At 43.1% G+C, this 144,179-nt stretch overlaps 2 protein-coding genes, 1 long non-coding RNA gene, 1 other non-coding gene and 1 pseudogene across 6 annotated transcripts in view; 1 reads left to right on the top strand and 4 right to left on the bottom strand.

The window, feature by feature from the left end:
• LOC109275013 (uncharacterized) overlaps positions 1-6,947 on the bottom strand; it is a 16,167-nt gene extending 9,220 nt beyond the window's left edge. Inside the window, exons 1-3 of the long non-coding RNA XR_002083939.2 lie at positions 6,781-6,947; positions 3,361-3,455; positions 2,147-2,277 (exon numbers count right to left, since the gene is read on the bottom strand). This is a non-coding gene — a long non-coding RNA (uncharacterized LOC109275013). The remainder of the gene's footprint in view (positions 1-2,146; positions 2,278-3,360; positions 3,456-6,780) is intronic.
• Positions 6,948-76,060: 69,113 nt separating this feature from the next.
• FOXD1 (forkhead box D1) lies at positions 76,061-86,200 on the bottom strand. Of its 2 annotated transcripts, XM_019463032.2 has the most exons (4): positions 86,097-86,200; positions 81,821-81,872; positions 79,397-81,343; positions 76,061-77,419 (listed from the first exon to the last, which is right to left on the bottom strand). In XM_019463032.2, the coding sequence occupies exon 3, from the start codon at positions 80,861-80,863 to the stop codon at positions 79,430-79,432; it is 1,434 nt and encodes a 477-aa protein (XP_019318577.2). In that variant the 5' UTR covers positions 80,864-81,343; positions 81,821-81,872; positions 86,097-86,200; the 3' UTR covers positions 76,061-77,419; positions 79,397-79,429. The 2 variants fall into 2 exon arrangements, with proteins under 2 accessions (XP_019318577.2, XP_019318576.2); XM_019463031.2 differs by lacking the exon at positions 76,061-77,419 and having other exon boundaries at positions 78,687-81,343.
• Positions 86,201-92,107: 5,907 nt separating this feature from the next.
• Positions 92,108-128,536, bottom strand: LOC109275010 (40S ribosomal protein S27-like; annotated as a pseudogene).
• Positions 118,806-118,910, bottom strand: LOC128778418 (U6 spliceosomal RNA). Its single transcript, XR_008424008.1, has one exon. It is a non-coding gene; the product is annotated as a U6 spliceosomal RNA (small nuclear RNA).
• BTF3 (basic transcription factor 3) lies at positions 128,531-135,233 on the top strand. 2 transcript variants are annotated; one of them, XM_019463029.2, is made up of 6 exons: positions 128,531-128,663; positions 129,247-129,315; positions 132,264-132,377; positions 132,863-133,064; positions 134,356-134,412; positions 134,930-135,233. In XM_019463029.2, the coding sequence occupies exons 2-6, from the start codon at positions 129,247-129,249 to the stop codon at positions 134,974-134,976; spliced, it is 489 nt and encodes a 162-aa protein (XP_019318574.1). In that variant the 5' UTR covers positions 128,531-128,663; the 3' UTR covers positions 134,977-135,233. The 2 variants fall into 2 exon arrangements, with proteins under 2 accessions (XP_019318574.1, XP_019318573.1); XM_019463028.2 differs by lacking the exon at positions 128,531-128,663 and adding an exon at positions 128,717-128,901.
• Positions 135,234-144,179: the final 8,946 nt, after the last annotated feature.

The raw sequence follows: 144,179 nt of genomic DNA, 5'->3' as shown, positions 1-144,179 counted from the left end.
TTCCAGTCACCAGCTGAACAGAGAAGTGCCTTTTAAATAACTGCCCATCATAAGAAAAGATGAGCCAGGTCTAGAAAAGTATGTCAAAGTTCTCGTTTTTAAGTTCTCACTAGTGCAGGGTCTGTGAGCCTGTTTCAAATGATCTATCAGTGCTTCTCATAATCAGAAATGTCATTGCCCAGGAAAGAGGCAGAAAATTCCAAGAGAGGGAGGCAAACCCAGAACCCAGAGGTGGGCTCCTTTTTCTGCTGCTTTGCTGGGTGGCTGGGGAATGAAGAGGAAGGAGCAGGTTTCCACCCAAGAGTTGCCCTGCCGACCTCCCTCTCTCCCATTCCAGCTGTCCAAGCTTCTCCACAAAGTCTGGAAGCAATATGGCCTCACCTGAAGATTATTTCCCCAAGGTTTTCAGATTTTTTTCAATTACAATACTGTTTGAGTCTGCTTTTTAGTACTTGCTATATTGTATTGCAATAATCTGTTCGCAAGCCTATAATTATCTCCAGAGTAAGGACATTACCATCTTTGGATCTCCTGGTATCTATCACAGAGCATGTAATAACACAAATGAGTGGGGGCATGAAGGAAAGAATACTCAACAGCACTGACTAATAATCGAGTTCCTAAAAAATGGCAATAATGAGATGTAATAGTCCATTTCCCTTTCCAACTGTCATTTATCAGCCATCTATAATGAAATATGTAATTTTTAAAAAGTAACATTAAGGCTATGATTCCTAGTAAGTTTCGTGAAGTTTTGAAAACTGCTTCATGGGATGCCCACTGGGCCTGGGGTTTAGGAAATGCAAACTAGGAGTTCTTGGCCCAGGCCAGTCATTCTCAAACTTGAGTGTGCATCAGAATCACCCAAAGGGCTTCTTAGAACAGATTGCTGGGCCTCACTCGCAGAGGTTCTGGTCCAGTAGGTTTGGGGAAATGCTGATGCTGCTGGTCTGGGGACCACAATTCGATGAGAGAACAAGCAGGGGTGGTGGGTGCTGAGTCTGTAGTTCTTATGCTGACCAAACTGCATGACATCTAATAGGCCATTCGCCCATCTCGTGGTGGCTCGGGTAGGTGGGAAGGACAATGAATGGTATCTCTAACCCACAGAGTACTTCAGAGCACGAACGCTGGGTCACTTACACAATCACGCCTTTCTCAACCCGTTTTATAGGGATTGAGGCTAATGGTGGGAAAAGAAGTAAAAATGATGATGCTTTGGAAAATCAGAAGTACTACACAGAAATGTGCTGTTTTAACCTCGCAAAGATCTTCACTTTGTACTGGGCTTTCCCACTGGGGCTTGCCTGCATTGGCCTTCTTAGCATAGAAATACTGACGTTAATTTAGTGGAACAAACTCCCTGCGTTAGGAAACGTGAAAAATGGCTGAAAACATTCACGTATCGGGGTTTACGTCCTGGGGGAAGTACACAATTTTCCGGGTATTCTATTAAACTGATACAGAAGGACTGGCATCTGTTCAGTATCTGTGCATATGTCTCTACCCACTGATGCTACAGCCACCAGGGTTGTTTCCTGGGGATCTGCTGGCAGCCCTGACTCCGACATTAATCAACTTGACATCTGGAACCAACCTGAGGCACCCCATCTGATTGTCACAGATGCCTTTACTTTTCAGCTGTCAGCGAAGAGATTATTCAGTTAAGGATGCCAGGTCTACACCACACAATCTGTGTGGAGGAGGGCCGAGTGGTGTATTAAAAAGAGAGCTGAATAATCTGGGAGTGTGGGCAAGACAAAAATTTCCCTCGGTAATCTGTCAACTCAGACCTACACCAGGAAAGCATTTTGCCTGCAGCAGCAAAATTACTGTGGTCGGGGAGACCAGGCTAGATTATGCTCTACATATCCTTGGAGTGCATATTTTGCCCATTTTTGCAAACTACAATCCTCCTTGAGCTAACTAAATAACAGCAGCAGCTACTTTCAAAACCGTTTAGCCCCCCTTGGTCTGTTGCAGCCAGGCCTGCATTCTTCAGGAGTCTGGGGAAAGATGTGGACACCTCTTCTTGGGTGAGTTTCAAAGAAGACTGGACACTGCTTAGAGACTAGCAACCTAGTCACTGTCATTATCACGACAGCGGCATGGGATGGGGCTGATAGGCACAATCTCAGTTACATACCTTTTTGATTTTAGCATCCCACGTGTTCTAATATGGAAAATGAGGCCCAGGACATTATCCAGAAGAACTGCTTGTTGGCAATTGCTCTGTGATGTGTTCGGATGAAGCAGGCAATAAGGAGTCAAATTTCACTTCATGAGGGAGAAGAAAAAAAAAAAAAAAAAGCTCTGTAGATAACACTGTAAATCAGCCAGGAGACAAATGTCTGCCTGGATTGTCACCCACCATTTCACGGCATTGATTTCTCAAAGCCTGAAACCGTAAAGGACCCAATCCAGAGCGGAAGGGCATCTTGGCGTCCCATGTTTGCTGATTTAATTTTCCTCTCTGAACACACGCAGCCCCATAATTAGAACATTTACCAACCATAAATACAATTTAAACTCTGTACATGTGTGCCTACATGTGTGGAGAAGTTTAAGCCGAGATACGGTTTCAATAAAAACAATCCTTCTGCGCTGATTAGAATGTGTAAAGAGGAAATCTGTTTATACCACAATCTACTCAAAACTTGTGTTGGCAGCAACACTCTTGGCTAATAAATGTCAATAGCAAAGCTACATGGAGAGTATGAATTAAACTGCTCACAATCTGGAGATTCAGAGCTCAGTCTAGAGTGATATGTCCAACTAATTCCACTACGTCTGTCGTGAAGAAATGCCATCCATAAGCCCTTGGCGAAAACACAGACTGCTAACGGACGGGGCCTGCTTAGCGATGTTTGTCCTGCTGTTGAGTTCAAGTCCACCCTCAAAAGGAAAGGAGTTCTCAGAGGAAACTACAGAGCCCTGCAATGTTTTGGAAGGGGGTTCATATTTATTCACCTTCTCTTAAAAATAACACTGGTAGCACGAGGAATGAGATTATCAGAATGATTAAAAACCAACAGGGCATTTAATTTTTTTGATCCTCTATTTCTCATTTCCTGTTGATTTTATAAGAATTAGCAATCGGGGTACCTGGGTGGCTCAGTCGGTTGGGCGTCCAACTTCGGCTCAGGTCATGATCTCGTGGTCTGTGAGTTCGAGCCCCATGTTTGGCTCTGTGCTGACAGCTCAGAGCCTGGAGCCTGCTTCGGATTCTGTGTCTCCCTCTCTCTGACCCTCCCCCATTCATGCTCTGTCTCTCTCTCTCTGTCAAAAATAAATAAACATTAAAAAAAAATTTTTAAAGAATTAGCAATCGAACACTGTCCATTGAGTCCATCTACACACCTATTCATCCGGAAAAATAGCAGCCCTGGTCTGATCAGTGCAACATCCCCTGACTGTCGACAGGACTCAGGACAGCCCTTCATCATACTCAAGAACTGGAAGGGAGAGGAAAAACACAAGTCGAGGAACTGAAGGTGGTGAAAAATCACAAGGGACTAATGGGCACCATATGCAAGGGTAGAGTGAAGGTGTGGGATGAGACAGCCCCCTGGGAGGGGTAAATGTGTCCCTCCTGTAGCGAACTTTTAAAGAACCACCTTAGGATAAAGTAGGCATGACCAGCCATACAGGTGAGAGTCATAGAAAGATTTCTGGGTGATCAACAGCCTTCTCCTTCAGGTTGGCTAGGGAGTAATCTACATTTTTTGAGCTGGAAGGAAAGGAGTGGGGGCAGCTTACCTGTAATAATGATAATAAAAACAACAATAATAACAGCAAATATGTGCTACATGCCAGACACTGTTCTAAGCCCTTGACATTTATTAACTCATTAAATCATAACAAAAACAACCCTAGGAAGTATTACTACCACCCCCATTTTACAGATGAAGAAACCGAAGAACTGACGTGCAAGAACTTCCCAAGGTCATCCAGTCAGTGAACGGTGAAAGCAGACTAAGGCAGCTCATTCAGAGCCACATGCTTTAGCTTGAGTCTCTGCTGCCTCTCGAAAGCGCTGATACCCAGTATATTGAGCACTGTTCTAAGCAGTCTCCAGATATCCTTACTTATAACGAGCACTCCATTCTGCCTCTTGACATGGCTGACAAAAGTCAACTGAGTATACCATGTCCCCTGTACCCTTTGCTTTTGTCCCATTACGCTTGCTCTAAGTCTGGAGTCGGCCAGAAGCCCTGTTACACTCCAGAGTGACTAAGTTTGTATTTGTGTGGCCCTAGCCTGTCAGATGGAATGCAAATGCAGCCCCACCCTCAGACCAAGTGCCTATCCTTCTCCAGGTTTTTCAGGCATTCACTCAGATCTGGCTTGCGGTTGAGGAAGGCTGTGTGCACCCATGGAAAGACAAAGACAGAGTACAGGCAATTTTTTTCTGGTAATTCAGATTCAAGAAAACCTCCAGACAGCAGTCAGGTCATTGACAGAGCACTTGCAATATATTTAATTGGTTCTTTCACTTGTGTTATTTCACTTAACTCTCATAACAACTCAGTGAGGCAGCCAATGTGATCTCTGATTTTAGTGGGAAAAAGACTTAAGATTCAAGAAAAGGTTACGTGACTTGATCATACATCAAGTAAAAAATACAGCTGGGACTCAAAATCCATGTCTATATCACGGTGCTGAACTCAAAACAATCTTTCCTTCAGCACTTTGTAAATAACAACAGCAGCTGTAACTAACTAATCTAACTAACCAGAGCCTTGCCCTCAGCTGATAGGATAAGAGCAATTAGTAGCTGGAATGGACACCTTGGCTATATTCATTCGGGCAGCCAGGACGTCCACACAAGGTGGGGTAGGTTCCACGTAGCTTCAGGCCCATAACCCCTCTTCTAGGATGAGATCTGTCTCCACACCCCGCCCTGGAGTGCATTTCTAGGGAGTTGGAGGCAAAGGGTCTTCAACAAGGGGCCCTCCTCTGTAAAATACCATTCCTCTTGTTCTCCTGAAAGCCCTGGTTAGCTGACCTTTCAGGCACGATGAAAGATAGCTTTTTTTGGTTTATTTTCCCCAGACAGTTGGAGGAATGTTGTTCTGGGCCAGTGTTCAGTGGGTTTGTGTTTTTGTTGCTGTGTGGTGCTTTGCTATAGTGGTATTACCATATTTTGGAAGTTTTCTAAACCATTGCCCATGCACCCAGGGGTGACTATTAAAATGATGAGAACATTTTTATAAATCATAAAAATAAATACATGTACAAAAGCACAGTTAGTAAAATGGACAAAGCTAATTCAGCTTAAAAAAAAAAAAACACCTGAAAGTATTTCTTTCAGAATCTGAGTTTTGTGCCTAAAAGGAAGTCCATGGGGAAAAAAGTATACATTTTAAGGGAAAAAAAACAAGTGAACGTGAATAACACGATAAATGGTAAATGCTGACTTGGATTGTATATTTTATCTTTGTATCTAGATGGAAGAAATACAGATATAAAAAAGCAAGCATGTATGCATTAAGAATAACTATAATGCTATGTCTTATTTATGTATAATCATTCTTTTGCTAGAATCAAACCATGCATGACAATTTTTTTCTTTTTAAGTTGCTTTTTAAAAAATGCTCGTTTTGTTCTTTCTCATCCAATAGCTATGATCTTTATCATATCTGAAGGCCTATCAGCATAAGAGATTATGGCCAGAACCTGCTAAGAACATTCAGAAGCTAGAACTTCTGGACTGTCTGCTCACCCCCTCTTTCTCCTTCTCCCATCCACTGCTTCCACCCACGCCATCCACTGCTCTGCCAAGACCTCAGCCTCTACTAGTTGAGGGCTTCCCTGGCTGCACATAAACCAAATCCTTGTCTCCCTGGGCATCCCTGAAAACACACATAAGTGGTTTCCCAAAACAGAAGAAACTGATTGCCAAATACTCCATGTGCTGGGCAAAATTTCAATGAGCAAATGAATACATAGAGGAAATAAAAATTAAGTGCTTAATAGTTCATTAATGGGTAACTGTTTACAGGTTGACAGTCATTTTAAAACATCTGTTTTCCTTTAGAGATTTTAGGGGCAGGCAGGGCTTTTGGCCTTCATGTGGGGAGGGGGAGACCGGAAAATGAGTGTGGAGAGCTTCTCACTTGTGGGGCTCCTCCAGGCTCTTTAAGGCTAGCCAACTAGTAGTGCTGACCCTGGCCTGGGTTCCTGTCTCCTAGCACAGGGGCAGGGCAGATTCAATGGCATAGGGTCATTATGGATGATTACAGTTATAGATCTTGGGCAAGATCTAAGGAAAGCAGGCTTCAGACCAGTTGAACTTAAACTAGCTTTGTTCTCAATGCCAAAGTAGATGGGCTGTGAGAGTCACCCTACTACATCCCACATTGTTAGTGGTGGGGGAATGTCTTCCCACAGTGTAATACTATGCAGAGGCAGGTGGTCCTAGAGTGAGCCTTCTGCCACCTATAGAATTGATAAGACTATGATCACTAATGGAACATTCAGTTCTCTGTGTGTGTGGTCTGAAAAATCAAACCAAAGCCTGTGTTACGGGGAGGTGGGGGGAGAGGGCCGACAGAATCAAAACAGCAACTGTATCCAAATTTTTTTTTTTAACTATGTCAAACGCATGTGGAGTATTAGAATCAAACAGTTTTCTCAAGGAGAAACAATTATTTTGCTTTCAAACACCAACCAGGTAAAAACAGTCTCAAAACCAATTAGAAATGCAGGGGCTTTTCCACCGTGGTTATTCTTTCCAGTCACATACAAAATTACAAGTACTTTCTAGAAATTACTCACACACAATTAAGTCCTTTAGATTCATCCTGTGATGGGGGCAGTCTTATTGGGCAATGTTTGTCCTGGAACAGCTGTTGAGATCCTAGCAGGAGAAAAGCCCACATGATTCTTTAGCTCATAATCCGGTTAGTTTATTTTCTCGAGATTACCTGTGGGCATCATGTTGATGCAAATAGTAACACAAGTAGCTCCTGGATGACAGCCAGAAAATGGAGCTCCCCCTAACCTCACCACAGGTGGAGAACGATCAGACAATATATTTGGACTTTCCCTCCCCACCACACTCCTACAAACACACAGACATGCACCATGAACTCCAGATTTGCCCTTAATGTCATCTCCTGGTGCCACTGCAAGCACAGAAGGGGCAGGAAAAGAAAGACAATAGCTGAGCCACACCCCGTCTGGCTACTGACTTCCTAGCCTCCTCTTCTAGCTTTCTCTCTGACAGGACCTCAGCATCACTTGGGTCTTGGGAAGCTGGTGGCTTCCTCATTCTGTTCCCTCAGCAATACTATGCAAGCTCTTCCTACTGCCTCCTACTCCTACTTTCTGCTTCCTACTAGATAAGGATATTCTAAGTTTTCTAAGTCTCTTCTCCCGGAGCAAATTAGAGGCTCCAAAAGGGCAGGCAACACATCTGTTCCTTCTGTGCCCATCATTATTGCTAGTGCAGTACTAAGCAAGAGCAGTCTCTCAAAAATAAACTGTGTGAGGAGTCTCTCTGGTGTAATTTTTGGTCAGTTGTACTTGATGGATAAGAAGGACAAAAGAAAACGTCAGGGGATGCCTGAGTGGCTCAAACAGTTAAGCATCTTGATTTCGGCTGAGGTCATGATCTCACAGTTCATGGGATCCAGCCCCACGTTGGGCTCTGCACTAACAGCACAGAGCCTGCTTGGGATTCATTCTCTCCCTCTCTCTCTCTCTCTCTCTCTCTCTCTCTGCCCCTCCCTCACTTGTGCTCTCTCTCAAAACAAATAAATAAACTTAAAAAAAAAAAAAGAGGGGGGCCTGGGTGGCTCAGTTGCTTAAGCAACCAACTCTTGATTTCTGCTCAGGTCATGATCTCATGGTTCGTGAGTTTGAGCCCTGCATTGGGTTAGCGTCAACAATGAGGAGCCTGCTTGGGACTTTCTTCCTCTCTCTCTGCCCCTACCCTCCACCCCCCCCCCCGCCCCCGTCTCTTTCTAAATAAATAAATGAACTTTAAAAAAAGAATTAAAAAAAGAGAAACATCAAGAAAGACAGTAAGTCAGCCACTACTAAGAAACCCTGTTAAACTAAAACCCTGTTTTTATGATTTCCCTGAATATGTGAGCACTGTACTCTCAGATAATTCTGTTGTCTTTCCTCATGCTTCATGGCTATGCTGACCATGAATACAAAGTAGAATTTTAACTTTAAAATCATTCCTTTTCAGGACAAACCTTTCAGTCCATCTTCATGAATTGACTAAAACTAGCTTCTAGAGTTGGGATCTTTTCAAACTCTCTGTAGATTTATTTTCAGTAAAAGGTACTGAAAATGCCACAAAATAAAATGCTCAAGGATCTCAAAAGAGAGCCTGTCCCCTATAATTCAGACCTATATCCAAGTAGTTATATAAATTCTTGCCCTTTGTCACAAATCAGTGGATTATTTGGTTTTTTTGAGCTTTAAGGGGTGGAGTAGGTTGGGATTTTCACTCCTTTTACCCCTGGAATATTTTGATTCTTAAAAATTTTTCAATTATTCATCACCAGTTTCTGCATAAGTAAAATGAAGTAGGGAATTGACCATGGAGTAGGAATTCAGGGCTTGCCAGCAGACGGGGATGGGGGTGGGGAGGGCTTATTTCCTTTCACCTTTGGAAGAGATGGACACTTTATCTGTGGGGACACAGGTTCTGGCCTTAGATCTCTGTTTTCCCACATTTACCCAGGAGCAGGCCTCCACCCTAATAGAGTTAGCAAAGGTCACTTCTCAAATCCTTAACACTAAGACTTGGGTCTTCCTTTGCAGAGGAGTCATTTACTGATTTTTATGGCCTCCCACAGACAACTATGACAGTTCCTCATACTAAGGTTAAAAGAACAATTGAATATTGCTCCCTTTACCAAAACAGCCTCAGTTACATTCTCCACTGTTTGTAAAACATTGCAGTTGTCTCCTCTCCCAACTTTTCCTCCCCTTGAAAGAGTAAGTTAGCATGGGATGCAGAGGAAATGGCTGATTTCTGCCGAGACACTGGGATAATAACCCAAACCTCAGACGCGAGCCCTGACCAGTCACCGCACCCTAACCTGGGCTCGGGGCCTGCTCCGCAGACCAGACCTGGAAGAAGCCTGGCCACGGGAGATGAGGCTGCCACCAACCTGCGGCTTTTCACCGCCGGCATGGATTAAGTAACACCCGCAAAATCAGCATTTGCACACATGCCAGGGGCTGATTACCAGCCTCTCCGCCAGGGCTGCGGACTCGATTTCAGAGAAATTTCTCCCATTACTCAGCCCCAGGACAGCCGGCCGCGTCTCCAGGCACACTCCCGGGCGTGCGGAGGCCACTCCGCAGCCACCTCGCGGCTCTGGGCTCCTCGCCCCCCACCCACGACGGGCACCTGCAGGCGCCCAAGGCGGGTCTAAAACGAGACCACCAGCCACCGGCACCGCGTCCCGCCGGCGATTCACGCGCCCTGATCTCTTTCCGCGCCCCCCAGTCTTGGGAAGGAGACCTCGCCTTCCTGGGAGCACCAAATCGTCTCCCTGCCGCCCGCGAAACGGCCAGATGGCCGCTGAGCCTTCTGCGCCTCCATCCATCCTCGATCTGCGAAACACGCCGTCAGAGACCTTCCCACCCAGGCTCCCGCCACTTCCCTGCGGTTTCGCGGTCTGTCACTTGGGAAACAGGGCCCGCAGCTCGGGAAGGCGGTGCAGACAAAAGAGACGCAAATTCGTCTTCCGGGCAGGAGGAGTGGCTGCTGGGGGTCACCCGCTGTCAGACTAGCCCACCCCGCGGAAGCCAGAAGGCGGCAGGGCTTCCCCCCAGTGCGACACGACTGCTCCCGCGACCCGCGCGTCTGCGTCTGTGGCCATCACCAGAAACCAATTGGTTTTCAAACAGTTAAGATAAACCTAGGATCTTAATTTCCTTTATGGGACCGACCACGCGGCTGTGTAAATGTCTCCTGACAGACGTAATGGAGGGTTATTAGCAGTACAAAGCCTGTCGGACCCGTAGCATTAGTTCAAGGGGATACTTCGGTGTTGCACCAAAATTGCTGTGCATGTAAACCAATTTCCCCGACAGAAGGGTAAACACAGACTCGTTTGAACCGCGAGATGAAAACAGATGGGATATCGCAAACAGTTCCCCCAAATACAACAGACTTCTGGGCCAATTACACGTGGTTAGCTCTGAATGACAGAGGAAATAGTTTTCTTTGCTGCTGAATGTCACAAAAGTCACCTAAAGGCACAGAAGGAGGCCGGTTTGTTTTTGCGAAACTTGCTAAAATTAATCTGTGCTGGAGTCACTTGTGAAACGCAGAACCACCGCCCCCCCCCCTCCCCGCCGCCTTCGTGAAGGCCAGACCCCCGTGTTGGGATCCCGAGGCTAGGACTTCGAAGTGTGCCTCCGCCACTCGCCACTCGGAAAACTGGGAAAGGGAAGGAAAATCGAGCAGGCGCTTGCCAACCCAGAGGGCCTAAGGAGTGCGCTGGAGGGGGGGGGGGGGGGGTCCTAGCCTCCTCCCCGCGGCCCATCTCGCCGCCCCCTCTCTCCACCCCCCGGGTGTGCACGCCTCCCTCGGCACTCCCGCCTCGGGCCTGGCAAAGCAAGAAAACAGAACAAGAAGTGTGCTATCGATCCTGGCCGACCGGGTCAGGGCTGCGCCACGTGCTTCTTAGCACGGAGCGCGGCCGAGGGCTCAAGGGACCGGCCGCCAGCCGAAACCCTCCCGAAACATCCCGAGCGACCACCAGAGCAGGCCACCGGGCTGGGGGGCAGAGGCCTGGCTCCAGCGGGTTGGGGGTGGGAGGGCGGCGCGTCGCAGCCGGGCCTTTCCACCGCCCACCCCCGCCCCCACCCCCGTCCCCGCCCCCGCCAGCCCCGAGCTCCGGGCCCGCGCGGGGCGCGGAGACCGAGGGAAGGCGGCGCGCAGGGCCGGGCCTGCACCCCAGTGACGGAATCTCGAGGACGGAAGGCCACGGAGACCCGCTGCCCGGCCGGCCTGCGACGCCTGCGGGCTAATGCCGGGGCGGGGGTGGAGGAGAGAGCGCCGCGCGGGGTGCGCCTACTCCCGAGGCCCGGTCTGGCGCGCCCAAGGGCCCGGGTCACCGCGCTGCCGGGCTCCGGAAGCCGTGCTGGCGGGGCCGCAGGGCGGGAGGCCGGGTCCTGGGGCCGCCCGGCCGGAGGAAGCGGCTCGGGTCGCGCCGCCCCGCGCGCCCGGGAGCCGCGTGCAGGGTTCAGCCGTGTTTCGGTTGCCCTCTGACCTGACCCTGGGCGCACAAAGGCCTCCTGGGTGCGCAGCCATGGCCCAGCCTTCCAGTCGCTGCCAAATTAATGAGCCCACGTCAGGTTGGGTTTACAGCTCGGCCGGGACGCAGCCGAGTGGAAAATGAGCCCGGGGCCTCTCGGGAGGTACCCGCACTAGTGCAGAGGCGGTCTGGCGTCCTTGAGGCCGGGGAAGCCGCGGCCCGCACGGTGCCGCCTTCAGCTCTCTACTCAGCTGCTTTCGCGGTCTCCTGAGGAAACAGGCCCGCCCCTGGGGAAACCTGCCAGCGTCTCCCCCGCTTTATTAAAACAACACAGAGCCCACATTTAACATCCCAGCAGAACAGGCCAGGCATTCTGGACACACGTCGTTGGGTTGTGGCTTGGCGACCCTTTGGTGTCTTTGCGGCGACCTTGGCTGCCAGGCTTTGGGAACCGAGTCTGCCTTCCCGGGAATGAGTTCCTCCTGGAGGTCCCGGGTGCCTCTCATGAGTATAGGTATATGCCCCAAGAGAGCGGGGAATGCTTCCTCTCTTCCAAAAGCAAGGCTCTTAGGGGAAGCATTTTCAATGGCTGTTGGATGCGGGTCTTAAAAGCCAAAGATAAGTCGAAAAGGGATTTGGTGTTTGAGCACGAGTCCATCTGCTAGTTCATCCTGAAGTCTAGGAGACTGGCTGTGCTGAGGGCTCGGTGTTCTTATTGGTCTTTAAACGCGGTGGGGGGGATGCAGTTCAAGAAAAATGACTAAACCTGAAGCTGATAAGGCTTAAGTCATTGATTTACCGTATTCCTTCCAGATTTTTCAAATATGCTAAAAGAAAGCACTTTTATTTAAAAATACTCAAAAGGTCAGAAGAGTGATGCTCTTCAGAAGCACTCTTTCCCTGCAGCTTTGTCTGCTGTTGTCTGCTGTTGAGAACCAGGAAGGTTAGGAACTGGAAAGAACTGGGTGGCTTCTCGCTGAATCATGCCACTCCTGCAGCTTCCCCATCCTTGCTTCAGAGAGCATGCCTTTCAGAAGGGGGGGGGGGCTGCTACACACCCCTTTTCTTCATACACCCCTCCCCACCTTAACCATAAGTTCCTTGTCTCTATTCCACGCACAGCCCCCCTGCACCCATCCTGTGGGCACTTCACAGCCTTGCAGACCTGGCTACCCTGTCTAAGCCCATCCCTTCCTCAGAAATCTCAGTGTACGTAGGTCAAGTTGCCTTTCTGATGGCAAGCAGCCATGACCTTTAAAGTGGCAAGTATCTCAAAGAGCGCACGCCAATAAACTATGATGTACTATAATTATCTTTTTTTGGTAAACTGTTTCCTCAACTGAAATTTAACAACTTGGGGACAGGGACCAAGACCAGGTGTTGGTATTGTCTCAGTACAGAGTCAGATCAAGAAATGTTATCTATCTTGGGGTGCCCGGGTGGCTCAGGTGGTGGGTTAAGCATCCGACTTTGGCTCAGGTCATGATCTCGCAGTTCTTGAGTTCAAGCCCCGCGTCAGGCTCTGCGCTGACAGCTCAGAGCCTGGAGCCTGCTTCAGATTCTGGGTGTCCCTCTTCTCTGCCCCTCCCCCACTCACACTCTGTCTCTCTTTCTCTCAAAAATAAATAGACATTTTTTTAAATTTTAAAACAGAAATGTTACCTATGTTGATTCCACAGTTAAAATTAATACAGTCCCCTCAAAAATGCTAATAACTACAGTGGTGATAGTGAGCAGAGGCACCCAACTTTTCCCTCACCATTCCTACTTGATTCTACTTTATGTCAGCAAACTTGCTTCTCTTCTGAACCCACAGTGAGATAGTACCGCTAGAGAAATGGAAATTTTGATTGGAGGAGGCGAGAGGGTGTGGGGAAAAGGAGAAGAAACTTAGGAAGCAGGGGATTTTGAGAAATAATAGGGATGGGCATCAATACAAAGTGAGGGTCCCTAAGGAAACAGGAGGGCACCAAGGAATTGGGGAATGAGAAGACCACCCAAAGGTGGGCCAGAGAGAAAGAGATGTGGACCAATACCAAGAACAACTTTCACCAACCGAAAGGCAATGGTAGTATTGTGGCTAAGAGCTCATGTTTGCTATTCTCTGTCTGTATGCCCCTAAACAGGTTATAAAACCCTATGAGCTTTCGGTTTCTTCACCTGTGAAATGAGGATGGTAATAGCACTTATATCACATAGTTATGAGGATTAAATAAAATAACATGCAGTTTCACCTGTGGCCTCATGTCAGTCCTTTCTGCTTTTATGTTACAACTTACCAAATTGGCAGATTATGAAGTAGGGGAAAGTAGTCTTTCCCCTTGAAATATAAGAAAGTGAAGAAGAATCACCCAGCTATTTTAAGGAAAACCTTTACCAAATGATAAAAACCAAAATGGAAAAATAAGTAACTGGGAGAAGTTGGAGAAAGTTTAAACACACACGCGAGTGCACACACACACACACACACACACACACACACACCCTCCAAGTAAAATCCTTGGAGAGATGAGAGAAAGTATTTCATCCACGGAATTAGAAAAGGATATTGTAAAAGAGAAACATTAAGAGAACAAGACAGAAATTTCAGGAATTAAAAATACAGTAGCAAAAACAAAATCAGTAAAAGAGTCTACAAGAAGCTGAAGATATCTTTCAGGAAAGAACAAAAAGACAAAGAGATGAAAAATAGGGGAAAAATGGTAAGAAACCTAGAAGATCAATACAGGAAGTCCAACATTCAAGTAATTCCAGGAAGAAAGTACAGAGATAATAGAGAGGGATTTTTTAAAAATGTTTATTTATTTTTGAGTGAGAGAACACGAGTGGGGGAGGGGCAGAGAGAGAGGGAGACACAGAATCCAAAGCAGGCTCCAGGCTCTGAGCTGTCAGCACAGGGCCTGATGCATGAACCGCGAGATCATGACCTGAGCCAAAGTTGGATGCTTAACCAACTGAGCCACCCAGGTGTCCTGAGGGGGATTTTTTCCCCACAAAGAAACAGCACAAGAAAATTTCCCAGAACTTACTTGGGTAAGTTCTCAGACTAGAAGGACTAGCTGGGTCTAGCATAAGAAATGATGAAAGATCATACCAAAGGACATATCATGAAATTTTAGAAACTCATCAATAACTAGAAACTCCAAAATTCTTCCAGAAAGAAAACCAGGTCCCATACCAAAAACCAGTGATCAGAATGGCATTGAACTTCTCAAAAATAACACTGGAAGTGACTAGAAAATAGAGCAATGCCTTACAATTCTAAGGAAAAATTTCTAGTCTAGAATTCTATATCCAGCAAAATACCCATCAAGTGTGCTGATAAAGACATTTTCAAACACGCAAAATTCTCAAAATTTTATCTCCATGTACCCTGTAACACACATCGCTGACCCACCCAACAGCCATCTCCAACTTTCTTTCATATTATTTTTTAATCATATAGCCATGTGCTTCTGGGAAGCCAAATCTCTACCCAGCCCCAGAGAGAAGCCTTGAATAATTTAAGCCAACAACTTGTAATTTCCTACTTTGGGTCAATAACTGGCTTAGAAATGGGCATGTAACCCAACTCAGGTCAATTAAATCTGAGGAAAAGTCTACTGGGGTATAGGAAGATTTTCTTCACCTTAAAAAAGGGCGTATGGAAAGGACTTAACTCTTTCAGCCAGCTTCTTTGTGAGGACCTGATGCTCTAGGTTGCCATGGTTATCTTATCAAAGAGAAAATCCAAATGCCAAGGATGGCAGAGAAAGTGAAAATAACCCAGGTACTTGATGATGTCATTGAGCCACTGCATTCATCAAACCTGAAACTAGCCAATATCCAGACCCTTTGTTATGTGAGTGCCAGAATGCAACTCTGTGTACTCTGTGTGCTCATCTCTCAAGCTGAATTGTATGCTAAAAGCAATATTGGGGTGCCTGGGTGGCTCAGTCGGTTGAACATCTGACTTCAGCTCAGGTCATGATCTCACAGTTTGTGGGTTCGAGCCCCGCATCGGGCTCTGCACTGATGGCTCAGAGGCCGGAGCCTGCTTCGAATTCTGTGTCTCCCTCTCTCTCTGCTCCTCCCCTGCTCATGCTGTCTCTCTCTCTCCTTCAAAAATAAATAAAAACATTAAAAAAATTTTTTTAATTGAAAAAAAGCAATACTAACTAAGAAAAATACCTACCACTGATTGAGTAGTTAGGTATTATTCTGTGATCTTTTGATTAATGGCTATAGTAAGCCAGTGAAGCAAATATATTACGCCCATTTTGTAAATGAGGAGATATAGGCTCAAACAAGTAGGTGAATGAGCCAGATTTGTACCCAACACTTTCTGACTCTAAGGCCTGAGTAACTCTGATGCTATGCTCAGGATTTATCAGATGATACTCAAACATAGGATTGGCACCTGTGTGTATCAGACATGGAAAAATATTGGGAAACAATACACTGATCTCAAATTGCACTTAATAACCACTTTTAGTTCACTCAGTTACTTGTCAGTATAGTTCAGGTTTGTGGTAACCAATCCCCAAGCTAGCCTCCACCAATCCTCACTTCCTAGTGTACAAGCTTCTGTGCACTCCACTCCCATGATGAGCTGGCTAACCAACAGAATATTGCAGATATGACAATGTGTAACGCAACTTCCAAGGCTAGGTCATAAAAGACATTGTGGTTTCTCTCTTGCTTTCTCTTGGATCATTCAATTTGGGGAAGGTCAATCACCAAGCCATGCGCCCTGAAGAAGACCTATGGCAAAGCCCATGTGTCAGGAAACTGAAACGTCCTGCCGATATCCATGTGAGTAATCCATCTTGGAAGTGGGTGACTACAGATGACTGTAGCCCTGGCCAACCCTTTTTTAACATTTTTTTTAATGTTTATTCATTTTTGAGAGGGAGAGACAGAGACAGAGCGTGAGTGGGGGAGGAGCAGAGAGAGAGGGAGACACAGCATCCAAAGCAGACTCCAGGCTCTGAGCTGTCAGCACAGAGCCCAATGTGGGGCTCGAACCCACGAACCATGAGATCCTGACCTGAGCCGAAGTCGGACGCTTAACCAACTGAGCCACACAGGCACCCCGCTGGCCAACATTTGCCTACAATTTCATGAAAGACCTTAAGCCAGAACCATCCAGCAAAGTCACTCCTAAATTCCTGACTCACAGAAACTGTGAGATAATAAATGTTTACTGTTTTAAGCTGCTTAGTTTTGGGGTGATTTGGTACACAGCAATGGATAAATTAACACACTGAGTACTTAAGTAAATGTTCTCTTAACTTTAAAGGCAAAAGGGGATTAGACTTGTTTATTACTTTCTGTTTTTCAAGAAGACATATATGGTCCTCATTACAGCTCTGTGGAAAAGGCAGGGGAAGTGTCATTTCAGAAAACTGATCATCAGACACACTTGCTTAAGGTACTTAAGTTATCCAGGTACAAAACTAATAGAAAAGCATTCTGGGTCTCTTTCACTAAGCCTTTCCAGTATCCCTGTTTAGAAGTTGGCTTAGTCTGAAAGAGCCTAAGAATCAGCACAAAGGAAAAATCCCCAGAGGGTCCCTAACTTTAAAATCTTTCCTAAGAGGCAGCTGGCATTATATAACACTCCTGCCGCTCCCAGCCTCACAGCCTCTCTGGTTCTCAAAGCATAGAAGAGTTTATGGTCTTGGATCTTGCCCAAAACTGTAGATAGCCATCAATTTTGAGAACATTTATATATTCTGAGCAGTGAAACTGTTAATGGCTATGGTGTTTATGGCTCGGGCTTAAATAGGAAACTAATAAAGATAAAATCTCTGCTTGATAAGGGTGCTCAACCCCCCGTCAGTGGCAAGTTTCCTGTTGCACAGTGAGGTCTAGGAGTCCATCTTTGAGCCCCGGGTCCAGTCACAGAAAATGCAATTAGGAGGGTGTCAAAACTAACGTGGCTAATGTGTTTTTCACAGAACCAATATTGAGATGGTGTATATGTATATTGCTTTTGGACAATAATGAGTGAGTGAGTGAGTGAGTGAGTGAGTGAGTCTGCTTTTTGTTAAGCATAAGCCGTATAGAGTTTGTTTTGGTTTCCTGTTGACTTTGAAAGAGCAAGCAGTATCTCTGGGGCCAAAATGGCTCTGACAGAAACGTCAGTTGCTGACCTTGGCTTGAGTTGGGGCAAATCTTTGCAAATGAAGTCTTCTCTTTGCTCCAGAGATAGTAAAGTTGTCATACATGCAGACTTTTAGGAGTAATCATCTACAGCAGGGAACTTGGCACAAGGGAAGCCCAAGTTTGTTTCTTAGAAGTGATCCGCCTGAAAGTCTAAAATGGACTGCAAAGCACATACCCATCTGCAGTAGATGTTGCTACAGGTGTAGGATGTTGTGGTTTCTAACATCTTACACGTGTTCTCTAAACAATACTTCAAGTGTCTTTTTGTTTCTGGCCTGTGTGGTTTCCTGCCTTTCCAGCAGCTACTCCTATGTAGAAGGGCAGCTGCCTGCAAAGTATGACTGACAATTCTGTATAAAGACGCACATGCAGAAAACGCTGCTGTCTCTGAAAGCAGCTCACCCTGAACTTGGAGGATGATGGAGCCTGCAGCACTTGTCCAAGAAGCTGAAATAAGCACAGTGTTATTGCTGTCCGGACCTGGGTGGCTTCCGGGCACCTGGAGGACTTCCTGCAGTTCCCGAGCCCTTGAGCTCTGCAGCAGACTGAGTCGTAGAAATCTGAATTCAAAATATCAGAGGGCAGAGGGGAAGGAAGGCCCCCCTTAGGTGAGACCTCTTGCCACCACTTCAGAGCCCATGCAGGGAATGTCCAGGGGTTTCTGTGTGAATCATCCAAAGAACACGTCAGGCGAGCTTCGGCTCTGGAGCTACAGTCCTGGGAACCAGAGGGATTGCTGGGACACAGCTAGGTGACACATGCCAGGGTGGAGCTTAAGATACTAGACAGTCAGGTGGTATCTTAAAAGGCAAAACACAGGCAATCCTGAGGCCTGTGTACATAGTCGGTTCATTAAAACTTTCATCCTACATCTGCCAAGGGTCCTCCTTTCCCTTCACCATATAAATATCCACTTGAGACTACTCAACTCCCTTGTGGGGACTCCTTCCCATTTCAGGTTTGCAGGATACTCATTCAGGTCTTATCTGCCTTACATAAAAGCTTCAAGGGGAGTGTGTGTGTGTGTGTGTGTGTGTGTGTGTGTGCATGTGTGTAAGCAGGTAGCTGGTAGGCCCCCCATGTAAACTTCCCTTTTGAGAACTAACCCTGTTGGGAACTCTTAGCTTTGAAAACTTTACAGTCTTTTTTTCTCTTTCGTTCCCTTGCAAAAAAGTGATGGAAATGGGAGGCACATTAAACTATCTCCCTGCAGGGATATGGTCATCCACTGGCTTCTAAGAAAAGTGACTTGGCAGAATTCTCATCTCTGACCCATGGGCTGGGCAGTCCTTACAGGACTAATGAAATGTGTGTTTCCCCCTTCGTCCTGGAGTTGTGAAGGAAACCAGAGAAAGGAGAGATCAAAAGGGGTAGCTGGTGGGAGGGGTGGGTGCAATTCCTGGCTGTGCCACAGGGTTACCGAGGGTGCATTTATTAGAGTTTCAGGTCCTCCACTTCCATTCCCAGTCAGTGTCTTTCCCTCTCCCACTTTTAGGCTCTCCATTGTTACCCAGCAAGCAACGACAAACGAATAGGGTGGAGTGATATACTGAGAGGCTAAAATCCTTCCTGAGACTCTTGGATTGTAAGTATAGACCCAAGGGCAGAGGACTTCCTTAGGACCTCTAACCAATACGGCAGTGGTATGAATCAAGGATTCAACCTACAGATCAGATATTAGAGGAAACTGACAAAGGTATCATTTTCCTTTCAATTTAGCAACTTACAGTAGGTCCTAGACTCTATTCATGTCAAGCACTCATGGAAAGTTTTCTCTGTAGAACGATTTTTTTTTCTTGAAAAAATACATCAGATTACGTGGATTTCCAGTTTAGAGTAACCAGCTGAATACACAGATTTGCCTCTACTCCCTCCAGACACTCCACTAAAGGGACAACTAAGGGATTAAACATAAGAACAAAAAGCAAAAGTAAACAAAGAGAAAAGGGGAAACAATAACTACATTTCAGAAGCTGGAAAGCATTTTGAGGGGTCGTAATGATTTAGCAGACCCAAGAAAGTAGGAAAAAGCTGAGAGGGCATCTAATTTATATCCATGGAATCCCCAGAATGTCCAAGAATTGACAGTACTGGTTACCCCTGGAAATGGAGACAATGCCGGGGCTAAAATCCAGAGGGTTGGGGAGCCTGGGTGGCTCAGTCGGTTGGGCGGCCGACTTCGGCTCAGGCCATGATCTCGCGGTCCGTGGGTTCGAGCCCCGCGTCGGGCTCTGTGCTGACAGCTCAGAGCCTGGAGCCTGTTTCGGATTCTGTGTCTCCCTCTTTCTCTGACCCTCCCCTGTTCATGCTCTCTCTCTGTCTCAAAAATAAATAAATGTTAAAAAATAAAATAAAATCCAGAGGGTTGGTTAAGTTTGTTTAAGCAGCGGTGAGACACCCCATGTCTCCTCCACCACCTGAACAGAAACCCAGGAACTCATTCCCTGAAGAGAATAAGACCAGGATGTGTTGGACTTGAGAACCACAAGAACAGTCGGGATGGGAAAAGCGTCCTGAACATAGGGTGACTAAGTGAAGACTGACACGGTGTTGAAATCAACTTCACAGTATTTTGGCCTCCTAATTAGAAAAGACTCCTCTGGGGAATCTGGCAAGCTCAAGAGAAAAGACCCACAGACTGACATCAGGGATCTGCCTGTGAAACGGCCTAAGCAGAACACCACACTGACAAGCTCAGTCTGACAAATCCTGTCTTGCAAAGAGGGTTTCCTATCAGCTTTTGTAGCGCCCTAGTCTTACATATGGACAAAGAGCCAAGATCACCGGCATTTGAGAAAGACTTTTAATAGGAAAGAATGAGGCCAAATCAACAAACCCATATACTTCCAGCTTGGAAGAAAATCATGCAGGGAGATGAAACCTTAAACAAATTATCACATACCTAAAACAAGAACAAGATGTTATATGTAAAAATCAGAACATTTGGAGAATTAAAACTGGGAAGGAAAAATGAAAATCTCAGTAAAAGGTTAAAAAATGAAGTTGAGAAATATCCCTGAAGGTAAAACAAAGACCTAGAAAATTGGAAAGATATAGAAAGACATTTAGAGGACCAGCCCGGGACATCCATCTTCTGATGAGTAGAAGTGCTGGAAAAAGACAAAGAAAACAGAAAGAGATCATCCAACAGCTCATTGAAGTCAACAGAACTAGAGACCTATCAGGTATTGGCCACAATGGATAAAAATAGATCCACACCTAGGCTTATCATTGCGAAACTTTAACACTTTAGGGCAAAGCAAAGATCCTAAAATACAGGCACAAAGTACCAAGAATCAGTATAGAATCTGATTTATCAACAGCAACACTAGAAATACGAAGGCCGAAGAAATATCTTCCATTCCTGAGAGAAAATTATTCCCAACCTAGAATTTTCTACCCGGTCGCAACATTAATCAAATAGAGTAGTAAAATACATATATGCAGTTCAGAAATGCAGAAATGCAGTTCTCAAAATATTTACCATTGACTTTCTCAGAAAGCTACTGGAGGATGTATTCCGCCACAACAAATTAATAAATCATTTGAGGGCATGAGGTCCAAGAAACAGGGAATTCAACATGAGACAGAGGCTAAGGTAACCCCCAAGTTCATTAATGCCACAGTATGTTGTGGAGAAAAGGAAAAGCAATCATGGTAGACTATGATAGTAGTTGTAAGCTATTGACAGCACTTTAAATGATCATAAATTGGAAATGTACACATTGATCTAACTAAACGTCTGTGAAACTATTTGGGAAGACGATGGGTCCTGTAAACCTGGGTCATGGGAGGCAGGGAGAAACAGTGTTAGATCCATATCTTCCATTGTAGGAAGTCAACAGATGATGTTTAAAAGTGAAAATTCCATAAGTAGCAATAAAATTGTGTGCTTTAGAGATACGGATGCAAATCGCACGTAACTGTTTGGAAAAGGCGAGTGGGTTTGCCCTCCGAAGGTGGGACGTGGGAGGGACAGAAAGGCTTCTGTTTTTTGTGCCAGTCTTATACAATCCCTTGCCTCTCTACATGCGTGCACATGGACCTTTGATGAAAGTAAAAACTAAATACAAAGCAACATCATCACAGGGCTTCTGGATACATCCCTGAAGACTGCTTGATAGTGAGCCCAGATCAACAGGTCCTGCTCTCTGAGAGCCATGGCGGTCTCAGGCATCAACCTGTTTTTGTTCTAACGTGAAACTCGTGTTACTTCCAGGACTTCCTAATCCATTGTGATGCTCCTCCATCCTCTGCAAGGTGAAGCTAATGAGTAAGAGATAGCGCTGGAAGGCACAGCGCTGAATCTCTTCCCAGAGCAACAGGAGACAGGCCAGTGAAGGCCTCTTTAGCAAGGAACAAGGCAGCAATGGTGGGCAGCTGACAGCATCATAGTCTGAGTTCAGGACCTCTTTTACTTTCCACGTTTTCTTATGAAAGTTCTCACATTTAGTAATCTTATCCCGAAAACCCTGCTAACGATTTAGACTACTGCTGACTCTTTCAAGCATTTTCGACTCATTTCAGCAGTCCGAAATATCTCACTCAAAAGCACAGTCGCTATGAAGTTGTCCAGTTTGAGGTACCACAGGCAACACACCCAGACATAAACAGTCCTGACGACAGTGCGGTGAGGCCTCCAAGGATGGACTTCCAGACTCATTTCTGGTTCACCTGTCAGGAGGCAGCCACTGAACAGCTGCCCCAAGGAAGCACCCCTTTCCCAGAAGTGATAGAAACAGAGTAACTCGTGGGAGTATTCCAATCCACAAGGCTTGGGGAAATTGAAGGAGGGTGTCTTTTGCTTTCTTTCAAAGAGAAAAATGTAGAGGGAACACCCAAAAACAGAGCCAGAGGAAAAGTTTACTTTTTCTTTAAGAGATTTGAAGGTAAACTTCAGGGGAAAACCTTATCCCATTTTGCAAACAAATTTGGAAATCCTATCCTGTTTACAGAATCTCCCTGACACCAAATTTTTGCAAGACATTGTGCTGATTACTCTGGGGAATGTAAAAATGAATTGAAAGGGTACTTGCCTTTAGAATTTTACCTGGTCCAGGGACGCCTGGATGGCTCCATTGGTTAAGCATCTGACTTCGGCTCAGGTCATGATCTCACATTTCGTGAGTTTGAGCCCCGTATCTGGCTCTGTGCTGACAGCTCAGAGCCTGGAGCCTGCTTTGAGTTCTGTATCTCCCTTTCTCTCTTTCTGCCCATTCCCTTGCTCTCTCTCTCTCTCTCTCTCTCAAAAATAAATAAACATTAAAAAATAATTTAAGAATTTTACCTGGTCTGAAATTCCTATGAGAGAAATGGATTTTCTCTCAATGTAGATTTTAGGTAAATACTTTCCAATTATGTGTAATTTAGATGGACATCTCCATCACCAATGTCTCCTTTGGGCTGTAAATTCATTCTGATATTGGGAATACTTACAATGTGATTAGGTGTGAATGGCCTTTGTTGGTTTAGAGAGATGTTGAAGATGATTAAAATAACAGAGAACATGATTTTCCACATGCACTAAGTAAAAAGATAAAGTCATTATCTCTAAACACCCCATGTGATAGTCTAGATCAGTTTAAATGGGCACACTTTGCAGGAGCATTTCTAGAAACTAGCCTCTGATTTCTCCCGTTGTCCTTCTCAGGGCTACCACGTGATGCTACGTGGTTGGAATAATTTTAGATGATCACTTTGGCTTTAAATTTGCAGTCTACTGCATCCTTCTCCCTCTCTGTTAAAACAAATTTTCACATTTTTATTTTCTAATCAGGTCATTTGATGGAGATAATAAGTATAATGAAGTATAAGTATGAAGATAATGAAGTATAAGCCTGAGACGCATAAATAGACTTGACTTGTTATCCTGCAGTTTATGGTCCAAATTCATCCTTGGTGAGGACACAAAAAGTACTGTGCTACCTCAGGGCCTAATTCACAAAGGCAAAGCCTATGACCCTGAGGACCCAGATTCTTCTGCAAGTTTATCTTCCCGAGACATCTCCGACATCTCAGACTTTGTGCCCCATGGGCAGGCAGTGCAGAGTAAAAGTATCTAGGTTCATTTGCCTATAAATGGCAAGTGAAATCCCAAGCGGAAACTCTGGCTGGGATGTTTCCAATGAAAATCCACTAGAGCAGGGGAAAGGAGGGTTTGCTCCTGTGCTTGCGGAGAAATATCTGGCAACAGCCCCCACCAAGTGCTCTCGGAGAGGACTGCTCTGCTCATGACTAGTTCTGTCAGCACAGAATACATGCCACCTTCATGTCCACATAATAAATGAAATGTTACTGTGCTAGGGGGGTTTGGAACTCAGACTGAGTCAGTTTCCAGGCTGTGGTCAATGTTGCTGTTTTAAACTGTAAGAGACCAGGGTGCCTGGGTGGCTCAGTCAGTTAAGCATCCGAGTTCAGCTCAGGTCATGATCTCACAGTTTGTGGGTTTGAGCCCCACCTCGGGCTCTGTGCTGACAGCTCAGAGCCTGGAGCCTGCTTGGGATTCTGTCTCCCTCTCTATCCGCCCCTCCGCTGCTCACACTCTGTCTCTCTCTCTCTCTCTCAAAAATAAATAAACATTAAGAAAAAAAGATTTTTAATAAAGTGTAAGAGACCAGGAGAATTCTTTGCCCTGTCCTCTGTCTGCGAGGTTTGAACACAGTTTTGTTTGTTTGTTTGTTTTTCCTTCTTGAACCTAGAGGAGTATTAGTCTGGATTTGTGAGACAAAATGTCAAGTTGTTTACATTTTTAATTCACAAATAGAAGATTTGTACTATAAATTATTGGAACTAGAAAATGTAAGCAAATGGCATATATACTTACGAGTAACTCTGCACTCATTTCTAGTTTAAAACCGTTTCTTTAAACCTCATGCCTTTTACATCATGTTGTTCATTTGTTTGAGCGGTATTTTAATGTTTCTAACTGCCAGGGCTGTTTCTGAAGGGCCAGAAGTGTTGTTTCAACAGTTTCTCCCCGGGTGGTTATGAAAGTGAGCTAGGTTTGTAGTCTCCCCAAAGCTGACGGGTTAGGGGGCCTCACTTCTGTTTAGCAAGGAAGGCTCGTGTGGAACATTCTGCTGATATGTAGTATAATCTGATGTGAAAGTTTAACAGCTACCAGGAAAAAGAAAGTTTTATTGAGTGTTAACAGCAGTGCTGTGGGGTTGTATTCTCAGCAAGGAATTTTTAAAAACACACACGGTAGGAAGATCACAGGAAGTTCTCCAACAGATCCAGTAGTAAGACAGCACCGACTGGGTCAGGAATCAGGCCGGAAGCTCAGGCAGAAGCATCTAGAACTGGGCATCTGACAATGCCCACAGCAACACAGCCTCCACAAAGTGGCAAGTTTTGCTGAGGCAAGCTCCTGAACAGTGGCAGTTGGTATTTAAACCAATTTGTATCCAAACTGGAGGGAGACAATGATCCCCACCTCCCTTTCTCCATAGGTCTGTTTTATTTTCATGCAGGTATTCATTCACTCAACAAACACTTAGGAAGCAGCTGTTATATTCCAGGCACTGTTCTAGGATTGGGCATTCAGTGATCGAAAGAAGCCCCAACTCCTGCCCTATGGCACTTATATTCCAGGGGCACGAACTCAGAGAATGTCAGAACTAGAGGCAATCATGTTCAGAAGTTACAAACCCAAATGGCTACAGGGGCCAAACGTGGAGTAAAAATGCACAAAAGTAATAGGAAGGGGTGGTAAGTAGCGAACCAGAGTGTATGTCCCCAAAGGCATCCAAATACAGTACAGTTTTTTTCTTTCTTAGTACAATGTACAGTCCAAACAAAATACCTTGGAGCAGGAGAGGCCTCTCATGGCTGCTATTTGACTCTCAAGCAGCCTCAAACCAGAAATCAAAACCCAGAAAGATATGTGCCTTACTCAAGGTCACGTAGCCAGGCAGTGGCAAAGCTAAAGCCAGAACTCAGCCGCCCTGGTCCAGTGCTGGTTCACTACGCCACGCTCCCTCTGGTTCCACAGCTCAGCTCCTTGAGGCATCTCAGAAAGTTACTGGCATCTGACATGGTCTTGGGGAACAACTCATTCACTCTCTCAATAATTGTCTATAAAGCTCAAGAGTGTTGAACAAGACCAACATCAGAAATGGGCCTCAACCTCCCAGACCTTACGAGCATGCTGCTTCAGCAAACTACACGTATAATCAGCAGGAAACAATAAATCCCTTTTTCTCCTTTGAGCACTTCTGAGGCAGTAGTTATGACTCCAAGCCCAGATACACACATGTGCTTAACCTGGAGAAGAAATAAATGTAATATCACATAATTGATATCATGTGTCCTTAAAATTAACCTAGCTCAACAATTGGTATACAAAGATTTATTGTAGAACAGTACCTAGGTACGTAGCAGTCGATCAATACAGGCTTGTCAGCCGTAAGTATTCATGTGTTACGCACTCTAAACTGCTAAGCAGATACATAAACTTGTTCCCCATTTGGCTACTTCCTAACAGGTTCAGCAGTTGCACAATCAAGTGCCAGGACTACCCATTCACTGCACAAATATTGATGGAATGCCTGCCTACCATGTGTAAGACTTTGTGTTAGAGGCGCCTGGGTGGCTCAGTTGGCTAATTGTCCGACTCTTGATTTCAGCTCAGGTCATGATCTCAGAGTCGTGGGATGGAGCCCTGTGTTGGCTCTGTGCTGGCTGTGGAGACTGCGTAAGATTCCTTGTCTCTCCCTCTACCCCTCCCCAGCGCTCAGCTCTCGAAAGGAAGGAAGGAAGGAAGGAAGAAAGAAAGAAAGAAAAGGTAAAAGAGAAGAGATTACATGTGTTATAGTGCACTTGTAAGTGTTATGGTATTCAAGGATTAGTGTTTAGAGGTGCCTGGGTGGCTCCATCAGTCAAGTGTCCAACTCTTGATTTAGGCTCAGGTCATGATCTCATGGTTCATGGGATCGAGCCTCGCGTCAGGCCCTGTGCTGACAGCTCAGAGCCTGCTTGCGATTCTCTCTCTCCCTCTCTCTATGCCCCTCCCCTGCTCGCACATGTGTGCATGTGTGCTCTCTCTGTGTCAAAATAAATAAACTTTTTTTAAAAAGGATTAATGTTTATGAACCAAAGGTAAGTTGGAAACTATTTTTTGCTAAAAGTTTCCAAAGTGTAGGAGAATCCTTTGGAAATTGCTAAAGTTAGGTCTCCTAGGCCAGCAATTCAGTTCGTACCACCTGCTACAACTGGAAGTAGAATGGCCAGAGAGGTACGATCCACAGTGATTCATGGGCTATGGCTGATGGTTTGGGTGGATGACCAGGGACTTGCAAGGAACATGATTGGAAAATTGGTGACAAGGAGATCTGAGGAAGAAGTATGTGGACAGGCTTCTCTGAATGGCAGAGGGTGAGAGATATTTGTATCTTATGTGAATGCTCACAGAAAGGTGACTTCAGGTGGAGAGGATAACCCATTCTGTGGACATCAAGCAGCATCATTCTCCAGCCACTCGTGGCACTGCCCAATGGGCTCCTGAACAACATGGCCACAGTAGGAATGAAAGGAGGAAGGTTACACGTGGACTCAGCAACATGAACTTCCACCTACCAAGCTGCTGAGTGCCCAAACCTCCAAGAGCCCTTTAGTTCCTAATATGCCACAAATTCCTCAGGGGAATCAGCCAGATACGTGATGATGAGTTAATTACATTGGACTATTTCCATAATGCAAGGGGCAGCACTTCATTCTTCTGAGAATGGATGCTTACTCTACCCGCCTGTGATGTTTCTTTCTGAGCTATTATCCATTTACAGAGCAACTTATCCACTGCCATGACATTCTAAACAGCATTGTTTCTGACAAAGGAATTCGTTTCATAACAAATGATGTTGCAGCAATGGACACATGCTCATGATATTCACTAGTCTTGTCATGCTCCCCATCAGCTTAAAGTAAGTAGTTGGCTTAATGAAATAGTAGAATAGCCTTTTTTTAAATTTTTTTTTAATTCCAGTATAATTAACTTACAGTATTATGTTAGTTTCAGGTGTACAATATAATGATTCAACAATTCCATACATTATTCAGTGCTCATTGTGATAAATGTGCTCTTAATGCCCTTCACCTATTCCATCCATCCCCCTACCCACCTCCCCTCTGGTAACCATCGCTTTGTTCTCTATAGTTAAGAGTCTGTTTTTTGTCTGTCTTTCTTCCCTCTTTATTTGTTCATTTTTTTGTTTGTTTGTTTCTTAAGTTCCACATATGAGTGAAATCGTGTGGTATTTGTCTTTCTCTGGCTGACTTCTTTCACTTAGCATTATACCCTCTAGATCCATCTACAGTAAAATCTTGGTTTGTGAGCATAATTCATTCTGGAAACATGCTTGTAATCCAAAGCACTTGTATATCAAAGCGAATTTCAAGAACCACTGGCTCAGCTGTGATCAAGTGACATTCGGCATCGTGTACTACTCATATTGCAAGACATTGCTCGTTTCTCAATTTAAAAGTTATCAGAAATGTTTGCTTGTCTTGCAAACCATTCACAGAACAAGTTACTCGCACACCAAGGTTTTACTGTATGTTGTGGCAAGTGGCAAGATTTCATTCTCTTTAATGGCTGAGTCATGTTCCGTTGTATAGCCTTTTGAAGAGGCTATTCCATCAGTTGTGATGGCAGGTAGGTAATAATGCCTTGCAGGGCTGGGACAATGTCCTCCAGGATGAAATATATGCTCCAAATTGATGTCCAATATATGATGATTTTCCTCCCCTAGTCAGGATTCATGGGTCTGGCAATCAAGGGGTGGGATTACCCCTAGTGATTCACTAGCAACGTTGCTTTATTTGCACCCCTGCAATTGGGCTCTAGTGGTGTAGGAGTTTCAGCTCAAAAGGAACTAAAGGTGGAAACTGCTTCCACCAAGGGACACAACAATGATTCTACTGAACTAGTAGTTTATTTATTTTTTTTTTAATTTTTTTTTTCAACGTTTATTTTATTTTTGGGACAGAGAGAGACAGAGCATGAACGGGGGAGGGACAGAGAGAGAGGGAGACACAGAATCGGAAACAGGCTCCAGGCTCCGAGCCATCAGCCCAGAGCCCGACGCGGGGCTCGAACTCACGGACAGTGAGATCGTGACCTGGCTGAAGTCGGACGCTTAACTGACTGCGCCACCCAGGTGCCCCTGAACTAGTAGTTTAGACAACCACCTGAACACGGTGTGTTCCTTGTGCCAGTGGCTTAACGAGCAAAGAAGAGAAAAATAGAAACATCACTTGAGCACTGTACTGTCTCAAGTGATCGATCCTGAAAATCATGGGGGAATTTGGATTATTATACCGTAGGGATATAGGAGATGCTCTGGGGGTACCTCTTACCATTCTTATGTCCTAGGATTAAAGTCCACAGAAAAATGCACGCCAAGTCAGGCAGGACCACTAGTGATCCTGAACTTCAGGAAAGAAGGTTTGAGTTCCCTCCACCAGCCAGGAAACCACCACCAGCTAAAGTGCTTGCTTAGGGTAAAGGAAATGGGTAGTGGAAGAAAGAAATGATATATCAGCGATGACCAGGTGACTATTTCATAAACGAGGATTCTCATGGTTTGAGTGTTTCCTCCTCACCTAGATATGTTTGTATATTTATTAACCAAACATTTTTGTTTTCTTGCCCTCTCTCATCCCCATAGCACCTGACCTACAACGTGCTGTGCAGTAATTAACTTTATACACCAATATTTAAGTTACGGGGATTGTGTATCAGCTTTCACCCCAAACCAAAAGAGGGACTTGGCATTCTCTTCCGAGGGAAGTATTACCATGCTTTGGTTGTATGTGCGATGGTGGCATCATGCCAGGCCAAAGCACAACTTCGTTGTGGTTTTCTTTTTAAAAATTTTTTTAATGTTTTATTTATTTTTAAGACAGAGAGAGACAGAACATGAGTGGGGGGGGGCACAGAGAGAGGGGGAGACACAGAATCCGAAGCAGGCTCCAGGCTCCAAGCTGTCAGCACAGAGCCCGACGTGGGGCTCGAACTCATGAACTGTGAGATCATGACCCGAGCCGAAGTCGGACGCTCAGCCGACTGAGCCACCCGGGTGCCCCTGTTGTAGTTTTCATTTGGAGATAAAATATGGCTTAAGGAGCTGTGAATCATGCATGTGAGCTGACAAAGGGTTGATTGAGGTGGCTTCGTAATGTGTCAATGTGGCTACACTGACTTCTCTTTCCCAGAGGCTCATCCCTGCATGTTTCCAGTTAGACTGTGTCACAAGGGAGATTCTTGGGTGAGATTTGGAGGCCAGAAGTGGCTGCCACTGTTGCTGATCTCCTGGTTCGCCCTGTAGGTGTTCACAACAGCCAGGCCTGCAACTAGTCCAGCCTTCCCTGACTCTACCTCTCAGCTTCTCTGACTCCTGGGTCACGCGTGTGTTAGGTCCATGAAGAACATCAGCTTGTCCTGCACACACTCCTACCATCCAGGCCAGAGGCGGCCAGAAGGGCCAGCTTGTGCTGTGGGTTCTGCCTTATCCGGCTCTACTCCACTGTGCACCCATCTTGCCTTTCCAACTGTCCACTCTTTGGACTTGAACTTCTAGCATCAGTCGCCAAGATGGCCCTATAAAACCTGCTTAACCAGCTCCCACAATTGCTTAAGATCAAATCTCTGTAACAAATCCCTTACCACTCATATATCATCTTGTGCTTTTGCTTCTCTGATTGAACCCTGACTGGTACAGTGGCTTAAAGAATAGGGGAGTGTATTTTCTTCACATGTAACCGTTCAAAGGTGAGCAACCCAGGTGGGTGGCCCAGCTTTGCTTCACATGAGCATTTAGGGACCCCAATTCCTTCCACTGTTTTGTATCATCATCCTAGGACACTGTCTTCACCCACCCGGCTACAGCTGTCTCCACACCCAAATTCCAGTGAGCAGAAAGAGACAAGAGGGTATAAACTCAACATATAAGACCTGGCCCTGGAGGTGGCACACATCACTTTTGTTCACATTCTGTAAATGAGAACTTCATCACATGGCCTTACCCAACACCAGGGAAGACTAGAAAATCTAATCTACTGAAGTGGTCATGTGCCCAGAAAGAAAGAGAAAAGGTATTCTGATGAGCAACTAACTTCTTTTACTACATGTATATAGACTAGTTTTAATTATGTAAATATTACCATGTTTAACAGATAATATTAACATATATATTATAAATTATATAATAATATATAATACTATATATGCTACGTACAATAAAAATACATAATAAAAAGTAATAGATAGTATTACGTAATGTGATGCTGACCCCCAAGTCCTAAAAATAGAATAAAAGAACCACTAAAAATGAGCTGAGTTACACTGCAAACCAAAGCCAGGAGCAGCCAAGTGCAATGAAAAATTGAATTGAATGCTTCCAGATTTAAGCTTTTTTGTGCCAATAAATAAATAAATAAACTACTACTATAACAACAAACCCCAGGATCCTTCCCAACTAAAAATCATAATTGATTACAAGTTGTTGCCTATAGTATTGAATTACATTTTGCCTTACCAACTAAATGCCTCAGTAGTTAAAATGATTTTGTTTGAGATTCACATGGATTAAATAGCCTAGAACACATCCACCCTAGACTTAATCTAAGAGAGAGGAGATTTGGTTCAAATGTTGCTTCTCAGCATGTCAGGAAATGTTTTCTTCAATTAAGTAATCTTATTTTAGAGTTAACTCTGTGCCAAGAAAATAAACAATATATCTTTCATGAACACATCCACTCTGTTGTATAAAAACTTTTATTTTCTGGGAGGCTGCTCTTGGAATTTGTACACATAATGAGATCAGAGCTGGAAAAATCCTGTTTTCTTTAGTATTTAATGGCTTTAGAAACTATAAGGGAGCCATGTGACACAGTATATTGACAGAGCTCTGTGAACAAGTGAATATCAAAGATCAACAGATAATCTCCGCCCCCCCCCCACAAAAAAAAACCCTGCAGTTTTACAGTAACACTGCATTAAGTACAGTGGGATGTTTCCACTCAATCTTGAGCTGCGTAAAAATTAGTTTCAAGAGAATCTGTTGCTGATCACAGACCAAATGCTGTTATGCTTTCAACACATTTTAAGGGATTAAGCATTATGGCTATGGACTTCCAAAGATCAAGTTGCAAGAAGGGAAGGCAGGCAAAACCCTGAGGATCCAAGTGCCTGCCTGCCTAAAGGATGGCACTGTGGAAGGCAGAATGCTAAAGGACCCTTTATTGGAGGTCTCTGCCCCCACCCCCTAGGATGGTTCTCGCCGGAGGCCTGGAGCAGGAGTTGACCCTCCTGCCCCACCTCCTACTGTTCCCAACATCCTCTGTTTCCAACACACTCTGTTATGCTCCAGCAATACCAAATGATTCACACATCCCCAGATGTCCAATGCAGCTTCTCTCTTCCACACTCATGTCTCTACTGTTCTCCACCACGAAAACTCCTCAGTGTCCTACCACCACTCAGCTCCAGAATCACCTCTTCTCTGAAGGCCAGGCAAGCTAATTATACTCTCCTCTTCAATGTTTTTTTCAATGTTTTTTTTCTTCCACCTCACACCTGTCAGAATGGCCAACATTAACAACTCACGCAACAACAAATGTTGGTGAGGATGCAGAGAGAGAGGATCTCTTTTGCACTGCTGGTGGGAATGCAAGCTGCTGCAGCCACTCTGGAAGACAGTATGGAGGTTCCTCAAAAAATTAAAAATAGAACTACCCTACAACCCAGCAATTGCACTACTAGCCATTTATCCAAGGCATACAGGTGTGCTGTTTCAAAGGGACACATGCACCCCCATGTTTCTAGCAGCACTAGCAACAATAGCCAAAGTATAGAAAGAGCCCAAATGTCCAACGATGGATGAATGGATAAAGAAGATGTGGTATGTATATACAATGGAGTATTACTCGGCAATCAAAAAGAATGAAATCTTGCCATTTGCAACTACGTGCATGGAACTGGAGGGTATTATGCTAAGCGAAATTAGTCAGAGAAAGACAAATATCTTATGACTTCACTCATATGAGGACTTTAAGAGACAAAACAGATGAACATAAGGGAAGGGAAACAAAAATAATATATAGAAACAGGGAGGGGGACAAAACAGAAGAGACTCATAAATATGGAGAACAAACGGAGGGATACTGGAGGGGTTGTGGGAAGGGGGATGGGCTAAATGGGTAAGGGGTACTAAGGAATGTACTCCTGAAATCATTGTTGCTCTATATGCTAACTAACTTGGATCTAAATTTAAAAAAAACTTTTTTTTAGTAAATAAATAAAGTAGGGGCGCCTGGGTGGCTCAGTCGGTTAAGCGGCTGACTTCGGCTCAGGTCATGATCTCGCGGTCTGTGGGTTCGAGCCCCGCGTCGGGCTCTGTGCTGACGGCTCAGAGCCTGGAGCCTGTTTCAGATTCTGTGTCTCCCTCTCTCTGACCCTCCCCCGTTCATGCTCTGTCTCTCTCTGTCTCAAAAATAAATAAACGTTAAAAAATTAAAAAAAAAATAAAGTAAAATAAGACTGGAAAAAAAAGAATGGAGTATACACCACAATTAACCTATATATAAAAATGATATGTGGAAGGGTAGACTCAAACATGGCAAATATACAGAGGATTTTCAAATAAAAATTCCTAAGAAACAACAAAAAAAAGTGTTTTTTTTAATCTTACTGTCCTACCTGCTAATGAGCTTCTGAAAAGCAAGAAGCCCTTTTGATATTGTTTCTCTTCCATTCTCTTTGCCTGACAGAGCCAGACTCATGGTGGATACATAGTATGTGTTTGTGAAATAAATAAGGAAATGTTAAATCTACAAAAGTGGGATGAGGGAACTTCCTGATTAGCCAAATGTGGCTCTCTTTTTGACATAGTAAAGGGCCAGCCCTAGAACTCAGGGAGGAAGAAGGAAAGAGAAATCTCTCTGATCTTTTACATTCTCTCCTCGATCTGTACCTGGGTCAACCAAGACGAATAGTTAGCTTCCCTCATATTTCCTTGGTCACCCATGGAATGCATTAATAAGCATTTGCTAGTAGGAACTACCCAGCAAACCCTCCCTCCTTAGAACCACGGTGGTACATTGCCTTTAAGGACACGTGCCAGGGTAAACACTAGGTGAAATAGCAGCACAGAAGAAAACTTTCTCAGACCTTCATGGAAGAGCTTTAATCTCTTCAGAAGTAAGAGTTGACTTTGCTTTGCCTAGTTTTTTTGGTTTTTTGTTTTTTTAAGCACAGTTTAGCCGGAAAATTGGGACAGAGCATGGGAGGTCCAGCCATAACAGACTCATCAGGCCCATATGCACTGTTCCATCACCCCCAATGACTGTTCCATGGACCTCTCCAAGAGGTAGTGACCAAGATGAAAAGCAAAGAACCCTGGGATGTGAATCAGGAGAACTGTGGCTAAGACCCGGCTCTGCAACTATGTGTGCAACCTTTGGCCATCCTCTTACTTCCTTGGGCCTCAGTTTTCTCACCTTTGAATGGGAGCTACAACATCCAATCAACTACTTGATCATGAGGTGCTCAGCTTTGAAAAAGTTAGCTCCCACCAAATCTTTTAAAATTTAAAAATGCCATACCACTGTAAGGCTTGTCTCCTACTTCTCCCTTGTGAATACTCTACCTGTCAGCCACCTGGACTTTTCACTAGCCCATAAACACACTGTGTTCACCCACACCCTGCCCCCTCAGCTTCCTTTCACCTATGGAACAATTTTCCTCCATTAAAATTCTCCTGCTTGGCTAACACAGCCCACGACATCATGCAGACATCAGGTATCCCCTGACATGGTGTGATCAAAAGGAACTCCTCTGTGATGTCCTTTCCCAGAACTCATAACTCTGTTCTACCACAAGAAAAACATCAGACAAACCCAGACTGGGGGACACGTCATGTGGCCAGTACTCCTCAAGACTCTCAAGGTCGTGAAAATAAGCAAAGACTGAGAAACTGTATCAGACCAGAGAAGACTGAAGAGCCATGACAACTAAATGCAATGTGGTCCCCTCACATGGATCCTGAAACAGAAAGAGGACAGTGACAGAAGAATTGGTGACATCCCTAAAAGTGTGGCGTGTCGGCAATAGCGACGTATCGATATGTCAACGTATCAATGTTGGCTTCTTAGTTTTATCAAGTGTACTGTGGAAATGTAAGACGTGAAGAATGGGGAAAACCAAGCAAGACATGTGTGAGAGCACTTCGTGCAATTTTTATAACTTTCTGTGCATTTAAACTTAGTCTAGAATTTAAAAATGTATTAAATAAAATTCCCCTTCGAGCTTCATCCAAATATCCCCCCCCCCCCCCGTGGTGCCTTACCGAATCCTCCATTTACCTGTGACCTTTCCTTCTTCTAAACCCTTCTGGTACGTTGCTTCCTCCTCAAACGACATTCTATACGTTACAGTGTTTGTGTACTGTTCAACCACCCCCCCCCCACATACTCATAAATATGCACATACTGATTTGCAAGCAACTTGAAGGTGATTTTTTTTTTTTAATCTGTAAGGGCCTAGCAGAGTTCCTGACATGTGATAAATATCTAATGAGTGTTTATGAATGGATGGATGGATGGATGAATTGCAGCGGCCTGTGCCGTGAAAGTGTCAAGTTACTGCAGCATTGGCCATCCTACCCAGGCTTAGCTGGACGAGACATTTTCTCAAAACAGGACTCACTGTGTGGACGCAGCCAACGTCTGTTAATAAAGGTATGGCCATATATTTGCAAAACACTTGCATTCTAGACTTTTAAAGCGATTGAGAAACCACGACTTCTTAATCTTCACACACCGCCTGCCCCCCTCACATGAGATGCTTTCAGCATAATTTAGTAATCCAAACTGTACATACCACAGGAGATTTGAAAAGTGCCTAATTAAAGACACAATGCTGTGCTCACCTTATCCTGGGCTTAAATCCACTGAAATTAGTGAGCATTTGGATTCAGAGAAGGAAGAATTGAGGCATTTTTAGAGCTGTGGATTTGAAGGGATTTGGGGCATCAGTACACTAGGCTCGAATGAGAAAAACAGGCTCAAAATCAGGAATAAATAAGATGGTTGGAAGCCAAACAGGATGTCAGAATTAAGAAAGAAAATTGGAAACGAATGAAAGCATTACGTGGAACCCCTAAATCAAGGATAGAGGAGAGGCCAGCATGCAGGGAGAGGGGTGGTATAACTGAAAGAGATAGAAAAAAAATGTTGTCTTAGCCTAATTTCCTCCTTTCTAAAAAGCAGAGTTTCTGTTAAGTTTCTCAACAGAATTAACAGAAGACCGTGGGGGAAAGGGAGGGGGAAAATAGCTGCAAACAGAGAAAGAAGGAGGCAAACCATAAGAGACTCTTTAAATACAGAGAACAAACTGAGGGCTGATGGAGGGGGGGCGCGGGTGAGGGGGAAAAATGGGCCACGGGCAGTGAGGAGGCCACTTGTTGGGATGAGCACTGGGTGTTGTATGGAAGAGATGAATCACGGGAATCTACCCCCAAAACCAAGAGCACACCGTATATACTGTATGTTAGCCAATTTGACAATATATTGAAAAATAATAATAATAAATAAATAAAAAGCAGAGTTTGAGACACTGCTTTCCATGCAGGTGGTTGACTTTTTTTTTTTTTTTTTTAAACTGGGTTTACTTTCAGATGTGAACCCAAAGAAGAGGAATGGAAAACTGAGAAGCATGGATCTGGGCGGTTCGTGTTCTCACTGTGCAGAGAACTGAACTTTGGATGTAACCTGCACGTGATCATGAGACGTGGCTATTATAGTCACGCAAGTGGTAACGGTTAACGGTGGTTTAGCTAATTTTTATATGTTTTAGAGAAGAGCTTCAAAAGCAAATGTTATAGGTCAGGAAATTCTGGGACCATGAGGAGATGGTAAACCGCGCTAACCAATGCACTCCTCCTGTGACTTGGTGCTGCTTGAAAGGCTGCCTTCTCTGCCAGCCAGCCGGGCCCAAGAGGCAGCCGGACGCCCACAGCGAGCATCGTCACTTTCACTCCTCAACCGACTCAAGAAAAGCACAAGCCTTGGAAAAACAGCAACTGCTACCACTATGGTGTTGGTGGGAGGGGATCCATGTGTCCTCCCAGATTCTCGTATGTCACAGTGACCTGCTCTGTGACAGCTACCTTGCAAAAGCTGATTCCGCATTACACGATTGTAACGATTGCTTGATTGCGTCGCTTCAGCCTTTTCCTCTGAGCTGTTCATCCAGACATGGTGAGATTAGGGGGCTTGAGGCTTCAGAGGTCAAAAAAGAACTCCAGCTGTCAGAAACAGAACTCTTCAGAGACAGCGGGTCCGGACCTCTATTAGCATCACTGCTGCTGCTATTGTTTCTGTGGTGTGGTGGCCCAGACTCTCAACGTGCCTCGGGGCCATCAGTTCTTTTTCTTTTGCGGTCTGCAGCCGTCGTCTTGGTGCGGGGCGATTGGAGAAAGGTGATTTGCTGGAGTTCTCCGCGGCTGCTGTAGCAGTCCGAACCCAGGCCGGCTCAGAAACACCGCCCCAAGGTGTGCGTTTGGGGCCCCCAAGGCACTGGGAGTCAGTGCTAGCAAGTAGTTAGTGCCACTGGGCCTCAAGGTTGACCAGAGACCCCCTGCCTTTCCCAGGACCTCCCCACACGTGCACACCCTGGGAAAGAAGCCTGCGCTTGGACTCAGTGACCCATTCCTGCTTCCAAATGGCCAAGCGACCTCAGGTAACTCATCATCTCCTCAGACCTCAGTTTCCTCTTCTATAAATTGTGAGTGGAGGATTAGAAGGTCTTTCGGCTCCAAGATGTTATGATGTAAAACTCTTGCCAAGACAAATGTCTTAAGTTTGTTTTCTTGTATGTCCACACCTCCCTCTTCTATATTTGTTCCACACACGGAAGATATCTGATGCCTCACCCTTCCTCGCCCTCGCCAGACACTTGAGAAAATCTGGCATGTTTCGTTTTTAAAAGAGCTTCAGCCGTATTTTCTACACAGTTGACACCCCTTTGCCAGTAAAATCCCTCCCACTTCTTCAAATCATAGGAATAAGCATTGCATCTGGAAGATAGCTGATTCTCATCAGGTTCCTTCAATCTTGTATCAAATTCGGTAACCTTAGACATCTTTTTCTCTGTGGACCAGGAGATGGACGCCAGCCTATCTATCTCTGATTTACATCAAGGGAATTTGAAGTAGGATGTTTCTCATGGGGGAAAAAAAATGTGCTTTGAGAATTCCTTTGCCTATTCTGGCCCAACAGAATTTCAGGTGACAACCTGTGGGCAGAGTTGCAAACCTACATTTTTATTTCCATAGATGTTATTTATCATCGGGAAGTTGTGGGAAGTTGGTCGGGGACAGTGGTTAAAAGCATATCCCAACCAGGGGTGCCTGGGTGGCTCAGTTGGTTAAGCATCTGACTTTAGCTCAGATCATGATCTCACAGTTTGTGAGTTCAAGCCCTGCATTGGGCTCTCTGCTCTCATTGCAGAGCCTACTTGAGATTCTGTCTCCCTCCCCCACTCATATTCTCTCTCTCTCAAAAAAAAACATTTTATTTAATGTTTATTAAGTGCTTTATTTATTATTAAAATAAGCATCTCCCAACCAATCTTAAAAGAGAGTTAAGGGGCACCTGGGTGGCTTAGTCGGTTGAGTGTCTGACTTCAGCTCAGGTCATGATCTCACACTCCGTGAGTTCAAGCCCCGTGTCGGGCTCTGTGCTAACAGCTCAGAGCCTGGAGCCTGCTTCAGATTCTGTGTCTCCCCCTTTCTCTGCCCCTCCCCTGCTCATGCTCTGTCTCTCTCTGTCTCAGAAGTAAAAATAAAAACATTAAAAAAAAAAAAAGAAAGTTAAAAATGAACTCTTGAAGATAGCTCTCTTCATCTAAAATCCACCAGAAGTATGAATCCTGATGGCCACATCAGCCTGAAGATACAGAACATCACAATGACACAGGATGTTTGCCAGTTTAGTGAGAATGCTCCTTGAGCTGGTTTCCTCTGAAACCTGTGCCTGTTTGGAAGCCTTAGAAATGGCCCCCTACTGCTGTGCTCAGTTCTGATGTGTAGTATTATTTGCTGCTTGGCTGGTGCTGAACTGATCTTAATTATCTTCTTGGCCACGCAAGAAGAAAAGTGCAGTTGTTAAAATTAATCCATTATCACTGGGACAGCACCAACGACGAAGGTGCATAGAGCAGGACAGTCGGTTCGTCACAGCGTAAGAGAGGGGATTTAGTTTGACTCTCTGCGGAGACGTACTAACAACCTGGCTCTTTGGGATAGGAAACAACGCATGTGCACCAGGATGCCTTGACTTCAAAAGAGCTGAGGGCTAATGCAGAAGTGAGGAAAAGTAATATAGCAGCCGGGAATTTATTTATTTGTTATTTATTTTTTTAAATGTTTATTTACTTTTAAGAGAGACAGCATGCATGCTAGCTGGGCAAGGGCAGAGAGGGGAGAATGGGGGGACAGAGGCCAAGCAGGCTCTGCAATGACCGCAGAGAGCCCAGCGCAGGGCTCGAACTCACAAACTGCGAGATCCACGACGTGAGCCAAATTCGGATGCTTAATTGACTGAGCCAACCAGGCGCCCTGCCAGTGTTTTTTTAGAAATGAGCACTGGGTATTATATGCAAGAGATGAATCACTGGGTTCTACTCCTGAAGCCAAGACTACACTGTATGTTAACAAACTTGAATTTTAAAAAGGGAAAAAAAGAAAGGAGTTGAAAAATCAGTGTGAGCTCTTCCTTATTTGTGTCCCAAGCATGTCCAGAACTTCCTTCCTTTTGGATTCTTTAAAATTTGTTTTGGCCCATGGATGATGCATGAAGAAGTTTCTTTTCAATACGAAAGTGAAAAAGCATTTCTCTGTGTTTCGACACCCTGAATGTGAATTCATTTTGTAGTTTCAACCCAGAGGAGCTGGTTCTATTCCCGGCTCCAGTAAGCGAGTCATGGAACTTCCCTGGACCTTATTTTGTCATCTGGAAAAAACACAAAGGGTTTGGAATAGACCCTCTTTTGCAGCACTGGCTACATAATTTGCAGGTCCTGGTATAAAATGAAAATATAGGGCCTAATGTCCAAAAATGATTAAGACTTTCAAGAGAACAATAGAGTATTAAACCAAGTGTAGGGCCCCTCTATGCATGAGGCCGGGTTGACCAAAGAGGTCACACTCACAGGTCAAAGCTGGCCTTGATTTTTTTCTGGGCCTTGTCCAGCACCTAACTTCTCTGACATCAAGGCATTTTTTTTTTTTTAATCTCCATGTGCACAGTCCTCATGCAAAAACAAAACAAAACAAAACAGAAAAGCAAAAGCAAAAACCTTGAGTTGCATTTTTTTGCTTGAAATCTATCTCACTTTTACTTTTTATGTTCCTTTGACCATAAGTTGTACCTCAGCCCTTCCTGACTTCGTTTTATTCTCCAAGATGGATTTTCTTCTTTCCTGTCTAAAACATCCAAATGACCTTTGCTTCGGGCTTTTTCTAAATCACCATATGTTAGATAATTGTGCCCAAAGGAATTACTTCCAGAGTGGCCTAAACACAAAAGAAAAACACACAGCCAACTTTTTCTCTAGAGCAGTGCAAACATTTCCTTAAACCTAAGTGTCTCAAGAGGAAAACTGACAGAGTAAACCTTTCACCCAGCAAGTTGCCTGCATAGTGCTTGTACAGAATCCTTCTCGCATTTTTATATCCTTGATTTATCTACTGTTTTGCCAATAAAAGCAGTCATGTTCTTTGATTTAAGTTTTTTACAATGGAAAAGTGGCCAGAGAAAATGACTCAGTTGAGTGTTTTATTAACGGAAAGAACTGATACACCAGCAACAATCCAAGTTCTCTGCCCTTCTCTATCATGTTACACCATAATATAGCACCTATCTGAGAAGTAGGAGATTCCAAATTAAATGCTCCCAAATCAATAACTTTTCAGATATTAGTTCACTAAAATGCCAACCATAAAACAGATAGAACTTACAGCATTGAGAAGTGAAATCTACTCATATAATTTAACAAGCAACTACCAAAAAAGGGGATTCTCTTAACATCTTATAAGGAAAGAAGTTTGTTTTCTTGCAGGAGTTTTTCAGCTAGGTTCAAAAGACTGGAGTATCAGCCAACGAGATAAACTCCCCATACAAAATTTCACCATTACTTCAAATCACTGAAAAATCAGATGTATTCCTTAAAGTTAACTTGTAGAGGGGCGCCTGGGTGGCTCAGTTGGTTGAACATTGGACCCTTGATTTCGGCTCAGGTCATGATGCCAAGGTTGTGGGATTGAGCCCCATGTTGGGCTCTGCTCTGAGCGTGGAGCCTGCTTAAGATTCTCTCTCTCCCTCTGGCCCTCCCCCTCTCACAATTGCTCTCTTTCTCTCTCTCTTACAAAAAAACAAAACAAAACAAACAAACAAAAAAAACCCCAGAAACTCAACAGATGAACATAGGGGAAGGGAAGGAAAAATAAGATAAAAACAGAGAGAGAGATAAGTCATAAGAGACTCCTAAATACAGAGAACAAACTGAGGGTTGCTGGAAGGGAGGTGGGTGGGGGGATGGATTAAATGGGTGACATGCATTAAGAAGGGCACTTTTAGGGGCACCTGGGTGGCTCAGTTGGTTGTGGCTGACTTCAGCTCAGGTCATGATCTCACAGTTTGTGAGTTTGAGCCCCACATGAGGCTCTGTGCTGACGGCTCGGAGTCTGGAGCCTGCTTCCGATTCTGTATCTCCCTCTCTCTCTGCCCCTCCCCCACTCCTGCCCTCTCTGTCTCTCTCTCTCTCAAAAATAAATAAACATTAAAAAAGATTAAAGAAAAAAAAGGAGAAGGGCACTTTTAGGGGCACCTGGGTCACTCGGTTAAGTGTGACTTCGGCTCAGGTCATGATCTAACAGTTTGTGAGTTCGAGCCCCATGTCGGGCTCTGTGCTGACAGCTCAGAGCCTGGAGCCTGCTCTGGATTCTGTGTCTCCATGTCTCTCTCTGCCCCTCCCCTGCTTATGCTCACTCTCTCTCTCTCTCTGTCTCTCTCAGAAATAAACACTAAAAAAATAAAAATAAAACATCAAAGAAGGGCATTCTTTGGGATAAGCGCTGAGTGTGATGTGTAAGAAATTAATCACTGGGTTCTACTCCTGAAGCCAAGACTACACTATAGGCGAACTAACTCAAATTTAAATTTTAAAAAATTCAATAATTTTAAAAAAAATCAAAACAAAAAAGTTAACTTGTGGAATTTTAAGAGGAGAAAGTGACTTCAAATCTATTCTGACAACTCAACCTCACAATAAATTTATTTGCTGTTAACGTTTGAGAAAACAACAAAAACAAAAACAAAGTTTGCGGTATTCTATTTATGATAAAAAATAAGTACATTTACTTTTTTCTTAATTATATAAAAATCAAAAGCCCTGTTGTCTCGAATATTCAATATCTGTTTTAAGGGACAGTTTAGGGCAAGGATGTTATAAACACTAACACAACCATCATCTAGTTCATGACAATGCCAAATATTTGAATACAAATATCCTTCAACATAGGAGCAAACAAGTCTACAAAACAATAAATACCTGTATTGAGAACTCAACCACTTCTCTGCCTAATGGCAGGATTGTATCTAAACTCCTGTATTAGTTGCCTAGGGCTGTTGTAACAAAGTACCACAAACTGGATGGTTTCAAACAATAGAAATTGATTTTCTTATAGTTCCGGAGGCTAGATGTCCAAAACCGAGGTGTCTGTGGGCCATGCTCTCTGAAGGCTCTGGCCCAGACCCTCCCTTGCCTCCTCCAGCTCCAGGGGTAACTGACCAGCCTTGCCACCCCGTGGCTCACAGCTGTATCCCTCCAATCCATGCCTCCCTCGTCACAGGGCCTTCTCCCTGGGTCTCTTCTCTATTTACAAGGACCAGTTGTGTGCGTGTGTGTGTTTGAGAAATAGAGCAGGGAGAGGGGCACAGGGAGAGGGAAAGAGAATCCCAAGCAGGCCCCCCGCTCAGGCCCTGGGCTCCATCCCACAACCCTGGGATCACGACATGAGCCGAAATCAAGAGTTGAAAACTCAACCCACTAAGCCACCCAGGCACCCCAAGGACCAGTTGTATAAATTTGCCCAGGCTGCTATCACAATATATGATTAGCTGCGTGGCTTAAACAACATTCTTTCTCACGGTTCTGGCTCTGGAGGCTCAAAGTTTGACATCAAGATGCTGGTCTATTCGGAAGGACATGAATTTGGAGGGACACTTTTTTTTTTTAACTTTTTTAGCGTTTATTTATTTTTGAGGCACAAAGACAGAGCATGAGCAGGGGAGGGGCAGAGAGAGAGGGAGACACAGAATCAGAAACAGGCTCCAGGCTCTGAGTGGTCAGCAAAGAGCCTGACGTGGGGCTCGAACTCACGGACTGTGAGATCATGACCTGAGCCGAAGTCGGACGCTTAACCAACTGAGCCACCCAGGTGCCACAGAGGGACACTTTCAACCTAGTACATCCCCCTAAACAAATGATCATCTCTTCTCTGTTTAAATGAAGTAAAATAAAACCAAAATGCCTTTATGAGGTGTTCCACAAAAGAAAAGCTCAGTGAATCCCCTGCACATCCATTCCATTCAGTCATCCACCCTATCATCACATTCAAAGTGTGGTGTAGGGACCACTTGGCCCAATTCAACTTTGGGACGGGCTGATAAAAAATGCAGACGCTTAGGCTCCACCCCAGAGCCACCAAGTCAGAACTGTTACGTGTAGTGGCCAGGAACTTGCATTTTAAACAAGCTCCCAAGGGTTTTGTGCACACTAAAATTTGAGAACCACTGATCTGTAGTGTCAGAAAAGTCTGCTTTACGTTTCCCATGGTGCCTCTTAAGTTCATTCCTTTTTTTTTTTTTTTTTCATTCTTTTCAGGTGAAATTGAGAACAGCTGGTCAACAATTTTTTTTTTAATAGTTGAACACCATCCTAAAGGTACTTCTCATTCCTATTTCCCCCATGAAACCAAATAACACAAACTCAAACAATCTTCCTTTAGGATGTGTTCTCTAATCATGAACTCATTCACACGCTCTGGTCAAATTCCTGTCATCTCCAGAATCACAGACAATGCCTGTGGCCGTGGAAAGAGCTACCACTAATCATATTTCAGATTAGAAGAATTTGAAGCCCAAAGAGTCACACTGAAGCCATCCTATTCAAAGTTATTTCTAGCCATGAAAACAGGGTACGTAGGTAAGTATTAATAGCCCACGAGGTAGACCGCCTCTAATTCCTCCTTCCTTCCGGTCAGCCCTTTGTGTCAAATTTTATGAGTGGGAAAACAAACCTACCAGTGTATGGGCTGTCTGTGTTCTGAGCCCTGTGGTGGGGCATCAGGAGGAGATGAAGGCGGGAAGCCTGGGAAAGGGGGTCACCGGGGAGACAAAGGCAACTTTTCATCCGAAGTGGAGCTCTGGCAAGTCTTAAGAACCAGTCATTTCTTCTTGAGTAACACAAAAATAGCACCCGGGGAGAGCCAGGCACAGCATTCTGATTCTGCTGGAGCCAGAAGGTTTGAAAAAGTCTACTGGTGATACCTACTACTTCTCAGCCTTCAATTTTGCTCTCACTTGAAACAGAACTCCAGGGGGCGCCTGGGTGGCTTGGTAGGTTAAACGCCTGACTCTTGATTTTGGCTCGGGTCATAATATCATGGTTTGTGAGTTTGAGTCCCGCATTGGGATCTGCGCTGACAGTGAGGACCGCGCTTGGGGTTCTCTCTCTCCCTCCCTCCCTCTCTCTGCCCCTCCCGCACTCTCTCTCTTTCTCTCAAAACGAATAAAATAAAAATAAAAATAAAAAAAGAAATAGAACTCTGGGCTGCTCCTCCACATATGCATTCATCCAACATCCATCAACATCCCCCTGAGTACTCACAATTTAGACATGTAAAACCAGGGTTCCAACATGTACTATGAATATGGGAATTTCCAAATAAGAAAGAAATTCGAAGAGTTAGGGGGAAGGAGGAAAATAGCAAGTGCTTTTCAGTTCTTCTAAAACCACATTCACCAGGGAAGAGAAATGATTCAAGTGAGCCCTTGTGTGTGTTTGGGGTGGTGGGCGGAGGTCAGATCACCTAAGCTAATGCCATTCACATATTTCCCATTCTACAGACAATTGTGACATTTTACTGAGAGGGTCTTTTTTAGTCTGACTAGAAAAGTTAATATTTTAATGGCTTATTCAAGCCAGAAAGCATTTATTAAGCACCCGTTATGAGCAAAACATTTTTTTAAATTAAGAATTGATTTAAAAATTAGAGGACACCATCAGCTTTTGAATATTTTATAGTTTATTTAGGAAAGAAGATACTTGTACTATTAGAGAATGCTATAGAAATTCAAGTTATCACAAATGAAAGATGCCATATAAACGGTATTTGCTAATTTGACATGAAAATTTTACTCTATTAATTTAAAAAAAAGGTTAACTCCTCATATTAACAGAACAAGATTAAAGGTAAATTTCTTAAACATTATCCAGAAAAATAACAAGATCCTAGTATAACAAGTATCGATTTCTGGCATTTCACCTTCATATAAATGAAGTTATACTTCATCATAGAGTATGATTGCTCCTGGGAACCACAATAAGGAAGATAGTCTAGAACCTAGTCTTGAGGGAAATCCAGGATGATGTTGACAAGACGAGGAGAAACTTACAAGGAAGAGTGAGCTATACAAGCAAACGCACAGCAAGAAGGCTCAGGTGTAAAGAAGGCTGTAGGAAATCTGGACAGACTGCATAAAGAGATCATTTGGTAGAGCTGGAACTGCAAATAAAAACGTGAACACAAGGAGTGAAGTTCTTTCAAGACCAGATGAAATATTAGGTTGACCATATGAAACTTCCACTTGTTTGTAAGGCAGTTCAGCCCATTGTTTGGAATTTCATATGGTTCAGTGGAACTATGGAGTGTCTGCAACAATGAAGTGAAGAAACTGATGTCTGGGGAAGATTTATCGGGAGCAGGATTTATCTGAAGATTATGAAGCAGGAATGTGGCTGTACTTGAGACTGGGAGACAATTAGGATGTTTTCTAGTAACCTGGGCATAAGGTGGTTGGAATTTGGACCTGGTTTGGCTGCAAATACGGAAAGGAAGAGACAAATCTCAGAGGCAGCAGACAGTGTGAGACAATTAACAGTCTCTGTCAGAGTTGTAGCCTAGTGGGAAAGTCTCTTCTAAGTGGGAAAGTTCATTTTGTAAAATGAACAGTTGTTTTGAAAATAATAACTAAGGGAAAATCCAGATTTTCAAAGATCAGGTTTTCTGCAGCCACCATATATCTACAAAGGGAAAGGAAGGAAGAAAATATCCCTTTTCCCCAAACTGTGCTCTGGCCCCTGGAATTTGGAAGTGTTCAATGAGTCAGGGAGGCACTGAAGACTTGTTGTGTGGGCAGACTGGTTGTGGAATCTTAGAACTGGAAGGTATCTTGCAAGAGTACTGTGTATCTTATTAAACATAGTGTGAACTGAGAGACTTTCTGGAAGGAGATTTCTCCCAGTGAAAGAAGTGATTGTCTAAGTGAATCTTCATTTCCATCTCTGTCTCCAAACCCGAGACATCTCCAGAGTTGCATCTTCTCCTGGAAGTATCACTCTTTGATTCCAACAGCCTTTGCCGTGCCTGGATCCCTGGAGCACTCTGTTTCTCCTTTACAATTCAGCCGGGGCACAAGTAAACCCTGTCTCTTCAGTGTCTCTTCATGCAGGTAAGAACAGGCTGTCATTCAGAAAGGATTTAGCTGAATATGATGGGAGTACCCAAACAGAATATAGGCAACATCATTCATAGTCAGGTTTTCAAGGCATGCAGAGAACTGTGAGTCAACACGGATAACAGTGGGGGAGGGGGGCTAGCACTACATCAAAAACACCCTCCTGCCCAGTGTCCTGACCATCTTTGCCAAGGCATAGCTCAGGGCAGAGCTGTGTCCTAACCTCCGGGAGCCTGGCCCTCTCCTACCAAAGTGGAGCTTCTAAAGACTGAACAAAAGACACTAGTCTCCTGAGTCGGGCGCTGGGGGGTTCCATGAACACTCGCTATTAGCAGAGGGTAGAGTCTATTCTTCTTTGTTGTCCCCTTGCCCAACATAGTACTTGGCACATGTTGGGGTTCAATGTAATGTCTCCTGGGAGGAAATTCCAAACTTTTCCTCATACAAGCAATCAGAGCGAAGTCTTCCCACTTAATTCCAGCTTCAGATTCGAAGGCCATACTTTTCTCAAATTGTTGGGATTGTGATGATGGGCTTCATGACTTGAGTTAGCTGCCTCACCCACTTCTGGAGCACTGCAGGGCCTTTCTCTTAGGAAAAGCTCCTTCTTCATAACCTGGACAATTCTGCTTATCAGAGTTCTACAACCACATGTCCACGAAGCAGGAGTCCCCACACACTCCGAAAACAGGGGCTGACTCAGACTCCGCCCGAGATCAGCAGACCAACCTCTTCACTTGGTAAGAATGAAGCCGAGGCCCAGAGAATGAGGAGTAACTTTCCCAGGCTCTCATGGCTGGTCAGTGGCAGAGATGCACCTGGGGAACAGCCAGGTCTGTGCTTCACCCCACTCCTCACTGTTTTGCTCCTCTACTCGTTTTTACTAGAACAAAGACCTCGGGGAAGCTATGGGAGGCTGCTTTCACCTGGGGCCCACAAGCGGCCCCCACTCTCCCTCTCCTGACCACAGAGTCTGATGGGCCTCTTCTCAGTTCCCAGATGCTGGACCACTCCTGTGTGCTCACCCAGAACCCTTGCACTTTAAGATGAAAAAACAGATACTGCCCAAGCCTGGGCTCACCTGTGAAGGCCTCTGGGCCCTGGAAGAACGTCAAGTTGTTTTCTATGGGGTCCCAGAGTATCAGAAAGCACCTGTTGAAAGTAATGCTGTCTTATTTGTGTGTGTATGTTTGTATTTTACTGTTTTCTGTTTCACTTGGGTTTTCCCTCCATTGGCCCACCTCCACCTTCCTGAATAAATATAGACAGGCCCTCTGAATGCCTGATCCCTAGGTTTTGAACACAGAGACCAGAAAAGCCTGTAACACTATGCCTTGGGGCTACCTTTACTGAGTATGGGCCCTGATACGTTGAAATTAGTGCTTACCTCAAGAGGATCAATATTGTATTAGAAAAACCTTTTAATACTTACTCATCCAACTCTAAAAATAACATATGCTTCTTAGATCAAAATTAGGGGACTGGGGTGTATGAGAAAAGGGAGATAAATATAAAGGAGTCTTTAAAATATAATTCTACCGCCACTGTTAATGTTTTAGGGTATTTCTTTTTCTATCTTTCTTTAAAGTTCATTTATTTATTCTTAGAAATAGAGAGAGAGGGGGAGGACAGAGAGAAAGAGAAAGAGAGAGAGAGAGAGAGAGAGAATCCCAAGCAAGCTCCACACTCAGTGCAGAGCCTGATGTGAGGCTCTCTCAACCGCAAGATCACCACCTGAACCGATATCAAGAGTCGGATACTTAACCAACTGTGCAACCCAGGTGCCCCTCTTTTCTATCTTTTTAAACACACACACACACACACACACACATACACACACACTCACATACACACACACACAGAACTATCATACAGTTTCAGGGAAAGTGATAGTTAAGAATGAATCCAAGTCTCAGGTCAAGAATAGGCAGAAAAAGAGGCTGGCACATCCCAGGAACTGTTGGCACATGTATAAAGATAGGAAATGAAAAAGCTTCATTTTTAAACTCGAATAAGGAAACAGCATGTGGTATTCATGTTATCATTGTAACTGACTCTTCTCAGTGGGAAAAAAAAAAAAAACGGTATCAGTTAGCTCATTGGTTAGGATAAAACTCAGCGAAGCCGTGGCTCTGACTATATAGCCAGCTTCAGTTCTTTCGCTTGGGGTGGACCATGCCCCTTCTAAGGGTCAACGTGCTTGTCAGACGGGGCCATGGCAGAGGCCAGGGCTGTCGCTGTCTGAACACAGGAAGTCACATCTGAAGGGGAAGCTCTGGGCTGGCACAAGTGTGCTAACCTTTCGTCCATGTCGTCGGGTTTAATATGTTAACTTTGTAGTGACAGTTTCTTCTTTGAGCTCAGGGTTCATAAGAAGTGTTACTGGTCCTTGATGTTCCCAGTCGAGGATAGTAAGGAAAACAGAGCCCTGAAAGCTCACATTGAGTGAAGCAAAGACGGCGCTGGGGGGTCAAGCCAGGGCCCCACCTCCTCCCCAGCTCGACAGAACTGAACGGCTATTCATAGCGGCTGGAGCACTTCCAAGCTGTGAGTGTAAATTTACTTGTATCATCTTTGCAGAGAGGAACTGTGTAGTCCCTCGTGCCTCCCGGTTGATTCGGATCGACTGTTTATTTGTTTAGTCCTGTAATGATATTATCCACAGGGCTAGAGCCACACAGGGCGGAGGAGGAATTCCTGGAGGAGGGAGGCTGCCTGTGTTTACTGCCCTGTCAGCCCTTCACGACAAAAGACAAAAGTTGCTGTAATTTGTGTGTTCCCACACGCACGATCCATATGGACAATATCGAGTCTAGGTGCTGAGGAAGAAAAAAAGAGGATTCCCAGAAATCAAGATGCCAGCTGCCTTGTGAGAAATGCAGGGGCTCAGCGTGAACCTCTGATTACACACCACACTTCCAGAGCTGGAAGGAATTCTGAGATGTTATCCATAAGCAGAGGAAAAAGGACCCATCAACTCTTGACTGACTTAGGCTTTGTGTTGTCTTGGAGTTTGAGCCTTTTTTTTTTTTCTTTTTTTTTCTCAAGCTCAGCAGGTTTCTCATGGCAAGGCCTATTGGGGGGGGGGGAGGAACCATGATTTCCCTTTTCCTCAGTACATTTATTTATAGCTTAGTTTCAATGCAGCACTTAGCTGTGGGCGTATTATCAGCGCCAATTCTAGTTCATCTCCTCGATGTCAGACTGAAACCCCTCAAATGTGCTGCCAGTTGGTTCCTGATTGCTTTTCTGGAAGCTCTGCAGCTCTGAAAGCTTTTTACCTCAGGAACGTGCTCTCCATCCAAGAAACACACTACTTGAAAGGACAAAATGAATCAACACAGTCAGCATTGTCACTCACTGGGCTGGCAAATGGTACTCTGCTGAAGGGCAACCGTGCCCAACGTCCTCGACGACGGTGGGCCCGCTCTGGCCCTGCCACGTGGATGTTACCATCACAGTTTGATCGGTGCCACCTGAGAGTGTCACACAACTGACTGATGCTCCGATGGTGAAGGGCCCTGTGGTGAGGGCCGAATGGAAAATGGGATGGATGGCTGCCACAGGCCTTGAGAAACAGCACTTAGGGACATGCCCAAACCACCTCGGCAGAGTGATGCAACACTGCTAGGTGCCAGGGGACTGATGGCACAGCGGGCAACCTCGAATGACCCGAGCCCATGTTGAGTAATGGGCACGGCAATTGCGGATAACAGATCACAAATAGTAGCGGTCCCCGAAAGTAGCCATCTGAGGCTCCCAAACAATGGAGACATTTCATGACATACGAGACGGAAAGGAATGTGAAGAGCCCCCCTCTGTCTTCCTGGCTGCAGTATTCACCAGAACAACCTCCTCCAACCGACACAGACACCTTCACTCTTTATCTAGTGAAAGCCAAACCGTGTATATGGAATAGGATGGGATAAAGGGAAAAAGTGCTTAACAAGTGACCAAAGGTCCATTAGTCATTCTTAGTGCCCCACAATTCATAGAAGAGGTAGTGGTTGAGAGGCAGATGCGTGACCGGTTTTAACGTCAGGCTGGTACCCACCAGTCTCTGCGTAGGAAGCAAAACCTGGAAAAACCACCTCACTTTGCTTACTGGGTGTGCTTGGAAGGCAAGGATGGGAGGCGAGGGGAGAAACTTAGCCCAGAACAAAGCAAACAACCCTATTAAACAGAGGGGCTGTTAATAAAAGCGAAAGAGAGACAGCGCGTGTATTTTTAACGACCAGGACTAGGGTGCCCTGTGCAAACATAAACAGCTCCCTGCCTGCGGGGCCTAGACGACCTCCAGTCCTGGACTTTGGGTTCCCGGCCACCCCCTCCTAAGGGTGCCCGGTCCTGCCAAAAATCATTTACAAATAAAGAGCCCTCAGAAATGTGCCCTACCTTCGGCCAAAGAGGAGAACCTCTTTTCCAATAAATATTTGGCCGGCAAGGGGGGAGGGGAGCCAAGAGTAACAAAGGGAGCCAGCGGCCCGGGTTTGTTTGGATTGCCCGGCCGGCGCAGGAGCGGCCGGGCGCAGCTGACCACGGGTACAGCTAGGTTAATTTCCACATGGAGCTGCAGAAACCCTATCCGCGGGTTGCGAAGCGTGGGTCAGCCAAGGCATGTTAATCTGTTTAGCATGTGCGCCGCGCGGAGGAGCCAGACCACCGGGGCGCAGGAGGCGCGGCCGCAGCCGCGCTGCTCCGGGGAGTTAATAAAGAGCTGAAGGCAAGGAAGGGTAGCGGGGTTGTGGCGGCTCGGAGCCAGCCGCGCCCGCGGGCCCCGGGGAGGGCGAGGCCGCCTGCTGCCAGCCGCTCGCGGCCCGCAGGCCCTCCCCGGCTCCGCGCGCCCCAGAGGCTGAGCGAGCCCCGGGCCCGGCCGAGGCTGGGCGCGCAGCGGCGCGGGGCAGGGGCGCGGGGACCGGACCCGCAGGCCCAGGAGAGCCGCGCGGGCCACCCCACCCCCCCACGCCCCCGGAGCGCGGTTAGGGGGTGGGGAAGCCTCTTCTCCGCCCTCGCGCCGGTGGGGAGCAGGGGAGCGAGGGGTTAGCCGTTTAGAACATTTTTAACTAATCAAAATATTTGCTGATGAGTATTTATTTTTACAAGAACTCAGTTTGGCTGCAGACTTCCAGAGCAACAATATGGGCTGCCGTATTAGGTTTGTGCCGCAGCCAAGTGCGGTTGGGCTTGTTGAATCTGCGCGCCAGAGATCACTCGCGCCGGAGATGTTTCCCTGTTCTGAGGAAGAAGCTTTCCCAAGACCGTCTTTCTGCAGATGGCGTTTAGAACACAACCACATGTCTCCCAAAGCACGGGAGGCTTCGTGGATTAGGTTTGGGCTGAATGAGAAGAGGAATGCACGCCCTTTCCTAGCCAAGCAACAAAAGGGGAAACAGAGGGAAATGTCCCAGCCTTGAGAAAGTAAAGCCAATGGCCAGAGGTTCCAGTGCAAACACAAACACAAGTGGATTAACACAACACGTCTACCTCAATACAGCCTTCTAACGTGCTAATCTTTCCCATCTCTTTTTCTTCCTCCCAATACTCGAGCAAGACTCACTTTTCACTTTACTGAAGTAAACTTGTTGAGTCTAGTCAAAATTGATTAAGCCATCTACTTCATTCAAGTCATTGCAGAGCGACTGGCCACTATCCGGGAGAAGTCATGAAAGGTTGAGGTGAGTCAAGTTTGAAAACGGACTAATGAGCGTTCATAGTACACAGCCTTGGATGGCAAAGATATCTGCAAAAGTACTGGACTATACTTTTTTAAATGCTCTTGACTGAGAACTGGATTGAAATCTCCCACTTCATAGCAGTAATTAAGAAATTGGACTTATAATTAAGAAAATGGGCTGCTCTTGCGCAAACTCCTAATAGTTAACGTGAACAATTTAACAATCCATTTGAGAGTGCTTCCTAGAAAAGACTCCTCAGTGGCTCTGCCTCCGGGAAGTTGGGCAGAGGTTTTTCTGGAAGGGGACCTGTAGGGAATCCCTGCCAAAAAGTGCCTGCAGAAAGTATAAATGAGCAGATTTACGTGAAGTTGGATCAGAGAAGCAGAAAGTAAATTTGCCCGTCATGAAGAAGACAACTTCCCAAGTGCAGGATGGCATAGGACTGGTTGGAATGTATATACAGAAGAAAAATATCTGAAAAGTTCTAGAGATTCTAAGCTAAGTATCACTTGCCAATGCAATCTGGTAGTTTTCAGAAGCAAACAGAGTACTAGGATGATGAAAGCAAAATAAACTGTTAGGAACCAACAACCCACGTCTCCCTTTCTTCTGTATTAGAGTTTCTTGTTCAGTCTGGGGAGCCACAACCAAAGAGATTTGGCGAACGACGATGGTCTCCTTTCTCTCCCTTCTCTCTTCTCTACTTCTTTCACTGGCTTGGTTTACACTGGTCATTAAGTGTCAGTGTCCTGATCTTAATGACTTAATGACAGTTGCCACCTAATTTTGGGCCAAATACTCGACAAATCAAAGTAGAATCATCTATGTCTCCAAGAAGTGTGAAAAGAGCCTGTGGCTTCTTTTGATCAAAGAGATCCATGGCCCTGAATTTTAAACAGAAATGGGAAGACGGCACTAATAAAAATTACCTGCACTTTAGAGTATTTTGAAACTGGTTGGCAGAGATGAAGAGACTAAGGAAAGTACATTTCAGAGAGAAAAAAAAATTGTAGCTGAGGAAGTTAAATTCTTCAGAATCAAAGAAGTGAACGGGTTTCAGTATTTCCAACTCAGATTTCCTTTACTCAGCGACCCCAGCCAAAAGAGGACACTTTGCTCCTGCCAGTCAATAAAAAGATATCGGGGCTCTTGGGTGGCTTGATTTTGGCTCAGGTCATGATCTCAGGTTTGTGGTCGAGCCCCAGGTCAGGATCCTTATGGAGTGTGAAGCCAGCTTAAGATTTCTTTCTCTTTCTCTCTCTCTCTCTCTCTCTCTCTCTCTCTCTCTCTCTCTCTCTCTCTTCCTCCCCTGACCCCCACCCCCCATCTGCCCCTCTCCCCCACTCCAGTGTGCACTCTCTCTCACTAAAATTTACAAAGAAAAGAAAGAGACATCAATACAGTGCCTGGATGTCCAGTAAGCCAAAGAGACTGCCTATCTGGAAAGTGGCATATTCCTATGCCCAAGCTGAGGCTTCTGATGCCCCCTTCTGCTCCATATGAGAGTCAGACCGGGCTGCTATAACAAAATACCATAGACTGGGTGGCTTACACAAAAGATATTTCTTTCTCACAGTTCTGGAGGCTGGGAAGTCCAAGATCAAAGTGCCAGTGGATTCAGTTCCGGGGGAAGGCCCCCTTCTCAGCTTACAGACTTCTCCCTGTGTCTCCACATGGACATAGAGAGTGAGTTCCAGTCGCTTTCTCTTCTTATAAGGACACTAACCCATCACAGGGGGCCCCCTCCTCATGACCTCATCTAAAGTTCTACAGGGCAGCTGTAGAACTGGCAGGATGGGGCACAGGCTGGCAATCTCACCCTACCTTCAAGGCACAGGCCAAGACCCAACAAAAAGTCCACCTCCCTCTTTGAAGCTTTCTCTGTCTTCCTTTTTGAACCCCTCATTCCTCTTTTAAAATCTTTATGGCACTTATTTTTGTCGTCCTTGTTTATTTCCCAGCATAAGCTACTTTGGATTAGTTGTGTGTTTTTTTGTTTTTTGTTTTTTTTTTTTTTTGTTTTTGTTTTTTGATGAGTGATATTACATGGCCCCAACTGGAATGTTATAGCAGTAACAGCAGTGATATGATGATGACAGTAGTTAACATCGACTAGGCCTGTCTCTTGTGCCAGTGCTTTCCATGCATCGTATCATATAATTTTCACAATAAATCTATGAGGTAGGTATTATTAGTGCCCTTTCACAAATGAGAAAAACTGTGTTTGGGGGAGGTTAAATAGCTTATTCACCAGGTTAGTAAGTGGCAGAGCTGGGTCTCAAACCACTGGCCTCCTGAGCCTGAGCTCTTAACCAATGCACTGTCATATAAACCCCCCCCTCTCTTTTTTTTTAATTTTAGAGAGAGAGGGAGGGAGAGGAGAGAGAGAGAGAGCTAGCACAAGTGGGGGAGGAGCAGAGGGGGGGAGAGACAGAGAATCTCAAGCTGGCTCCACACTCAGCAAGGAGCCCATGCAGTGCTCAATCCCATGACTGAGACCAGGACCTGAACCAGAATCAAGAGTTGGACACTCAACTGACTGAGCCACCCAGGAGCCCCTAAGCCCCTTCCGAAGCACACAGTGCTCCCACCAAATGTTTCTGGAGGGTGATAATGTAATATTTCATTTCAATTCCCCTGAGATTAAAAAAAAAAAAAAAAAAACGAAAATTTGGGGATATTGACTCATTCCTTACTTAGAAAAAAAAAAAAAAGCTGTATTTCCAGTCTCTACAACATATTAATTCTTGTCCCCTCCCATTTTTTAAACTAAGGTATTTTTCCATCACACATGACTTGATTCTGTTGTGCACCTTCCCCGAGCCTGCGTCATTCTGTTTTGCTGCAATGAGTGATTGATAGCTTTAATTTTTAAATGTATTAAACACCAGACTGGTGGGAAAATTTACTTACCCCATTTGTCATCCTAAAAAATTTAAGGCTGATGAAATACAGAAAAAGAATTAGGCTTACATGGAACTGAGTTTCCCAAGGCCCCCAGTAGGTAGGTGGACGGGGGCAGGAAATGAACCCAAGGCTTCCTGAAGAGCTCCAAGGGAAGAGAGTGCAGAAACCCAGTTAAAATGCCCAATGGGTCTGGGAATGACCTCCTACTATAACAGTCCTTGGAGTAAGGGTTGAATAACCATCAATCAGAGAGAAAAGAAAAAAGAACGGGTCTTGATTAGCTCATGGGTCTCACGCCTATAAAATGGAACTGGTAAGACTGGTGCTTCTCTTCTAAATAAATATGCTGTCAAACTGAGGGGTAAATCTGGTCAAGTACCCTGGAGGCCTCCAAGGAAAGCAGCATGGAAAAATTCTTTTCTAAAATGATGACGTCTCATTCCATCACCAGAAAGTATTTCTTCCTAAATAATGTGATTGGTGAACTGAATAGCTTTCACATCAGGACAGATTCATGTCATTCAAATACGCCATTTGTCTAGGGCTCCAAATAGAAAAGCGGATCAATCCTCCAGAATTTCTCCAACACCAAGTGCCCTTATGTGGGCCAAGCTTGCTTGGAAAGGAGAACAGAATGACGTTGCCCAGTGAATCCCCCCAGCTTCACATTCCGAAAGTGTCCTATTAAATGAGCCCAAGCAGTTGCTTCTGAAATCATAAATTCCAAAGACAATGAAAGTTGCAATCACAAGGGGTAACAGAAGCCAAACACATTAGGAACATGTTCCTTGAGCAAATAGCATAATTCCGGACACGCGGGAACACATGGTTTGCCTCAAACATGTTTCATTTTGTCATCGCACTGAGTGCACAGTATTTCTCTTTGGGTGCAAGAGTGATTGATTTCGTTGGGAGAATTGTTTGCAAGAACATGAAAGTTGCCAAAGCAAACACGTTGGAGGGAAGTGTGGAGAAGGGGAGTAAGAGTATTTGGAGTAGATCTGGGTTTGGGAAGTTCATGCAGAGGTGAGACACTGAGATGTAGAACAAATAAAAACATTCTGCACACTTCATCTACATAAATTATGTTCAGAAATCCATTCTGTGTAGACATTAGCTGTGCAGCTACAACTCTCCCTAGTGTGCCTCCAGAATGTGGGCACAAGGCCAATTTTTAAGTGAATGATTTGTAACTTTTCCTCCACATAAATTAATCTATTAATATTTAAATCATCCTGATTTTAATCCACAAAAGTCATGTAGCCATTGTAAAGAAAAAAAAAACCCTATAATCTATTTGTCTTTTATGATAGAATTCTATTACTGACTTGTATTAATAGATAGTCTCCAGTTATGTTGACAAAATGGAAAACGTTAAGAATATTTCCTTTGATCTGTTTTTCTGCTATGGAAAAAAATAAAAAATAAAAATCTACCTACATAATACACAGCACCATTTACAACCATGTGATTTTGAAATATTCCTTTTGGTGATTTACTTTACATGCAAATGTTATGTTAGACATGAGAAATTTTTTTAGCTCTTATCTGCCTCTAGGTATTAGCTTCAAAGGGGTGTAAATGTGTTATACTCACGCGGTCACATTACAAACCAGCAGATGAAATTTTTTGTTTACTCCATTAGCATTTTCTTTTTCATATAGCTATTCTTAGAGTGCAAAAAGACAACTTCTGAGAATTAGCAACAGACTATCTGAATAAACATTCTCATTTAAAGCTGATACTCTAACTACAAAATAAATCATTTTAAAAATGGGACTAGAGACTTTTGAAGTGACTCTGTAAAGACCCAGCACAGCTCTGTGCACAGGAAGGTTCTCATCACTCATGTTAAGGCACCGTCTCTCTCCCACCTCTTGTCCTTCCGCCCAGCTAGTACCTCATGGAAGGGCAGGAGGTCACTTGTATTAGCTATCTATTCCTGCATAACAAATTACCTCCAAACTTAGCAGTTTAAAACAACAACATTTATTATCCTGCAGTCTGTATAGGTTGGGACTCGGAGCACAGCTTAAGTGGACCCTCTAGCTCTGGATCTCTCACGTGGCTACAATCATCTCCAGGCTCAACTGGGAAGGATCCACTTCCTAGCTCATTCACACGGCTGTTGGCAAGATTCAGTTCCTTGCTGATTGGTGGACTGAGGCCTCCCTAAGTTCCTCCCCGTGTGGGCCTCTTTGTTAAGCATGTCACAACATATCAGCTGGCTTCAGCAGAGTCAGCAAGCAAGGGGGCAAGAGAGAGGGCCAGCAAGAGAGAAAAAGTACCAGCAAGATGGAAAACACAGTCTCATACCCTGAGCATGGAAGCGACGTCCCATCGCTTTTGCTGCAACCCCTTTGATGGAAGCGCGTCACTTGGGAGATTACATCATTGAGAGCAATGTCAGAAGCTCTGGACATATTCCTGGTGACTATTAGGGGTATACTTTGCTTGTATCTTAGGCCCCACTTTATAGTCTCGAACAGTGGTTCTCACAGTGTGACTCCAGAACCAGCAGCATCACTTGGGAATTTGTTAGGATTACAAATCCTTAAGGCCTGATTCAGTCCTATCGCATCAAACAGTCTGGTTGATTCCAAATGATTGTGAGCACGCTAAAGTGTGAAAAGCATTGCCTTTAAAATGAAGGAAGCAGAACTCATTTGGACCTCCCAAATTCTCTCTTGTAAGACCTAGATCTCAGTGATGTTAAGGTCTGCCCACATTGTCAGCATACTCATAGCCGCTGATGGTTTTGTAATGATGGTGATTTGCAACATAAACCAGAAGACATCTTATAAGGTATGGCATATGGCCTAGCCAGAAGAGTTCTTTTGGTTTTTCTTTATCTTGGATTTCAGTGTTTCAATGTATTGCACCTAACCCCACAGGCTGGTACTTTGTAGGTTCTGGAACCACGGGGAACTGGCCCACTTGAACAAAGCTTCACAACAGCTAATCCACGAAAAACAAACAAACCAAAAAAACCCTCATCTGGTTGTTTAAACACCAGATTTTTCAAGCACGTTGATTCTCTAAGCGAGTTCTTCTTAAACTCTGTACCTGCTCTCAAAAAGAAAAATGTTTTAGTGGCCACAGGTGTGCTCCTAAAGTCTGAGGAGGTTAAGAAGGCTAATTCTATATTCTGGGTACTCCTAGTAGGAGTGCAGTCTCTGAGGTGAGTGAGCATCATAGCTATGGACTGCTGTGGCAAAATCTCCACTCTTCCCCAGTCGTGTCCATTTGGTTTCTCTAACATCCCCTCAAACTCATCATCTTTGGGAGGCCTCCATGCATTATGGAAAGAATATAGACTATGGGCCTGGAAGATCTGGATTCAAATCTAAGCTCTGCCACTCAGTACCTGTGTGATCTCAGGCAAATTACTTAACCTCTCAGAGCCTTTATTTCCTAATGTAAGAGGCCAAACACCTATCTCCTTGGTTTAACGTATAAATTAAAAGCAAGAGGATACAAAAAGTTCCCAGAACCTAGCAAGTATATAATAAATGTTATTCTACCTTCACCTCCCTTTGCTTCCCCTTAGTGCCTCGCATAATGTGTTGTACATCTTAGGCTTTCCGTAAATGTTAGAGAATCCAGAGCTGTGTCCTCAGACAGGCTGGGCATTTTCAGGAAGTAGACAGTAAAGCACACAGTTAGCCAACAAATGTACTAGTCCACTGATGATGCACAGAGTGAGCAGATTCTTAATATCTTTGTAGGAGAGATTCGCCTAAAGAATCATTCTGATTGTTTACATGATGTATTGAATTTATTAATGTGAATAGTTAACTCAACAACCCTATGGAATTGTATCGGTGATAGTGTCCTGTTCCATACAGCAGAGTAATAATGCGTCTAATGACACCTCCATGTAGTAATGTCTAAGACCTCAACCGCTCCCTTGGCACATGGGTGGTGAATATGGGAAATGAGCTCCAGTGTTATCACCTGACACCTCTTTCCCAGATTTCTATGGATATAACTGAGTTTACCCCCCTACATATACTCTAATTTTGAAGAGCATGGCCCTATTTGGGCAACGATATGGCCATATGCTGAAGAAAAAGCCAAAATGACAGCTATTCCAATCCTATGGACTTACCATAAGTTTGTTGTATCAGTAAACACACACACACACACACACACACACGCCAAAGTGATAAAAATAAAAGAAAACACAATATGGCAAATCTTCTAGTCCAGTTCTACAATATTCTTAAATTAAAAAAAAAAAGGTCTTGTAGTATCAGTTCCCTGCCTTATAGAGAACTTTAAAGTATCATAATGTCCCAAAGACATATATTCACTAGTTTTCAATTATTAATTTGTAATTGTATGGGTGTAAATTTTGCTTTCTTAATAGAAATCAACTTCTGGGAAGCAAATAAATGAGAGTATGAAGAAAAGTATACTCAGTTTGAATCGAAAGGCCTTACAAAAATCATGTGCCAGCAACTAAAATAAGGTCTTCCCTCATGTCAAGTAAACAGAGATTATAGATACATCTACATTTGTCTATGACTTTTGGTCAGACTAATCAATAGGTATCCAGCATAGCAGTACAAATGTCAGATATCCGAGAGTATAGGTTATTATAACTCTTCCATTCTAGTTGAACAGTGTAGACACGTTAAGCTAAATTTTATGGTTACAGCAGTCTCTCACCTTTACTGGTTTGCCCACCAACTCCAAATTATTTTACCTAGATTGTTCATCTGGTAGATTGGCCAACTTATTCATAAGTCAAAAAATATTTATTGAATGCTAATTATGTGCGAGGTGTTGTGGGTAAACGAAGAATTACAAGGCATAGCCATACTTTTAAACAACTTAAAACACAGTGGATACTTAATAGTCGACACTTCATAAAAACTCCTATGGAATTAATACAATTAAGTAGTACTAATAATAAACTCTTCAAGTTTAGAGAGAGAAATCCTTCACTGAAGGCAAGGAAGAGTAATGGAGCCCAGATTCTAGAATCAGAACCTTATCCTAGCTCATCCACTTACAATATATGATAATGACAAATTGCTTAAACTTTCCATACTTTAGTTTTCCTCTGTGAAAAACAGGGTTATCCTCCTGTAGGATGTTTGTGAGAATTAAATGAGATGAGTTACATAATATATTTAGCAAAGCACTTAGCACAGAGTGCACCATATGGATTAACTATGTAGTAACAGTATTCATTCATGGAGTATTTGTATTCACGGAGAGGAGAAACAACTCAGCAGGGTCATAGGATGGAGACTACGGAGAGAAGAGGAAAAAGATATTACAGCTATGGAGAATGATATTATCAAAAGTGTGAAAGGCCCAGGTGTGAAAGGTCGTGAACAAAAGGCAAACTTAATACTTCATTGCAGAACCAATAAAGAGCCACTTCCAGTTCTTGAGCAGCAGTGCGACACGATTAAGAGGTCTTTGTAAAGTTCACCTGCAGTGTATATTGGGCAATGGGGATACTGGCAATAAGGAGGCTAGAGTGGAAAAAGTATTTCAGTGGTATAGACACAGGGCAATAGGGACCTGATCTCTGATTGTAACAGTGGGAGTGGATAAGGGAGAAAAGGCAAGTCTTTGCAAAGGAAGGATTGATCAAGTGTGGTGAATAACTGGGTGGGAGAATTAAGGTGATGGCAGAATAAACGATGATTCTGAAAATGGTAAGCCTGGATTAATAGGAAAATGGAGTATTATGAATGGAAGCAAAATAGTCAAGAAGGGAAGCCAATTCTAGAATGATGCTGATCTTACTGAAGTAAAGGTTGAGGCTTTTAAGTGGATCGGTCGAGCCAAAGTTGAGAATTTAGTACCACAGCATGGAGAAGATGTCTGTACGTGGTACCCTGGTGCACCATCGGAATTTGTTCTCCCTGTGCCTCATTCATTACCTTCTTCACTTTTCCCAACTGGCCCCAGAAGGCAGTCTTGCCTTCTACCTCTTTATCCCCTTCCACCACTATCCGGATGGAAATTAAAAACATTCTGCAGATGTCTGATCTGTCTCTAAAACCACATTCTTCTCCTTTCACCATTCAGAAAGTTATAGCTCCCACAGAACTTTCCCATTTTGGAGTCAATATAATAGAAATACGCTGAAACATGCTTCAACAGCTAACCACATAACTCAACTGAAAAGACCCTTAGTCCACCTTTTCCTTCCTCTTTACATCCAAAATGGTTCTAGGCACGGCCAAAGAAACCTCAGATTTGGTAATCAGACAAGGAGTGTCTGTTGGTTACTTTATATGCATTTGGCTGAGTCCGTGTGATGAGGCTCCAGTATTCATTTACCTGCTCACTGAAAAAAATTCTGCCCTTTCATGCTGCTATTTTTAATACATTCTATTCCCATGTATATATAATTTTTCTTCCTTAAGATTCATGTCAAGCATTACTTCTCCAGAGGCTTCCACGACCCTTCCACACATAGTTATTTCTTTCTCTGTGATCTTCTACTAATCAGTTCACACTTCTATTAAAGCATATCACATAATATTTTAATTAATATATATATATCTTTGTTCACCCCCCTCCCCAGATATATTCTTCTTCTTTGTACCCACAGCACATTGCGCCATGACTGGGACACAGTAGATGCCCACCACATGCAGGATAAATAAATGAATGAATGATCAGGTGTAGATCTTTGGCTTCCCTTGATCACTTGTTTTGGTTACAATATCATATCTTAATGTGATTTTTATTCGTATTTTCTTCAAATCTTATGCCATTTTATGCCTGTACTGCAATATAGGCCCAAGTATCTGGTAACAAATTCCCAAGTTTTGACACTTTAAAGGCATTTCATGGGAAGCAGTTTTAGTTTGTTATAAATTTTTTGTGTATTTTGTTGAATTTAAAATAAAAATGCTCATAATTTCTTCAAGAATTTCTGTTCAGGGGTACCTGGGTGGCTCAGTCTGGTTAGGTGCTCAACTTCAGCTCAGGTCATGACCTCGCGGTTCATGGGTTACAGCCCTGCATCGGGCTCTGTGCTGACAGCACGCAGCCCACTTCAGATCCTCTGTTTCCCCTCTCTCTGCCTCTTTCCTGCTGGCTCTCTCTCTCTCAAAATAAATAAACTTAAAAAAAAAAAGAACTTCTGTTCAAACTGAGCAAAGCATACCCCAATGTTTATAGCAGCACTTTCAACAATAGCCAAATTACGGAAAGAGCCTAAATGTCCTTCAATTGATGAATGGGTAAAGAAGTTTGGGTTTATATATACAATGGAATACTACTTGCCAATGAGAAAGAATGAAATCAGGCCATTTGTAGCAACATGGATGGAACTGGAGGGTGTTATGCTAAGTGAAATAAGTCAGGCAGAGAAAGACAGATACCATATGTTTTCACTCATATGTGGATCCTGAGAAACTTAACAGAAGACCATGGGGGAGGGGAAGGGGGGAAAAAGTTACAGAGAGAGAGGGAGGCAAACCATAAGAGACTCTTAAATACTGAGAACAAACTGAGGGTTGATGGGGGGTGGGAGGGAGGGGAGGGTGGGTGATGGGTATTGAGGAGGGCACCTGTTGGGATGAGCACTGGGTGTTGTATGGAAACCAATTTGACAATAAATTATATTTAATATAAAAAAAAAACAAATTGAGCAAAGCAACATGTTTTAAGTTGCTTTAAGATAAACTGCAGGCAGGGGCGCCTGGGTGGCGCAGTCGGTTAAGCGTCCGACTTCAGCCAGGTCATGATCTCGCGGTCCGTGAGTTCGAGCCCCGCGTCAGGCTCTGGGCTGATGGCTCAGAGCCTGGAGCCTGTTTCTGATTCTGTGTCTCCCTCTCTCTCTGACCCTCCCCCGTTCATGCTCTGTCTCTCTCTGTCCCAAAAATAAATAAAAAACGTTGAAAAAAAAAATTTAAAAGATAAACTGCAGGCAAATCAAAAAGTGAACAAAAAGTTAATATTAATTACTGGAGACTTTTTTTACGATACACCCAGATTTTTGTCAGACACCCATGATCTGGTTCCTCTGCTCAGCTCTCTTCGATTCTGTGTGGTCCCTTCTGGCTTATTTAAAAAGCGAGAGGCCCATCTATGTGAGCAGGTAGATGAATGGGTGAGTAAAAGAAGCCAGTCTCTCTCTCCACATACAGATCTCCAAAAATAATAGGATACATGTGTGTAAAAGTGGTAAACCACTAATAATATTTAGAGCTCCACAATTCCTAGTGGAAATAAAATAATAAAGCAGTAAAGCATTCAAGAATAAGAACAAGTACCATGGTTAAAACATTGGCATCAGAACTCAAAGCTTGTCTGAAACCCAATCACTCATGATTTGGTCTGCTTACAGTAGGAATTTAGATTGCTTTTGTGTCATGGTCCTCTCAGAGATAAGCAGGCCAGACCTCCTGGCCAGGATCTGCATTAAGACTGTGCTGTTAATTATGCGCCTGCTGAACACACTCATTGTCAATGGGGACTTTTAACAACTGAACTACCAACAGAATTGGTTGAGTCCCCCTTATGCTTTGGTAGGGGGGGTAAGAAAATTGCAACCATGTCTAGAGTTAACAAATATCTCACTTGCAATAGCTCAAAATTACAAAATAGGTAGGGTAATGTGTCCTGCTTGGCTTAGAAGGACATTAATAAGTGCTACTCTTTAAACACTCAATACTTTGTTTAACATACTATTTCCAAAATAAGGCACACATTTCCAAGAACCATCCTTAAAGCCTGACTCTAGAAATAAGCCAAATTTTTTAAACCTTCGAGAGAGGGGCGCCTGGGTGGCTCAATCGGTTAAGCGGCCGACTTCGGCTCAGGTCATGATCTCGCGGTCCGTGAGTTCAAGCCCCGCGTCAGGCTCTGTGCTGACTGCTCAGAGCCTGGAGCCTGTTTCGGATTCTGTGTCTCCCTCTCTCTCTGACCCTCCCCCATTCATGCTCTGTCTCTCTCTGTCTCAAAAATAAATAAACGTTAAAAAAAATTTAAAATAAAATAAGATAAACCTTCAAGAGAACTCATGTATACAAATGAGTGTTTCCCTCTAAGCAATCACTCGGGGAGGCCATATCAATACCAATGATGCTATCATTCCCAAGAACATTTTGAGAAATCTCCTTTTGTAACTAGTTTATTCAAGATGGTAAATCTTCAGGGACATTTTGTTGTTTTTCCAAAAAAATATATCTGACCCAACTTGGTCATCTGTTTTATTCACCGTATTTGACTGTCAGTGACATTTGGCTAATTGAAAAAATCAAATCCACCCTCAAAGAATGAAATCTGTCTAAAAACGGGCAATGTTTTAAAAATTTATTTCAGAGAGAGAGAGAGAGCACACAAGTGGGGGAGAGGGGGAGACGGAGAGAGAAAGAATCTTAAGCAGGCTCCACACACTCACTGTGGAGCCATTTGTGGGGCTTGATCCCACAACCCTGGGATCATGACCTAAGCCAAAATCAAGAGGCAGACATTCAACTAACTGAGCCACCCAGGTGCCCATCAGGCAAAAACTTTCCTGTTCCAAAAAGTTTTCAGCATTGGGCCTATCAATAGAAAATACAATTTTAAAATGATCAGTCTTTTAAACATCACATTTAAAATACCTGTTGGAAGGACAGAGCCAAATTCATTGCCATAATTATGAGAAATCGAACAATGAAAGCTCTTGTCACACCCAGAGAGTTTTATTAATGAAATACTGACTGATTGCTTATTTTGTACTGATTTTTTCAAATTTTTATTAAAAAAAAAAGTAATAGACTCACAAGAATTTGCGAAAATAGCACGTGAAGTTCCACATTCTCTTTGCTCACCTTTCTCCAATGGCAATATTTTATGGAATTGCAGTACACTATCAAAACCAGGAAAGTGATGCTGTGTAACACTGTTAAGTAGGTTATATAAGAAGACTTTATGATGTTCGTGTGTGTGTAGTCCTATGCAATTTTATCCCATGTACAGATTCATGTAACCACGATAATCAGAGTACGGAACTCTTCCATCACTACAAAAAGAACCCCCTCTTGCCACCCTTTTATATATGGACCCTTCCCTAATTCCCCTGTTGTAGGCAACCACCAATCTGTTTCCCTCTTGACCGTTTCGTCATTTCAATAATGTTATACAAATCATATCATACAGTAACCTTTTGACATTGGCTTTTTCACTAAGCATAATGCCTTTGAAATCCAGTTTGTTGCATGCATTAACACTTTATTCCTCTCTGACGCTGAGTATTCTTCCATTGTATGAACATCCCAGAGATATTCACCCATTGAAGGAAATGTAGATTGTCTTTATTTTATTTTTTTGTATAACAAATAAAGCTGCTATGGACATTTTTAAAGATTTTTCTGTGAACATAAACTTTCATTTCTCTGGGATAATGCCCTAGAGTATGTGTGCTAGGCTCTATAGTATGTACATATTTAGTTTGTAAGTAACTGATAGACTATTTTCCAAAGTAACTGTACCAGTAACGTATGAGAGATCCAATTTCTCTGCATCTTCACCAGCAATTGATATTATTGTTATTTTTTACTTTAAGTGTGTAGTTCCCTTTAGTTTTTTATTTAAAAAAATTTTAGTATTTATGAGAGACAGAGAGAGACAGATCGTGAGTGGGGGAGGGGCAGAGAGAGGGAGACCGAATCCAAAGCAGGCTCCAGACTCTGAGCTGTCAGCACAGAGCCCAATGCCGGGCTCGAACCCACGGACTGTGAGATCATGACCTGAGCTGAAGTCGGAGGTTCAACCGACTGAGCCATCCAGGCGCCCCAGGAGTTCTCTTTCTCATTTTCAGAAATTACTGGTCCAGTTTATATGACTGGTACTATCATAATTCAGGAGGGATAACTTTGTCTTCTAAATGGCTTCCTGAGTATGAACTTCTAGATTCATTTTATATTTATATTAATTTTTAGATTTAAGATCATAAAAATATGTTTTCTCTACTTCAAATTTACCTGTGTCCAGTAATAAGCAATCGAAACCTCACTTCAGTCACTTCCACTTGGTCTCGTAATTTCTCCCATGGCACAAACATACCCATACCTAAAAATGCTGTCTTTCCTGGGAAAAAAATCCTACTAGCTGCACTGTCTTGCTTTTACTGGGGGAGGAGAGCACTGGTTGCCTCTGGTTGAATTCATGAGAGAGCTGGCTTTGTGGCTGGATTGCTGGGGATGCTGGGAGAGAGCAAGACAAGCGAATTCTGCAGGTTTGCTGTGCTTCCTTCATTTCCAGAAAATAGCTTTTCTCTGGTCAACGTTAACTGGCCTATATAATGATCCATACCAAAAAAAAAAGAGTATAGACTGCTAAGTTAGTTGCAAAATGAACACTTTACTTCAAACAGAATTCAAAGTGCACTTGACAGGCTGTTTCATTAAGTACTTGCCTGTCTAAGGTAGAAAAAACTAGATGTAATTCACTTTTCCCCTCAAGTTCATGCCATTCTTTGTGAAGAGGCCCAAAGTACTTACTTACTACTAGTATTAGGGGCTAAAACAGCAAGTAGGAAATAGAATCCAATCACAAAAGCAGCATATGGCTTCTGCTCTCCTTACACGTACCCACAACTGCACACCGAAAATTACGTACCTGAACGTTACTACAGTTAAAATACTTCATCATATTTATTTACTTCCTTGTAATCGTAAAATTACCTCTGCTGGTTGATAATGATGTGTTTTGGTGGCTGTTGGGAGTTTTGGGGAAGAAAGAGTGTTTGTTTTTAATTTAATTTTGTTTGGTTTTAATTTCAGAGTAGGGTAAAACTTTCTAGTCTGCCCACGCTTCCTGACCTATACAATTTGACTTACCATTTATATTGTCTTATAAATAAAAGTTTGAACAGATGAATCTCAAAAACTTGCTGATGCGTAAGAGAAGCCAAACAAAAGACCACTATACACTGTGTGACTCCACTGATAAGAAGCTTGAGAACATTTAAAACTAACCTATGGTCACCTTTTGGGATGAGCACTGGGTGTTGTATGGAAACCAATTTGACAATAAGTTTCATATATTGAAAAAATAAAAAAAATTAAAAAATAAAAATAAATAAATAAAACTAACCTATGGTGATAGGAATGAGCATGGTGGGTGGGGGTAGGGTAGTACTGACTGGAAGCAAGCATGGAGAAGTTTTCTGGGATGGTGAAAGTGTTCTGCAACTTGATCTAAGTAGTGGTTACACAGGTGTGTGTGTGTGTGTGTGTGTGTGTGCACGCGCGCACGCAATCACGTGTGTACACACACAAACTTCAGTTTTGTGTTGAATGCTTAGGACTTGAGCACTTTACTACAGAATTCTTTAATTAAGACATAAATTAGCAACTGAAATGAAAGAATAAGAGGCTTGATGATAAAAATCACAGAATAGATTTTGGTTTTTCATTTCAAAGACTCCAAAATTTTTTTAATTTTGCAAATTATAATTTTCCTCAATGCAAGTGAGCCATGCTTCTCATCTCTTTCTTCTTTTCTGCCTCTCCCAGCTTCTTAACTAGTTAGATTTATGTTGCTAAGTCATGCATATTGTAACTGTTAAATTAAAATATTGTGAAGTGGGGTGTGGAAGCAATAAAACTCTATTAAGATCCGTTTAGGCCTTTAAAAATTCCATGATTCCTTTCACTCACATGACATCTTTCATTCCTCTTTTTGAAGTTTGGATCCAAGGAATTTTGCATGCTGTGGGCTGGCATTTAGTTAATAGCATCTTTAGCTGAGGTTCCATTTTCTAAATTAACAAGATCAAGAACAGTGACCTGATATTTCTTTGTACATCTGGCTCTTTTCCAAAAAGGAGGATTAGGGAGCAAAAGATAGAGAAAGTGAGAAAGTGAGGAAGGAAGGGAGGAAGGAAGGGAGGGACCAAGGGAAGAAAAGAAGGAAGGAAGAAAGGAAGGAGGAGAAAGAGAGAGAGGGAGGAAGGAAGGGAGGGAGTGAGGAAATCTAACCATTTTGGTCACCTTTATTCTAGGGCAGAATGTGTCTCAAATTTTTTGTTAAATATCACATTTTTGACCGTCTAACAAAATGTACAAACAACCTCACACACATACACACAACCTGTAGTTGCAATATACCTTCTATTTCTCATTTCTCTTGTTTCCCTAACTTCTTGTGCTTGAATCCATGAAAAAAAAAATAATAAAGAAAAGAATTTCCATATAAACCATAGGGATAGAATCAACTGCTTACTTAAGGAGTTGAGCCAAGTCAGGTTTAACTTCTTAAAGACTATTTGGAGATGGGCAAAGAGGGCAGAAAGAAGGCTGAAAAGTAGGGGAAGAATCGGTCTAGGCACGTAGTACGTGCTCAATACATATTTCTTTAGAAAAAGACCGGTGACAAACAAATACAAATTATTTATGCAAGTAAAGAACTGCTACAGCAAAGTGTGAGATCAAGACAGTGGATCAGGAGGGCAGCTGACACCCCCATTCCCAGATGCTCCACTTGGAAATTTCATGTTTAAAAACTGGGTGGGGAGACGTAAGACCAAGCTATTCATAGGCAACGTGAGAAATAAGGAGAGACAGATGGGGAGAAAAATATGGAGCTTACCGAAAGCACAGGGGTGCTTTCCAAGCCGGGAAGAGGGAACTAGGAGCCTCTTTCCACTTGGCTGCCCCCAACTTCTCTGCTGTGCTGCGCATTCTAACGCAGTTGGCTGAGCCTTCGGCGTGGGACGCGGGCGAAGGGGCTAGGGACGGGTGGGAAAGCAGGGCCGGGCAACAGGTGGGGACGTGGTGGACTTTTGTCTCCGGGAAGGAAATCGGCTGCACTGAAAGGGCGGAAAGCAGTGGCGTGCAGGACTTGAGTCTGCGGGGTCCCGGGCGTCGTCGCCATCACCCCGGGCTTCTCTAATTAGAGAAGGGATGCAGGGTGGCATTAGTTCCCAAACGTTTTAATCGAGCCTCTTTTCAATGGCCAGGGATAAATGTAGCCACTGTTACTCTGTGCTGAATGGGTCGCAAAGGCTCCCGCCCGGCCCCCAGCGTGGCCATTCAGGGTTCTTTTCACAGCCTCTAAGCGTTTCAGTCCCCGGGCCTAGCGACACTCCAGAGCGCTCCTAATTAGTCTAATTAGAAAGGTGGATTGATAAATGGAAGGAAGACAGAGTTGGGTTAGGAAGATGCTCAATGCTGCCAATCTCGGCTGGGTCGTCGCTTATTCTCTCCGGAAAGAAAAGAGCGCAAAAAAGGAGGTTGGAGCCGGAGCCCGCCCGCCCGCGCGAAGGCTCGGCTCTGGCCGGATCCGCGGGCCGGGCGGTCCTTGACCCCGCGCTTCCCGCCCACCGCCCGCCGGAGCCCCGCAGCGGGCACCACCGCTTCCCTTAGGAGCGCGTCAGAGCCGCGGCCTTCCAGCCTCCGCCGCGCAAGACCCGGAGGAAGGACAGCGGACGAGCGGCGCACAGCCTCCCGCCTCAGGCCGGCGCCTCTCGGCCCCACCGGGTCCCGCGGCCACCCCTTCCTCGCCGGGAAAACCGTGCGGAGGCGCGGCCTGCGTGGCGCAGCTGCGGGACCCGCGAGGGTAGCGACTGGAAGCTCCGCGCGGGGCCTCTGCGTCCGGCCGCGCCACGTGGCCGCTCCCGCGCCCTCCCGCCACCGGCCATGCGTGTCGTGTGAGAAACGCCTCATCCCGATGAAGCCGGCACCCCAAGAAGGAAGTAACTTTGGTTTGGGGACGAGGCTTCACTGCGCGCCGCTGCCGGGCGTCGGGCGGTGTGCGTCCGAGGTTTCCTTGCGGTTCTCCGGAAGCAGGCCCCTCACCCGCGCCGCCGCCCTCGGGGTCCTGGGCGCGGCCGCGCGCGCCGGGACGCCGGGCACGGACCGGCCCCCCGGCCCCGCGCATTCCTGCGCTCGCGCGGACGGCGGGAGGCCGGGAAGGGAGCAGTGCGGGTGGCTTCAAGAACACTGAACCTTTAATTGGGCTATAAATCAGGCAGGGGAGTGCGGTGGAGTTTGTGCAGGTGTAAAAACAGAGGGGAAAGCCCGGGCCGAGCAGCCACAGCGCCCGGGCAGGTCAGAACCTCCAGCAAACTAACATCTTGATAAGTCCGCTGACAACAAAATAAACAGTGGAGAGGGCCGGGGAGGCGGGGAGCGCTGTCAGCCGCGGTCCGCGCGCAGCAGCGCAGAGGCTGTCTGCTAGGGGAAAGCAGGCCTCTCTTGGTTTTTGTCTGGGGCTTTGGCGGGGCGGGGGGGGGGGGGGGGGGTGGGGGCGGGCTAGGGAGGAAGGAGAAGCAAAATTCTCTCCCTTCTCGCCCTCTGGATTTCAGCATCGCATCTTAGTGGACAGAGGGCCCCGGGACTGTTAGACGGTGAAGGTTTGGGGAGTGCGCGCTGCCTCACCGACTGCCGCTACGTCCGGGTGCCTGAGCTGTCGGCGACCGCGGGCCTGGCCGTGGCTCGACGGACGCGCGGCCCTGTGCGATCGACAACGGGTCTCTGTGCCCCCTCCCAGACGCGGCGCCACGGGGAGACGAGCCACCGGCTCCGGCTTCATTTCAACGACTGACGTTGGGAAAACACTGCCGCGCCCCTGGCCCAAGGAGGTAACACACCAAGTAGAAAGAGCGATCAAAAATTAATTCGGTGCACTGCTCGGGAGCAAAACCCTGTCAAAACCTTATCGAGACGTTGGCACAAGCAGCAAACGGATTCACAGGCAAAGGAAAACAATACAAGTCTCGTTAGATCGTTTTTCTGGACATTGTTTAAAGTCTGAAAGGGACCAAATCGTTTCAAAATGTTGCCAGTAAAAATTATCCTATGTGGAATGCAACTAATCCTTTTAGGTTCCTGTCAACTGTTTCCACAAAAGGAATCCGATTTTTCAAATCAAAGATCCAAAAGTCTTTGGGGAGAGATTTATTACATGCCAGAGCTTTAGTTACAGAATAGAGTTACAATAACAACTCGCACCCACCAACTCCCTAAAATAAGGGATCCCTTCCCAGATAATCCTAAAGAAGTGTGGGGGATGGCTTGCTGGAGCCCTGCTATGTATTGGGGGAGGGGAGGGAGATGGAGGGGAAGAGGAGGAAAGCTAAGAAATCTTAAATTCCTGACATAGGAAAACAGAACACACAGTGCCTCAGCATTTTATTTTTATCCTCTCTACCCCTGGTAACTTTTGAAGAAGAAAACAAAACCCAAACTTGGTGACTTGCCCTCCCAGTTCCTTGGTGATGACAACTTAAAGGTGAGGTTAATGCTTGAACTGACTACGGAAAAACTCTGGGGTGCCTAGGCACCCCCAGTGGTGTGGAATCTGGACTCTCTGGGTTTGCATATTGATGTGTCTACAATTTCTGCAAGTGGAAAAATATTTATTTTAAGGTTTGTAAAAGAATACAAGAAAAATAGACTGTGTTTTATTTTTTTTAATTTTCTTTGATTTGTAATAAAATGGTTAAGCATGTGAAAAAAAAGGGTCCGAGGGTTTTTCACTGTGATTCTATTTAACTCTTCACAAACCCATGTGAACATAAACTCATTCCATGTAGGTCACAGTCTCAGTTCACAGGACTATGAGCATTTTGTGATGTGCGCCTCCTCCCTTTAATTTCTTCTTCTCTTCACAGAGAAGAAATAGTGGCTGAGGATACCACTACTAGGTGATCTATTAGTAAAAAGCCTTAAAAACTTGGGAGGAACCTCAAATTTATATTTATCTGCACGGAGGAGTTTGGCACTCCAAACCACATGGACACTTAATATGCTTTAGGTGTTTTGTGAGTAAACTGCCAAACTAGAAAGATACTGTCAATAACCAGACAACCTCTGTTTCGTTTACAGACTACCAAGTTTGAAAGAGTTATGTTAAATGAAAAAACTGAAAGAAAATTATCTTCCTACTCTTCCCTCCACCTTGCTGTTTTCCTGCTGCACTGGCTTGCTCCTCTTGTTCCACGAGTGTATGCTTATGTGGTGACAGGAATTCTTTCATTTAACGTGGGAATAAAGGGATTTGCAATGAAGCAGGTGCTCAATAAATACTGCAGACTAATCCCACTTTACCAAGGCTTAGAGGTTAAAGAGATGATCAGTAGATACGCAACTAGAGAAAAGAAATAGAGCAAGAGACTAGAAGAGTGGATTTAAAGCACTACTGGTTTGTTTATTTTAGAAGGGAGGAGACAGTCATCTCTACAAATACACAACTGGCCGAAGAGAAAACACAAGGCCATCTCTTCTCATTTTTTCCAGAAAGGCTTAGGTAACAATTGATTTCATACATAGAGAGGGGATTTTGAAGAAAGAGGAGTTTTTACAGATAGCCAAAGATTTCTCTTAAGTAATTTAAGAATTTGGGTCTCCTCCAAAGTTTAGAAGTCTTACTTTTTATTTCCGGGAAGAATAAGGAGGTCGGAAAGAAGCCTTAGAGGAATCATCAATCTATACAATTGTATAGGTTTTATGTTCTCCAAAATATGTTCCCATAAATGGTCTTATTGTAGTCTCACAACCTATCCTCAAGCTCCCCAAAACTACAAATGAGTGTAAAAACTGATCTAACATTTAGTTTCAAACTAGTCTTATTTATTCTGTTGTGGGATTTGGAGAATTTTTTGGTTTGTGTTCCCCCCCCCCCCCCACTTCATAGTCAATCATTAAAAATCTCATCATGGTAATTTTCATATATATGAAGCTTTGCATTAAAATGGTACAAAGCAGAAATAGAGAACCAAGTTGTTTTTCATTCATAATAATACTTCATTGTTGACATTTCAGAAAATGTGTTGTGTCCTTTTATTGCTGAAAATCTCTGCCTTTTACTTATATTAATGGGAATTCCGAAACATGTATACAGAGGCTTCTGCTTTCGGCCATAACTAATATGTGCCACTGCTGTGTCTTTACTAGTCTGTTATTAATCAGTCAGTAGTTGCAAATAAGAGAGAACCCTCAATTTGTGCCTGGCTCCCTCTGGGACAGAGAGGGCCAGGCAAGGCCCCAGGGCCTCTGATCCACCACCTTGGGCCTGCCCAGAACCTCCCCTGGTGCTCAACAGACTCACTGGGCCTATGGACACATTCCATATATAGCTTGCATTCTTAACACATTAGACAGATTCTCCTTTAACTGTAAGATCCTAAATGCAGGGAAACACCCCAATGAAAAATCAAGTCAGTTTCAAAAAAATAACAAAAATAATCTCCCAAACTGTCTCCTGATTTCAAATTCAGGACCAGAACTTTCCAGGTTCTCTAAATATTAACTGCCTGCTTTTATTCCTGAAATGGGATTTTGTTATCTTTTACAGTGTAAAATCTAAAAGAAGAACTGTTTCTGGTTTTACAAAAATACTCCTCTAGAAAATCAATGTTACCTTCCATTAAGCACTGTCCCTTGAAAAGACCACTGTAAACACTGTCCTTTACAGTCTGCAGCTCACTGTTAGGTGCAATCCTTGCACTGACTCCAGCTTGGATGTTCTCATAAGGGACAAAGCATTGGCCCCAACAACTGCCCGAGGAGGCTAGGGTTTAATAATGCTTCTGGTGGCAACTGGCAAGGATGCTTTGGCATCAAGAAAAAGATGTGATTCCAGCAGGTGGTCTGGAATTCCCTCCCCGCCTAAGCATTTTAGGGAAACCTCTGGCCAGGCAGTTCTGAGCTCCAGGTGGGATTGTCCCTCAGGAGGCTCCAATGCAGTGGATTAATTGTGCAAGGGCTAAAAGGACTGGCTTAGCCCACATCATACACAGCTGTTCAAAGACAGAAAAATCTTCAAGAGTGTGTCTGGACAGAGGGGAGAGGGTACATTCTGAGAAAAGTGATTTTCTTTCTCATTAAATGTTAAATCAGTTGATCTGACTCTTACATATTCTTTTTTTTTTTCCACTTAGAGACAATATGACCTTAAGTGTGGTTCTAAAGACCTGCTTAGCAAAATTTCTGTCAGTGTGGCAGAATTTCAACCATTAAAAATTAGGGAGAAAAGCAGAGGAAATGGGCAAATAGTACAAAGGTGAAAAGGTGAGGTAGGTTTGTGTGTGTGTGTGTGTGTGTGTGTGTGTGAGTGATACTTTAAGGGAGATTGCTAATGCACAAAAGATTGGAAGAGTGCTGTCATGTGGCACTAGGTAGAGGAAGCTGACATTTCTGAAATAACTTGACTAGAGATTGCAAATGTATCTACATGAAGGGGCTGGGGTATCTCCTGAGTAGAGGAAGGAGGGAGGAGGATCTAGCAAGGAAACAAAAAGCGCATAAAAAACAAATGGCTCTTCTACACAGTGACCTCTAAGGCAATTGCCCTGCCACAGTGGGTGTTTAATAAATCACAATGACGGCCACAAAGTGGCAGTGTGATGTGAAGGGCATAAAATGGGATTTAAATACTGAAGTCCCAGTAGCTGTGACCTTGGGCAAGTCATTTCATATCTTTTCAACCTTAATATCCTTATTTGTAAAATGAGATCAGTAATAATTCTTGTTGTCACTATTTCAGTGTGGTTGAGAGAAATACTAATGAAAATCCTTTTTAAACGCTAACGTGTGCTGAGGGTAATGACTGGAATAGATGGGCGGTTCCTAAGGAACTGGTGATACCCGCTTCTTGATCTGATGCTGGTTGCAAGGGTATGTTTGCCTTGTGAAAAGTCACTGAGATTTGTGCATTTTTCTGTATGTGTATTGTACTTCCTAAAATGTTTACTTTTTAAAAGTGAGAATAGCTCAAAATGGCTTTTAAAGTCAGGATGATGATGATAAAGAGCAGGAAATGATAAGTGTGGGCCAGAAACTCAGAGGCTTTATCTCATTTCTCTTCTGAGCCATCTTACCACACCTGGAGGCTCAGAACTCAAAAAGGGAATTGATGATAATAATCCATTATTTTCTATGTGTGTTTACTTGTTACTGAATAGTGTTTTCCTGGTAAAGAAGCAAGAGGAATGAACCAAGAAGCTTCCTGCGTGCCAGAGCGGTCAACAATAAAAAGAAAAGAGCCCAAGCTGTTCACGTCAAGGGAAAGATGTGATTAGAGAGATGTGACATGCAAAGAAATTATCTGAAAAGTGAATTCAGTTGGGAAAGTACAAGTCCCAAAGAGCCATGAGCAGCTGGTCATGATCAGATTCTCCATCTTCCTGTCAAATGTAATCGTATCCAAATTGGCAGGGTATTTATTGCTAAAGTCGAAGGGCCAGATTTTACACTAAACATATTTACACATTTACATTCGTGGCCCTATAAACAGTCCACATTTCACTGGCCGTGACATCAAACACATTTACCAACAAAAAGCATATGCCTAATTACAAAATCATAGGGGAGAAGAGAGGCAAGTGGCAGCTGATGGGCAATGAGCGGTCATACCTCTGTGTGTGTGTGTGTGTGTGTGTGTGCGTGAGTGCGTGTGGCCCAGCTGCAACACCAGGAAACAGGGAGAGACAGGAATGGATGCTGACAATGCCGGGCCCACTTTACTTATCCTCTGCTTCCCAGGCCGTTCCTTGTCTGGTTCAGTTCTAAAGGGGGCAGGGGATCCCTGGCACGCCAATGTGTCCTGCGGTCATCCCCTTGAAGGATCCCAGAGAGACCATAGTGACTGCTGGGCAGATTTCTGATTTGGATTGAGTTTGATGTAGATATGAACTTAAAGTTGTCCCCACATGACTTTTCTCAGTCAGTAATAAAAATAAGTGTGAGCAAAATGTGTAGCCAGCAGAAAAATTTTAAACGAAAACTAGAGTCGTTAACTCCTGGCTCTGGGTACTAAGATCTGATCCTTACTCATCTATAGCAGTTATAATAACACAGTTAGCTGCTCCAAGCTTGGTCTTCGGTCAAGCAAGGAAATCAGAGCCACCAGGGCCAGAGAGAGAAAAACAAAACAGGCACAGCCGCTGGCCTCAGACAGCCTTTAATAAATGACACAGGCTGGTAGTCCATCAAAATAATCACCTTCCATCAGAAAAAAACACCTCCCCCAGCTCTCTCAGAGGACAGGGTACAGGAAGGAATGGTGGGCTTTCAAAAAAAAAAAATAATAATAATAAAACCTGAAAGGCTGAAGCTTTTCCCAAATGGATGCTTATTACATTCACTGTAAGAATTTTGATAGTAAATATACCCCAAATACAGTTCCACCAGCAGAAAGTTTGGGCAGGAAAGGCCCACTGAGTAGGGGACCGGGAAGGAGAGCTGAGCAAACATCCAGATGCCTCAGTGAGAGAAAATGGGAGAGGTACTGATCATTTTTTCCTTCCCCTCCCCAGTTTCTTTTTCTTTTCTTAAGAGGAAAGGAAGTGGCTCTTAAATAAATGCACAGGATGCGGACGGAGAGGAAACATGTTGTTGAGCAGAAGCGCTAGCTTCTTATTTTAAAGAAATAAAATAATTACCCAATAGAGAAAAAAAGAAATCAACCAAGAAACGATCTAAGGTCATGACATCATGTGTGGTACAAGGAGCAATTCAATCCATAAGGGCTTCATTACCCCGGCAATAGATAACATTTGGCTAAATCTAGCTGCAGAGTAAATCTCCGCAGCACAACAGAGCCCTGAATGGAGAGGCTCCTTTTTGTGTGGTCCTTCTCCGGGAGCTGCCTGAACCATTAGCCCCAATATATCCCTCTCCCTATTAACTGCAATTCCCTCCCGACTGAGCTTCGGTCATTTGTCTCCAGGCTCTACGGGGGCGTTTGATGAGCAGAGAAACAAGGCGAAGGGGAGAAAAGCGTCGGGTTAATGAGTTGTAGCAAATCCACACTTTGTAGTTGGGAGGAGGAGAGCTGGTGGCCAATGTTTGTCCAACCGGTTTATTTTTCGAGACCCAGCCTATTGAGGAAGGCTTGTTCAAGCAAGCTTCGTCCTTACAAACACACAAACATCCTTCTGTTTGCCTTCAAAGAAAAGAGGACCAGAGCTGGATTTGCATGCGAATGAGGAGCCCCGGGAGGAGACGTCCTTGCCCATCAAAGGCCTCCGTAGCCCGGCAGCCCCGCGGCCTTTGTTCCAGCACCTGCTCGTCCACTCAGCCAACCGGGCGAGCCTCGCGTTCCCGGCCGCCCGGTAGTCCGCCACCGCTCACTCCCTGCCCGGCTCGCCGCCTTCGCTCCCCACTATCTCGTCCGTCTCCGGGCCAGCAACACCTACCGTGGAAGCCCAAACCCGGAAGGTGATGAAGCAAAACGCGACAGTGAGCAGGCCGGTTGAGCTTACTTTTTCTTAGGGTTCAGGGGCGCACCACAGGCTTGCGGTCTCTCTAGCTGGCTTGGGTGATGCGGGACCCCACCTCCAGACGCCAAAGGAGGCCAGCGCTGAATTGCACAGTGCCTTGTTACCATTCTCTTAAAAGCGCGGACAACCTGGGGGCGGGGGAGGGGGTAGAGTCCGTCCTGGCACTTTTTAGAGTTGCGGGAATTTGAACAGAGAGAAGGAGTAGCTGGGATTCCCCGCTGTTCGGGACATCCAAGTATCATGCAAATAATAGTAATACCCATGGCCCCGTTCTTTCACTCTCTCCTCCAAATGACTTTCAGCTCTAAGTTTCAGATCTGTGACTTACAGAAGGCTGCGAGGCATGCGAGCGGTGCCTGGGCCGTCTGGGTTCCGCCTGCTAACTCGTCTCCACCCCGGGCAGCTGTGGCATCTGGACGTTCTCGGTTCCAAAGTCCTCTCTCTTAGCCGTGCTAGGGCAAACTTAACTTTTGTATATAAGATTTTGATCTAACAATATTTCAGTTTGTATCTATATACTTAGTAGTAAACTATGAGGGTATGTTTAAACTCTTAATCTATTCCAAATATTTGATAGGAAAAAAACCCAGAACTTAATTTTTGAGGCTGTGAGAGTCCATTTTTTCCCCTCCCTAAAAGGGGACAAGAGGACAGGGCATCAAGAGTGAATGTCACTGCAAAAATATTGGCCTATAAGTCAGTCTTCGTTAACTTGATTGGTTAGTTGTGCAGATCTTCAGGTATATACCTGTCCAGATTTTTTGAAAAATACCTTAATAAACATATTCAACCTCCTCTGCAACTCACTAATATTATTTAAATTACATATTACATATGCTTTACTTTTATTTGGAGCCTACGATAACATCTATAGTCATCAAAACTAGAGACTCACGTTTTTTCAAAGAACTAGAAATTGCCTGCAACACGTAGTTATTGAAAACACTTAAAGTTTGAAAAAAGATAGCCTAAGTCATGAAAATTGTATAAATACCTCAATAAACACCTGATACATTTTCATTTTTATTCTTAGTGTGTACTACCCTAAAATTGAAGATTTCTCTTACATACCTTAAGTTACACATTTAAATTAGAATTTCAATGTTAAGTTTGCCTTTTAGAATAAAAATTTCCTTATTCAATTCCTGAAATCCCTTCTGTCAGGAGAGTGGTGGTTTTAAACCCTAGAGCTTTCAAATACAATTTATTTTATATGTGTAAATATTCAGGACTTCAAAGCTACTTAAGTGTTGATCATCTCTAAAAATTTTAAACTAAAAGTTACCTATTTGCTTGTGTTGCTTTCATTACAATATAATGTGTTGCAGAGCTTTTACAGATATATGCAATATTGTGCTCAAAAGCAAGTGGAAATCAAATGAAGTGGGAAACTGACAAATAAAGTTCCATAAAATTATCTGAGGGTAACTGTGGCATTAATTTTAAATAGCCTCAATGCTCTTCAAAATGGGATGGAATGAGATTTGAAAATGTATACCAAAGTAACTTCTTCAACTTGTAATCATTTAGAAGTAGTTTCTGGTTTCTTGCAATAGCTTTGACCTAGGAAGTATAACTGAAAAATCATGGCATGATGCTTTTGTTAAATTCTCTTTGAAAATAAAATGTCCTATTCTATATTGGGTTCCTACACAACTCCCATAGAAATTTCCTTAACAAAAGAGAAAATAAACTAAGCAGGGGACGACTGAAGCCAACTTTTTGGTGGATTTTCTTTGAAAATTAAGCATTTTATTTCTGAAAAAGTGTAAAAATCTTACATTAGAATAGTACAATAATAATTGCCAGTAAAATTTACAATACTCCTTGTAAAGAATACGCAGTAAGTACAAAATAAAAAATCCGCATGTCTATTATGATACAAAACACAGGTTAAAATAAGAAATGATAATTTTGACTTTTTTTCCTTGTGTAAACATGTTAATCATTTTTTCCTTTTCATGAAAAAGTACACCAGACAAGTGTCCTCAAATAAAAACTATTGCTTCGCTGGCACTCTTCAGGACCTTTACTGTTTGTGTATCATTCTTTTGAACATTACTGATATTTTTAACGCCTGGACCTGAGAATCTCTAGACCTCAAAAAGGCTTAGATTTTTCAGAGAAACGTTTCCCACAAGTCAAGGAAGCCCCTTGTGCCTAGGCCAAGGGAGTGCCCCCACCAGTACCCTCTTCCTCCGCACCCCGGGTCGGGGCCTGCAGCATAGGGCGACTTTGCATAAATAGAGGGACCCGCAGAGCCAAAAAGCGCGTCCCCGCTGCTGCCAAACTCAGTCTTGTCTGAGAGTCCCAAGCGGCGAAAATGGGGGCGCGAGGTCGGGAGGGGCCGCGCCGGGAGAAGTGTACCAAACGCCAAACCAGCAAGATGAAAGAAAAAAAAAAAAAAAAAAAAGAGCCGGAATTCCTACCTTCTCTTTCCCAAGCGCGCTAACATAGCGTTATTAACAATTTGAAATCCTAGCAGTAAAGTTCTCGACACTGGACAGGGCAGTCCCTTGGTGCAGAGTCCCCAGCGCGGCGGACGAGGAGACCGAGGAGGCGGCGGCGGCCGCGGCGGCCACGAGGGAGCGGGTGAGCGCGGCGGCCGGGCCTACGGCCGCCTGAGCCGCGCAGCCGCCGCCGCCGCCGCCGCCGCCGGATCCCGGCGCGGGCGCGGACGGGGTCCCCGCAGAGGGTGAAGGCGAGGCCTGCACGGCGACGGCTGCTTGCGCAGCGGCGGCGGCGGCGGCGGCCGGGCCCAGGCTGCCTCCGATGATGCTCTCGATGGAGAAGGGCGAGCGCGCCAGCGCCGAGGCGCCCGGGCCGCCGGCCTTGGCAGCCGAGGCCTGCAGGGGGGCGGGCAGGGCGGCGCCGAGCGGGTGCGGCCGGTAGCCGAAGGCGGTCCGGGCCAGCTCCGCGGCCGCGCCGTGCGGTGGCGGGGGCGGCGGGGGCGGCGGGGGCGAGTGCGGGTGGAAGGCGGCGGCGGCGGCGGCGGCCGCGGCGGCGGCGAAGAGGGCCGAGGGCGGCGCGTAGGGCGGCAGCTGCAGGCCGTAGCCGCAGCCGTAGGGGCCGTAGCCGTAGGCGTGCGGGGGCGGCGGGGGCGCGGGCGGGAAGAGCGCCGCGGCCGCCGCGGGGTCGCCCGCGCCCGCCGCGCCCCCTGCGCTGCGCAGCAGCAGCGACTCGGCGGCCGCGGCGTTGGGCGGGAGCAGCGGCTGCCGCTTGAAGCGCTTCCTCCGGCGCAGGAAGCTGCCGTTGTCGAACATGTCGGCGGACTCGGGGTCCAGCGTCCAGTAGTTGCCTTTGCCGGGGTTGCCGGGCTCGCGGGGGATCTTGACGAAGCAGTCGTTGAGCGAGAGGTTGTGGCGGATGCTGTTCTGCCAGGCGGGGAACTTCTCCCGGTAGTAGGGGAAGCGGCCGCTGATGAACTCGCAGATCTCGCTCAGCGTCAGCCGCTTCTTGGGGCTCTGCAGGATGGCCATGGTGATGAGCGCGATGTACGAGTAGGGCGGCTTCACCAGGGGGTTCTTGGCGCCGCCGCCCGCGGTCCCGCCGCCGCCGCCGCCGCCCGCGCCCGAGCCCGCGCCGCCGCCCCCGCCGGCCCCGGCCCCCGCCACTGGGGCTGGGCCCGGGGGCGCCGGGGAGGCCACTGAGCGCGGGGCCAGCAGGATGTCATCGTCGTCGTCGTCCTCCTCCTCCAGGTCCTCCAGCTCGTCCTCTCCGGCGTAGGAGCGCCGCCGCCGCCGCCGCTGCGCGGGGACCGCCAGGCGGGACACGCCGCCGCTGCCCTCGTCGTCGTCCTCTTCCTCGTCGTCTTCGTCCTCGCCCTCCCCTACCACGTCGATGTCTGTCTCCTCCGCGAGGCCGGAGGCATCGGACATCTCCGTGCTCAGGGTCATAGCTGTAGCGCGGCAGCGGCGAGGCGGCGCATAGGGGCGCCGGGCTCCGGGCTCCCGCCGCGCCCCAGCCCGGGTCCCGGGCGGCGGGCCCGGCACGGGGGCGCCACGCTGGGGGCGCCGCCGCCGCTGGAGCTGCGCGGGAGCTGCCGGGCTGCGGCAGAAGCTTTTTGCGCCGCGACTTTGTAACTCCTGCGCCGCCGCGAGAGCCGCAAGGTCTCTGCACTCGCTGGACTCCGCGCGCACCGGTCCCAGGCGGGGGGACTTGACCTTCCCCTTGCGGAGCGGGGCCTCGCACGATCAGTGAGGAGGGGGTGGCGAGGCCCCGGGCGAGCAAGTCAGAGTGTCGGGCGCCCGGGACGGTGCGGGACGGGTGAGAGTCTAGGGACCGAGCTCGGCGAGGCGAGGGCTGAGTCCAGGAGAGGGCGGACCTTTCCTCGGCTTATAGCAGGAGGCCTGTCACATGGTGTGCACGTCAGAGCGCTACCGAGGGAAGGGAAAGAAAGCCTAGGAAATCAGCCCTGCTCGGGAGAGAAAGTTTACCCGTAGGAGGGAGCAGCAACTGAGAAGATGGGGGGAGGAGAGAGGACCCCACCACTCTTTACTACTCCTTGTCAAAGGGGTTGGGACCCGAATTACGTGCTGGCCCGCGGTGCTCTGGACCTAGGGCCACTGCACGAGTTGGAATTCCCAGGCTCCTTCCCTTCAATTAGCCCTCAATCCTAACTTCACAAGCACTCCCGTGACGCGACAGTTTGACCAGTCAGATGGCCTGTAGGAGACGTCCAGCCCAGAGGTAACTCCCCTCCCCCAATCGTCCGAGGTGGTCCCTGGGGAATGGCTCTGAGATCTGTTGGGTTGTCCCATCTCCCCCAGATTGGGCCAGCAGCTCCCCCATCGAATCTGTAGAGAACCCCCCCCCCCCCCCCAGTTTAAGCACAATAATAATTGTTTACTGACCTTTTAACCTGTCCCCTTCGGTTCTTCTCCAAAGACGTTTGTTTTCCGCCATCTGTTAATAAAAATGTGGTTAGGCTGGCGTTTTAGTCACTTATCTGCAACTGAATGCCCTAGAAACTTGACAGCTAAACTAAGTCCCTCTAATGAGAGGATCTGACAAATTTCATGGGAATAAAGAAAGTAATCATTCAATGCAGAAAAGAAATAGAAAATGTTAGTGAAAAACAAAATACATTTTTAAAAACTGCACCCTAGGAGCAACTCATAAAAAGCTCTTTCATAATGGGTAAGGGACTCTATAGTTCTTAGTAAGAGGAACATTCTAATCAACACTTCACAGTAATCTCAAAATACTTAAATAACTACAACATATACACATAATCAGGCTTAATAGGAACTATATTAATTAAAACTTTCAAACCAGCTTTAGAAATGTTTTTGGGAAACCTAAATATTTCCAATAGCTACTGCTGAAAAAGAAACGAAATAATATTTTAAAATAAGATTCAAGTTCTTTTCAACCCAATTTTCCTTTTTAGGTCACAAGGTAGTGGAAATAATTTAAATATGATATTATTTTGAGTATACCCATCTTTGTCATCAACTCTAATCATTGTGGCTGGTGTAAGAATCCCAATAGCTTGTGGAATTCACACTCACATAGCCATACTTTTTCGATATTTGCATTTCCTAAAACACTTCTATTTCAAAGTAGGGACCTGCCTCCAAATTACAGCTTTCTGATTAAAATAACCACTTGACAAAAACTAAGTATCAAAAATCAATGGCTTTTTGTAGGAACAATCATCAGCTACCTTTGTGTATATCATTTTATCCACCAGGTTTTTCACATTTTCAAACGTTTTATTACTCCCCTTATCCATCACAGAGTCTCAAAAATAAACTGTCCCCCCACCTAAGACTTATTTTAAAATCGAGTTTTTGTTGCCTAGGAGAGCTAACCACCAGTCACACTTACAAATGACCCATAAAGTCCATCATAGATCTTTGACAGATCTACGAGAACGCCTCAAATTGTAAATAAATTATTTTCCACTGAGTCTCGTTTGAAAAATGATTGAACCATTTAATTATTGTAAGGCGCTCAGCATTAACCTGAGCCAACATTAATCAGCACTATTAATCAGGCATCACATTGCTTTGTTGATGTAGCCAGGATTCCTTACCAAGGCGTTCACTTTTACATTAGGAAGTTTAAGTTTTATAAGTACCCAGTCAATAGCTAAATAAACACCATGATTTGCACTAGACTGAGGATTGGTGTGTGGCGAGGTATTTGAAGGTAAAACGGAGGGGAGGAATTTGTTCGCAGACCATTAGTTACTTTAGGTGATCAGACCCCATTCCCCTACCCTGAACTTGTCTGGTCAAGGAGGGCGCTGAGATTGACTTTGCGTTCCGTTTGTACCTTTGTCCAAAGCTCCCTCCCCGAAGGGTTAAAGGGATCTTCCCTGGAAACGTTTGAAAAACGTGGCAAATTATCTTCTGGCCACTCAAGGATAAGTGTTAGGATTTAAAGAAGGTCAGAGCTGAAGATCAACCCAGGAGGAGTGCTGCGGGGACAGTGTTAACAGAGATTTGGGTGAGCTTTATACTCGAGCCCCAGATTTGGACGTGTCACTTGCTTTGTTTGCTTTAGTGAAGCTACACTTTTGTACGCGGCCTGTAGCTCCCGGCTCTTGAAATTCCCAGAGCGCGGAAACCCAAGTGTTTCATTTCCCGCGTGGTCCTCCTTTGCGCCCCTCGTCCCCTCCCCGCGGGCGTCCCTCCCAAACGTGCTCCCAGCTCTCAGCCCCGGCTGGGGAATATCCACCGCCACGCTCTCAAGCTGGCACAAGGGACGAGAAACTATTCTGTGAGGAGGGCTGGGGGCGACGCGGCGATCTCCCTCTCGTGTGCTCCGCGGGCGTGCACGCTGAACGCGCGGGGCGCCCGCCTGGCCGGGTGGTGCCCACGTGGGGGAGGGCTGCCCCCTGGCGGCGGCGCAGCGCCCTGCTGACCGCGCCGCAGGCCCGGATCCCGAGCTGGGAGGCAGCAGGCGTTTTGCGAGTGTGGCTAGTGGGCTCCGGGCCTTCCCTTCCACTGGCCGTCGGACGGCCAGGGTTTTTGTTTCTTGAGGCCCCACCTTTCCTTCTCGGGAGCGGCCGAGCAGGAGCAGAGGCCTTTCCCTGAACCGCAGGTTTCTGCTGTTTTCACTTGGATGGTTTGGGCGCTCCACAAGTCCCCCGCCCGAGAGAGCCGTTATTGGGATTGTGCGGCAGCAGGAATCGGGGAGGTGGCGGGACCTTCCACTGGGGGGGGGGGGGGGGGGTCGGCGCCTTGCACTCGGTCCCCTCACAGAACCTCCTTTTGTGGGTGAAGGCTAGCAGAGACCTGGGGGAGTAAACTCCCCATTTGGGACCTTGGACTCCAGCTCTCTCTGCCCCAGAGCATCCCAAGAGTTTACCCATGAATGTGTATACGAACGTGTTTCCCAACTCGGCGGACGCTTGGGGCTGCGTCTCTCCTGGAATCATTCCACAAGTCTGTACTGAGATACCACTTTGTGCCTAGAGCTCTGGTTCTGGAGAGAAAGAATAAAACTGGAGTCCGTGGTGTGAGGGGTCCCGTGGGGGAGCCAGGTAGATGGGCAATTGTTAGGCCCAATGACAAGTGCTTTCTCAGTCCCTCGGCCACAACAGCGGTGCCTGGGAGCCGTTCTTTAACCGGACACTGTCCTTCCCCGTGGCTCTACGCATCTTCCTTTTCCGGAACCTCAAACGTCTGGAGGCCAAAGGGCATTCTATTCCTCGTTGTTTTTTTTTTAATTGTTTTTTTTAAATTGTTTTCCAGTGTGTGTTAAAATATACATAGCATAAAATTTACCCTTTATTTTTACTTTTTAACTTTTTTTCTTGTGACTAGGCTCAGAGCCTTATATGTATTAAGTAATGTATAACATGAATATATACACAAACATCCCATCGGTGGCATAGCACAGTAGTAAAAATTTACCACTTTATACAATTCAGAGGCATTAAGTCACGTTGAGGCAACAATCATATTATCCATTTCCAGAATTTTTCCATCATCCCAAACTGAAACTCTGTACCCATTAAACAGTAACTCCAGGGGCGCTTGGGTGGCTCAGTCGGTTAAGCCGCCGACTTCCGCTCAGGTCATGATCTCACGGGTCAGTGAGTTCGAGCCCCGCTCAGGTCATGATCTCACGGGTCAGTGAGTTCGAGCCCCGCGTCCGGCTCTGTGCTGACCGCTCAGAACCTGGAGCCTGTTTCAGATTCGGTGTCTCCCTCTCTCTGACCCTCCCCCGTTCATGCTCTGTCTCTGTCTCAAACATAAATAAACGCTAAAAAAATTTTTTTAAACAGGAACTCCGTTCCTCCCACCCAAACCCCAGCCCCTGGCAACCATGATTCCACTTTCTCTATGAATTTGAGTATTCTGGCTGTCTCACAAAATAGAAAAATACAGTGTTTGTCCTTTGTGACTGGCTTATTTCACTTACAGTATCTTCAAAGTTCATCCATGTTGTAGCATGTATCAAAATGTCATTCATTTTTAAGGCTGAATAATACTCTTTTCTATATATACACATTTTGCTTATCCATTCATCTGCCAACGGACATTGGGTTATTTTTCTCCTTTTCTGTTCCTTTTCAAATCTCCATGCACCTAGCTCTTTGTAACACCATGCATGCAGTGGCCATTCAATAAAGGTTTGTCATTTTCCTACACCTTTTTCACCCCAGAAATCCTCAAAGGAACCCCATTGTCCTAAGAAAACACACACATTAGTGAAGTCACAGCAACAGTCTTCCCACACCCTAGATTTGTAACCTCACCTTGCTCATGATTTTGAGACTTTCTTTTTTTTTTTAAGATTTTTTTAAGTTTATTTATTTATTTTAGTGGGGGAGGGGCAGAGAGAGAGGGAGATAGAGAATCCCAAGCAGATATTCTGTCACCACAGAGCCCAACGATGAGCTTGAACCCATGAACTGCAAGATCATGACCTGAACTGAAATTAAAAGTCGGATGTTTAACCGACTGAGCCACCCAGGCACCCCAACGTTGAGACTTTCAGATTCACACTCTGCACATTATCTTCAATTTTAAAGAGTTTTTTTTAAAAAAGTAAGAGTTAAGACTCCACCAGAATTGTGAATATTTCCCCCTGATGCGTGTGTGCACGCGCACGCACACACACACACACACACACACACACACATTTTATATCCCTTTCCTGCCTTCTTACCTGTCTTAAAGCCTTAGAGGCCCCAGATGATCTTGAAATGTTTCTCTGGCTGTCCAGGTCCTTCCACTTCAGCATTCTCTAGTGGTTTAATATTCCTTCCATGAAAAAGACCTCTCTGACCTCAGCCGTAGCAATCTCTTACTCAACACATCCCCAAAGGCAAAGGAATTAAAAGCAAAAGTGAATTACTGGGACCTTATGAAGATAAAAAGCTTCTGCACAGCAAAGGAAACAACCAACAAAACTAAAAGGCAACCAACGGAATGGGAAAAGATATGTGCAAATGACCTATCGGACAAAGGGCTAGTATCCAAAATCTATAAAGAGCTCACCAAACTCCACACCCGAAAAACAAATAACCCAGTGAAGAAATGGGCAGAAAACATGAATAGACACTTCTCCAGAGAAGACATCCGGATGGCCAACAGGCACATGAAAAGATGTTCAACGTCTCTCCTTATCAGGGAAATACAAATCAAAACCACACTCAGATATCACCTCACACCAGTCAGAGTGGCCAAAATGAACAAATCAGGAGACTATAGATGCTGGAGAGGATGTGGAGAAACGGGAACCCTCTTGCACTGTTGGTGGGAATGCAAACTGGTGCAGCCGCTCTGGAAAGCAGTGTGGAGGTTCCTCAGAAAATTAAAAATAGACCTACCCTATGACCCAGCAATAGCACTGCTAGGAATTTACCCAAGGGATACAGGAGTACTGATGCCTAGGGGCACTTGTACCCCAATGTTTATAGCAGCACTCTCAACAATAGCCAAATTATGGAAAGAGCCTAAATGTCCATCAACTGATGAATGGATAAAGAAATTGTGGTGTATATACACAATGGAGTACTACGTGGCAATGAGAAAGAATGAAATATGGCCTTTTGTAGCAACTTGGATGGAACTGGAGAGTGTGATGCTAAGTGAAGTAAGCCATACAGAGAAAGACAGATACCATACGGTTTCACTCTTATGTGGATCCTGAGAAACTTAACAGAAACCCATGGGGGAGGGGAAGAAAAAAAAAAAAGAGGTTAGAGGGGGAGAGAGCCAAAGCATAAGAGACTGTTAAAAACTGAGAACAAACTGATGGGGGGTGGGAGGGAGGGGAGGGTGGGTGGTGGGTATTGAGGAGGGCACCTTTTGGGATGAGCACTGGGTGTTATATGGAAACCAATTTGACAATAAATTTCATATATTAAAAAAAAATATTCCTTCCATGAGGGTTGGTTCATACATGCCACTGAGCTAATGTCAAGGTCACAACTGGTGAAGTGGGTACCATATGATGGCTGCGGAAACAGCCATGGATAGTTGCCTCTAGTTGTTATAGAGGCCACGAAGGCAGAGTGGAGCCCTCCATATTCATGTCGCAGTTCCAGAAGCCTCTCCCAACAAAGGACTCCATGGGCCAGACTCTTTGCACCCCCTAAATCTGCTTCTTTGGAGCCAGTTACGTAGTCTGAAAATAAGTTCAAGGCAAGGTGTTACTGGCTGAGAGTAGTTAGTACCTCTCCTAAGGGTAGGTACATTTTAACAAAAAACATTTGATAAAATGTCATAATCCAGTTTCAAATGGGGGTCTTCACGCAGTGTAGTTGGAAGTTAGAGTCCTTTGTGAAGAAGGTATTTTAGTGGCCTTCTGGGTCTTATTAAGCAGTCTTATGCTTGCACAACAGCTCCTTAAACAAGCATTTCATGTCCTGAGCAAGATTCAGAAATCCTCAAGAATTCAGAATGTCAGCAAAGGTCTAAATCTGTGTTTTATAACAGCAAAATTATTTATACTGACTTAGGAATTTTCATTACCGCAGTTAACCTGGACTAGCCCTCCTGCCCCAACACACACCAGCACAGAGACTTATTTAGCTCTGATCTCAGTGGCTTGAGGCGGCACGTTTAAATTTTGTATCCCAAAATGAAAAGTTCAGAAGATATTTTTATCAGGAATTTAACTGCAAAATACACACATCTCCATTCCAGAGAGGACTCCTCCTTTCGGGGGTTACCTTCAATACAACACTCTCAAGAGAACATGTTCATAGCATCACCTGGGTGGCTCAATGGATTAAGTGGCTGACTTCAGCTGAGGTCATGATCTCGCGGTTCGCGAGTCCAAACCCTGTGACCAGCTCTGTGCTGACAGCTCAGAGCCTGAAGCCTGCTTTGGTTTCTGTCTCCCTCTCAAAAATAAATAAACATTTAAAAAAAGAGAATATGTTTGTAGCTCTGTAATCTTCTCATGTTTACTTACATTGTTTAATAAGTTAATTTCTTGGAAATAGACATGTTATTTTTAATTCTAACATAAGAATTAAAAAATAGTATTACCATATCTAGAAAGAATGCATTTATTATTATTTTTTATTTGTAGTTCACCCAGGGGCTCTCTGTGAAGAGAAATCTCTCTGCTTGGGAAGAATGGGGCTCTTTAAAGTGATTTTAGGGATGCAGCATTGAAAATAAAAAGGATCCTTTATAAAACCATGAGAAAGCCTTGTCACTTATTACAATTTTTTGTGTGTTTAAAATACATAGTGACCAACCGTAGCTATCGCACACACGTGCGTGCACACACACACATGCACGTGCACACACATACACTCTATTGCTTGGTGTCCAGGCTTAATCCAAGACTGAACTATCATCCCTCTGCTTTACATATGCAAACACACCAAAAGATCTCTATCCACCCTCAGGGGCAACCCTTCACCTGACACCACAGTCTGGCACCAATGTGGCGGTGGGGGGTTAGTTGCCGTGGAATACAAACATAGTCCCCTGTGCAGAAGGTGGTCTTAAAAGTTTCCACTAGAGGAACATGTGAGCAAATTGTCTTTACTAGAAAGCTCTGATTGGCTAACTTTCTAGAGCAGAAAAAACTGAGAAAGGATCTGAACCCAAAATCTACAGAAGAGTAAAGAAAAATAATGACCACTGGTAATAAAAGACATGCAAATTGGAAAAAGGTGAAATGCCATTTTCCTCGGTCAAATTAGCAAAGAACATGAACATGATGGGTGTAATGGTAAGAACTCAATCATACACTTCCTGTGTAAAGTGTAGTGACACAAAACTTCTAGCAAACAATTTGGCAGTTGTATCTTCAGTGCCCATTCTCTCTGTTATCATTCATTCTAGGGCTCCATCCTAAGAAAACAACCAGAAATATAAACAAAGATTTATGTACAAGATTGTTTGTTGTACTGATTTTTTTAAGGGAAAAAAATTGGGAACATGCTAAATGCTCAAGAGTTCAACGTTTTACTATATATCCTTAAAATGGAATCATTTGCAATCATTAAAAATTAGGTCTGTGACTGGAAGTCCTAATCAGAGCAATCAGGCAAGAAAAAGAAATGAAAGGCGTCCAAATTGATAAGGAAGAAGTAAAACTTTCACTCTTTGCAGATAACATGATACTATATATAGAACCCCCTAAAGACTACCAAAAAAACCCCAAAACTACTAGAACTAATACATGAATTCAGGAAAGTTGCAGGATACAAAATTAATATACAGAAATCCATTACATTTGTACACACTAATAATGAAGCAGCAGAAAGAGAAATTAAGGAAACAATCCCATTTACAATTATACCAAAAATTGGGGCACCTGGGTGGCTCAGTCAGTTAAGCATCTGACTCTTGATTTTGGCCCAGGTCATGATCTTAAGGTCGTAAGATAGAGCCCCATGTGGGGCTCCTCACTGAGCGTGGAGCCTGCTTAAGATTCCCTCCCTCTGCCCCTCCCCTGCTTGCACTCTTTCTCTCTTAAAAATAAAAATTAAATAAATTAAATAAATAAAAGTAATTTTTTAAATTTACAATTGCATCAAAAATAACAAAATACCAAACAAACAAACAAACAAACAAACTACCTAGGAATAAACTTAACTAAGGAAGTGAAAGACCTAAAATCCAAAAACTATAAAACATTGATTAAAGAAATTGAAGATGACACAAACAAATAGAAAGATAGTCCATGTTTGGGGCGCCTGGGTGGCTCAGTCGGTTAAGCATCTGACTTCGGCTCTCTCGCGGTCCGTGAGTTCGAGCCCCGCGTCGGGCTCTGTGCTGACAGCTCAGAGCCTGGAGCCTGTTTCAGATTCTGTGTCTCCCTCTCTCTGACCCTCCCCCGTTCATGCTCTGTCTCTCTCTGTCTCAAAAAAAAAAAATAAACGTTAAAAAAAAAAAATTTAAAAAAGAAAGATAGTCCATGTTCATGGGTTGGAAGAATTAAATGTCCATACTACCCAAAGCCATTTAATGCAATCCCTATCAAAACACCAACATTTTTCACAGAAACTAGATCAAGTAATACTAAAATTTATTTTTTTTAATTTTTTTTTTTGACGTTTATTTATTTTTGAGACAGAGAGAGACAGAGCATGAACAGGGGAGGAGCAGAGAGAGAGGGAGACACAGAATTTGAAACAGGCTCCAGGCTCTGAGCCATCAGCCCAGAGCCCGACGCGGGGCTTGAACTCACAGACTGTGAGATCATGACCTGAGCCGAAGTCGGACGCTTAACCGACCAAGCCACCCAGGCGCCCCAATACTAAAATTTATATGGAACCACCGAAGACCCTGAATAGCCAAAACAATCTTGAGAAAGAAGTACAAAGCTGTAGTAATCAAAACAGTATGGTGCTGGCAACAAAATAGACACCTAGATCAATAGAGAACCCAGAAATAAAGCCATGCTTATATAATTAATTAATCTAAGACAAAAGAGGCTAGGATATACAACAGGAGAAAGCCATTCTCTTCAACATTTGGTTCTGGGAAAAGTGAACAGAAACTAGACCACTTTCTTACACAGAAATAAACTCAAAATGGATTAGAGACCGCCAAATGTGAAACCTGAAGCCATAAAACTCCCAGAAGGAAACACGGGTGGTAATTTCTTTGACATCAGCTGGAGAAAGATTTTTCTAGATGTCTCCACAGGCAAAGGAAACAAAAGCAAAATTAAACTACTGGGACTACACAAAAATAAAAAGCTTTTGCACAGTGAAGGAAACCATTAATAAAACAAAAAGGCAACCTACTGAATGGGAGAAGACATTTCCAAATGATATATCCAATAAGGGGTTAATATCCAAAATAAATAAAGAACTTATACAAGTGGATATCAGAAAAACACACAATTAAAAAATGGGCAGAGGACCTGAATAGACATTTTCCCAAAGAAGACATACAGATGGCCAACAGACACATGAAAAGATACTTAACATCTCTCATCATTAGGAAAATTCAAATTAAAACCACAATGAGATATCACCTTACAACCTTTCAGAATGGCTAGAATCCAAATGACAAGAAACAACAAATGAGGATGATGAGGATGTGGAGGAAAAGGAACCCTCGTGTACAATTGGTGGGAATGCAATTTGGTGCAGCCGCTGTGGAAAACAGTATGAAAGTTCTTCAAAACATTAAAAATAGAAATACTATATTATCCAGTAATTCCACTACCAGGTATTTACTCAAAGAAAATGAAAACGCTAATTCAAAAAGACATATACACCCCATTTTCATTGCAGCATTATTTACAATAGCCAAGATATGGAAGCAACCCAACAGATGAGTGGATAAAGGAGATGTGGTATATATGTACAGTGGAATAATACTCAACCATAAAAAAGAATGAAATCCTGCCATGTGTAACAAGATGGAAGGACCTCGAGCATATAACGCTAAGTGAAATAAGTCAGTCAGAGAAAGATAAATACCATATGATTTCACTTATACGTGGATTTTAAGAAACAAAACACAGATTCAAAAATAGAATAAACTTTGGTTGCCAGAGGGGAGGTGGATGGGAGAATGAGTGAAAGAGATAAAAGGGATTAAGAGCACATACTTTTCTTTTTCTAATCCAAAATGTGTTTAATGGGGGGGGGGGGGGGTTGCCAGGCTGTCTTGGTCTGTGAAGCACGTGACCCTTGATCTTGGGGTTGTGAGTTCTAGCCCCACCTTCAGGGTAGAGATTTTACTTAAAAATAAAACTTAAATGTTTTTATTGGGATGGTTTCCCATCATCTTGATTCTGGGGGGTTATTAGTGTGCTTCCATCTGAAGGAGCATCCTTCTATAAGTCTTGCTTTTCCTCCTGTAGGCTGGCAATGGAAAGTGGAGCAGCCAACACGCAAAACTACAGTTTGTGCATGGGCTAAAGACAATCGCGATTTTATGAGCATTTCACATCCATGAAGTAGGAATTGGGGCTACGCACCAGGCACTTCTTCTTCCGCTTCCTCTCCTCCTCTCCTGGGGAGGGGTGGAGGAGGTCCTTGGAGAGAGGCATGTTTTCGTGTGGAAGATGTCCCTTCATGAAAGGCAGAATACACTTATCTTGATGAGCATTGACTAATGTATAGGATTGTTGAAGTGCACACCTGAAACTAATATAACACTGTTTGTTAATTACACTTCAATAAAAACATTAGGTCTGCAAACAATCTTAATAACTTGAAAAGGTCTTAAGACTAATGGTAAAGGAAAAGTTCAGATAGAAAATTACATATAATATCTTACCAATTTTTAAATATGCTATACATGTAAATAGTGTGGCTGGAAGGAAATACAATAAAAGGTCAGTTGGTTATTTCTGAGAGGTGGGATTATGGTGATTTTTATTTTGGTATTTATATTTTATTTTCTATCTTTTCCTCATTTTTCACAATGAGCAATCTCCAAATTGCTGAGCTGTGACCTGAGGAGCATAATTAGTGTAAAAGAAAGACTATAGTCTAAACAGTTTATATCATCTGACGGGTGACTATTGGAACAGACACTAAGAATTTAAAACATTTTTTTTAAATTTTTTTTAACGTTTATTTATTTTTGAGACAGAGAGAGACAGAGCATGAATGGGGGAGGGTCAGAGAGAGGGAGACACAGAATTTGAAACAGGCTCCGGGCTCTGAGCTGTCAGCACAGGGGTCCGATGCGGGGCTCGAACTCACGGACCGCGAGATCGTGACCTGAGCCGAAGTCGGCGCTCAACCGACTGAGCCACCCAGGCGCCCCAAAACATTTTTTAATGCTTATTTATCTTTGAGAGACAGAGAGAGACAGAGCATGAGTGGGGGAGGGGGAGAGAGAGAGGGAGACACAGAATTCAAAGCAGGTTCCAGGCTCTGAGCTGTCAGCACAGCCCGATGTGGGGCTCGAACACACGAACCGTGAGATCATGACCTGAGCCAAAGTCGGACACCTAAACGAATGAGTCACCCAGGCACCCCCAGACACTAAGAATTTTAAATAAACATGATAAATATCTTAAGGAGAAAAGGGAAATTATTAGTAAGATCAAGCAAGAAAGAAAAATAATTTTCGAAAAACCCTAGTGGAAACATTAAGTATGAAGAATGCAATAGATGAAATAAAGAACAAAGAGATGGAATAAATAGCAGAATGGAGACAGCTGAAGTATGGATTGGGTTTGAAGATCAGTGTGAGGAAGTCTCCCAAAAGCAGCTGGAAAGGACACAATTCTAGCTCGAGGCGCTTTGTAATTTTAGCAGGAGAGAGACAGACCATAAGAAATAAACAAAATGAATACATGAATTAATGAATGACTTCTCTAGTATGCTAGAAGTTAATAGATGTTGTGGGGAAAACAGTGAACAAAGACTGGAATAATGATACAGTTGGGTATTTAGGGGAGGAGAATTCCAAGCAGAAGGAACGATTAGGGCAAAGGCCCTGAGGCAGGAACATACCTGGTCATATTTAAGGAGTAGCAAGTAGGCCAGAGCAATCTAGTGGAGTGAGCAAGGTGGGTAGTGGACCAAAATCATAAAATAGGAAATGAGGTCAAAGGGGTATGGGATGGGAGGAGGAGATCATGTAGGTAGGCATTATAAAGACTTGGGTTTTTACTCTAAATGAAACAAGGAGCTGTTGACAGAGCAGTCACCTGCTAGAATTCATCCTTAAATCCTATAAAGGATTCATCCGGTTGCTCTGTTAAGAATATCCTGTATCAGGGGGTACCTGGGTGGCTCTGTCAGTTAAGCGTCCCACATCGGGCTCTGTGCTGACTTCAGCTCAGGTCATGATCTCGCGGTTTGTGAGTTCCAGTCCCATATCAGGCTCTTTGCTGACAGCTCGGAGCCTGGAGCCTGCTTCGGATTCTGTGTGGCCCCCTCTCTCTCTGCCCCTCCCCTACTCTCTCTCTCCCAAGAGTAAATAAACATAAAAAAAAAAGAATACCCCGTATCAGGGTGCCTGGGCTGAGTGTCCAACTCTTGATTTTGGCTCAGGTCATGATCTCAGGGACTGTGGGATCAAGCCCCGCTTCTGGCTTCACACTGAGCATGGAGCATACTTGGGATTCCCTCCCTCTCTCCCTCTCTCTCTTTTCCTCTGGTCCTCTCTCTCTCAAAAAAAAAAAAGAAGAAGAAGAAGAAGAAGAAGAAGAAGAAGAAGAAGAAGAAGAAGAAGAAGAAGAAGAAGAAAGAAAGAAAGAAAGAGAGAAAAAGGAAAAGAAAAAGAAAATCCTGTATCAAACAAGGGAAGAAAGCCATTGCAGCAATGCGGGTGAGACCCAATGGCAGCAGAGCATAAACCAGGTGGGTAGCAGCAGAGAGGTGGTGAGAAGTATCTCGATTCTGGATGTATTCTGAAGATGGCGCCTACATGACTTCCTGACATATTGATTACAATCTGTATTCAGATGTTAAGGATAATCACCCATTTGGTCCTTTTGCGACATTTTTTATATCGCTCCATCTTAACTTTTTTTTTTAATTCTTTTACCTTCTGTCATCACCTAAATGTTGGCGTTCTCCAAGACTGTGTCTACAACTCTACTCCATTCTATATTCTATGCCTTGGTGAGACCATCTACCCTCATAGCATTATCTGTTGCTATCATCAAGTCATTTGAAAATTCCTATCCCCTTCCTAGTCTTCTCATGTTCTGCCGGGTCTTGCTTCTAGCTGTCTGCTGGACATGTCTACCTGAACTGTGGGCTGGGAACTCAAATGTTCTTTTCTGACTCTGGAACCCCCTACTTCTATGTATGCCCAATAACTTCTTTGTTAAGCATCTTGCCATTCTGCCAGCAAGAACGGGTCAAGACATCCAGTTACCATGGACTCCTTCCTCACTTTTTTTTTAACATTTATTTATTTTTGAGAGAGAGAGAGAGCACGCACGTGAGTGGAGGAGGGACAGAGAGAGAGAGGGACACACAGAATCCAAAGCAGGCTCCAGGCTCTGAGCTGTCAGCACAGATATGGGGGCTCAAACTCATGAACCATGAGATCATGACCTGAGCCAAAGTCCGATGCTTAACCACCAAATGAGCCACCCAGGCGCCCCTCCTTCGTCACTTCTTAATGTCCGCTTTGCTACCAAGTCCTTTCAGTTTTACCTGCTACAAGGCCTGGCTCAAATGCCACATTCTCAGTGGAACTGGACTCAATTTCAATATTTTAAAGTAGCTTCTCCTTGCACTTTTATAGTTTTAGGCTTTACATTTAGGTCAGTGATCCATGTGGCATAACTGTATGTCGCATGTATGTGGCATGTGATTAGAGGCTTATTTCTATTTTGTTTTGTTTTGTTTACGTATGTATCTCCAATTGTCCCAGCACTGTTTGTTGACAGGATATGTACTGAATTTCTTTAGAATATCTGGTGAGAAAGTATAATGGTACAACTACTTTGAAAAACAATTTGGCAGAATCGTTAAAGGGAATATTACTTGGCAATCAAAAAGAACAACATCTTGCCATTTGCAACAACGTGGATGGAACTATAGGGTATTATGCTAAGTGAAATAAGCCAGTCAGAGAAAGACAAATATCCTATGATTTCACTCATTTGTGGAATTTAAGAAACACAACAGATGAACACAGGGGAAGGGAAGGAAAAACAAAATAAGATAAAAACAGAGAGGAGGCAAACCATAAGAGACTCTTAAATACAGAGAACAAACTGAGGGTTGCTCGAGAGGAGGTGAGTGGGGGGAGGGGGCTAAATGGGGGATGGGCATTAAGAAGGGCACTTGTTGGGATGCACACTGGGTGTTATATGTAAGTGACGAATCACTGGGTTCTACCCCTGAAACCAGTACAACACAGTATGTTAACTAACTTGAATTTAAATAAGTAATTTTTTTAAGTCAAAGGTACACCTGCTACATGACCCAATGATTCCACTTCTAGCTATGTACCCAAGAGAAACAAAAGTATACAGCTATTTAAAGACTTGTATATGAATGTTCCCAGCAGCTTTATCAGCAATAGCCCAAAACCGAATGCCCATCGCCAGGTAAATGAAAAAACAAACTGTGGCACATCTATACAGTGGAATACTACTCATCAATAAAAAGGAATGAACTAACGATACATGCAACAACATGGATGCATTTCCAAATCATTACGACAAACAAAGGCAGCCAGACAAAAATGAATTACATTCTGTATGACTCCATGTATACGAAACTCTAAAAAAAAATGCAAACAAATCTAGAGTGACATAAAGCATATCAGCGGCTGCCTAGAGATGGTGGGGGGAATGGAAGCAGGGATTACACAGGGACACAAGGAAAATCTGGGAGTAATGAATATGTTCACTGTCTTGACTGTGGTGATAATTTCACTGATGTATACATGTCAAAATGTGCCAAATTGTACCTTTTAAATTCATCTCTTCTGAATCTTTTTTTTTTTTTTTTTTTTTATTTATGTAGGGGCACTTGGGTGGCTCAGTTGGTTAAGCATCTGACTCTTAATTTTGGCTCAGGTCATGATCTCACAGTTCATGGGTTCAAGCCCCATATCGGGCTCTGCACTGACAGCGTGGAGCCTGCTTGGGATACTGTCTCTCTCCTCTCTCTGCCCCTCTTGCTCTCTCTCTCTTGCTCTCTCTCTCTCTCTCTCTCAAAATAAATAAACTTACAAAAAATAAAATAAATGTTTATTTTTGAGAGCACGCGAGCATGCATGCACAAGTGAGCAAGGAGGGGCAGAGAGAGAAGGAAAAAGAGAGAATCCCAAGCAGAAAGAGAGGGAGAGACAATGCCAAGCAGGCTCCACACTGTCAGTGTAGAGCCTGATGCAGGGCTCGAACCCATGCACCGTGAGATCATGACCTGAGCCGAAATCAAGAGTCAGATGCATAACTCACTAAGCCACCCAGGTGCCCCTCTTCTGCATGTTCCGTTGCATCCATAGTGTTCTGACTTGGGTGAGATATAGGTGACCTCTTTTAGAAGATATGTAGTAGCCATTTTTGTATCCATATACAGTGTTTAACACATTTCCGGCCATGCTGTGTTTCGCAAGGCTTTGCTGATATGAAACAAATATAGATAAATCAATGGCTCTGCTGTAAAAAACTGTAATTAGCTAGATGGGGATAATGACTATTGTAAGGAAGTTAATTTTTCTTGGATACATTTATGAGTTTAATGCAATGTTAATAAAAATTATCACGGCTTTTTAAAACTTCATTCAGACTATACCAAAGAATAAATGAGTGAGAATGGTCAAGGAAGCTTTGGCAAACAAGAGTGGCAATGAAGCTTGTCTTAACAGATATTACTAAGTAGCTGCAATAATCAAAATAATGGGGATCTCACATCAGAGTAAAGCAACGGTGCAAACTGTTATGTCCACAAACAAGCCCTAAACTGTGAACACAGTCTTAGTATATGACGCACATGTGGTACCACAGGTTAGAGAGGAAAGGAAGGAGTTATTCAGTAAATGGTATAGGATAGCCTGATTAACTTCTCTTGAGTGAAAAAAAAAAAAAATTAGGTATTTTGCCCATATACCAAAGTAAATTATAGGTAAATTAAACTGGGGGTTATTTAGAAGTAGGTACAGGAGGAGGACACCTGGGTGGCTCAGTCAATTAAGCATCTGACTCTTGATTTCAGCTCAGGTCATTATCTCACCAGTTCCTGAGATCAAGCCCCCAGTTGGGCTCTGTGCTGACAGTGGGTAGCCAGCTTGGGATTCTCCCTCTCTCTCTCTCTCTCTCAAAAATAAACTTAAAAGAAAAATAGGCAATAAACATTTGAAAACTGTTTCATCTTGTTTATAATTTAACGGCTAGTAATTAAAGAAATTCAAATTAGGCAGATATTATTTTTCCACCAAATGGGCAAAAAAGTTACGTAAGGCTGGCCAGGAATGAGGAAATAGGCACTCCCAAGGTTTGCTGATGGGACTGAAGGGCAATTGGCAGGATGTAGAACCAGCCTCGGAGTGTCTATACTGTTGTTTGCTCCGTGATTCCACTTCTAAGGATCCATTCTAAAGAAATAATCATTTATATTCAAGGTGCTTTATCCAAACAATCCCCCCACAGAAATGTGAGCTCTGTGGAGGCAGGAATTGTATCATCTTTGTTTACAGCTATATCCCAATGATAAAGCAGAGCCAGGCACAGAGAAAGCACCCCCAAAATATTGTTGAATGGATATTTTCACTTTCTAAAGTTTTTATTATGAAGTATTTTAGGTAAATGAAAAAGGTATATATTTTTTAAACGTATTAGTGATTTATTTTGGCAGGTGGGAGGAGAGGAGCAGAGAGAGGGAGAGAGAGAATCCCAAGCAGGCTCCGGCTGTCAGCACAGACTCCGACTCAGGGCTTCATCTCATGAACCATGAAATCATGCCCTGAGTTGAAATTAAGAGTCAGATTCTTGGGGCACCTGGGTGGCTCAGTTGGTTGAGCATCCGACATCAGCTTGGGTCATGATCTCATGGTTTGTGAGTTCGAGTCCTGCATCAAGCTCTGTGCTGACAGCTCGGAGCCTGCAGCCTGCTTCAGATTCTGTCTCCCTCTCTCTCTGCTCCTCCCTCCACCCCACTGTCTCTGTCTGCTTCAAAAATAAATAAACATTAAAAAAATTTTTTTAAAACAGAGTCAGATTCTTAACCGACTGAGCCACCCAGGTGCCCCCAAAATGTATATTTTTTGAAAATACAAAACACCCAAGTATCCACTGCTTGATTTAGAAAAGAAAACATTACCATTATGGCTGAAGTCCCCTGTTGCATGTATTAAAGTAGGAAAAGGACAAAAATACAAAGCAAATTCACCATAACCTTCTGATCAGGCCAAAAATTCTACACAAAATGTTCCTTTTTCTCTCGTTTTTTAAATAAAAAATTACAGTGAAACACACATAAACATAAAATTTACCATCCTAACCAATTTCAAGAGTACAGTTCAGGGGCATGCAGAACATTCACATTGTTGCGTCAAGGTTATCACCATCCACCCACAGAACTCTTTTTGTCTTGCAAAACTGAGACTCTGCATCCGTTTAACAGTACTTCCCATTCCTCCCTCCCCCAGCCCCTGGTAACCACTTGTTCTACTCCCTCTGTATATTTTATTACCCCAGGTACCTCATATAAGTAGAATTATACAATATTTGTCCTTTTGTGTCTAGCTTTTTTCACTTAGCCTATCCTCAAGATTCACCCATGTTGTAGGATATATCAGAATGTCTTTCTTTTTTCAGGCTGAGCAATATTCCATCTCGTGTATGTACCACATTTTGTTTATCAACTCATCTGTGGATGGACACTTGGGGGTGCTTCCACACTTTGGCTACTGTGAATAATGCTGCCTTGAATGTAGGTATACAGATATATCTTTGAGTCTCTGAATTCTTTTGGGAATATACTCTGAGGTCGAATTGCTAGATTAAATGGTAATTCTGATTTTGGTTTTTTAAGGAACTGCCATACTGTGTTCCATAATGGCTATACCATTTTATAATCTCACCGACAGTGCACAAGGGTTCCAATTTCTCCACATGCTCACCAACACTTGTTATTTTAATAGTAGTCATCCTAACAGGTATGAGGTGGGAATTCATCCCTTGTGTCTCCTGCACAATGCCTATCAGTGTGGACAAGCACGTGCTTGAAAGAAAAACTATACTCAGGAAGTTTTCAGGTAACAGAACTACAACCTCATGAGGTCTTTCCAGGGAAGTCAAAAAAGGGCTTGTAACACACCCACACCCACCCACACGCACCCACTCACACACCATTAAACAGAACCTCTTTCTTGTTATCTGGAAGACTTCTTCAGCAAGCATGGTGGCCATTACCACTAGGGACAATATTCTTCCCAAGCAAGGCTGAAGTGTGGGGAATAAAACTCCCCCAGCCCTTAGCAGGACTTGAAAGGACACAGGCAGGGACTTAACAGGACCACGAAACTTTTGGGAATAACGTATACGTTCACTATCTTGATTATGGTAATGGTTATATATCAAACTGTACATTTTAAATATGTGATTATATTGGATGTCCACTATTCCTCAATAAAGCTGTTTTTTTTTTAATTCCCCCAGTCCCTAACAAAATTTAGAATTGCTCAAAATGAATTTTATCAAAAAATAATGAAAGGTTGGGGTGCCTGGGTGGCCCAGTTGGTTAAGTGTCTGACTTGATTTCGGTTTAAGCCATGATCTCATGGTTCATGAGTTCGAGCCCCATTTTGTGCTCTGTGCTGACAGCTGGAGCCTTCTTTGGCTTCTCTCTTGCCCCCTCTCTTTACCCCTCCCCCACTCACAAGCATGCATGTGTGCACTCTCTCTCAAAATAAATAAATAAACATTAAAAGAAAACAATGAAAAGCAAAGCACAAAACTGAGAAGAAGAGCAAGCTAGGAAATAATTGGGCAGATTTACAAACTGCATTTTCCTTACGTTTGATACCTTGAGCCTGAATAAACACAGCTCCTCAGTGCGGGTTGGTCCATGCCTCCCTTTCTGACCCTGATTATGAGGTATTCAGACATGTAAATTGTGGGTTACCAGTGCTGCCTAGTTTGGTTGAGATTTCACAAGCTGCCTCAGTCTGCTTCCCAATTCCTTTTTCTGGAACAGCCAATACTTCCTGCCCCCCACAACAGGTTGGCACTTTTGCTTTATTTTTTCCTGGATTCTGTGCCCCAGATGAGGAAAGTGTTGCCTTTTGGGATTCAAAGATTCCTTCTCTGCTCCAGGAAAACCGCATTAACCTTGCTAGTAAACTCTTACTCACCTCAGAAGTTGTTCCAAAATTCCTACCCTCACCCCTGAGCCACTGTTGTGTGTCCTGTTCAGTTCGTCTGAAACTCACCCATTCGTGGTCTATTAAATTGACTTATGGCAGGGCCACCTACTGCTCCTAATATCTGAGCCTAATGTCATGAAGGGTCAAGAGAAGTGGTGACCATCATGCAGAATCTAAGGTACCTAATGGTTTCAATAAAATACCAGCCACATAAGGTACAAACATTTTGTGAAAAAAGATAATTTTAAAGACACGTTGCCAACTACTATGTAGCAAATTACCACAAAATTCATTAGCTTGAAACAACCTTTTATTATACTCATGACATGTGCAAGTCAGAAATTCATACAGGGGTTCATAGGTCTCTACTACAATATCCAGGGACTCAGTCGGAAAATTTGAAAGCTGGGGTGACCGAGGGCTGGGGACAGGAATCATTTGGAAGCGCGTTTATTTAACATTTCTAGCAGCTGATGCTAGCTGTCAGCTGGGATTGGCAGTTAGACCACCACCATATGACCTTTCCAAGTGGCCTGAACATCCTCACAGCTGACCAGTCTCCAAGAGAACCAATGGAGACTTTATTGCCTTCTGTAATCTAGCCTAGGAAGCTATATAAGTAGTCACAAGTCCCCCAGATTCAAGGAGAACTGTATTGCTTTGTTAGGGCTTCCATAAGAAAGCATCACAGACTGGAACTCGAACAACAGAAATGTATTGTCTCACAGTTCTGGAAACTAGATGTCCACAAGGTATCAGCAGGGTTGGTTCCCTCTCCAGGTTGTGAGAGAAAGATCTCTTCTAGGCCTCCCTCCTTGGCTTGTACATGGGCATCTTCTCTCTGTGTCTCTTCACATCGCTGTCCCTCTTTGTGTGCCCGTGTGCCCAAATTTCCTCCTTTTTATGACACTAGTCATACTGGATTAGGACCCACCCTAATGACTTTAACTTGATGACCTCCATCTCCAAATAAGACCACATTCTGAGGTGCTGAGGATTAGGACCTCAACATAGGAATTTTGAGGGAAACACAATTTAATTTGTAAGAGGAATATAGACCCCAACTCTCAATGCGCAGAGTGCCAAAGTCACCCCATAAAAAGTGTGTGTGGGAGATATTATTACTACCATCTTTGGAAAATACAGTCTAACACATCATGATACATAATGCTTAATGATGAGAATCTATGAGAGTTTATGTTATTCGTTTCATGTAAGTCAGCTCACAACATAATAAAACAATGATTTGGGGGAGAGCGATTTTCATGTGTTTCATATTTTTATGACAGTCAGAGAGCTCAAATGCCAAGTGTTTGGTTCCAAACAAGACACCTGGAAAATCTGTGGCTTGACTTTTCCAAGGCAATGAAGGCATGTGCTTCAAAAACTAGTGCTTCCCAACAGAATTTCCGGCAAATTATTATTTCTGGCTCAAGGATTTGCTCCACTTTAAGCTCCTTTACTGATGTGCTTATTTGTAGTAGACACTCAGTATTAGTGCCTATAGTTCACCCTTGACCAATCTTGTCTTCACTCAGAGGAATTCATGCTTATCCATTTTATTTTCCAGTAATTTTAAAGTAAATTTAAACATGTATTTTTATCAAGTTTTAGGAAACACATATTAATAAGTGCCTACTATAACTGTAAATCTTATCACGCCTCCTTTGTTGCCACTATTGTTACTACGTGAATTGACTTACAGTGCAAAAAATCAGGTGGGGCTTCTGCCAAACCCAGACTGGCAGTGATAACACTTACTGGCCCAATGCACATCAGCAAATGTTCTGCAACAAGTATTGAATAAAGATTGCACAAAAACCAGTCTCGAAAATCTAAACATTCCTTTTGAAAGTGGGGAAGACACCCAGTTACTCCACAATCCACTGGGCTAGTCTCCAAATTGCTTTTCCAGAACTACCCACTCTTGCCACTTCACTCTTCCTAGCCTCTTTTCTCCTGGTCAGCCTCTCCCTCCCTGCCCACCTGGGCAGCACACATCACAGGGCCCACTCAGACCTACTGAATTAGTCCAAGTTCCCCAGGTAATTCTGGTCATCAGCTAGGTCTGCCAACCACAGATCCGTGTGATCAGATTCAACTTCCTTAAGCTTAGCCTAAAAAGCTGTCACCTCTGCTCAAGCCACTGTCACATCCTCTGCCACTCCCCATCTCATGATTTACCCCCTAACAATACTCAGTAGGTTGCTTCCCCCCAGCCCCCACCTCAGACCCTGCCTAGGTTGAAACCCTCCACCCACCTTGACAGCCAAACAATCTATTTCCCCTCCAAAATCCAGCTCCAGTGTCTGCTTCCATGAAGGCTTCTCTGACCATGAAGCCAACCCTCATCCAGTGTTAATCCTTCTCTGCATTTCCGCTGCACCGAGTATACAAACAGCAATCAGCACAGTGTAGAAATATACTTGCTTGCCTTTCTCCCCTGTGAAAGTATGATCCACTTGAAGGCAGGTTCGATGTCATTTCCATCTTAGAATTCCCAGCATCTAACCCGGGGCTGAACTGAATCAGAATAAACTGGTTTTATGGGAGTACACAAAGAAGTCCTTTGTCAAGCAGGTCAAGTCTCCTTTGTACAAACTCCTTGATGTTACTGTGTTCAGTTAGGCTGCTGTGTGTGTGCTACTCTGCCTGGCTCTGACATGATCAATTCTTTCAGTATTTAACACAGTACACACAGGCTCTTTTCCTTGGCAAGAAGCAAGTCCCTATAAAGACGTTTAAGGGCACTAGCATTTAAGGAAAGACTCCCAAACCAGGGCTCTCCTGGTTTCTCCTAGCACAGACCCTTGAGTTCCATCCTCTCCCCTCATATTTCATGATCTTATTTCACATCCCAGACAACAGGGATCAATGTTTGCTTTACGTTGCCTGCCTCCTGCTAGCTCTTCTTTGCTTAGAATTTTGACCAAGATTGCAGCTGCAGCCTGTTAGTGACACTCCCAACTTGATGCCATCAATTTCCAGCCAACAAAAACTTCACAGATTATATAAAAACTCAGTCACACCAAGAATTTTGGCATTGCTCATCTAGAAACTGGGGATTTGGTATTGCCCAACATTCAGAGGACTGAAGTCCTTGCTTCTTAGGCTGGATGGTCTCTGGGAAGATGGCAAACAGAACCCTCAGATAACAGCCAGGATAACACAGTAGTGTTTCTCTGAGTTCAGGGTCCATCCAAGTCCCAGGAGGGCTTGTTACAACACAGATTGCTGCTTGTTACAACTCAATTACTGATTCAGGGCATCTGAGGTGTGGCCTAAAAGCTGCATTTCTAAAAAGTTCTCAGGTGGTGCTCATGGTGGCTGAGGGAATACGTTTTGAGAATGTGTGGTAGAGAATGTCTGGAGAGGAGGACGAGGCCATCAATCTGACTTGTTAAATCCAGAATAGATTTACCTGCATATTAGACATAGTAGGATCACCTGAGAAGATTTAAAAACTCTGCCCAAGCTGCAGCCCATTCCAAATCAGAATCTTTGAAAATGGGACAGAAGTATCAGTATTTTTTTTAAAACTTCCCAAATGCTCCCAGGGTGCAGGCAAATTTGACAACCACTGATGTAGACCAGCAGGTCTCAGACCTGGTTGCAAATTAGAGTCGCATGGGGAGCTCGTAAAACATATTCCTGCCAGGAACTTACCCTGAACCAATTAAGTCAGAATATCTGGGTGTGAGGCCTGGGTGGGTTGCCTTCATTCCTTTAGCCCTTCCTTCCTTCCTGTCCCGTTTTCCAGATTTTCCTAAAGTTTAAGCAGTGTCGGGGATTGAATTCTGGATGTCAATGTACCCCTATTAGAAATTGTCATTTCTGTTGCAGTTGATAAATCCCTTGTCTTAAACGGAAGAAACTGAGATAATGATTTTTATTTTTTTGAAACTAGAGAAGACTGGTCTGAGTGGCAGGAGGGAGGAGAGGAGAAGGGGAACAAATTCACCTTCAGGGTGGATCCCCTAGCATCAAGGCCACACCCTCTCTAAAAATTACCTAGGGCAGCAACACCTGTACGTGCATCAACAGCATCACTTGGGAGTCTGTTAGAAATGCACATTCTCAGGTCCCTACCCCAGGAATTCTGAGGGTGGGGCTTTTGAACCTGTGCCTCCAACAAGCCTACCAGGTGATTTTGAGGTAGGTTAAGGTTTGGGCACCTCTGACCAGGAAGATAGCAGTGGGTGATTAAGATCTTAAGATTCTGATGTCGATTATTTTTTTTAAGACCGAGAACTCACAAGGGCATAAGTCGGGGAGAGGGGCAGAAGGGGAGAGAGAGAATCTCAAGCAGGCTCCATGCTCAGCATGGAGCCCAACACGGGACTCGATCACACGACCCTGGGATCATGACCTGAGCAGAAATCAAGAGTTGGACGTACAACTGACTGAGCCACCCGGGTACCACTCAATCTTTTTTTTCTTTTTCTTTTTTTAAACACACCACAGTACCTCTCAAAAGACAAGAGCGACATAGCAACAGCCATGCCAGGAGCCACCTGACTCAATGCCATGTGTCTCAGTGCGAGATGGAACCATCGAACCTTCACCATGCCCCTGCTGACTGTGGGTTTCCACCCCTGACCTTTTGGTCCAGAAGGTCCAGAAAGAAACTGGAAAAAAATTAGTGTATAATAAAGGTGATAGCTTAAATCAATGAGGGAAGTATGTACACATGGTCCCTGACTTATGGGGGTGTGACATAACAATTTTTTCAACATTAGAAGAGCCTTAACATGTGGTTTTGTGTTCTTACTATGACGGTCACAGGTAATCCCCAAATTTGAATAGTCATTTGCATTTAGTAGATGACTGCCCTTCCAATTTGATTAAAGTAACTTAGAAGGCTCTTCAGGGCTCCTGTTTGCCTGCCTTCTGTTCTCCATTTCCTCACCAGATGGGGTCATATAATCTCCAGTTGTTATGCAAGCCATAGCACATGAGCCTGTGCAGCCAGGAAGATGGAGGGCAGCCCTGCTGGACTGAACCCATCAATGTTGTACCAGGAGCCACAGCCTTCCTCTCAGCCCGGAGAACAACAAAATAGGAAGCAGCTCATTTTTTAAATTAATTTATTTTTGCCCAAAACCCTTTATCAAGGGTTAGCAAGACCCTCAGGCAGTATGAGGCCTCAGAGCTTGTCTGGGATGGAAAAAAGACCACATATGAAACGAGTAGTGACACCTGTAACTAACTGACCCATTTGCTGCTGTTCTTAGCAAAGAAGAGAACCTGCTTTCATTGAGCACATACTCTCAGGATTTTACATACATAATTTTCCTTCCAATAACATTGCAAAGTTAAGTGGTATTACTCTTACCGAAATACAAACATATAGGAAAGAAATTCAGAGAATGAATGATGTTCCTGAAACCCCACAGCTAGTAAACTGAGATTGGAAGCTCTCACTGTTACCCTGCCCTGCCCACAAGGGGTGCCTGTGCTATCTGCACAACACTTAAATGTCAGTCCTGGCTTCTTTCTATCACTGCATTACACTTCTTGATGTAAATGTTGAAAATAAACACAACTTTTAGGGGTACCTGCATGGCTCAGTGGGTTAAGCATCTGACTTTTGGTTTCGGCTCAGGTCATGATTTCACGGTGAGATTGAGCCCTGTGTCAGGCTCAGAGTCTGGAGCCTGCTTGGAATTCTCTCTCCCCCTCTCTCTCTGGCCCTCCCCCATGCTCACTCTAAATAAATAAGTAAGTAAGTAACACAATTTTTAAAAAGAAACCAGTATAAATGTGTGCTGGGTAATGAGTTGTTGGGATGCTCTGTAGAAATCAAAGGCATGAGCAAAGAAGAATTTATGAAGGGAAATGTAGCTGTAATGGCATCAGAAATCACTCTTTCCTAGAACCTTCTGGGATCTGTTTTCCCCTTGTTCTCCTGCTGTCCACCTTCCTACCCCAAGAGAACTTTCATCAACTCTCCAGCAAGGCCAGGTAGGACTAATAACATACCCAACCTCTTCGGGCACTGTGCTCTCCACCAATGACTGTTCCACCCCCTTCTCTCACACCCCATCCTAATTCCCACCTGCGCCTGAACAATCCATTTGACACGAGAGTGCCTGCTTCCCCAGAGCCCTGCCAGCATTGAGCACCATATTCTTTTTAAAGTCTTCACCATTAAAATAGTAAAACTAAAAATCTCATTATTTTAATTGGCATGTCCTTAGTCGCTGTTGAGGTTGAACACGTATATCCAAAAAATATTTGATTTTTTTTCCTTTGCGAATTGCCCTTTCGTTTTTTTCTAAGTTTATTTCCTTTGAGAGACAGAGTGCATGTGATTGGGGGAGGGGCAGAGAGAGGGAGAGCCTGACTCTTGGCTCAAACTCACGAACTGTGAGATCCTGACCTAAGTTGAAATCAAGAGTCAGATGCTTAACCGTCTGAGCCAACCAGGCGCCCTGCCCTTTCACCTTCTTCACCCAATTTCTTTTGGGGACTGGTTCTTATTGATATATGAGGACCTTTATTTACTAAGGACATTCATCTTTTCCCATATATAAGCAAAGACTTTGTCCCAATTTGTATTTTGACTGGTTTCTGCAGCACTGGGGTTGTATGTGGTCACATCTATGGTTTCTTCGTTCAGGGTCATTTTTAGAGAGATGTTCCCCATGCTACGATTTTTAAAATATATACTCATACCTTATTATATATAATTTGTATGTCTCACTTTTTACATTAAATCCATGTGAAAATTTTTTGTTCAGGTATGGAAAAGGATTCTAGACTTAACTCTCCTTCAAACGAATAGCCAGTTTGTTCTAATGCCATGTACTGAATGATAGACATCTTCAACTTCCAGTAAGGTTATGTCCCAATTACAATTTCACCATAAGTTGAAAATATCGTAAGTCAAAAATGCACTGAACACACCTAACCTAAGGAACATCCTAGCTTACTTAGTCTAGCCTACCTTAAATGTGCTCAGAAGACTTACATTAGCTTACAGGTGGGCAAGTAATCTAACACAAGGCTTATTTTATAATAAAGTGCTGAGTATCTCATGTAATTTATTAAATACCATACTGAAAGTGAAAACTGGGATGGTGGTTAGCACCCTTGAGATCAGGTGCCTGACAGGGAGCTGCAATTCCCTGCTACTGCCTAGCAGCACAAGAGAGTGCAGTACTGGGTACCATTAGCCAGGAAAAGATCACTATTCAAAATTCAAAGTACAGTTTCTACGGAATGCTATTACTTTAGCACCTTCTAATGTTGAAAAAATTGTTATGTCACACCATCATAAGTCAGGGACCATCTGTACATACTTCCCTCACTGATTTAAGGTATCACCTTTATTATACATCAACTTTTCTCATGTTTCTTTCTGGACCTTCTTTTGGTCTTTTTAGACCTTCAATTCTCATGCCCATACCACACTGGTTTAATTTCCGTAATTTTATGTTGGGTGGTATCTGGTAGAGCTATTTCAATCCTTCTTTATTAACATTTAAAAAACATTTCTAGGGGCGCCTGGGTGCCTCAGTCAGTTAAGCATCCAACTTTGGCTCAGTTCGTGATCTCACAGTTTGAGAGTTCGAGCCCAGCATTGGACTCTGTGCTGACAGCTTGGAGTCTGGAGCCTGCTTCAGATTCTGTCTCCCTCTCTCTCTGCTCCCCTCCCTCCACTTGCAGTCTGTCTTCCTCTCTCAAAAATAAACATTAAAAAAATTAAAAGAAAAAACATTTAAAAAACATTTCTAGACTATTGCACATTTATTTCTCCAACTGAATTTTGGAAATATTTTGTCAAAGCTTTACTTTTCCACTTACTGTTGTAGGAATACTTCTGTTCATCTCTCTAGCAGCTGTTCTTTCCATTATTCAATAATCATTGCCTGTGCCTACTGTTAACCTGGCAATGGGCTAAGCACTGGGGATATAAAAATCAGCTTGATGCAATTCTTGCCTTCAAGAGGCTTAAAATCACAGGTAGGAAAAGAATATCAATGAATTTGGGTTATTCAGTCATGATTTCTCCTGTTGGGGAGTACTTTAAGGCTAAAGTCCAAGAAAAGGCATTGATGTATCTTCTGAGAGAAGTGGCAGAAAATGAAAATAGCAAGAGGTGGCCAGCCAGTGCCTCACCACTGGGCCTGGTAAGTGACCTCAGGAAGGGTCCATGCTTACTGTGTAACATTGGAACCCTAAGATTCCAAAGATATGTTTTGGGGGTCTTAAAAGTCTACATTCCCTCTTAGCACTATCCAGTGAAGTCTGCATTTTCAGTTTCCCTATCCCATGCTAAAGCCTCCTGTCAGATTATGTTTCACCTGCTAGCAAGAGTGAGTATCCTGGTCTGTTACACAGCTCAAACCAGCATAAGTCAGGGACCATGTGTGCACATTCTTCTCACTGATTTAAGGTATGACCTTTATTATACACTGTATTTTTGTGTCTTTCAAAGCATTCTTTGCCTGTTTATATAATCCAAAATCCCCTACAGTCTTGTGAGGTGAGCAGATATCATAATTTCTACTTGAAAGGTATATAAATGGATGCTTTGCAGAGCTAGCACGTAAGTTATGTGATCTGCCCAAAGTGCTGGGTACAGAGCCAAACCTGGAAGGAAAGTTTCAGGTTCCTGGGCCAGTTCTCTTTCTAGCATACTCTATGGCCTACTGAGTAAGCCCAATCTTTCTGTTTAAGGCGTTTCTAATAGCACTATTCAACCTGCAAATGGCTATGTCTAGAACTTCATTATATCTCTCCTCTACCCTTCACCCTCACCACTGTAAAGAAATGGGGGATCCCCTTGCTTTATACTTCTGCATCTAAAACAAGAGGTTGGGAAGAAAAGGAAAGATGCTAGAGCAAGATTAGGGTGAGGATCTAGATGGAGGCCAAAGAAGTGGAGCAGAGGGGAAATGGGCCTTTCGGGGACCCCAAAAGGGTTGAAGGAGTTGAAGCTGTCACGGTTTCCTGCTAATTTATCTTCAAAGGCTCCCTGGTTAAATCCCCAGTCACTCCAACTCACTTCCTTTTTCACTGTGACCATTAGTAGCTTCTGAGCTTCTGAATTTCTCTCCTTCTCTGGGCAACTAAAGAATAGAATTCAGACTTAGTTTTTCACTTCCATAGATATACCTTTTAAAAATACACATACAGGGGCACCTGCGTGGCTCAGCTGGTTGAATGTCCAACTCTTCAATTCAGCTCAGGTCATGATCTCCTGGTCGGTGAGTTTGAGCTGCACATTGGGCTGTGCTGGCAGTGGGGAGCCTGCTTGGGAATCTCTCCCTCTCTCTCTCTCTCTCTGCCACTTCCCTGCTCCCACTCTCTTTCTCTCAAAAATAAACATTAAAAAAGAAGAAAGAAAAAAAGAAGAACTGGGACAGAAGATTAATCTGCAGCTCTTGCAACTGGGCATTTCATTACTGCAGCTGAGACTTAAAGGGAGGAGGAGCTTGGGGTTAATGTGGGGGAAACAGGCTGGATGCTGCCAAGACTAACATTAGGGATGGGTGGGGGCTGAGAACAGCTGTGGGGGAGTGTTCTTCCTTACCTCAGCATGGACCAGCTGGAGGGAATGAAAAGACAGAGGAGGTGGGGATCTGGGCCAAGGAAGGGGAAGGAGAAATATTAAGTCAAGCAATTGGGAGAGAATTACTATAGCAAATTCTAGGGTCAGAGGAGGGAAGGTTTGGCCTCTCATGCATGTGTGTGTTGATGGAGGGTGGGGAGGTGGGGGTGGTGGCAGTTAAGTGACCTAGGTAACTGAGCAAAGTCAGGCTTGTAAGCCACTGCAAAGCCTGCTTCTGCAAGTAATGTGTATACCATCTGTCTCTCTGTGCCAGGGGAAGCACTAATAAATGTTACATGTTGAAACTTTTGCATAGCTTGTACATAAAAATTCCATATGCCAATTGACTGGACTACATGAACACATCTGTCAAAAACAGGTCTCTTAGGCACAATTTAGGACATTCCAAAGCAGCTTTATAACCGTTTCAACCTCCAAATGGTATGAATTAACTCTCATAAGCCAGGTCCATTCTCTGAGTGGAGAACTGGGCTAAACGTCCAAATAATTCAAGTCAGAAACACTCTTTTGCCTTCATTATAGAGAGTATCAGTAGCAAGGTCTTTTTTCCCCCGAATTATACTGTTGATTGACTCAGTGTTTGATGTCACATTGTTAACATATGTTAACATGGCCAGAATGATAAAATACTTTATGTATAATGGGCTTCAAAAGGACGCTGTTTTTAACTTCTACAAGATTGTTACTCCACTAACATCTACAATTTCCAACCCACACTGACACCAGTAGGTGATTAGATCTCAGGTGCCAAGGAGATTTATTTTGAAAAAGCCATTATACAAGAATTCCTGAGATGACCCTTTTACATCCGTTCTCTCCCTGCAACAGGAGACGCATGAAGGAGGAACACAGCCTCTTGGGGGCAAAGCTTAGCTGTGAACTTCATGTGCTCAGTCTCAGCAGTCATATTAACTCTAGGAACTGGAAACTTTTCTTCTTTTTACCTCATAGGGACTTTTGTTTCTGTTCTTACTTTTATGAAAGTATCTTCAGAAAAGCAAGTTAAGTAATGAATGAATGGATGGGATGGATGAATGAACTAGATAATAGAATCAGGATCTTCAAATGTCTCAACATGAAGGAATAAGTGGAAGAGCCCAAGAGGACATGTAATAGGTGTGAATGAAAATCACACGTAAGTCTCAGAAAACTAGAACTGGATGGAGGAAGAACTCAACCTACCAACAGGACCTGTGAAGAAAGGCTTAGGGATTTCCGTTTATTACTCAATAGGTATCGGCAAGCTAGTCAGGCTGCCCTGGTGACTCTGCTAATAGGTGAACACCATCCAAAACAGGTGAAGAGATCGCCTTCCTCGATTTGGGCTCAGATACTATGTTCAGATAGACACCTAAGTTTAACAACAAATTGGAGTGGATCCAAATAGGGCAACCAGACAAGACATAGGGCCTGCCCCTAAAGAATGTGTGTGCAATAGGGGAACTGAGTCAAATGAATGGCAGTTCAAGGAACCTGTGGTTATGTTTAGCCTCAGAAAGGAAAAGCTTAGAGAAAGTAGTCTGTATAGAAAGAATAAAATTTCAGTTATCAAATACTTGAGGATCTGTTATAAAAGAGATTAAGTCTGTTTGGTATGGAAACATCGGAACCAATTAGTAAACTTCACTGGAAGATAGAGTTCACCTCAACGTGAGGGGGAGAAAGCTGCTTTTCTAAAATTTTTTTTTAATGTTTTATTTATTTTTGAGACAGAGAGAGAGCATGAACAGGGGAGGGTCAGAGAGAGAGGGAGACACAGAATCTGAAGAAGGCTCCAGGCTCTGGGCTGTCAGCATAGAACCCGACGAGGGGCTTGAACTCACAGACTGTGAGATCATGACCTGAGCCGAAGTCGGACACTTAACCGACTGAGCCACCCAGGCGCCCCGAAAGTTGCTTTTTAGGCTACATGTTAGCATATCCACTCCCAGTGGGAGTGATAGTGCCCTCAAGAGACGTACTGTGCAAAGTATGGGATTACAAGGGTTTCAGGCCTTTCAAAGCTCCACCCTACTCAAGAAAAAAAAAATCTTTTTTTTGATTCTCAAAGGGTTTATTGGGGTTTCCTGGGTTAGGAAAAGGAGGGGACTCTTTTTGCTCCACACAAGGCAAGTTCTTCAGACATCATCTCCCTTCCTCTCCCCTCCCTCTCTCTTTTCCTCTTCCTCCCTCCCTCCCTTTCCTCCCAGTAGTTCCAAGAAAATCTTATTCCTTAGTACATAATTTCTCTTGTTGAGCTTTATTGGGCATCACGTGTGCAACACAGGCATTAACTTGGAAGATACACAAATGGATGCCAGATCAGTACTACATGGTGAATAGGGGGCTGTGATTTGAAGACTTTCTCTCAACTGCTCAATCTCAAAGTCATATTGTGAGTGGTGGCCTGCTGTACTGTTGGCTGCCATTGGCTGCCTTGAGGATGTTGTCTATGTTGGATGCTCGGTGCTAGTGTGTTACTTGAGCCTTGAGAAGCTAAAAAAAAAAAAAAAAGGCTTGTATTTCTTTTAAAAAACGGCTTGTATTTTGGGCCGCTTGGGTGGCTCAGTGGGCGAAGCGTCCAACTTCAGCTCAGGTCATGATCTCACAGTTCATGAGTTCGAGCCCCACATCAGGCACTCTGCTAACAGCTCAGAGCCAGGAGCCTGCTTCAGATTCTGTGTCTCGCTCTCTCCCTGCCCTTCCTCCACTCATGCTGTCTCACTCTCTCTCAAAAATAAATAAACATCAAAAAAAAATTTTAATGGCTTGTATTTTACTATTTAATCCTACAAAAGTTAGTCAATCATCATTCACTATGCCAAGGGCTGAAAAGAAGTGTCAACAATATTTGAGTAAGCATCTAGCATCTAGTTAAAAGACATTTTCTCATATCAAGCAAAACTTAATACCTAGGAAATTTAATTTTCTTCAATTGTTACTGTTTTGCTGAAAAAAATAACCATTTTGAATGATTTCTTTTTAAATTGATTACATTGCTATTATTATATACTTCTAAAATTGCTAATATGTATATTGATTTGATACATTACAGTTTCTAAGTAAACTATATTAAAAGTTACTCAGCAAATATAGTTATAAAGTTAAATGCTAATAGCTTTTTCTTTTTTTAAGATTTTATTTTTAAATCTCTTCACCCAACGTAGGGCTCGAACTTACAACCCTGAGATCAAGAGTCACATGCTCTACCAACTGAGCCAGCCACGCGCCGCTGATTATCAATTTAAAATTTTAACTTAAAATTTTATTTTGTTGTTCTTAACCCTGCATTAGTCAGCTTTATACTTACTCTTCTTATATATAAAGCACAAATATGCATATAGTAAATAAGCATACAGTGTCTGTGGTGTTTAAAATCTCATGGGCAGGTGATTAGGCAAAAACATGTCTGAAAGGCTCTTTAGAGGAATAATTGTTTTTGAATAATTTTTTAAAAGTTGAGAAACTGTGAATTAAAGGCATCGTAGGCTTTTTGGCATGAAAACATTTTGCTGTTGGTTTGCCAGGATGAATCTCAGCCAAAATTTGAAATGAGTTTATTCATCTTCTTTTCTTGTCCTTGTGTCCCCTTTCTTGCTTTTGTTCCACCCCAGGTTGTTGTCTATCTTCTAATGACAGAATCCCATTGCTTAGCTCCACTGGTGGTAGATGATCCAGGCTTGTCCAGCAGTGGACATGGCACTTGAGTCAGGCCAATCACAGTTAATCCTGGGACTCTTGCTGGAACTGAGAAGAGATCCTTTTCTGTTAAGAGTTACATTTGCCAGGCTGTGAGCCTGGAGCTGTGAAGTCTCTCTTTGGCATAACCTGTGCCAAGGCTACCAGAGAGTAAAACCAAAGGAGAGAGGCAGTATTCGGTGGTATCCCTGAAAACCTAGATCTAGCCAAGCCTGAAGCTATCATAGGAACCCCTGGAGTTCTTGATGTCTTTTGTGGCTTAAGCCAGATGGAGTTCTGTCTCCGTTACCAGCAACCAGAAGCGTTTTCACTTTGTAAAATCAACACTGCCCAGTTCATTAATTCCATGACTCTCTATCCAGGGTCCAGGAACCCCTCTTTGGTTTCTCACTCAAAGCTGCTTTTCCCATTTGGGGACTTAACCCATCACCTCTCCCTACTCAAACTCCACTCTCAGGGAGACTGTTATAGTTCTTGCTGGTTATGATTTTGCATCTGAGACACTAATCTTATAGCAGTATTTTTAGTGCAACTTTTATTTTCTTGGTTAAATTATGAATTAGTGTTTATTTGAAGAAATGTGTTTTATTTCCTTTTTGTAATGTTTGCTCTATATGTAAATATACATAAATTATGTGACATTCTATCATCAGCTCACCAGTCATTAAGTATGTACCATTAAGGTGCTACACACTGAAAGGCCATAAACTTAAATCTACATGAAATTCTACTCTGACCTCCCCGAAAAATGTCTATTGTTAATTTATGACAGATAAACAGAAGGTGAAACTGATTTGGTAATTTTATTATAAAGCATGTAAATACAAAAAAATTTTTTGTGTGCACAAGTTAGGGAGAGGGGGAGGGGGAGAGAGAGAGAATCTTAAGCAGTGTCCATGCCCAGCATGGAGCCTGACTCCGAGCTTGATCTCACCACCATGAAATCATGACCTGAACTGAAATCAAGAGTCAGACACATAACCAACTGAGCTACCCAGGCGCCCTAAATACAAATTTTTAAAAATTGAACTTTGGTATAGCAGCCAATATATTTTGGAATTTGTAAGGTTCTAATTAGTATATTCACAAGCAATTAAAGCTGTTCGGTATTCCTCATGAGTATTCCATTTAATAGTCCTATCCTCAAAAATCTGAAATTTAGTGATCTTTTTATTTTCAACAACTCCAATCCCAAAGGGTTTCCAAGGAAGGAAGGGAAATTTGGAAGCAACAAAAGATGGCTTCTTTATTCTGTGGGTGCACAATCAATTAACATTGTTCATCTTTTTGTGGACCCAAATCGTTGAAGAGCAGACCAAATAGCCTGGAGTGTGTCATTTTATCAGCCTCAGAAACTGATAGCCAAAAATGGGATTATTTAAAGAGATTTAATTCACTAGGAAGATTTAAGTTGGGTTACATTACACTTGAGGACAACCAAATGGATTCAAAAGGCATCTGAAAATATAGAACGGGGAATAAGGAGCCAGGACTTGTGATATAAATTCAAAAGTCAGCAGAAAGTCAACTGTGGAGGCTCAGAAAATGGCTGAACTCTTTGGCTCCAAGAGAGAAAAGGAGAAGGTCCTGTGGAAAGTCTAAGGAAAAGGAAAGAAGGAGAGCCTAAAAACATTTTTATTTTTTATTGTTTGGTTTTTGAGAGAGAGAGAATGAAGGTGAGTGGCAGAGAGGCAGATCTCACAACCATGAGCTCATGACCTGAGCTGAAATCAAGAGTCAGATACTTAACCTCCTGAGCCACCCAGGAGTCCCCCCGTAAAAAGATACTTGAAAAAATAAGGCAGGCCAGCATCAAGAAAAAAACAAAAAAACCAACCAAGAGCACAAGGCCATTTTGCCAGGGCCCATATCTTCACAGCTATTGAGAAGGTGAGAACGAAAGGCTTATAATTGAGATTTTGCTCAATAGGCAACAGGGCAATCTTTGCTTAGGTTATATGTTACATGTTAAGTCATCTAGTGCATAGGACTTCATTTTGATCCTGGTTGACAGAAGACAGATGTCTGGCATCTGGTTCTGTGACCCAGCGTGGTCACTGTTTAGAGCCCCTGGCATTCACTCTTGGCCCAATCTCTGTGGGAACCATGACTTGACAAGAGTTGTGCACCCAGATGTTGGGGGAGTGGGCAGTAATATGAAATATTTCACTCAAATTACATGGAAGAAGATTTTTTTTTAATTTTTTTGAAGATTTTATTTTTAAGTAATCTCTATATTCAACATGGGACTCAAACAACCCCAAGATCAAAAGTCACACGCTCTACTGGTCGACTGAGCCAGCAAAGCACCCCCCCTTTCGTTTTGATTTTTAATGGTACATATTTTTGGTACCTATTATCAGAGAGCAGTAATTTTGCTATACTCCAAATTTCTTATAAAAATTTTAGCGTGGAATATTACCTCTGTAACTAATAGTCTGTGGAAGTGTCATGCTTTATATTCTTAAACTAGCCATTTCGTTCATACCCAAGCTGCAGCTATCAGCTAAATGGGGCCGAAAGCTCCTAAAGTGATCAACCTCACCCTCTTCAAAGTCTCCACTGATTTAATGAATAGACAAGTCCATCAAGAACAGCTCTGGATTATTTTTAGCCAAACCTATGTGTGAATTCCCTCTACCTCTCTCCCCCTTACCAGCCTCTTCACTTCACTCTGGCATTATCTTTTGTGGCTTTTTCCAAGTCTAACTTTCTCCTGTTTAACATCTTCATGATACCTCCACTCACTTTATAATAAAACTCAAGGTCCTTAGCATTGCCTCCAGGTTCCCTCATAATTGCTTTGTCTTTGTAGCCTTACCTCTTGCCACTGACCTCCATATTAAACTTCAAAAATTCATTCATATACTTTGCTCACAATTTTTGGCATACTCAAGTAACAAATGAACTAGCTATTTAATATTTTTTATATAGATCAATTTTAATTATTCCAATAGATTATTTTAAAAAGGAAACTTTGTATTTCTACCAAAAAGTCAGTTAGCAAGTTACCTTCAACTGCCATATAGCGAAGATAAAAGTTTAATTCTACCTAGATAATGCTGCCAGCTGAAGCTCTGAGATTAAGACAACTTTCCTCTTTTTTTTTTTTTTTTAATGTATGTTTATTTTTGAGACAGAGAGAGATGGTGCAAACAGGGGAGGGGCAGAAAGACAGGGACAGAGGATCTGAAGCAAGCTCTGTGCTAACAGCAGAAAGCCTGACGTGGGGCTTGAACTCACGAACTGCGAGATCATGACATGAGCAGAAATCGAGGTGGCCCCTTAATTGACTAAGCCATCTAGGTGCCCCCAAGGCTACTTTCTTTAAAAGGAAATTAGCAAATGTTACAAAGCTGTTACTTACTAGAGCCAGCCAAAAAAGATGTTCTTCTTACAAAAGATGCAGAAAAGAATTGGGAGGAGATTTCTATCACTATGTAATGACTTATCCACCATGAACCACCTAAATCACTAAAATCTGCTTAGTGAGGGAAGTGTCCCATGGTTTGGGAAATAATACTCTAGCTTGTCAAATTCCTTGTGGTTTGTGCCTCCTTATTCTTCTGTGCCTAAAATGCTCTCCTCTCACTCTTACTCAGTTGATTCCTCTAACCCTTCAGACCAACGAAATACTCCCTGATGTGCAATTCCAGGAGAAGTGTGATGCCCTTCCTTCCTGCTGCTTCAGCATCCCATCTGTTTCAGAGCACAGAACACCACACTGCAATTAACAGTTTGTCTCTTCCACTAAACTGAGAACTTTTTAGGGCAGGGCTGCTTCTGTCATCTCTGAGGTCTCAGCACTACATGACCATTCCTAGCTAGTTCATGTTTCTTTATATATATATGCACATAAATGAATAAATAAAATGTATGAAGATCAATCAATCCATAGAAGCATACTAAGACAATAGTTCTCAAATTTCTGGGGAAACTTGATAAAAACACAGAAGCCTAAGCCCTGGCCCCAGCCTCCTTCAGTGAGCGTGGCCCTCTAGCTACATTTGTTTCTTTGAGCTCTCCCAGAAATTGTGACTCACAGTCAAGTTTGAGGACCTTTACAGGTAAGCAAACAGGTTCAAATCTATTTGTCCAAGGACTGCAGTCGAAATGAAACTGGAATAACTGACCATAGTTTGTGAAGATTTCCTATTCAGTCTTTTAAAAAAATTGGGGGTCGGGGAGGCACCTGGTGGCTCAGTCAGTTAAGCGTCTAACTCTTGATTTCAGCTAGCTCATGATCCCATGGTTGGGAGATCGAGCCCCACATTGGAGTCTGCACTCAGGATGCAGCCTGCTTAAGATTCTCTCTCTTCCTCTCCCTCTGCCCCTCCCCCACTCACACTTTATCTCTCAAAAATAATTAAAAAATTTTAAAAATTTAAAGAAAATATGGAGCCCTTCACAAATTCGCATGTTATCCTTGCAGAGGGGCCATGCTACTCTTGTCTGTATTGTTCTAATTTTAGTTTAAGTACTGACGAAGTGAACGCTCAATTCAGTCTTGATAATGTATGTGAAAAGGCTATTTATAATGGAAATATGAAGCCATGATTCTGTTTTAGTGAGTACAATCAGTTTTATATACTGATTTGTACTCCTCCTCATTTGTTTGAATCAACAGCGAAGAACAATATCTAAAAATTAGCCACAGGGGGAACCTGGCTAGCTCAGTCAGTTAAGCGTCTGACTTTGGTTCAGGTCATGATTTCGTGGTTCATGGGTTCAAGCCCCACGTGGGGCTCTGTGCTGACAGGCCCAGAGCCTGGAGCCTGCTTCAGATTCTATGACTCCCTCTCTCTCTGCCCCTACCCTGTTCACACTCTGTCTCTCTCTCTCTCTCTCTCTCAAAAATAAGTATTAAAAATTTTTTTTAATAATAAAAAAATAAAAATTAACCATGATACTCAAATTATAACCATGATTTGTGCTTTCGACACAGATTTAATGCCAATGTCATTCTCTTCATGTATTCAGCAGATCTGAGCTCAAAACAGACTGTATGCTCAGAGAAAATAAGGGAGGATAACATTGAAATTTTCAGTTCTGTAAAACTCAGGAGGGTGAAAAATATTACTACCACCTGATTAATATTTTATAGCAAAAAATATTTATTATTGGAACAGAGACCCCAGAAATAAATCTACAATTATATGGTCAATTAATCTATGACAAAGGAGGTAAGAATATACAATGGGGAAATGACAGTCTTTTCAATAAATGGTGCTGGAAATACTGGACAGCTATAGTAAAAGAATTAAACCGGCCTACTTTCTAATAACATACCGAAAATCAAGCTCAAAATGGATTAAAGACCTCATCATGGGACTTAAAACCATAAAAATCCTCGAAGAAAACACAGGCAATAATTTCTCTGACATCAGACATATCAACATTTTCCTAGATATGTCTCTTGAAGCAAGAGCAACAAAAGCAAAAATAAACTATTGGGACTACACACACACACACACACACACACACACACACACACACACACACACAACTTCTGCACTGCAAGGAAAGCCACCAATAAAACAAAAAGACACCCTATATCAAATGAGAGAAGGTAATAGCAAATGACACATAAGAAGTTACTATCCAAACTTACATAAGTGAATATCAAAAAAACCCAAACAATCCGATTAAAAAAATGGGCAGAGGACCTGAATAGACATTTTCCCAAAGAAGATATACAGATGGCCAACAGACACATGAAACGATGCTCAACATCACTCATCATTAGGGGAATGCAAATCAGAATCACAAAAAAAATATTACCGCATGCCTGTCTTGTCAAAAAGACGAAAAACAAGTGTTGGTGAGAACGAAGAGGAAATGGAAACCTTGTGCACTGTTGGTGAGAATACAAACTGGTGCAGGCAATGTGGAAAATAGTATGGAGGTTCCTCAGGAAATTAAAAATAGAAATACGATATGATCCAATAATCCCACTATTGGGTATTTACCCAGGGAAAACAAAAACACTAACTTGAAAAGATCTATGCACCCCTATGTTAACTGCAGCATAATTTACAATAGCCAAGACATGGATATAACCTAAGTGTCCATCAAAAGAAAAATGGGTAAGGAAAATGTGTGTACACACACACACACAGGAATATTACACAGCCATAAAAAGGATGAAATTATGACATGGAAGGACCTAGGGTATGATGCTAAGTAAGTCAGACTGAGGAAGACAAATACCGTATGATTTCCTTCATAAATGGAATCTTCAAAAAAATGAATAAACAAACAAAAAGCAGAATCAGAACTATAAATACAGAGAACAAAATGATGATTGCCAGAGGGGAGAGTGAGTGGAGGGAGGAGAGGTAGGCAGAATGGGTAGAGGAGAGAGGGAGATAGTTATAGAATGAGCAAGTCACAGGATTAAAAGGCACACCATCATGGGGCGCCTGGGTGGCGCAGTCGGTTAAGCGTCCGACTTCAGCCAGATCACGATCTCGCGGTCCGTGAGTTCGAGCCCCGCGTCAGGCTCTGGGCTGATGGCTCGGAGCCTGGAGCCTGTTTCCGATTCTGTGTCTCCCTCTCTCTCTGCCCCTCCCCCGTTCATGCTCTGTCTCTCTCTGTCCCAAAAATAAATAAAAAACGTTGAAAAAAAAATTAAAAAGGCACACCATCATGAATACAGTCAATGATATTGTAATAGTGATGTAAAGGGACAGATGGTAGCTACACTTGTGGTGAACAGAGGGTAACATATAAACTTGTCAAATCACTAAGTTGTACACCTGAAACTAATGTAACATTGTGTGTCAACTCTACCTGAATAAAAAAAACAATAAGGGGTGCCTGGGTGGCTCAGTCCGTTGAGCATCTGACTTCGGCTCAGGTCATGATCTTGTGGTCCGTGGGTTCGAGCCCCACATTGGGCTCCCTGCTGTCAGCCTGTCAGTGAAAATCCCCCTTCCAATCCTCTGTCCCCCTCTCTCTGCCCCTCCCCCAAAGTAAATAAACATTTTTTAAAAATAACAATAAAATAACTGAAAAGGAAAACCTGAGATACAAAAATGTTGAGGAAGGGGCCCCTGGGTGGCTGGGTTAGTGAGCCTCCAACTTCAGATCAGGTCATGATCTCGCAGTTCGTGAGTTCGAGCCCTGTGTCAGGCAATGTGCTGACAGTGCAGAGCCTGGAACCTGCTTTGGATTCTGTGTCTCCTTCTCTCTCTCTGCCCCTCCCACATTTGCCCTCTCTCTCTCTCTCTCCCTCTCTCTTTCTCAAAAATAAACAGTTTTAAAAATCTTTTAAAAATTATGTAAGTAAAATAAATACGTAAAATATTTGAAATAATAGTGGTGCTATATTCACGGTATAAGGTAGCCTGGCACTCAGCATTTATTCAAATTTCTTTTAAGCTTACTTTCTGTACTATAAATGTTGAAAAGTTAAGAACTACATTTCCCAGATATCCTTGCAGTTAAGTGTCCTAGAAGTAAATGATTTCTGCCAATTAGGTACATGTAAGTAAGATCTGGAGTGTGGAAAACCAAAGCCTTCTTCCTGCTGCTTTGTTTTTTGGATGGCAAGCATGGTGGTGAATATAGGAGTTATTTTCTGCAGCAGCTTTCTAGAGCACAGTCATTGGCTTTGTGGGCGTTGAGTATTACAGTATCTTCTTGATTCTTACATTGTAGCTATGGTAGTCCATCCTTAACACTGATAATTCTAGTCCTGGGGTCTTGATTCTCCATCCACCTGACCGGTAGGGGCAATAGCAACAGCTCCCTTAACAGTCTAACTCTGCTATACTATCCTAGGACTCATTTCTGATGGTCTAGGCTAAAGTCCACTCTTCCAGCCTTTTAAATAATATTCTAAGCCCCAATTCCCTATACTAAATCCCTATATACTTAAAATAGCCAGATCTATTTATTGCAACTGAGTGCAGACTCATACAATTAGCAAAGATATACAAGCATCCCAATTAATCTATACAATCTCAATAAAATTTTAAAATAATTTAACAAAACCTAACGTGTATATGGAATAGAAGCCTGCAAATAGGTCAACTTCAAGAATGAAAAAAAGACAGTCATTCTACCATATATTAAAAATATTGAATCTATCACCCAAATGCAAACAATGAAATAATTATTTCTGATTTTTTTCATTCTTTTACATCAGTGATAAATGATACAGGAATATACAAAATGAAACGTCCTCTAGGTTTAAAATATGGATAGTTTTATTAACCAAATGAAGTTACTAATTATATGCTCATCCTTTAAGTTATTTTCTACCCTGACAACTTCTGTTTTGTCTATAAATAAATAAATAGTAATACATAAGCAGTATGACATATCTGACAAACAAATAGTGGGTGTCCTGACAGTTAATGTGAAGGGTGTAGACTTCGGGACAGCCCTTCACCCAAAATAGTGAAATACCCCTGGGGGTGTGTAATGATCCTGGTTGGCACTAGACTGGAGCTTGGGAAAAGATCAAGTACTGAAACAAGAAGCTGAATCTGTTACAATTTGGTAGTCATGAAGTTATCCCATAGTTTACATTTTAAAGTGTTTATAGATTTGGCTTCTGCAGTCAGATTGCTTTCTTTGAGCAAATAAAATCTTTAAAAAATTTTTCCCCAATAAATTGCAGAATATATCGTTAAAGGTGCTTAAATGTAACCTAAAATAGAAAGGGCAAAACCACTTTTTCTACTAAAAAGTTAAGCTCTGCTGGCATTCTCTACCAGAAACACTGCTTCAAACTGTTGAATGATTTATTTACTTTTACTTCCTAAATTTGTGTTAACTCCACCCACTTCCCGGATATACCTTTAGAGTTTAATTATCCTCTGGCTCTCTGTGTCCTCTTCTCAAACCAAAGTTTAAACCACTTTAACCTGTAATACCTCTGCAGCTCCAAAATGATCTAAAATGCACACAGTGTCAATCTCCTACATCACCTTCCTTCTTCCTACCACTCCTTATTCTCTAAACCAAGAATACAAGTTCAGGGGCACCTGGATGGCTCAGTCGGTTAAGAGTCTAACTTCAGGTCATGATCTTGAGGGTTCCTGAGTTTCCTTGCTCTCAAAATTAAACATTAAAATATATATATATATAAAAAACAAGTTCAGACTCCCAAGAAGAGCAAACAAGGACGTTGGATGTTGGCAAAGTTAACAAGTATTAAATTACAATATTTCTTTAAAAAGGGTATCAAGGGGCACCTGGGTGGCTCAGTCGGTTGAGCGTCCGACTTTGGCTCAGGTCATGATCTTGCGGTGTGTGAGTTTGAGCCCCGCATCGGGCTCTGTGCTGACAGCTCGGAGCCTGGAGCCTGCTTCAGATTCTTTGTCTCCCCCTCTCTCTGCCCCTCCCCTGCTCATGCTCTGTCTCTCTCTGTCTCAAAAATAAATAAAAACATTAAAAAAAATTTTTTTTAATAAAAAATAAAAAGGGTATCAAGTTTCCATTACTTTCTTGTTGGCAGTATTTTCCAGTCACTTAAAAGATACACAAATAAACAGTATATATATCTTTTCTGCAGGATTTTAGTTTCCTTGAAGTTCTCTATATTCCTGTTCTTTATATGCCAAGTCCTCTCCTGTCTTTATAAATTACAATTCCACAAACTCACTAAAGCAACTAAAGTTTACCAGTTTGTCACTCCTCCTCCTCTTGTTGCCACATCAGTTTTAATACCAAAATGCTGAAAATAGCAACAAACTCCATCAGCCATACTGATGCACTGTTACTGTAGCACTTGCTTCTACTCTAGTAGAAGATACAATTCTCACTTTGATTTATCCTATTCACAAGAAGGCCCCTACTGAATCATCAGCATACAAGCATAGAGAAACTGAAGTACAACTAATAAATACTAGCAAATGTTGCAAGATAAAATGAAAGAAAACTGGCCTCTATAAAGCATTATTATCTTAAGGAATTTGAAAGACTTCATGAAGATAATAGAATTGGGGAGATTTACATAGCTGTGAAAGCCCTTAAAAATATTTTAGTGTGTTTAATAAACAGTATGCTAAATAGATAATCAGCAAAATTTGGATAACGTAGACTTCCATGCTTTGCTTTCATGACTCTCCAGGAGCTTCCTACCATTTATCATCCTTGTTTGACTGCAGACAATACATATTCTGAGAGCAACTTATTTTCAGTGGGCTTTTTTTCCCCCCAGCAATTAAACATTTAAAGTTTTTTTTTTTTTTTCTTATAAAAAAGTAATTGACCTCCTTGGTTCCACTCTGGTCTCAGAAATACAGACTATATTAGGTGACTGAGATTTTTTTAAAAGATGCTTTGGTGGCACCTGGCTGGCTCAGATGCAGGAACATGGACTTTTGATCTTGGGGTTATGAGTTCCAGCTTCACATTGGGTGTAGACATCACCAAGAAAAATAAAAAAATAAAAAAAAAAAACAAACAAACAGAAAGATGCTTTGGACATCCCTACGACTTCAGTAAATCTTTCCTTTTGAAGCACACTTTCCTCTCCCCATGTTCACTCAACTGCTTCTGTACCAGGGTTCTCTGCGAAACAAAAAAGCCCTCTGCTCCTCCTCCTCCTTTTCCCAGCACTCAACTTTCTGTATCTTTCTTCCGGAGAGACCTTATATATATAGAAGTTTTCTGAAACAAAATTCAGAATAAAATCAAAGTATGTATGTATTAATTTAATAACTGTTGATACTGTGCAATGGTTTGATAGAAGTTCACTTTATTATTTGTACTCTTATGTACTTGAAGTTTTCCACAATAATGTAAAAGGAATATTCAGTCTGGTATTCAAAAAGTTAGGGCTGGAATTATAAATTTGGGACTCATCAAACTAAAGATGACATTTAAAGCCATGGGAATGGATGAAAATGTTTAGGGAGAGTACAGGCAGAAAAGAACATAGGACTAAACTGTAAGCAACTCTAATATTTAAAAGTCAGAGAAATAAGATAAAGCAAAGCAGACTGAGATGCAGTGAGAGGAAATCAGGAAGTGAGAGGTTCTGGGAGCCTAGAGGAAAAAAACAAGTTTCAAAAATGTGGAACCAGCCAAGTATGTCAAATGCTACCTGAAGACTAAAATAAGAACTAGGAATCTACCTTTTGGAATTGTCAAGATGGAGGGTTAGACAATTCATTGGAAAGATTTTGCTACAAAAGGGAACACAAAAAGTAAGTAGTGGCTGGAGGGGAAGAGAGGTCAAAAAGAGTCTTTCATTTTCTTTTCTCTTGAGATACATGATAACGAGGCATTTTAGTGTGCAGGGAGGATGATCCAGTTCAAAGGGGGGGAAAAGAGATATAGGAGGGGATGCAACAGAAGAATCAAGGTCCTGAATGAAATACACAAAAGTACAAGTAGAGGGAATATTCTCCTGTGTGTAATAAGAAGGCAGGCAATATTTATAGGTTCAGATATACAGAGATGGTAGAACTGATGGAGGGAAGATGAGGTCATGTCAATCTTCACATCTTGATTCTCTACACTTTAGTTAGATGGCCAAAAATAAGTAAAGTAATATGGGAAGAACCTACCTCATAAGAGCACTCCTAAGAGTTCTTTGAGGATCCAGCTGTTAAAGAGCCAACACTCAACATTAACCTAGTAGAAAGTGTTATTAAGATTCCTAGTTGAATTATCCATTAACTCAACAAAATTATCAAACCACCATTTGCATTTAATAAAGTACCACAACTAAAAATAACGATGGAGGTAACTTAATGGGGCTGAGGGTGTGAGAGAAGGCTTTCCTGAGACATTTAAACCAAAAGCTACATGAGGTACAGCCATTAACTTGACAAAGGTGAGTTATATTAGAAGTTCAAGCAGGTTTAGAAACAAACGAAAAAAAGGTCCATTGTGGCTATGAGTCAATGGCCAGATCACAAAGCAACTAGAAGCATGGGAATAGTTATTCTCAGCGATTTCCAAGATCTCTTGTGGGTCAAAATGCGATCTTAATAAATATTAAACAAAGTAAATATTTACCTCTTGCTGAAGCTAACTTAAATCCAACAGAGAGGTGAAAACAATTCATGGACTTTGATTAGACCATAAACTATAAACCAAGGAGAGCAAACAGGTTTCCCCCTTCTTACCTGCTCTATTGACAGAGGACATGTTGAATGCTTCAGTAAATGAGTCTTAGGTTTGTTCAAGCTAAGCAGTTAAGTGTGGGAGCCAGTAATTTTTATTTGCCCTAGACATCATAAATTATTCCTTTGTCAGCACTGATTAAGATAGTAACTTAGTAACTTTTTTTTTGGAGTTAAAAAAAACCCCTTTCAGTTACTTTTTTTAAAAGCCTTGTATATAAATATTAGCAGAATCTGAATTTCCTAACCATTCACAAAATAAGCAAATGTAGCAGAAGTCAAAATTCAAAATGTTCTTTTCTTACTATGAGGGCATCTTTCATATTTTTCAACATGATAAAAGTCTTAAAAATTAGAAAAGTACAAGACAGAAACATGGGAATCAAAGGAAAATAATAACCTGGGCTACTTCCAGAAAACAGGTGTCTAAAAGGTGAATCAGGTGACAGGCAGAAGAATCTTGGGTTTATGTAAATGCTCAGAAAACACTGACTTTGGCTCAGGTCATGATCTCATGGTTTGTGGGTTCGAGCCCTGCATCGGGCTCTGTGCTGACAGCTCAGAGCCTGGAGCCTATTTCGGATTCTGTGTCTCCCTCTCTCTGTCCCTCCCCCATTCATGCTCTGTCTCTCTCTGTCTCAAAAATATATAAACGTTAAAAAAAAAAAATTGAATAGGAAGTTTCAAATGTCCTCAATGTAACATGGAAGAAGGGGAAAAAATCTGTTCCTGAACAAAGACGTACTTTCAAAAAGGGGACTATTTCTATATATTTTGTAATATTTCTATAGCACTGACTGATGTTTGCACTGTCATCTTGACCTCTACAGTAACCCACATAGCCTAATAGTACATCTTTTTCTGTACTAAACTTGTCTTATATAGGAGCAACATTGTTTTCTAAGAAGATATCAACTGTTACAATTACCCTAACAAAGCAATACAGATGTCCTGTTTTCTTAGAGACACCACATTTTAACAAATGTACAGTTGAGAAGTATACAAAAAGATTCATCTTAATTAGAAATCTGCACCCACACAAGTTTCCCTGCTGTATAAATTGTATTTTTCTTAGAGATTTGGGACTCATTTTTGACCCTGCGAAGGCTTTTCATAGCTAAGACCACCAAAAGGCTGACCAGATAGCATTCTGACTTAAATCGCCATTTTAAAATATAAGTAGTTTGACGTTAACGTTGTCTTAAAGCTCGTCCTACCGTTCAGGAAATTTTAACTCATACCAAAAGTCTCTGTAAACACACTGGGCACAAATTCTCCCTTGATTGCACTACCTAGTTCAGAAACAAAGTTGGTTCAACTGTGAATCGCTAATTGTAAAATCCGTGCCAAATAAGGATCAAGGAGTCAACTTTTTGTTAAAGAAACAAGTAATGTAATCAAGTACAGGGGTCTCAGGTGAGACCTGCTACGCTTGCTGAAATGCAGATTACCCGGTTCCATCCCCAGTCCGAATGAACCGCTTTTGAGGAGTGGGACTCGGGGATGCATTCTGAACACTCAAGCCAGAAAACCTGTGAATCACGGTCCTGCAACCTACCCAAACCTCCTCTTAGCTTATTTTGACAACGTTTGGCCAAAATGTCTTGTCAAAGGCTTATTTCTACCGGAGGGTAAATTCTAAAACATTCAGACGACTGCTCCAATCTACACCATCCAGCGAAGCGAGAGCGACCAAAGAGGTGAGCACACTCTGGGCGCCCCAAGCGTTTCCGCAGATGGGAAATGCCCTTTCTTCTGAAGGTAAAGAATTTGGGGATCGGGGCCGACTTACTCAACCCTAACTGTGCAAAGAACCGTTCTTTCTGACTCCTTTATGGCCTTTCCCAGGACCACTCGCGGTGCCTCCAGCACAGAGTCCCTCGGGAGGTCTCAACCTGGCCCGCGCTGACGAGAAATGTGACCCACGCGACCGTCACAAACGCCTCGGCCTGCAGCCGCGCGTGCGCAGCGAGCAGCTGAGCTCGCAGCCAAGTCCGTTTCCTGACTCTAGGAGGAAGCAGTGTTGCATCACTTCCGGCCTCCCTCTAGCTGCCATCTTGCGTCCCCGCGTGTGTGCGCCTAATCTCAGCTGGTCCACCCGAGACCCCCTGAGCGCCTACCCTAGTCCCCCGCGCGGTCCCATTTCCGCTCCAACAAGGTACAAAAAGGCTCTGGACGCCGGCGTGGGAGGAGGACGGGAACGGGGGCGGGAAGTGCCCGGAAGGAGCGAGACAGGGAGGGACAGGGCTGAGGAGAGGAAGGCGATGCGACGGACAGGCGCACCCACTCAGGCTGACTCTCGGGGGCGAGGTCGAGCCAGGGGCGGCTGCCCTGGGGGCGAGGCGACGCCGTCTCTTCCTCCACCTCGCGGCGGAACCCGAGGACAGGAGCCTCAGGTACCGCGAGGCTTGCGGAGAGTGGCCGGGCCGGGCCGGGCCGGCCCTGGCTAGGCCGAGGCCGGGCCAGGGCCGGGGGTGGGGGGCCGGGGGTGATCAGGCATGGGTTAGCGCCCGTTTTTCGGGCCTGCAGGGAGGGGGGGGAGTTGTGGAGGAGGGGTAGGAAGGTGGGTGCCCTTTGCGCTCCCCCAAAACTGAAATTGGGAGCTTTGCGGGGTGGATTGGGGATTCAGGCCTCGGCCTGTTAAGGACGTTTTTTCTTCTGCTCGTGTCTTGGGAAATAACGAGCGTAGAATGGTGGAGATAACTAGACCTTTTCTCGCTGAGGGTTTCCTGTTTTTCTAGATGAAAGAAACTATCATGAACCAGGAGAAACTCGCCAAACTGCAAGCACAAGTGCGCATTGGTGGGAAAGTAAGTTTTAATAGTTTTTTGGTTTTTTTTTGTTGTTGTTGTTGAAGTTTCCAGGTTTGGGTTTTTTTGGGGTTTGTTTTTTTGGTATTGTTGGCTTGTCACTGTCTCTAGAGGGCATTTCATCGAGCTCGCAAAGTGGGGTGGGAAGGAGGAGGCGGGGTTAAATGATACACAGTAGAGTGTATCAGTGGGACACGCATGTTGTATAGTAAAAAAAAAAAAAGTGAATCTAGGTGAAGAGACCACTTATAAACATTTCTGTGAAAATGTTTTCATTGTTACAGTGTTTTAGTACAACAAAATGTTTTCTAAGTTGATTAGTAAGAAAATGTGTCATTTCAGTTAGATAATCCTTGTGGCCCTCCTACTCCTAACTTGTTTTGGCCTAAGTTGTATACCTTCAGTGCTGTGCTGATGCCTTTTTTTTTCTTTTTTCTTTCTCTCTCTCTCTCTCTGTTTTTTTTTTTTTTTTGTAAATAATTAAGGTAACTCTGAATTTAAGTTCCACCTGTCTTTTGAACTGCAGTTTACAATGTCAGGTTCTGGATAATTGTACTTGACAGGTAGAAGTTTGTGTTCCCTGCACATTAAGACCTTTCTGTAATGCTTTCTTAGCTAAATGCATTCCAGAGTAGTTGTATATTTTCTAGGATATTTGGAAGATACCTTTGTTAGAGGTACATCACAAAATTTAAGAGCAGTGACTATGGATTTGAAACTACTACCTAAGCAGATAAGCTCTCAATTTTGACTTTGTAAATATGCTAAAACTGAGAGAATGAGAATGATTGCTAGGTTTTTAGATAAGTTTTGGTTAATTGGGTTTTTTTCTGCTTGATACTGATTTTCAAGAGTATTCTTTTTTGAACTTGGAAATTTTTAGATTGTTTTCTGAGTAATTTACTTAAATCAGTAATTTACTTAAATCTGTCTCTAGACAGAGATCTACTTAGTTGTATTTTGCATTGTGTTAGCACATTCCTAGTATTTAACAAGGTGTGGTAGCTTGTCCCAACAGAGCATGTCTTTACTTGGTAAAACTTGTAAAGCTTACCTGCTACCAAGCTTGTTATCTATTAGTTTTTCCCAACTTTAAACATTTGCTTTCAAATAGAGTATTCTGTGAAATAGCCAAAAGTTTCACTTAGACTTAAATAAGGAGATGTGTATCTGTTAAATTCCTGGACTTTCCCAGCAACGAATGTGTCCTGATTTTTTTTTTTTTCCTGAAGCGGGTAGTCTTCAGGATCTGCACCTGCCAATTAACAAATAGTAGGTGTTTCTTGGCCGCCTTAGCAATTGTTAAAAGCTAGGTGTGGCCTTCAGGTCCCAGAGAAACTCATTATAGCCTTTGTGGGTCAGTGTTTGGATATTCTTATATTGGTGTTTTTAACTATCATTTCTTTTAGTACGAGTTTCACGAGAAATAACTTGAATAATGGGCTTGCGTGCTATCTTTCTGTGGTTACTCTGATCCTGTAAAAATGCTGTATTCAGTATCTGATCAGAACATTGATAATGACTTAATTATATCAGTAAAAATGGAACTCTACACATGTGAAGTGTGTGGAATGTATAGAAGGTGTGTCCATTTTGTTTTTATAATCTTACAGTAGCGGTTAGAGTGTCTTTTAGAGAGATTTAGAGACAATTATTTGGAAACCAGATAGCTACATGACTACATCAAGGTGAGGTCTATTCTTAAAGGCTTTTTTTGGGTCTGGTAACCAGTATTTTTTGTAGCTGTTGGTATTTTATTTGGTTTAACTATCATTATTTAAGCCTTTATTGTGCTCAGTCCTGAGAATATGAAATTTAAGAAGTTCATGGTCCCTGAGGGAGCTTTAATGGTAGTAGGGGAGATAGGCATCTTTTCTAAAAGAAAGATCTGTTTCATAGTGTAATGTACATAGTTTAGTAGAAGTGTTTCCGAAGTACAAGGGTGGGAATGATTTTGCTTGGGGACAGTTAATTACAGAGGTTTGGGAAGGCCTGAAAGAGGTTGGAACAGGGTTTTAAAGGACAAATAGGAACTGGTATGGAGGTTGGGGTATATTGAGGTAGGTGGGTGGTAGCCTTTCCCTAAAGAGCCTTATATACCGTGTAAAGGGTTTAAACTTTTTATAGCAGTAAACAGAATGGAAGCTTACATTCTAGTGAGGGGAGGCAGACAATAAAATGCATTTCTCTCTTATAGTAATATTTGTTATGAAGAAAAATAAAGCTGGATAGATAGAAGATGATGGCTGCTGGAGTTACTTTTTTACATGGGGTGGTTGGGAAAGGTCACTGATAACGGTGCCAAAAGAACAGAGATCTGTAGTAAGGGAGGAAGCCAGTGCAGATGCTAGGGGAAGAAGGGAACAGTATGTGCACAGGCTCTTTTCGGTCTGTTTAAGGAACTCAGACGAGGTTTCTGTGGCTGAAGATGAGAATACGTATGTGATAGAGATGTTGTCAAGAACAGCATAATAGGGGCAGAGCAGATCATGTAGGGGCCTTGTAGATTAAGATAAGAATTTCAGATTTTACTATTAGGTGTTACAGAAGTCTATATACAGACTCATTTGAATGTGTCATACATTGTCTTGCCTGTGACTATTAATGGATGTTGATTTTTCATCGGTTAATGTAAAAAAACCGAAAAGGTTAATAGTTCTGAATATGGAGCTTTTAATGAGGCCTAATTTAGGTTCATAATGCCACCTCTTTATCTGCTCTTCTGGAGCACATAATCTAAATAATAGGATTTTGAAAAGATAATTTGTTTATATCTGACAAAACGAGAAGTTATTAAGGATTTGTTACCCTCTTTTGGCTTCTGTCATTGCCTACTTGCTGCCTAAAACTTTATACTTAGAGTAATTTTCTTAAACAGACCAAAGGTCAGAAAGGAATTAGAAACTGTTTGTTATGATGTTTATGTGTGTTATCTTCTCCTCAATCAGGGAACTGCTCGCCGAAAGAAGAAGGTGGTTCATAGAACAGCTACAGCAGATGATAAAAAACTTCAGTTCTCCTTAAAGAAGTTAGGAGTAAACAATATCTCTGGTATTGAAGAAGTAAGTGTCGAATTTTATTTTTATTTTTTTAAGTGTATTTATTTTTTGAGAGAGCATGAGCGGGGCAGAGAATGAGAGAGAGAATCCCAAGCAGGCTCCTTGCTGTCCACCCTGAGCCCCATGCAGGGCTTGGTCTCATGAGCGTGAGAACCTGAGCCACAATCAAGAATTGGATGCTCAACCTAATGAGCCACCCAGGTTCCCCAAATTTTATTTCTTTATAGAACAAGATGTGGGTAGAAAAAAATTTTAATGCTCCTGAATTAAATGATTTTTTAAAATCTTTCACTCCATTAATAAATAGGAGGGAGATTGCTGAGTCTCAAAGTGATTAGATTGCACTTTCCATTTCAGGCAAAATAGCACCTGTGCTTCACAGTGGAATAGTGGATTACTTAGCCAGACTTCAGCTTTTGCTTAATAGAATGTTTGGCTTCAAAGGAATATTGGTGGGTGTTGCTAATTAAAACTTTTTTTCTTTATAGGTGAATATGTTCACAAACCAAGGAACAGTGATCCACTTTAACAACCCTAAAGTTCAGGCATCCCTGGCTGCGAACACTTTCACCATTACAGGCCATGCTGAGACAAAGCAGCTGACAGAAATGTTACCCAGTATCTTAAACCAACTTGGTGCAGACAGTCTGACTAGTTTAAGAAGGCTGGCTGAAGCTCTGCCCAAACAATGTAAGTTTCCTAGTAGTGGTTTTGCCTAGCGTTACTGATTTGTCAGTAAATTTCTAAGATTTCAAGTAGATGTGAGTATCTTTACATTTGGACATGCCAGTTTTCCTCTAAAAAATAACGATTGTTACACTGCTTTTAAGTGTTCTTAGTGTGTTCAGTAAGTTAACTAGTATGCTGTGATTGATCATTAATACTTGATTCAGTGGATTGTTTTCTAACTTTCTTGCTTTGGATCTTAGAGTTAAAATTTTTTACCTTCATTAGCTGGAAATGATGAAAATGTTAGTTTGGGGCATTTTTGATAACTGACAGTTTAGAATTGATTAAAATATATTATAAATTATCAAATTTTTTACAACTGGTATCACCAGTAGTTTTAATAACTGGCCTGGCACTATTTGGGTATTTTTAATTATAATATAGGGATTTTGTTCAGGACTGAAAATCCTGCAGTTAAATAAGTGCATTGAGAAATGTAGGTATTTTATGCTGTGGTCCTTTTATTAAAATTTTGAAGAAAGTGGAAGCAAGATAGGCTTATGTGGTCCATTATTTAGTCATCCATGTTTTTCTAGACATTTTGCTAGACCTTTTACGTGTGTGTGTGTGTGTGTGTGTGTGTGTGTGTGTGTGTGTTTGTATAGAGAGAGGTGTGTGTGTGTGTGTATATGTATATGTTGGGGGAGAGGGTATCACAGTGAGAGACTTAAGAAAGAGGTTCTAGAAAGGCTTTCAGAGCTGAAGTAGGTTTTGGAAGTATCCCACTGAAAATCTTACAGGCCTGGTACTGTGAGGTCTCAACTCCTAAGTGTAGTTTACTTTTTTGTGTTTTAAAAAGTGGATGCTTACCACTAATCAAAGGCATTTAATTTTTTGATCCTTTTATGTTCATTTCAGTAAAGGTTTGTTGAGCATCTCCCTTATGCCATTAACAAAACAGCATTTGAGAAACAGCTTCTTGATTTGTCTCCCATAAGAAATTTTACCATGATTTGGTATATGGGTTTACCTCTACCCTGGGGGCATTCTGTTGTTCTCATACTACCTCAGGGCCTGTGGTGGCCAGAGGGCTTGAAAGAAGGGTATGGAATTTGATTTGTTGGCTGTTAACAACATTCTCGTTCATTTGTAGACTGCCATGTTAATGCTTGTACTTAGGGATGAAATCCCAAATGTCACTGTTGTAATCGTGAATATAAACTGTAACAATGCTTGGCCTTTCATCTGTTTTTCTGGTTGATGTTTATTAAAAACTTAACAAGTGTGTAACATATATATTTCGCTTTCACAGCTGTGGATGGAAAGGCACCACTTGCTACCGGAGAGGATGATGATGATGAAGTTCCAGGTAGGAACCTTCACTTGTGGTTAAATTAGAGAATCTTAGCAAGGAAGAATGAAAAATCTTTATACTCTAGGAAAGTACCTTGTGGGGGGAGGTAATAAGGTAAAGAACAGAAATGTAGACATGAACCTCACTTCTTCAGAATGGAGAAAATAATGCAGAGTTATTTAACTAGGAGTTAAATTTGTAGACTTGGTTTTTTCTGATTGGGATCCCAAGTAGGTATAGGTATCTAACTTTAAATATTGAATAAAAAATGTATGTTGTCACATGAATATAATAACTAATAGATCACAAAAGAGACCCCTGTTTCCTACTTTGAGATCAATAAATTTATGAGAAGGCATGGAGAAATCGTTCAAGAGTCTTGGGGGTATGGTGTAACTATTCTAAAATCAGAAAAACTCTTGGCAATTAGGAGGGGTTTTTCTGTCTTAGCTGTTACTTGGTAAATCTCTTTAAAATCCATTGATGTGTAGGTTTGGCTTTTTTCAGAGTTTCTACCTTTTTCTTTTTCTAGATCTTGTGGAGAATTTTGATGAAGCTTCCAAGAATGAAGCAAACTGAATTGAGTCAACTTCTGAAGAAGATAAAACTTGAAGAAGTTACTGGGAGCTGCTATTTTATATTATGACTGCTTTTTAAAAATTTTGTTCATGGATCTGATAAAATCTAGATCTCTAATATTTTTAAGCCCAAGCCCCTTGGACACTGCAGCTCTTTTCAGTTTTTGCTTATACACAATTCATTCTTTGCAGCTAATTAAGCTGAAGAAGCCTGGGAATAAAGTTTGAAACAAGATTAATAAAGTTCTTTGCCTAGTATATGGTTTCATTTTTTATTTCACGGACACTAATTTGTACACAGAAAGCAAAGTTATTCATAGCTAATCATGGCATGTAATATGACTGGTAATCTTTGATGACATTTGATTAAAGATTTTAAATGGCCATATAATGTAACACAGGTGATATAAAGTTATGTTTTAAAACTTTTCTCCAATCCTCAGGGCTACAGTGGTTTATGTAATGGGTATAACTATAAAATGAGAATGAAATATTCCTTTGAGCATGACTTTTTTCTCTTAATACGGTCTATCTCTTAAATGTATACTAAGTGCCTTTAATATATTATTGCACTTAATTTTCTCTCATTTAATCCTCAGTCTATGAAGTAGGGAGGAGTAGCTCCATTTTTTAGTTGTAACTCAGTTACCTAAAAAGGAAAGTAATCTCTTAATAACCCTTGTAGGATATTCTGTAAGACACGTGTAAAAAGTAGTGTTTGTATTAGGAATGCCACCTTATGTTAATTAAATTCAAGTGGTAACACTGTGGTAGGGCTACTTTTTTCTCTTTAAAAAAATTTACTGTATGTATTTATGTATTTTTTTATTTTAAGAAATCTCGGCACCCAACGTGGGGCTCAGACTTACAACTCCCAAGATCAAGAGATGCATGCTGTACAAACTGAGGCAGCCAGGTGGCTCCTCCCATTTTCTTTTTAAAATAACACAGTAAAAATGATGTGTACAGTTGCAAGAGATTTAACAAACAATACTTGTCCCTGCACCCCAATCAGGACATCATCCCAAAAATCTGTCTCAATATAAGGCTACTTAAATTGTATTAGCAATCAATGTTGAAGTAACAAAATTTTACAAATGGCATTTAAAATAAATGTCATCTGCTTTAAGGCCAGATGAAAAAATAGTTTTAGCTTTTTCTTGCAACAATGAGAATGTTAAATTTCCATAATAATTTGCAAGTACCTTGTGAGGGTACTATGCAGCTATATCTAAAAGTCACTGTAAGTAAACTACAAAAATGAAATGCTTGTGTAGATAGTATTTGCATATTTAAACATTGTATTACTTTCCAAGGATGTGTCAGTCTTGTTAAAGTCCACTGCTACAGTAACGGACTCTGCAGTCTCCATGGTTTACAAAATTACAGAGAAGTGCATGTTTGCAGAGTATTGTGGGTCAGGTTAGGCTCTGCTACAAAGTTGTAGGTGCCAGACTCAGGGGTAGCCTCTATCTGGAGCATTTGGCTTCCCAGCAAATGAGAAAATGGGTCATTTGCTGGCTTTTAACACCGTTACTCAACAAATTTTGCTTGTATGTAACTGACCAAACAGAATGTCTAAAGGAGGACAGAAGATTGGGAAAGGCTAGAGGAGGCCTGAGGGTTTTCATTTCTGATCTACTCCCAGGTGAGTCTGATGCTGCAGGTGCATTGGCCATACTTGGAGTAGATGAGATTTTAAGTTAGTTTCCCAACTCATCTCAAGAAATGGAGTTGAAAGTGACAGGCTGACTTAGGCCTGTGAAGAATATGCTACTACCTGAATATCCTCCCAGGTGTTTGCCCAAGATCTGTACAGGAAAGGGGCTAAATGAGGAAATGCAATCGGTTTCCAGGCCAGGCCTACACAGGGCAACTTGCTTCTTTTAACAGATGCTGGGTAGGGTTAATTATGTTGTGCCTGTAGTCAGAGACTCTCCGACAACCTCAAGAAAACTTCTTTGGTCCATTTTTTAAATGGTCTGGTGTGTGTTAGTGGCTATATATTAATAAGAAAAGTTCTTGTAACACCTTCACTATCAGGATTATGCTACAGTTACAAATGACTATTTTACTTGCTACAAAGATTTCTCTGTCACTCTTGATACGTGTGCTTTGCCTGCGGCTGGGGTCCACTTTACTGCAAGAACAGCATCTGATCAGAACATTGCTAGTCTCAGGACAGGGAAAAGAGAGCAAACAACCATCTGGCTCTGAAAACTTAGGAAGCGACGCACGTCATGAATCAAATTTCATCAGCCGGAGCAAGTCATGTGCATAGTCCAATCTGAGGGTCACGAGGCCTGGAGAAATGTACTCCTTCAGAGCAGGACAGCCAATACTTTTGAACAATACTGCAATCTACCATATCCTTACAATTTTTCTTTAATTGCCCACAGTTCTGGCGGCTATTATGTGTTAGGCTCTGTACCACTTGTTTTATATAATCTCATTGGTTATCATAATAATCTCGCCCCCCCCCCCCCAAAGAGCCATGTGGTACAGATAAGGAAGCCAACTTCAAGAGGTGAAAATAGTTTGTCAGATCAACACAGCCTGTTGTGTGGTAGCACGAGAGTCAAACCTAGGTCTGCTCTTTTGACCTCAGCAACTACTAGAAAGAATTTTAAGTCTTGGCTGGCTTAGAGGGGCAGATGATTCTCATCTGGTTGATCTTCTGGATGCTGTCACTACATGCTGGCAGGTGTCCACTAATTTTAAGACTAGTCCTGGGCCAAACTAGCTTTTAGCTGCATCAGAACCAAGGCTCGGCCAATGAAGAGATAGTGATCAAATTTTGATCTGAAAACTCTTGGGATTAATACCTTTTCTTTGTTGAAGTAGTTAAACTAGAGTACAGTTGTGTCGTCCTCCCAGTAACCCTGTGGTGCACAGGACAGAAAGCTACATTCTAAAATTTGGAAACAAGTTTAAAATGGGCTGAAGGTCACTAAAGGTTGGGTCTGATTTCTACTAATCATTTTTCTCCGTTACATAACACCGGATTCATGCTTTAGGAGGCCCCTCTGCCCAATAAGATACATATGTCAATTTTTTCTTTTCTTTTTTGGAGAGAAGTCTTAAGGTAACTAATAACAGGTTTTTAAGGCTTTTCCAAAACAATGATTAGAAAAGTCTTCTATTCACATAAATTTTCATCACTCCAATCAGCACGGTCTTGAATGCCATTTTTGCAGCATGTTTGGGGAATGCAGGCATAGTCAGCAAAGAAAACAGTATCACATCTCTAGGCTGAACACTTTGTGCACTGCAAAACTAGACAATTTTATTTATTTTTAAAATCGTTACTGTTAAAATGTCAAGGCGGCCTGGAAAAGATGCTCTTGGAAAAGAAAAAGCCCTTTGGGTCCTAAAAATATGAGTGAAAACTATCCAAGGGGAAAATTGCAGATGTCTATTAAAGATTCTACATGTTTTGGTGAAAGAATTCGTACTTTGAAAAGCCAAGAAGAGTACTGCCTCTCTCCATCGGTCTGAAAATAAACATACTGACACACTCCATAAATAAGGAAGGGGCCATATGAGTTTATGTGCTCAGTAAGCAGGGAAGAGAATCAGTGTTCGCTAATTGGCAGTTAGCAAGAAGACAAGGATCTGTTTATACTCTTGCCTTTTATTGTCAGTGCGTTGTTAGATAACACGCAACTCCCAGGAAGCGTTTCTGTTTCTACCTTCCATAATGGCCAGACAAAAGGTAGGAACGGATCTATTTAGTGAACGATATTTCTGATAAGTCTTTTACCCAGTGACCGGGGCATGAGGTATTAGAATTGTATCTACCACCATGGTTTCTAGACAAAACAGCCTTGCCAGTTTGTAAAGTGATGGGGTGCTGCAGTGTTTAAACCACCACGGAGAGCACCGCGGGAGGTAGAGAGGAGAGTGGTAGAGGAGGAGGAGTGAGGAAACACCCAAGGTTAAACAAACAAACAAGAATCTTTGAGACCCAAAGTGTTCAACAGACTTGCCTTTGATCTTTACCAAAATTTCCAAAGAAATCCAAAAGGAATTTGGTAACGGACAAGAGTTGCCCATCAGGATTATTTCCTTTGTTGAACTTTGCAAATCTGACTGTATTTGCTTATTAGGTAGAGAACTAACCTGCTTTAAAAATGCAAACTCCTGGACATGATGGAACTGCTTAATCACGGGTGTAAATATCCTTAGGAAGGTTTCTAAGTATATATTCATGTATGTAGTTGAAATGCAAAGGTAGCTACTGCAAGAACTCACTAAAACATCAATTAAGCCAAAGTAATTTTGAGAAAGAACAAGCTGGAGGCATCAAAATCACAGATTTCAATATATACTTCAAAGCTATAGGAATCAAAACACTACGGCACTGACACAGAACAGACACATAGATCAATGCAACGGCATAGAGAACCCAGAAATAAACCCATGCTCATATGGGCAATCTACGACAAAGGAGGCAAGAATATACAGTGGGAGAAGACAGTCTCTTCAACAAATGGTGCTGGAAAAACTGGACAGCTACATACAAAAGAATGAAACTGGACCACTTTGCTTTTACGCCCTACACAAAAATAACCTCAAAATGGATTAAAGACCTAAATGTGAGACCTGAAACCATAAAACTCCTAGAAGAAAAACATGGGCAATAACTTCTTTGACCTGAAGCATAGAAACATTTTTTTAGATGGGTCTCCTGAGACAAGGGAAACAAAAGAAAAATAAACTATTGGGACTACATCAAAATGAAAAGCTTTTGCACAGTGAAGGAAACAAAAAGGCAACTTAATACATGGAAGAAGAAATTTGCCACCCAGTAAGAGATTAATATCCATAATATATAAAAAGAACTTAAACAACCAAACACGAAAACAAAACAAAGAAACAAACAAAAAAAACAAACCACACACAAAAAAACAAAACAAACAAAAAACCCAATTTAAAAATAGAGGACTAAATAGACATTTTCCCAAAGAAGACATACAGATGGCCAACTGACATATGAAAAGATCCTGAATATCACTCATCGTCAAGAATATGCAAATCAAACCCACGATATCACCTTACATCTGTCAGAATGCCTAGTATCAAAACGACAAGAAATAGGGGCCCTTGGGTGGTTCAGTTGGTTGAGCATCTGACTTCGGCTCAGGTCATGATCTCACAGTTTGTGAGTTCAAGCCCTACGTCAGGCTCTGTGTTGACAGCTTGGAGCCTGGACCCTGATGCAGATTCTGTGTCTCCCTCTCTCTCTCTGTCCCTTCCCTGCTCACGCTATATCTCTCTCAAAAATAAACATTGAAAAGAAGAAAAAGAAAGACGAGAAATAATAAGTGTTGGCAAGAATGTGAAGAAAAACAGAACTCTCATGTATTGTTGGTGGAAATATAAATTAGTGCACACACTGGAAAACAGTATGGAGGTTCCTCAAACAACTAAAAATAGAAATACCATGCCATCCAGTAATTCCACTCCTGGATATTTACCCAAAGAAAACAAAAACACTAATTCAAAAAAGATATATGCACCCTTGTGTTTGTGGCAGCATTATTTACATTAGCCAAGGTATGAAAACAACCCAAGTGTCCATAGGCAAATGAATAAAGAATATGTAGTATAGATACACAATGGAATATCAGCCACAAAAAAAAGAATGAACTTGTCATTTGTAACAACATGAGTGGAGCTAGAGGGTATTATACTAAGTGAAATAAGTCAGATAGAGAAAGATAAATACCATATGATTTCACTTCTGTGTGGAATCTGAAAACAACAAATACAAGTGAAATCTGAAAACAACAAAAACAAGTGAATAAACAAACAAAAAGCAGAAACAGATCCATAAATAGAGAGAACAAACTGATGGTTGCCAGAGGAGAGGGGGGTTAGGGGGATGGGAAAATGGGTGAAGGGGAGCGGGAGGTACAGGCTTCTGGTGATGGAACGAATACGTGTGGGGATGAAAGGCACAGCGCAGGGAGTCCGGTCAGTGGTGTTTTAAAAGGGCTGCATGCTGACACATGGCGGCTACACTTGTGGTGAGCATAGGAGAACACGTAGACTTGTGCAACCCCTCTGTTACACACCAGAAACTAATGTAACATTGTATGTCAAGTATACTTCAATTAAAAAAAAAAAAAAAACAAAAACTTACAGCGAGAGGCGCCCGGGTGGTTCAGTTGGTTGAGCTTCCGACTTCTGTTCAGGTCGCGATCTCGCGGTTCCTGAGTTCGAGCCCCGCATCGGGCTCTGGGCTGACAGCTCAGAGCCTGGAGCCTGCTTCGGATTCTGTGTCTTCCTCTCTCTCTGCTCCTCCCCTGCTCATGCTGTGTCTCTTTCTGCCTCAAAAATAAATATATAACATAAAAAAAATTGTTTTTTGAATTAGAGCAAAACAAAACAAAAAACCAAAAAACCTGTCAGTTATCATATATGTAAAGAGCGGGAATTTCCACAATCATGGAAATATGCAAACTAAGGCAATTTTTTTCCTCCTGAAACATTGTTTTGGCTAAATATAAAACATTATCAGTTAACTTCATCACATAAATAATATCAAATTGGATGTTTATATCACCATAAAAAACCACATCAAGTACACCTATTGTCAGTTTTAGGGGATTCATCTGAATGATCATCACAGCCGTTTCTTGTGTCACACACCTTGTCCATGTATGTCCAAGTCTTCTGGTTGGAATATCAAGTTTTGTTGGAGGCCGATTAGATGAAGGCATTATTTCTAGTAAAAAGAATTCCTGCATGATAATGTTTTAAATATAATTCTGAATTTTAGTTATTAGTTGCTGGTAACTGTTCTTTAATTCTTTTTAAAATTTCTTTAACGTTTATTCATTTTTGAGAGACAGCGACAGAGCGTGAGCAGGGGAGGGGAGAGAGAGAGGGAGACACAGAATCAGAAGCAGGCTCCAGGCTCTGAGCTGTCAGCACAGAGCCCGACCCAGGGCTTGAACTCACGAACCGCAAGATCATGACCTGAGCCGAAGTCAGACGCTCAACCAACAGAGCCACCCAGGCACCACCCCCCCCTTTTTTTAAACTGTTCTTTAATTTTGACTATTTGGCCAGCTCACCCCCAGTAGGTAGCAGATTCCTCTTCACCATGACCACGAGCCGGCTTGCTGTTCCAAAGCAGGGAGGATGGCAAGCAGGTAGCGAGGTCTTCACACAAGAAGTCAAGTTGCAGAGAGGCTGTTTTACGTTGTCGATATGGCACATCTCGACGATTTGTAAGACAAGTGCTGGAGGAAGTCATATACATCCATGACCACGCACATCAAGCTTTCGTAATATAATAATAATCTGCTTTCTCCTTCCCCTTCTGCTTCTTTCCATGGGTCCTTTCCCCAGTATTTCTTCTCCTCGTTTTCTTTCTTTTTTTCTCCTCCATCCTCCAGACCTCTTTAGGCTTACTTAGCTTGCATGTCTTGCAATACTACTGGCGTTTGAGCAAACGAGTGTGGAGTTACTCCCGCCTGAGAAGCTATCAAAGGTGATTGAGAGGGGGTCCACACACCTGGGCTCTGGTTTGAGCTTTGCCAGGGATTGGTTCTGCGCAGCCCTTCCATTATTTTCTCAGCTAGAAATGGGAACAAAGAAAGCTCGCTGCAACAACTTCAAGGGGACATTGGTAAATTGGTATCATTGTGTGTGTGTGTGTGTTTCTAATTGGTATAGTTGTTTAAATGCAATGAATCAACTCATTCAAAAAAAGGAGTGGGAGGGGCACCTGGGTGGGTCAGTCCATTAGGCGTCCGACTTCAGCCAGGTCACGATCTCGCGGTCCGTGAGTTCGAGCCCCGCGTCGGGCTCTGGGCTGATGGCTCAGAGCCTGGAGCCTGCTTCCAATTCTGTGTCTCCCTCTCTCTCTGCTCCTCCCCCGTTCATGCTCTGTCTCTCTCTGTCTGAAAAAAAAAAAAAAAAAAAAAAAAGGAGTGGGAGGGGCGCTTGGGTGGCTCGGTCGGTTGAGCCTCCGACTTCGGCTCAGTTCATGATCTCATGGCCGTGAGTTCGAGCCCCGCGTCGGGCTCTGGGCTGACGGCTCAGAGCCTGCAGCCTGTTTCAGATTCTGTGTCTCCCTCTCTCTCTGCCCCTCCCTTGTTCATGCTCTGTCTCCCTCTGTCTCAAAAATAAATAAACGTTGAAAAAAAAATTTTTTTTTAAAAAGGAGTGGGAGCTTGTCAGAATACTGTGATGGTTTTTTAAAAAAATTTTAAACTATAAAATGTTGAAGTTCTGGGGCGCCTGGGTGGCTCAGTCGGTTAAGTGGCCGACTTTAGCTCAGGTCATGATCTTGCGGTCCGTGAGTTCGAGCCCCGCGTCGGGCTCTGTGGTGACAGCTCAGAGCCTGGAGCCTGTTTCAGATTCTGTGTCTCCCTCTCTCTCTGCCCCTCCCCCATTCATGCTCTGTCTCTCCCTGTCTCAAAAATAAATAAACATTAAAAATTTAAAATAAATAAATAAATAAATAAATAAAATGTTGAAGTTCAGATGTAAATAGCAGAAGGATAACCCTTGTATCCCCAAACATAGCTACACCTAAAATAATGTATCTCCAGAAAATTCTGGTTTGGTGTATGACATGGTACACAGGCTGGAAATACTTTCAATTTAGGTAGGGAGTTGAGGGCTTTGTGAAAGTGCGTCTTGCAGCTTGAATGTTTTGTAGCTGAAGTGTGTTGATAATTAAGGGGCAGACAGTCTGCAGTTTGTATCCCTTAGTCCATAAGGTGCCTGGCATTGTGATTGTAGCTCACTTCTCTCAAGTCACTAATGATATTTAACACCCCACTCCACCTAATTTAATACTAAATTATACAGGAGCGCCTGGGTGGCTCAGTCGGTTGAGCAGCCGACTTCGGCTCAGGTCATGATCTCGCGGTCCGTGAGTTCGAGCCCCGCGTAGGGCTCTGTGCTGACAGCTCAGAGCCTGGAGCCTGTTTCAGATTCTGTGTCTCCCTCTCTCTGACCCTCCCCTGTTCATGCTCTCTCTCTGTCTCAAAAATAAATAAATTTTTAAAAAAATTTAAAAAAGATACTAAATTATACACTCTTCTGTATTGTTCACCATTTCCCTAGTCTCCCTAATTCCAACGGAAACTTCTTGAAGATAGAATCCACGTTCTGTGTGAACTTCAGAGTTGGGGAGAGTTGGAACCTTATCTAATCGTTTTACCAGCTCTCTGATCTGGG

The sequence above is a fragment of the Panthera pardus genome, unplaced genomic scaffold, assembly GCF_024362965.1.
Source record: "Panthera pardus isolate Hobbes unplaced genomic scaffold, ASM2436296v1 HiC_scaffold_2, whole genome shotgun sequence".
NCBI classification, from domain to species: domain Eukaryota; kingdom Metazoa; phylum Chordata; class Mammalia; order Carnivora; family Felidae; genus Panthera; species Panthera pardus.
This window is presented reverse-complemented; position numbering and strand designations above follow the sequence as displayed.

Bases quoted from the DNA above. Each gene is read 5' to 3' on its own strand.
- FOXD1 (XM_019463032.2), bottom strand. From the start codon at position 80,863: ATGACCCTGAGCACGGAGATGTCCGATGCCTCCGGCCTCGCGGAGGAG.
- BTF3 (XM_019463028.2), top strand. From the start codon at position 128,770: ATGCGACGGACAGGCGCACCCACTCAGGCTGACTCTCGGGGGCGAGGT. The intron at 132,378-132,862 runs GTAAGTGTCGAA...TTTTCTTTATAG, and splicing joins ATATCTCTGGTATTGAAGAA to GTGAATATGTTCACAAACCA. The intron at 134,413-134,929 runs GTAGGAACCTTC...TTCTTTTTCTAG, and splicing joins TGATGATGATGAAGTTCCAG to ATCTTGTGGAGAATTTTGAT.